Source organism: Paralichthys olivaceus, chromosome 4 (assembly GCF_024713975.1).
Source record: "Paralichthys olivaceus isolate ysfri-2021 chromosome 4, ASM2471397v2, whole genome shotgun sequence".
Taxonomy (NCBI): domain Eukaryota; kingdom Metazoa; phylum Chordata; class Actinopteri; order Pleuronectiformes; family Paralichthyidae; genus Paralichthys; species Paralichthys olivaceus.
In genome coordinates this window covers 19,188,278-19,332,456 of record NC_091096.1, presented here as the reverse complement: position 1 = coordinate 19,332,456, position 144,179 = coordinate 19,188,278, and the positions used below count along the sequence as shown (strand labels likewise).

The 144,179-nt window shown below is 40.5% G+C and overlaps 1 protein-coding gene and 1 long non-coding RNA gene across 10 annotated transcripts; one reads left to right on the top strand and one right to left on the bottom strand.

Annotated features, from left to right (window-relative positions):
* The first annotated feature begins 43,053 nt into the window (after positions 1-43,053).
* Positions 43,054-47,807, top strand: LOC138407502 (uncharacterized). 2 transcript variants are annotated; one of them, XR_011240936.1, is made up of 2 exons: positions 43,054-47,215; positions 47,443-47,807. It is a non-coding gene; the product is annotated as an uncharacterized lncRNA (long non-coding RNA). The 2 variants fall into 2 exon arrangements; XR_011240937.1 differs by having other exon boundaries at positions 43,054-47,296.
* A 15,973-nt stretch (positions 47,808-63,780) lies between these two features.
* On the bottom strand, positions 63,781-121,273 carry pbx3b (pre-B-cell leukemia homeobox 3b). Of its 8 annotated transcripts, none has more exons than XM_069524090.1 (11): positions 119,773-121,273; positions 119,068-119,147; positions 76,624-76,865; positions 75,593-75,783; positions 74,419-74,554; positions 73,595-73,624; positions 69,451-69,616; positions 68,790-68,867; positions 68,229-68,341; positions 67,283-67,372; positions 63,781-65,440 (listed from the first exon to the last, which is right to left on the bottom strand). In XM_069524090.1, the coding sequence occupies exons 1-11, from the start codon at positions 120,018-120,020 to the stop codon at positions 65,348-65,350; spliced, it is 1,467 nt and encodes a 488-aa protein (XP_069380191.1). In that variant the 5' UTR covers positions 120,021-121,273; the 3' UTR covers positions 63,781-65,347. The 8 variants fall into 8 exon arrangements, with proteins under 8 accessions (XP_069380191.1, XP_069380192.1, XP_069380193.1 ...); XM_069524091.1 differs by having other exon boundaries at positions 119,068-119,141; positions 119,773-121,271; XM_069524092.1 differs by lacking the exon at positions 73,595-73,624 and having other exon boundaries at positions 119,773-121,272.
* Between the last annotated feature and the right edge of the window lie 22,906 nt (positions 121,274-144,179).

Genomic DNA, 144,179 nt, shown 5'->3' with positions numbered 1-144,179 from the left:
AATGTGCGATCATATTTCCACGTTTCTGAACAACTTCTTTTTTTTTAAGATAAACAAGGTGAGGGAGCTCATTCTCAGATAATGTGCGTAATAAAAGGGAAGGAAAGGTTGTAAGTTTTCTGTCTTTAAAGCTTCTCCTCACAAAGAAAGTGCCTACTTTGGGCCAGTAATGTTTAAACTACCATTGTAAATCCTCCTGTGTGCCTGTGTAACCTGCTCGGTCACAATTTGATACTCCATCACAGAGGGAGTCATTGTCTGCAGAAATTATGAAACAAAATAAATCCAATTCCCAATTCGGCTTTCAAACTAAAGGTAAGAGAGCTGTGCGAGATCTGTGTAAGCTTGTGTTTTATTGCTGCAGCACAGCAGCAGGAGCGGGCAGACAGCTAATCCGCTAGTAGAGAGTTTTTATCCTTGCCCAACCTGACAGTGATAGAAAGTGTTTTCCCCAAACTAGAAAAATAGTTGGGAGAGGATGAAATAGCAAAGAGGTCAGTGAATACTGAAGGATTTCCAGTCCACTCGACTCCGCTAGCTGCAGGTCCGACTTTGTATTCATGGGCTGTGAGCGCCCGTACAGCTCATCTATTGTGCATGTGTATGTCAGGATCATTTTTGAAGCCGGCCGCTCCGGCGCTAGCAGGAAGCAATAAGGAGGAACTCCCTGCTTGTAAAATTAATTCCCCTTAGTATGTCAGAGTGTGGCTGAGGATCCTGGGAGTTAGTGGGGGGAGATATAAGCTGCTTTGTGGCGCAGGGCTTCTGTTTCTGTGGGGGTTGTTTGCATTACATTCTCTCTGGAGATGTAAATATTGTATAAAAAATTTGAAAAGCATGAATAAGTGCTAACATTTTAAATGAATTTGCTCTCGAGCATCGCTGGCTTTCTATTTGGTTGCAAGTGATTTTATCAATGTCATTAGACCATTCATTGAACTAAGTGAGGAATCCATCAAAAGCTGACAGGAAGCTGTAGACTAATGGCTGTTAGGCTGTAATATTCTTTAATATGATTTTTATTTGCCTTAATTTCATCTTCTTTTACACAGGTCCCAAATCAGTAGAGAGCTGCTGAACACCTGAGCAGTGAATGTTTCTCCAGGCGGCTGCTGCAGAGGCTCCAGTCTCCTTGTGGATTTATTCAGGGGAGAGAAAAAAATTACAGCTCTCAGTAAACTGGAGTGAGAAGCACATTGTGTGACAATTGTCTTTCACTGCGGGGACACATGAAACAAATTGGGACGAGTATATATTATGGCCGCGGTGGTGAGCGGGACAGCAATTTGCGCACCACGCGGAGCCTCTGCACCCTAATTTTATCTTTTCATACTCCTCTGCATTTGGAGCCACCTTCATCATACACTCCAACACTCTAAATTAAAAATAGCTCAGCGGGCTTCTGTTTTGTGCTGACACAAACCTAATTTTACACCTCCTTTCAGTGGTTTCCCCTGTTCTTACACTTCATATCCTCCGAGACAATCAAGCGCAGCCCTGAAATTGCCTGAAACATAACAAAACAAATGAAATGGAAATTAATTTTTTGCAACAGGATTATCTACCCGTGTGACTATTATCTTTCCATGCTGTTTATCTGGAGCAAAAGGAGGAGATTATTTTACAATTAATGGTGGAGGATTCAGAACGCTGCTGTAATCATTAGATGACACATCTTGAAGAAATAGCCCTTCATATTGCCTTACCCTGGGCTTCAATAATCTTGACCCTGGGTATTAATGGATGAGTTAATGGCCTGCAGAAATCCTTTAATTTATGCCAGGGTGAATTAAGAATAAGTAATGGATTCTGCTTTTCAAAATGTCCAGACAAGGCATTTCCGTTCAGCCTATCTGAGAAATCAAATTATCATATTATCTCTTTGAATGGGCCTTCTGAACTCATATTTCACAATATCTGATGGAAATAATTCTGACATTCATTACATGACTCTTGCTTTATTGTGGCTTGCTGCTACATGCTATGACAAAAGGGGATAATGATTTTCCAGGCAGCGATGAGGAGAGTGGCCTTCGAGAAAAAAAAAAAACGACACATCAAACTTTCAGTATCCTAATGTAAATACAAATGTAATTATGGGAGTGTAAATTGGTTTGACTCTTTGAAGAAAGGCCATTTCCTTGTGCTCCTCTCTTCACTAGAAATTCACTGAACATGTGAAAAAAAACATGTTAATAACAGGCACTTAAATCTTATTAGTTTTGTTTGTGTATTAAGATTCACAGTTGTAAAATAAACACGATGATAGTCTACAGCCACTGTGATGTCTTATCAAAGCTGCTGAATATTGGAAGAATTTTGATGTCGGATGATCAACATTTCAAAATACCTTTAACCCTTGTAATATTTTTATGACATGGTAGTTTAATTGTTTGAATTTGCCAACAATAACATGTTTAATTGGATATTTATCAGGAAAGAGGATTCACCATGGAATCGCCTTCTCAATCCTTGGGTGAATTTTTGAACATTTTCAGTCAAAGTTAATAAAACTCAACACATGAATGCAGACGAAATAAAAGCAGTTATATTGGTTTTGTTTGTTGTTGAGCTTCTCCAAAAGAAATGCTACACACACTTCATGCAGCTCTTTATATAGAACTTTCTTATACAGCTCAAAGGCATTTATACTATATCTATACATAATTAAATGCATGTATTATGTGTATGGCTCTGTTTATAGATGCCAGTACTTTGTCACGTTAAGACCAACACTGTCACCGTTTCAATAATATATAAGGATTTTAAAATCTATTGAAATGTGCAGGATACAGATTTCAATGCAACAGTACAATATTCAGGGACATACAAAATGCAAATCTTCAAAATAAGTTGAAGTTTTCATTGATTTGTTTGTTGTTGACTCTTTCTTAACAAGTGTAATTGTAATTTTGATGCCATGTAGGAACAGAAGTTTGGAAGTTAGTGCATACTACTTTGTGGTCACATGGATACTACACCATGTAAACATAGATTATCTATTGTCAAAAAGAATTCATACAGTACTGCACTATGTGTACAATCCAATGTTTCTAAAGCAAAAAAACACAGATGCTGAACCTGCTGGATGCAGAATTTAAGGTTGTATTTATGTATTGATTTTTTTATTTCAAAGGTTCAAAACTACCTCTAGCAAGAATTCAGAGTTAGATATTAACACTAGGTGCACCTGTACAAGGTAATGCAACAATTGTACAATATAATGCAACTTAATATGAAGAGGCTTCTTACAATGTTTGCCCTTCATGTGTGTAAATAGAAGTGAACAAAACGTAGCTTTCAGTATGATGCAGTCAAAGACAACAACAAACTAATAAACAGATACATATTTACAAGTCATAGTAAATCTACTGCAGGGCTGTTGTGATGGACGTCATTAGATTATCAACATGTTCTTAGAAACTCAGAGTCTTCTTCTGAGAAGCTCAGTGTACATTCATATGCTTTTTTTCCAGGCACAGAAGTACATAACTTCAAATGTCCTCCATTACAGGGTTGCCTGCTGTGTCCTGAGGGTTGAAGACACTCTTGGGGGCGGGGGGGTTTTCACATGCCGCTTTAGCTCACGGCCAGGCCTGCATTTTTATTGGATGATGTCATGCATGTGTCACAGCGGAGAAGTTTGATGCGAGCCGTAACACTGTCAGGGAGTCGTCCTGCGATGATGAAGTCATCCCACCACTTGGGCGAGACACTTGTTTTTTCTTTAGCATATCACTTGGCTCCTCAGGTTGTAGAACATTCTGTAAGTGGACCTGAGCCTCCTCGACCCCCGAGTCCTCCACATACACAAACATGGCAAACTCGCACATACTCTCCTGTCAAACAGAAACACAACACTGGCAGTTATTTGGGTTTTGTTTGTAATCTTTTTGGGCGCTTTGTCAGGCTGGCGCAGTGATATTAGTGTGAGTGCACAAAAGCCCCCGAGTGGTGTCACGCACAATTAATGTCCCCAGGTAGCAACTCCATTAGTCTTATGAACTCAAGTCGCAGTGGGGAATGCTAATGGTGGAGGTGCCGTAGGGCATTAGGAAGGAGTGCAGCCAAAGCTACCACTTTACCCTTCGATTTGACCAGTGTGCACCTCCATCTCACTTCAGAGCCCTACAACCAACACCCCCCAACCTCGACACTTTAGCGAGACACACTGTCAAATAGCAAGCGGCCTCAGAAGATCCTGTTGGCAATGTGTGCCACTCGCTCACACAGCTGTGCACCGTTCCTTTTTAATGATCATTTATATGTCCCAGGCATCTTATCCAAATGTCTCCAATTACATAACAGAGCGTGTATACTGTCACTGCAATGGACCCTTTAAAAGTCCATATTTTCAGTTTTATGTGAAGACACCGTTACGTGGTTAATCACTGTCAGCTTTTATAAATGCTGACTTCCATCTCAGCAGCCTCAAATCCCACATGGTCACGTGATCTCCTCCTCTACAGATCCCAAGCCTGACCTTGCTGGTGTGGAAGCGTGGAGCGGTTCATTTGATCTAACAGGCCTACAGCTGAGCTGAAACCCAGCGGTGAGGCCTGTCCGCCTGCTCCCCTGCTACATGCCCGCTCTAGCATGGATGTATTTAGGAAGCCTGGTAGCTACCTTTACATCACAGCTCAATAGCATCATGTTGCCTCCAAACCTACATGTCAATTCCGCGTCACACAGTCTGCGGAGCGAAAAAAGAGGTAGAGGTAGTCTGTGATAAAGCGAGAGCTGACAGAAAGCAGAGCGATAGAGAGAGAAACGCTGGTAATTTTGGTAGAATGAACCCACATCGCCAAGCAACGTCCATCCAGGCATGAAAAACACAAGCCTGCCATGACAGTGACTGCAAACAGAGAGAAGTCACTCTGAGCCTATTCACAGCCTTTATTACATTATCAATTACAGATTATAAATGTACTCCACGCGGTCTGGTTCTCCGTGCCTTACTCCATCATGTTGTGCCGTCATCACTCAAACTGAGGCCCACACGGGAAGGCCAGCGGAGCTCTCAGGTTCCTAGGCTCCCTCTCACCGTTGCTATGGAATGCAGTGGCTGTTTTATTGCTTGTGGCAGTAATTGCACTTACATTTGACGGCCTTTTGTTGAGATAAACCCCACAGCTGGCCCTCTGTGAGTCCACTCTACAAGCCAATTGAGTCAAAATGCTCTCGTACATGTGATTTTTTTTTTCACAACCTGAAGCACATCTTTTACTTGCTGTGTGCATTTAGTGTAAAAATGATGGCTTATGGTTTAAATGTGTGCTTTTCAAGGTATTCACATCTTCTGTGGTCATTTACTGGAAGGATCAACAGTGTCCTCAGCTGTTGGAAGTCTGCATCTTTGATTTGATGGCCTTCCTACCAAGTGTTCATATTGATTTGCACATTAAATATATTAGTAATAAAACAACATCCTGCTGCAAACCAATTGTAAAATCAATAGTAATTGGAACCAAAATATTATGAGTTCTCAGGCCGCAGTCTTATTGTCTCTGTCGCTGTCCAGTGAAATCCTGTATGTTTGCAAGATAAATGCGATAAATATTGATAACAATGTCAAATGAATGTATGGGTGTAATTCTGAGAGCCTAAATATAAATTGAATAAACTCTGGCAAAACAGGAGGTTAACAAACCAAACCAGAGATAAACTTGATAAGCTCGAACAGAAACTGGTATTGATCCACAGAAAATAAGAAAATTTGAGAGCGACAGAGTTTGGAAATCAAATGAGATCACAGTTTATTAGAATCAATGCCAGGCATTGTTGAACACACACCTGAACATTAAAATCGTAAGATGTGATGGTTTCCTTGCTTTCATAAAATTGTACTGGTTCCCTGGTTTGAATTTAACCTGAATCCAAACAACCTTCAGAAACCTTCTAAATGACAAGTCTATAATAAGTTGCCCACATTCCCTGGTGAGGAAATAATGCTTATAAATAACTCAGCTTATGACTCATCTTCAAACCTGCTTCGACAAGAGTTGCATCCAGAACCAAGAGATGTGCTTCTTCTGTCCACCTGTGAAAGTCCAATGAGTCCAATATTCACGCTCTTTCAGCTCTGTTTTTGGTCTCCACCCACTCCTGAGGCAAATAAGCTGCTAAATCCTTATCTGTGATCACCAGTTTGTTGCTAACATTTCATGGCTGCCATTTGTTTCTGAAAACAGTTGCCATAAAAACAACAGCTAGATCGAATCAAAACAGTAAAACAAACAATGAGCTGAAACTTGATATACAGTATCTTTGTAAAATGGGAAGTAGCTGAAGATTCATTTATTTCCATGTCTGGCTCCTTGATGTGATCTACTTCCTTAATAGTTTTCACTGTCGATATATGTTTTAATATGTTAAGATATCACCAGAATTAACTGTGATACAACCTGCAGTCTGAAGTACCTGCATTTCTTGGATTCCTGTGATGAGCCTCAATTATGCACAAATTTATGAGACTAATTGGTAACCTGTCAAAACCAATCTAAACATACAGAGAACCGTCAGCTGGAATTACCTTTAATGTTTTAATACTCTTAAGATTACCAATAATGTAACATTTTAAAATCTGTCTCTATATATATCCTTTCACACATCAGGAACTGCATAACAAGAAAAAAAACTTTCTGTACCTGAGAGAACATGTAAGGTGGAGAATGCTTTTAATAGAAAGAACTGACACTGACACTGCTGCTTTTATACTCCCGCCTCTGGTGTGGGATCTCGTGGTGCAGGAAAACAAAGCATGAGGTGTGTCTTATTCTCCATAGAGTGCCCTGGGGCCAAGGAGTGAGCTTGCTGCCATCCTGGAGGCTTTGAGTGCTTTATAACAGCGTACACAGAGGACCAGCTTCCCACAGCCCAGTCATTAACAAGTGGGCAACATGTGAAGGCAAAGCCGGAGAGGGGCCTTCCACCGTCCTGCCACCACACCTGCTTCCACCTTCACAGAGCCAGGCTGGCCCAGCATGAAGGATGGCTTGTAGTGCACTGAACTCCAGGGAAAGCGAGCTGGCTCTCTTGTCTTGTTTGTTTGATAATTCAAGAGTTTCTGACAACAGTCTACTGCCGAGGACCATGAAAACAGCAGAACTCTGCTGCTTTGTCATCATTAGTCCCATCAAAACCGCAAACTGCAACACAAAGTGCAACACAATCACAGTTTACTGTTGAGCTTATGTTACAGAGAACACTGCAGATCCGTCTACATGTCTGATTGGTCTCAGTCATTATTCTGACAAACGGTGCATATGCTCCAGGAAAAACATGGAGAACACATTACGTTACAAATCTGGTGGATAGAACAGTCTTACACATGTAATGTCAACATTTAGTTAATGTCTAAGTGCATCAATCACATTTAACCAATGTGAATTAAAACTATGAAAAGCCTAAAAATGTAAACAGACCCCAACTTATTTTTCAAATTACATTAAATGATTAAATGCTATACACTTTATCTGTCAACTCTGTTTATGTAGCAATACACCTTCCAACTTGTAAATAAGTAATTACAATGTCATCAAAGTTTTGTAACAGTTTGAGTTACGTATCAGGTGCTCGACATCTCTTATGATTAAATATCCATTTATTAGTTTTTTTTCTAGTCATAAGAAAGTCTGGTTTTTCCACATGCAAAATACACAAACTGATACACACAGGGGAAGTGAAACTGTGACATTTGCTCTTGTAGAGCTAACAAGTCACATCCAGTAAGTCCGCCTTGTATTTTTCATAATGGTTTATATGATTCAAAAACAACAACAAAATCCATTATAGTCCACATAAACAAACCTCGCTTCACTAAAGTAAAAAAAATGGATTTAAGTGGTATTGTCCCTCAGAATGACAGGTGAGAGAAAAACATTTTACTTCTTGGCCATTCTGGATCAAATACCAAACCTGCTGTTTGCTCAGCGAACAATCTCAGTGGACGGCGACACATCACAGACTGGACCGGACCAAATTTTGATGGATGTCAGTTGGGGCTGCGAGACTTCACATGAAAGCGGATATGTGACATTTACTTACAGAGTCTGCTCGCCAGCAAGTCACAGTGTTATGTAAATAGCACACCTGTCTGCTCATTGACGTGACCGGCTTATAGAAAAACCTGTCTCCTAGTGTTGAATTATTGTATAAGCATAGCATTTTGTACCATCTGTGAGAGTGTTCAGTATAAGCGACAGCATAGAAATGATGGAGGATGGGATAAATGAAGAACCTGCAGCAGAGTATTAGGGTCACTTAAAGGGAAAACTAATTCTGGGATTTTAAGAATAAGGTTGTAATTTTACAAGAATGAAGTTATAATACTAGGAGGATAAATCATGATTTTAGGCTATGTGTCATGTTAGAGGAGGAATATCAGGAGATCAGTCTGCTGCTTGTGTTAAAATGAGGAACGTGGAGCAGTTGTTAAGTTCCACTGTTGTGCTGGTTTCACAAATAACTAAATACGACAGCTCCACGATATCATAAGTGTCAAGGTTTTTGAGTCTATTCTGAACAAAGAATCCAACAGACAAGAAGGAAATTGTCTTGTTTGTGGAGGAGGAAATGGTCGACGGTGAGATTATCATCAGTTACATCCGTGCTATATTCAATGGGCTTTTTGTAGTTTCTCAAGAAACAATCAGATTGGTAGATAATCAAGATTTTGGATTGGTAAGTGAAACTCTGGAGAGCATAGGTTTTCCATGCTGGTTATTCTTATTTTTTATTCTTTATGTAATATGACTTTTTCTCATTAAATTACAACTTTACTCTTGTATAATACAGTTTTTTTCACATTACAAGTTTATTTTCGTAATATTACAACTTTTCTTCTTGTTAAATTACAATTCAATTCTCAATAATGACTTAATAATGACTATTCCTGTAATCTCATGATCATTTGTTCTTTAATAGGTCCTAATACTCCATCATCACAACCTTATATTTCATAAAAAACAAAACAAAACCAGGCCTTCCACATCAATGATGATATTTTCTTTGGAGTCTTCCCCCTTGAATAAAATAAAATATAGCAAACCTGGCAAACAAGATAATACCCAATTTAAACTTTTGAATGAAATAAAAAAATTAAAGTTATCACTGTTAGTGAATGAATGAACCACACATGCCAAGAACCACACATGCCAAGAACCACACCCCCACCACCACACACACACACACACACACACACACACACTCACATTGACATATGATGAACTATGGCCTCTTGTTGCACTCATCTCACCCCTGCTCTGTATACATTGTAATAATGTCTATTATCATTCCTCTGTGGCATTAACAAAGACAAATGCTGTCATTTTCCATCATAGTCAAGTTTTGATCCTGAAGTACAATCACTCTCATTTCCTGGTTCATCTTCTCTTTGAGGAATGGTGAAATATGAAGGGAGGAAAAAAAAAAAGCTGACAAGATGGTGATAGATCGCAAGACCATCAATTTTATTACGGGTCCCATCACCAGCAAACCAATGAGAGAAATAGACGTTAATGTTGTGTAATAGTCTACAGCACAGACATGGGATAGCAGATAAAACACAGACTGGACATTTTACTTTTCTAACCAGTGAAGCTGTTTGGCTTTGCTCCATAAACAATGAGCTCTGTTTGCTGTAATGGCTCTTAGGTGCCCCACTTGTGTCTCTCTAATTACTTTGGTTTCATCAGGTCCTACAAGAAATCTGGTGAAGAGGAAAATCCATACTCGATAACAATGAAAAATTCATATTGTTGTTTTTTTTCCCGACCATCCCTCTCTCTGTCTCTCCTCCCTCCTCTGGCTCACTCACAACCGCACTCTCTCTTATTCCGTGATATATTTAAATGTTAATAACCATTCATTCCTGACACCCTATCTACCAAGCCCCAAGTTTAACAGGAAATCTATTTAATCTGAAGAATCTCATTACACGATCATGGCAGCAGCTAAAGCCCTGACTATTGTCGATAGATGGGAGGTAGGAGGGGCAGGGGGGTGGGGGGAGGTGAGAGAGGATGGGCTTGCAGAGAAAGAAGATGATGCACAGACAAAAAAATGAATTCAGGAATGGATCTTTAATTTAATCATTGTGCATGAAGCAACATAAAGGAGGCATAAAGACTCCTGCTTCTTCCTTCATTTGGGCAGATAATGATTAAATGTTTTCTATTGTGCCGTACAGCTGAAAGATTTAATCATTCCCGTAGTCACGGAGAAGAGGCAGAAAAAGGAAAACATCACACTCTTTAGTGCACTTGACAGTATTCAAAATATGAACTTCTTTTAAGGCCATTAAAAGATTATCACTGATTTAACAAAATGCCTGTTCGGAGCATTAGCCACAGACGGTTCCCCAAACCCCTCGGAATGCCATTCTCCGAGCCGCTATTATCTCATCCACCCAACACTATTTAATTTCATTTCCATGAATATGCAATGAATTTAATTTTGAACACTATTTTCATCTGCTCCTGTAATCACAAAAAATGCCAGTGTAATTAGTTTCTAATTACTTGGTGTAATTGTTGTAGTAATCATTTTAATTACCCAAATGCAGAGACATTAGATGCTAAAAGGAAAATAATCTGCTTTTACCTCCTACTGTGTTTCTCATTCTGCAGTCTGATATAGATTTTGACATGGGCTGCTTCACAGTCGAAGACAGAGGCGACAGAGGGCTGCTGCTGCTGTGTGTGGATGTTTTATAGCACATGATAGGGGAGGCATGTACTGTATAGGAGGGAATGTGAGGGGGAGAGACAGAGGCAGACAGACGGTACCAGACTTACATTGTAGCATCTCTGCAATCTGCTCACTGGAAATTTGCATGCCCCGAAAAGCCATTAAGTTAAAATATACAGTTATTGTACCTTTCTGGGACCGGCGCCATACAAATGCTTATTGCATGTGCTTATAGCTCAGTCTACCAGATGGTAAATCATGAAATTTTATGAAATTATTGCACCAGTGAGGTGTTTTGAAAAGGAGCAGCTGTGAGGGAGATGGGACATTATAAACACTCACAGGTGTTCTGTCTTTCCCCACCGCCAGCCACAACATAAAAAATTAAATTATAAACAAACCAGCAAATGTTGTAATCTCCTCCACAGATACACTACTTACAGGAGAAATTGCTTAAACCAAGCAAAGAATTTAATTTTAATTTGCATAAAATATTTATTGTGGCTAAGAAATTTCATAGCGGGGCCCTCTCATCTGCCAAGTTCGGAAATTGCGGAAATGTACATTCCGCGAGCATCTCAGTGCCATGGATGAAGATCCATTAGGGAAGGCTCTAATGGGCACTTCACCCAAGCACATATGGGCAAGTACACCTAATAAGAGGGAGCTGGTCAGTGCCAAACACCACAACAAGCTTGTGTTTCTCATTAAGATTTTATTCCTTCCTTAGTATTTAATTAGCCAGTCTAGCACAGGGACCCGGGAAGATAGCTTCACATCCACTATGTTGCCACCTTCCAAGTCTCCGAGATGTAAACTGGAGGTCTCCTGCTCCCTGGCTTACAAGTAGTGTATTATATAAATACTTGTTGCTTGGACTGGAGTCGACTTCTCTACAGAAACCCTGTGGCTCTGAGGTACAATGTGCACACTTGGCTTCTCTCAGATCAGCCTCATCACTAACACTCGGATCCATCTTCGCTTAGTGTTCAACAGGGATTTGAGGAAATGGCCGTGCAGATATACTCATCAAGATGTGACCTCGGTAATCTAGAAATTAATCTACCACAAAATTGATAGTGCTGGCAAAGATTTTAGAGAAATGCAAGCTGTAGCAGGTAATTATTTAATTTGAATCCCTGACACTTAATTTCTCTAATAACTTGATATTATATCATGATTTCATATTATGAGGGAAATCTGGATGAGAATATAGAATATTTTGACATTTGGGGAAACTGTTGTTTAAAATATAGTTGTAAAAGGTTTGTAAATACAGTTGTAAAGGAGTCTAAAAGTGTTTTATGATATAATTTCATCTTATTGTTATTGGCCAAAAATGTCAATTTCTTGTAAAAAGACACACACAAAAATAGTCCTGTGAAGTAAATATTCCTGGTTGTGGTTACTTTATCTACATGAGACATCACTCTCCTAAATTTCACGTAAATCAAGTAAATCAAGTAAATACAAGTATTCAGTTAAGTAACAGTAACTTTTTTTACTTAAACTGCCAAAACAAACAAATCAATATCACTTGCCATTTTGCCAGTTTGAAAGTCAGACAAATATTAGTAAGTACCATCAAATAAGTGAAATAGATATATTGTAAATATAATTTAAGGATAACTTTCAATGATTCAAAAGATCAGATCTTTGGTGTACAGTGCTGTAACTTTTATAGGGAATATGTGAAGTTATCAGCATTACTATTGTTAGCTGTTACCAGACTTCCCACAAGCTACAAGATTTTGAGACAATGTTATTTGCACCTGTAGAAGCCACATGTCTGTATCATATCAACAGTGTTTTAAGAAAAATATGTTTTATTTGCAATCTTAAGGAGAAATACTACACTACCCACAATCCTCAGGTCCAACAGTGCATTGTTTCCAATCGGTAGAGCTTGCTGTTAGCATGGAAATGTTTACCACAAACGCAAAAATCATGTGGGCTTCGATCTGATCAGCAAGTTATCTTACTCATGTAGCTCATATTAGCATATTGTTTGCTATGAATATGTGATCATTTGCAAGGCTTTATGGGATATGTAGTGCCTTCGCTGTTATTCATTATTTCATGTTATGTATGTTTGCTTTTTTTCGTATTTTAAGTTTTTTCTACTAAAATCAAATGCTGTATGGGCATGACTCAGCTGGTTAGCCTGGTTCTGTGCATACAACTCTTTTTGTAAGGGTTTTCTGAATCTTCAACACAGAAGATGAATGGGAAAGTTACTTCTTGAACCAGAGCCGTTCTAAAACTGGGCGGTCACTGTTACTCTGTTACTCTGTTCCATCAACAGAAACACTCTCAGAGGAGAAGGTACTCTAAGAAGTCCGTGTCAGGTGCAGTATTTTGGCTTATTTCACCATCATTCACCCAATAAATATTTTACATGGAGATGTATTTATTGTGAATGACAGGGGCTGTAACATATTCAAATGAGATGCATGCATATTCTTTCTCTGAAAGAGGCTCGTGTCTGGACACATAGTTGTGCTGCAAGGGTAGCTGGGATATAGCCATGCATATTCAAATCCACTGCTGGACATGGCTGCCCCAAATAAGCGAAGAGCGTGCAGCACTCAAGGCTGGTTTGTTTTCCATGTGTTTTTTTTTCTCTCCCTCTTTCTCTCCCTTCTTCTTCTTTCAAGCACCTCCAGCACATACTGATCAAGGCCCTTCCAGGCATTTATTTCACATTAGCTGCAGGCCCTGCATGCCCCTGTGATCTCCATCATGGCTGAGAGGAGCAGAGAATGGAAATCAAAGAAGCAAAGTAACTTAGGCAAGACTGCTCGATTCTATCTATCTATCTGTCTATCTGTCCATCCATCCATCCTTCCATCCATCCATCTATGCTTTTATTTGTTTTCTGTGACATTTCCCACATGCACAATTATACCACTTCACTGATGTATGATTAAATAAGGGAAAAAACAAAAAGAAAGCCCAGATTACATCTGTCATCTTGAGTATAAAACCAGCAGTTTAACAAGGTTTAACATCCAGTGATTACTCCATAGGAATCCAAACCGACCCCGGACTTACTGTTAATTTAGTTGCAGCCACATTATTTCACTCCAGAGAGGATAAACAAGGACACAATTATTCTCTGAATAAACAAGTTGGAATGATGTATAGAATAAAAAGGGCCCGTGGCCGATCCTTTAGGATGAGAAAAGCACATTGTGGCATTTTGTTTATGAGGCTCTAAAACGCTGCAGCTTCTCACACCACCAAACAAAGAATCTCATTATGACTCGTAATGACAAATTCACCCTTTGAAATTATTTGCTGCCATTTCAAAGCTCTATCTTGTGGGCCGAGGATTCGGTTTGTGCATGGTTGGTCATAAACCTGGTGAGGTAGTGCACCAGGCATGACAGTGATGTACTTTCTAAAGGCAACATTGCTGACAAATGAAATGGTGTACATGGGACATTGGTGCTGTCCTTGTCTTGTCTTGTCCTTGTCTCGTCCACAGTCTATCTTGAACTGCAGATGGTACACAGTTGTATTTCAGCACCTTTACATTGCAAATATTTACTCAGATAATAATAAAAAATATCTCAGCAATACCTGAGTAACATGGTGATGGTGAATGTAGAGCGTGGTAATCAAATGTGCTTGCAAATTACCTCAAACTCATCAACAAGCGCTTTTAATGAAATAACATTCTTAAATGAACACTGGGTGAGAGTGAAAAGTGAGCAATGGCTTTTCAGGGTAGTTTGAATTTTTAATTGCCTGTCGGGAGAATATTAGATAAAGCTTGATTAGAAATAAATTGAAAATCTCTGCTGAATGCATCTACTGATAGACACACGGAAGGAGACGGGCGAGGAAGGCAGGAGGTCCATGAAGAAGCCTTGGATGACTTTGGAAGTTGATTGATCTTCAATTTATTAGACTGGATTTTTTTTTTACCCTAATGCCAGGTATCTACAGCAATTTTTAATGCATTTATATGCCTGACCAATTTATGTGCATTAAGTAGCATTAACCCACTGTGTATAAACATCTGAAGAAAACTACTTGCCTTCTGCAGCCGTCTTGGTAACACCTCGGGAAAGTTGTTACAGGATAACAAGTTGTTACGGGATAACAAGTTGTTACGGGATAACAAGACCAGGCTCTTATCTCACTGAATGGGACGAAGCTGAATTTGACTTTCAGTTGTCACTAGAACATCTATGTTTACAATCACCACTCAAATCTAATTTTAAAAAATGCTTTAAAAAGCTTTTTCCCACCACAACCACATGTATTTGTACTGCACATGCACAAGGTTTCACTTGCATCAATGCACTAACATGATTGGCTAATATGTATCCAGTTCAGATGTTATAAGTAAGATGATTGGCTTATTAGGGCATATGATATGATTTGATATGATATATCTGTGGCACTAAGGACTTTTCAGTTGCCTTGAGTGGTTTTTCTTTCCATTAAAATGCCTGTGGTCTAAAACGCTGTTGTAACCTGACAATCTTGCTGGACACTGATGGGAGTTTCACTGCTCCTCTGCTTCCTCCTCTTACACATGTCTCTCTCTTGCAGGTTTCTGACATATTCTTATTCATCCTGCAGTCATCATTGCTTCCTGGGCAAAAAAAAAACCTTTTTTGTAGATAATTGATTTTGGAAGCTTAGAAAACACAGATTCAATAGTTTTTCCTATACATGTTTACACCAGACATTAAAATACATGTTGGGCAATTGGATTAAAGACTGTATGACCACATGGAAGTAAAGGTTGAACTGCACCTATTGAGGCATTGAGGACAAATTGTGATCCAATCCAGTCTAACCACACATTGTCAGTCCACATGCAACAACTGGGTGCAAATAATTATTGCAATTATTGTTCCTAACCAGTGAGGTAGCAGCAGGTAGTAGCTGTTAGCCTGTAAACATGTGAAGAGGTCTTGCCTCTGTCCTCATGTTATTGAAGACTGCTGTGGATGGAGTAAAATGAAACCAATAGAAAAGCATGAAAACATCATAGCACATCATCACATATGGCAACCATCTCTTTCTTGCAGTTTGTTGTTTTGATTCAACGTGAGCCAGATAGAGAGATCAGGCCAAATGTTGACACTGGGGACACATGTTAATACGAGGTGTGAATAGACTGTTTTTTAAATCACTAAATCTTTATTTTTCCACTGAGCAAAGCAAAGAGCATGTTTTCCCTTTTAGTAGCCAATGATTTCAATTAATTCAAATAACCAGTTTTATTTTTGTTGGGATTACTTAAGTGTGTAGCGATGCAGCTTAAAGTGCATGAAAGATTAATAATAAATTGGCTTTTATGTTCTGCTAAGAAGGTTTGACATCACACCACACGCATCCATGGAGGATATGAAAACTGATAATGTGGTGGTGAATTTGCTAAATAATTACTGTACTAAGATTCCTGCTGACTGCTGCAGTAAAACTAGCTATTGTAGAAAATTGTATCACATATATGATGTAATATCACAACAGCAGGTGAATGAATGGAAAAATAATATTAATTGTAACTTCAGTCTGTTATTTTACAGCTCCTAAAAACTGAAACATAACTTCTTGCTTACTACTGATAATCTTATTTATAATGATCTTTGTGACAAGTATCAGGTATACAGACAAACAGTTCATTTACTATATGTGCTAAATAAAATAAAATCTAAGGCGTCTTAGACCAACAAGATGAAGCTCAGATTGACCCTTGCATATGTCTGTTCATAGAGGAGGATGTATAGAAAATAATAAATCTTAGTATTAAGTAAAACATTGTTCTCAAGAACGCTGCTTGCACTCCTCCTGGGGTAATCTTTCTAATGATCATTTTCAATAACAGACGAGCAGTGAGGGAGAGCGTCTATATGAAATCACTACTTCCAGATAACAGAGGCCATCACAGTGACAGGCGGGTCAAGAGGTCGGCCGACTGCAGAGCATGTGCAGTGGGGTGTGTGAAATAAAGGACACAGGGGACAGTGAGCTCGGCTCGTCTGACCAGCTTCAAAATATAGGCTGCTCCGTACTCACAGCACAGAAAACAGCATCAACAAACCTGAGAGGGAAATATCTACACACTGTATTTCTCATCGTACACTCCGCAGTGCAATCTTTTTTCAAAATTAGCTGAAGGCACCGGTCTCAGGCCCATCACTGCAGAGGAATGTCTATAGAGAGATTATTTGGATCACTCTTAGCAGCACTGTTTATTGCTTGTTATCTATCCATATTGAAATCTACCTTCATCCAGGAAGCTATGAAAAATACAGCATCTTTACCATCTTATTTAATCCTTCAAATCCCAGCGAATGCATGGACAGAAATTGCACCGAACGCGTGGATGCAAGGAGGGGAAAAAAAAGAAAAAGAGAAAAGATCTGTTGTTGAAATGTGTCTGTGTTGTTTCATATATCATTGATTAGACAAAATAAAAAAGCCATAACATTGGGTCAGGAGAACACAGGGCACGGGTGCTGACATTCTATCACAGCAGACACATATTGACTGGCTGCACTGAAAGTAGTCACTCACTCATCAGTGTGAGGCAGCCTGATTGAGTTGCCAGCAGCCACTAAATGAGGCCTCCATCCACCGTGGGTCGAAATGAACTGCAATCTTTTCAGACCTTGTTGCAGCCAAGAGACCAAGCGAGCGTGTGAGAGGGAGGGAGAGAGAAGGAGAGGTTTAAAACCCAGGAGGATTTCAAATAAGTTTACTGAAAAAAAGCGAGAGAAGAAAGCAGTGAAAACAAAGAAGGCAGACTTGAGTCGAGATGCTCTGTGTGTATTAACTCCACCAGACTTGCTACTCTCTTAAACTGCTTCAATCTCTCATCAAACCACAGAGAACAGTCTCCATCTAAGGCTACATCCACACTACAAAATGTTTTTGGTTTGAAAATGCATCAACTACGCAGATGTAACAGATGTAACCTGATTCGTCAGGCTCCTATCACATGACCCCTTCAAGGAGAAAACAACTAGCATTAGCCTGGGCTACGTTTATAAGGCAACATAAATAATCAGTTACATTTAAATGATATAACTGCTTTTTACTTTTCACCATTGCATAGCATTGCTTTTTTTACAACTTACAACCGAAAGCTTCCTGTTTACACCAGCGTGTGCATGCCTTTTCGCGTGTGCATTTTCAGGCGTGTTAGTATGGACGGGGATTGTTTTAGTTTGAAAACCCTGTTCTTAAACAAGTAGTAGTATGGATGTAGCCTAAGAGGCGCATCCTCCTCTGCATCCTCATCACCCTCAGTCTCAACTTGAACTCTCTCGGTAGTGCAAAGACAGAACGCGTGCAGTTAATTATGGCTAATGAAAGCTTGTTTGAGCGGCAGAGGAGGGGTGTACATTAGGGGAGAGAGAGTCAAGCGGCTTGAACCAGAGGGTTCCACGCACAATTTGTTTGAACCTGGGTCCTCCTCACTCTCTGCATGCTAATTTACCTTGGGGCTGCACCGCCTGTTTTTAAATATCGTTAATTGACTTAAGAGCTCATCAACGTGCTTCGTCTTCATTAGGTTAATGAAAAGGCCCAGTGTTTATTTTTCGTAACAGATTGTGGCAATGACATAATCTAATCGGTTACTTCCACTTCCTGAAGGATTGAGTCCTTCTGAAGTGAGCTGCTGGAGCCGTTCAGATGTTCTGTGTTTGTGGGTGTCTGTCTCTGACAAAGCAGGGAACGGGGGAGGAATTAGAATAAACACATTTAGCCCTTGGCATGAATCTATGTTGCCCTTCTCTAATCGGCAGTGTGAACTAACAAGAACGTAATGGTAGTTTTGATGTGTGGGTTGTCTGGGAAGGCCTCTGAAAATGGGAGGGTTGCAGATTTGTCTCTGTAATCCTAATGGGTTGGAATAAATCAGCCACAGTAGAATGTCCGTGACCCATGTCATGAACCTGAGGGGCCTTGTAAGAGTCTGAGCAGAAAAAGGAAAATATTTCCTGCACTTACAGGAGGGGGGTATGAACTCTGCAGGCTCAATGAAACCAGAAAACAACTGGTGTAAATATTTTTCTGAAATTGTGAGCGACTCCTTTCAGTTGTATCAGCTTCCTCTCTCACTCATATGAATATGTACAATATGAATTTAAACCCTATAACCAGACAATAACAATGATATGAGATTAAATCCAGAGCTAAAACGATGAGTTCATTAATTGATCAATTGATTAGTCTATCACTAGGAAAGTATTGATGAAGTGATGATTGATGAGTTTCTGTTGATTTTTCAGTTTAATTTAGTAGCCAACTTACTGATTAAATATAAAGCAGATTAATCAATAATGAGTATAAATAATAATAGTCCTTACTTGCAACCCTTGTCAATTCTGCAAAACACCAGATTTAGTAAATCACAAATATTTTTATGATTACTACTACGCTACTGCCCATTGTCAGTATATTTTAAGCAGTAGCCATTCAATGTATTTACATTCTGTAATACCCATATTATTAAGAACCTGGAAAGCTAGCAAGAGCAGGCTACACTTTTAAAATTTGCGACCGTTACATCCCACCCTTCCCATTGGCCCTTTTAAAAAAGCTACGCCCCCAAAATATATGAACTTGCACTGACTGACAACTGCTAGAAGCCTTCTTTTCAGTGAATCGCTCACTAACAACTATCGTCTCTATGTCAGCGTCTCTCTGACTTAAGAAGCAAAGCCAGGGCAGGTCGGTAAGAGTCAGACAGGTACAGTCTGAATGAAATGATTGGTCGTGTTTATTAAAGCTCCTGCTATTTTTCTTTCAAACAGCTGTATTTATTGATGCCTGTAGGCACAGAGGTTTTTAACAAATATGAATAAAAGGTTTTCAGAAACAAATTACCAAGTTAGAAAAAGATTTCGATTATCAAGATGAATGAGGTGTTGGTGCAGGTTGTGACCTATGATCTCCTGAATTTAAGTCGTACATTAGCTCTGAACATTACCCGAAGAAAAAAGTCAGAATTGGATGACTATGGGTCATATTGGTGACTTCATTAAAAATAAAGAGAGAAATTTGCCGGACTAGTCACACCTCTTCTCTTTGTAATGAAAAGATCTCAAGATTTAAATGCACTGCTGTAATTTAACCTTTGACTTCCCTCATGCATCTTTGAGATACACAGTGTGTCAGCTGCCCTGAAATGGTGAACTCCGGCTGACGCAAACACACAGAGCAAGGAGGGGTGCGCACGAGGTGAGTAAGTCTGTCTGAGCTGCTGCAACACTTAGGCAAAACGAGCTGATCTTCCTCCTGAGGACAGTAACATTTGAGGCCATCTCTAGTGGTGTGGCCCATAAAGAGTGACATGGTGGTAAAATAAATCACTCTCTCAACCCCCCAGACCCCACGCTCACCAGCCCTCGCTCCCACCCCCAACTCCGCTCCTCTCTGTCTGGGCCGTGTGGCCATCGCAGGGCTGCAAAAGCTCATCAGCGAGAACTTGAGAATCCTCCCAGGAGCTGTTCTGGGGTCAGCTCGGCCTCACCGCGCCATAAACAGCTCCCATCGCAGTCATGTTCATCACTAACTGTTTCCCCCCACATTTTTGCTCACTGTCCATCTTTGCACTCCCCTTTTCCATGAGACCCAATAGCAGACGTTTCCAATAAATCATTTGACCCCCTCCTCTCGCCTCTTGTCTAGAAGCCCCTGTCTGTCCCAGACTTGGCCTGAGATGATGCGTTCTGCTGAAGTCACTTAAATAAAAAGATCGCAGTGGGAGACATAATGTGTTAAAGTAATAAGATGGTCTCGGGCAGGTCACGGCCCCTTTCCTTGCTCCAGTGCTCCTGTGGAGGCTCTTTGAGTTAATGGGCTGTGGTCAGTGCACTGGTGAGCCATAAAGGCTGCCCTCCGAAACTACAGCCCCGTTCAGAACAGGGGATCCACCAAAAGCCACTAACTGGGCCATCTCGATAACAGCACACCCAGCACTATTTCCACAGTGCATCTGACACTCACAGGAGTCGTAAATCTCCTGTATTTATCATCTTCTCCTGTACGTGTCCCCCCTGACTGCCATCTGCACACAACTGTCCTTCAGTGTCAGCTGTTGTTGGATTTCGGGACACAACACACTACAGGTGAAAAAAGAAAACGACTTCTGTACATCACCATGAAACGTCCTGTGGTGATTACTTACATTAAGGCAATTATTTTTCACGTTTTCTGAAATGTTATATTGGAATATGCTAATTAGATCATATCTAATTAAACAAGCTCAAATTTGCATGAATTTCCAAAACAGATCTGAAGATGGATACTGCCTGGTACACGTTTCTTGATTAATTTTGTTGACATATTAGAGAGATCGGTTTTGGATATCTCTTTTTATTACTCCAAAAATACTGTCAAAAAAGTTTTTGGGTAATAAAATATCTTATAAATTAGGCTAGGTATAAAATCTGAGTATGAGAAAAATATAAAAAACTAAACTGTTAAAAAAACCACTGCAGCCAATAAGAGTTCGTGCTTAGGTGTGATATGTACTTGGATTCGCTCTGATACAAAGCAAATGACTATTCTTGGGTTTGAAAACCTAGAGAGAGCTTTACAATGATAAGCATTTGAGAAGATAATGTAGACTGTGACTAGAAAGCACTTCTTTTTTAATTCAGGAGAAATCTCCTGACATTTTATTATTCCCTTCATCTAAAAGAAAACATGAAATGGAAGCCAAAATGCCAAAGATCTCAAAACTGACCAGAACACATTTTTGATGGTGGTGTCTCACATCACTGTGCGTCTACAGAAATACAGGGACATGTGTCTCTATCCCAGCATTTTTCAAAGTTGTCTAAATATGCATATTCTGATAAGAACTGGATCCTAGCCATGTATAACCCCCCTTTCCATTTGGATCTCATAATAATAAATAAAGTAACCATGTTTACTAATTAACTGTAATTGAAATATGTGGAATGGAAAGCTATAACAAATTATCCTCTTGCATTTCAGTAGCAGGTTATTTTTGTGATGGCTAGTGTGACTTCAGTCAAGTGTGCAGCTCGCTGAGCGAAGGGAGTGACCGTTAATGAATGTAGCTTAGGGGATTAATGAGAAGAAGCAGGGGACGTGTCATGGAGAAGTGTTCTGGCGTTGTGACGACGACACCGCAGCCCCCATCTCCGTCTCCACTTACAGTGATTACATGTGAGCCCCTGTCATGTGCTATAAGTGGTCTTATGAAATTGTATTAAACACTATTGTTTATGCCTCACTTTACACTTCCTCATTGGTCTTTCACTGTGTTTTTGTTGCCTGCCCTTAGCACGCTTCATTTGAGCCTCACTTCAGGTTCCATCATCAAGGCGTTAGCATGTTAGCTCAAATTAACCGATTTCTCCTCACGCCAGATTTGTGGAACCTCACATTATTTTAGTTCACTGAATCCTTTTACATGCAAATGATTAATTTGTGTGTTTTTCCATTAACAAGAAGAGCAGAGAAGACCTAGTCTCAGTAACTCATTAACCGAAACAGGTGGATTTACCACCGCAAAAACTTTCTGTTCATATGAAACTACAGAACAGTCCAGGTGTTGTCTCATTGGTGACAAACTTTACAGGGAAAATGAGGACAAACACTAGTATTTTTTAATGTGTGGTGCAAAGCAGCCAAAGTCAAATACATTTAGGAGCCAAACATTTACAGCTTCACTTCATCACAGATCTGATCAATCCCTGCTTAATTTCCCACCAGAGAGTACATTCTGTATTTTAAATCACCAACCAATCTAAGACCAAATCGTTGGTAAGAAAAAATACTCTGTGCCCTGGTAAACACATTTTATATTTATATCACAAAAGTAAGATTCTCATTTTTAAATATAACTTTATGACATCCACCAATTAGGTTATTCAGTGTGATGCATTGAGGGGATTTTTACTAAACATTGCTATTCTTCTTAGCTCAACAAAGAATTGCTTTCAGCTGTTTTGCTATTTTAATCAACTGTTTTGCTGTAAACAATAGCTACACATCTAACTGTGCAGCAGTGAAAAAATAATAAATGATCTTGTATCAGCAGAATGCACGACATGGACCCTTCCACCATAAATGCTCCTTCATTTAGAAATGTCCATGTGTTTCTGTAACAATCTTCTCTCACTAACTCCTCCTCTCTGTGTGCAGAAGGCAGATGCACACAGAAGGAGAGAGGACAGCACCAGAGACAGACGGACTGCCTCCCCCCAGCATGGCTGTAATAACCTCCTGGTGTTGGGGCAGACTCTCTGAGAGATATCCTTGAGCCTCACCTCCATCTCTCTAACAGGTCACGCCGAGATCCAGGAGATAGTGAGCTATAGTTAAGGTCCAGATCTGCTATCTGGACTTGAATGATGGAGGGAACCATGTGGCGACATGTTTATTGTCACCCAGATGGTCCACAATGCAGTGGCTTGGTGAGCCACATCCATCCCTAATATAATTCATGGGGTGGCACCATTGTGGGGTGACTGATAAGGCCTTCACTTTGCCCTGCACTGGTCACTTGTCTCAAGGAGACTCCAAAGAAACTTCATTTTGTACAAATGGTGGCCAAAATATCTAATCCCACCATGTGTTGCACTTCAGTGCTAAAATTTGTAGCGAAGGTTACAGGGCTGAGAAAGGCCATCTATAATAGAAGAATTCTCTCTTCACCATTTGGCTTTGTGGAAGAATTCTTATTTAGAGCATTTTTTGTGAGAAAACAGTGCAGGAAATGTAGAATGGATGAGATGAAAGAATAACTGAGTGTGAGCCCACCCAGAGAGGGACTCTTCGTCAGTTGTGGCTTTCCACACAGAATAAGGCCTCCACAGTCTTTCTCCCTGGCCTGTCAAAACATTGTGGCACCTTCAACTAAAAGAATTTCTCTCTGAGGTAAAAAAGCTGAGAAAATGTTATTCTTACAAATTATTGAATTGTGGTGCGTTAGGTGACATTTTGATAGCAGAGGACACCATCAAACACACATTTTAGCAGGGGAGGTTAAATGGAACCAAATGCTCCGTTGTTCTTGAAGAGAGCAACGTGGTCAGTGATGAGTAACATCAGAGGAGACCAGCCCGATGCTGCGGCGGCTCCTCAAGTCTGTTTCCCATCAGCCATTGTTGTTCAGATGCGCCACAGAAATGTTCCCTGACAAGAAAATTGTTTTTAACTGCATAAAGATATTTGAAAATCTGGTCACCATTATCATTGCATGTTGTCATTCTGCGACGGGAACTGTATATGTTGCTATTTCAGATGGTTAATGCTTAAAGATCTATGACTTCATCGCTATGTCAGCTTTTTACTAAAATTGTAACACAGTTTAAACCAATGCCTTATTTCCTTCTGCCCTAAAAAAATGTACGTTAATGTTTTCTATTACCTCCACCAGAGAGGTCATGTTTTCATTTGAGTTTGTTTGTGAGTTACAAGGATTAACCAAAGACCACAGGACGGATTACCATGAAACTTGGCGTAAGGATGCAGATGGGTCAGGTAAGATGTCGTTAAGCTTTGGTTCTGGATATGGATCAGGGGACAGATCCAGTTTGTTTTTTCATTTTCTTTCACATTGTGAGATGGGGACATTTCCATTGATTTCCCAGGGAATAATTGATGGATCTTGATGAAGACAAACCTGATATCTATTAGTGTGTGTAATTATATATATATAATATTTTCACTTGTTTACTTTTTTGTTCATGTACCACAATGATTTAAAATATCTGTCTGTGTATGTATGTATATATATGTATATTTATATATCATATATCATAAAACCACATTGACATATAACTGCAATAGAAACAACATAAACACTGAAAGCTGGCTCACCTCATATCACAATTTATTCTATAACTAATTGTGTGTCACATGATCTTTGGAAAGGTCAGCCACGGGTATCTCAAGTTCAAGTGAAAATATTGACAGCAGCAGTTATTTTATCAATGAATCCCTTCACAGCCATCTTTCACATACTGTACGTACGCAACATTAATATTCTCCTTGTCGCTCTTTATCACCTCTTCACCCTTTCAGCGTCACCTTTTGATCGTCTCCGAGCTTTTGCTGCGTCCACAAAACACACAAATACAAAGACAAAACACACTGAGGAAAAAATAGAAACACCTGGGTGATGCAATGCAGTGCAACACAGTAGTGTTAGAGTGAGTGTTTGGGCACTGACTCTACTTTGTGGAACAGTCTGATGTAAAAACAATCTGAAGTTGTTCTTCACATTTTAATTTGTCTGTCCTCTTCATTTACATATACGAAGAGGTAAAAGAATCTACTGTTGTCAGAGATCAATTTGGGTCAACAGTGCAAATTAGCATGCTCAAATTCACCGGCTGCTTGCTATACACTAGTTTTTGCACCAGTTTACTTTTTACATTGAACTCCATACAACACATTAATTTCAGTACAACAACATAAACAGATCTGCAATGTCAAATGTACTATCCTTGGGAAAGCAAGAGTTTTTTAGTAATTAAGGATGTGTTCAATTATGTAGTGCATACAAAGAGTGTGTGTGAAAACTAAATCAAAGTGTGATAATTAACATTTTACATCATGTCTGAAATTAGCATGTAAACAAACTGTAATTTAAGATTATTTTAAGATCATTGTTACCAAAACATCAAAACCCCAAACATCAAAAACTCAGCTGCTTTATTCAGCTGCTTGTGGCTCCATATGCGTGAGAGTCCCAGGAGACAATACAAATGCTTCTACACAAACAAAAACTGTGTTCATGCACTTAGAAATTCAAAAGGCATTCATAAGTAGACTTCCACTCTACATCAGCAGCCGGGGCTTATTTTTCAGCAAGACCAATAGTTGGGGTTGTGCCTATCGAAGCAGCATCTTTATTCGGATGGAAAATGAATCCTCAAGGAACATGGCCAGGCGCTTTATTGTGTATGCAGTGTGTGGCCAGGTTCAAATTGGCAATCAATTATCCAATTAAGACTGACAGAAATGCACATCAGGAATTCCAGCCCATCAGTCCAAGCTTCTGATTGGAACACGATTAGAGGGACTTAATTAAACCCTAGGTGCTGGGTGTTTAAACATCATTTGTGTGGCGTCGGAGGGTTCGGAAAATATAAATCTGGACTCTGGATTGTCCACACCTATCCCAGATAAAGAGCATGACAAGACATGAATACCTGTAAAAGTGTGCCTATACTGTGTGTGACCATGTTGGTTATTCAAAGAGGTGCAGGGAGCATGGATTTGAAAAAATTAAAATACATGCCCTTGGGAAGATCAGAAGAAAGAGATAAATATTTGTGGAAATTGCACAGTACAATGCAATAACATCAGCTGCAGTGATATTGTGCCACATTAGTCTTAAAACCATTCCCACAGTTTAGAAGCTTTTGAATAATTCAAGGACATAGCATACCATGGAGAGCCGTATAAGTGTGATGTGTAGAATGAAATGCGGCTCGCTTCCTTATATTCTTAGGGGTATTTTCTTACTTGGCCAACCTCTCCTTTTCCTGTGTGGTTGTTTAGTGCCTGTATTGATTTCTGAGCTGTTTCTTCCTCCTATGTCAGACAGTGTGAAATGGAAGGCACTGCATTTTAATAGTGGGTTGTGAATTAATCATTTTTCCTGATAGCAAAGCTCAGCTCTGTCCCTGTAGGAGAACACCTTATCACAGCAAATAGGATTCAAAGGGAGAGGAGCAGTATAATCCACAGCTAATTGGATGAAATGGCTATGCTTTCTCCCTCCTTCCAGGGTCCAGCGTCCACGCAGCCCCCTCCACTGGGATCTGGAAGCCACCGAAGAGGTTATTACAGTTTGTCCTGAGGGAGCATTAATACCTTAGCCCTTGTTCAGACATGCAAATAATCTAATTCAAGGTCTAGCTAATTAACAACTTAGCTACAGTAAAGATAAAGGGGCTCAATAATAATCCTGAGCCTTTTGTAGGAGGGCGATGTACCACCTACCTCAGATACAACAATGTCAGAAAACACAGGGGCACTTGGAAATGAGCAAACAACCTTGTATTGTAATGAAAATACAAGGTTGTTTGGATGAACAATTAATGTGAAGGAATGATGGGAAACTGGCCACTTATTAGAATGTAAGAAAAAACTGATCAAGGGAGGGTGGTCTACATTTTCTGGGAGAGTGGGAGAGGGTCTCTGGTGACTGGACACAGGATCTGTCACTGTCTCGAGTGTGAGGGGTTAGAGAGCCATTCTTAATTTTGTTTACATGAGAGACATGAGGTAGTGTGTTGCTGCCTCTGGAGCAATAATCTTAATTGTGGTGTGTGATGTGCCATTATTTTCTAATCTTCTCATGTGGGTGTGTTTAAGATTATAGCGAAGATTATCTCTGAAGATTCTGTTTATGTTAGTGATGCAAGGTTTTTAAAACTTCTCTAGTCTAAGCCGAGCCTAAGTGAAGAAGAACTATTACAATTGCTTGCTGCAAGGGCTTTACTTGGTCAATAATCATCCAATAATCAGTATTTAGTCCTTAAAAACAAAGCTGATGTTTAATAGAATTTAAATGGTATATTTTCTCTCCTATCAATTACATCTTCATGTATTCATTGACACAAGTTCCTTCCTGCACAAATCATTTCTGCTGTTTATTGAAAAGATGTTAGAGTTGTTGTTGAACCCAGCTGTTGACCTATTCACATGCTCTCAATATGTAAAGTCATCTGCCTGTGATGTTTTCAGTGAGCGATCAGATGGATATGTCCACATTTTTCTGACACTTAGCATGCTTAAGTCTAATAAGAGTTTCTCCTTGAGTGCTCATGCAGCCTTCTATGGGCACTTATTTGAATAGCCTCTGTAGGCTGTTGTCTCATAATACGCAGCAGAAAAATGGAACATGTTTTAAGGCGTCTCTGGCTTTTCCAGGGTAAAATGTTAATCCAGCTTTAGCAAGGTTGCATGGTCAAGGTTGCCAAATTACCGACAAGCACTAATCACCCCTGCCTCGGAGCGAGTCTGGCTCAGAAGCAAACACTGCGCAACGCTGCTCCCAGCCCCCGCTGCAACGCCTCGCCACCCTCACAACCAACACTCGCTGCCTTCCCTGTGTATGAAACTGTGATTTACAACATCAATTTACATCTGCCAATACCAAATAACTGTTCCTTAAATACATGAAGTGTCCGCGCCGAAGGGTCCGAGTTCTCCCATTTAGGTTTTTTTAAACATACAGCAAGTTTGTATATTAGAAGCAAATATGAAGATGTGTGACCTTTAAAAATGACAAGATTACCATTAAGAGAGTATGACTTTACTGAAGGATTTCAGACATAGATCAGACATTAATACTTTCTTTGTTTCTTTTTAAAATGACCATAGGAATTGTCAAAAATCTGCTAATCCTGAATAAGTGATCAACATTAGGGAGAAAACAAAAGATAAACATTTACGTTTTTTTCTTTGAAGGGTTCAAGAAAGTTCAGTCTGAGAGCAACAACTTCTTACTACTTGAAATAAATTCTGCACTGTTATTCTCTCTTGCTTCCTCCCGTGTGTGTGTGTGAGTGCATGTAGTATGTGTGCGTGAGCAGCATTAAGTTCTTCTCATCCGTGTGATAACCATAAGGAAGGTATTATAATGACCACTTACGTTCTCTTCTCTTTCGCCCTCTAGCGATGTTGCTAACGGCTGATGAGGTTTGTAATTTCTTCAATATGCTGTTAAGTGAGACGTTAGAGAGACAAACCTTTACCTGCTCAGTGCTGAAGAACCAGGCTGGTGATATTCTATAGTTTTCTTAGAAAAGACTAAAACCAATGATGAATTGATCCTCTTAATTATTATATGATCAATACTATTGAAGTATTGCCTGTGTGGTCAAGCCCTGATACAGTTTTCTCAGGTAATGTCGTAAAATGTATTATAACACATCAATGAGCCAATGAGGGAAGTGTAGTTTATTTTAAATTAGTGTGCCAAATGTGTATTAGACCACAGAAGAAAATAGTCCCACAAATATGCAATGTTTACACCAGTTTGACAAATGATTCATACTAATTACAGTGCCCAGCTGTTAAAGGAAGTTACATATATAACGTTTATGAGAAGGAACCTGTATGTAATTAAGTTGTGACCCCACCGAGTTACACCGACAGGGTAAAAACAGGGTTTTTGTCATTTCACAGAGTTTGTTGACATTAAGAAAACATAAATCAAAACATAAATCAACTGTATTCCAACTTAAATTTTCAAAAGTTTTTATTAAATCTTTGAAAATAAGTTTACGGGTCATGGGGCAATTTAATCTCGTAACTAAATTGTTCACAATATGCATACAGCATTGCCTTTAGTGGTATATCTATTAGCGCCACTTATTAAAAAGTATCATTACAAAGGGTTAATGAAAGTATAGCATAAAATATGGTATACCAAGTGTTAGAGTCCAATCACTCTTTTTAATAGCTTTGTAGCGGCCAGAAAATCAAGTATTCATGAAGATTGAGGAAGATGATCCAGTGAACTTCAATTTAATTGGTGCAAATTAAAACAATCCATCTTTTGCAGCTGTCTATCTATCTGCTATCACCACTTCATTGCTCGTCTTGCACCTTGATTACAATTATCTTTTAATAGCAAAACTTGTCAGCAGTTTCTCTCCTTTCTGATTTACGTCCCGGGCCAACGCAGCATTGTTCCACTCATATAACTCATGTTTTAGCGTAATGCAGAGTAAGCCTCAACTGGGCAGATGCAAGATGTATTGACACCATCACCTCATATCTGCTGGGTGCTATGACATATGGCAAACTGTCTCTCTGCAGTGGAGGCTGCAATCCTTCCCCCATTCATACAAAAAACAGCATGTTTGCATGTCCCCGCTTTGGTCCCCATGGACTATGACTGGAGTGAAGTACATCAATGGATTACAAAATAAATGCATATGCAGACACAATTTTTTATGCAGCGTCCAATAATGGTTCCAGGCAATTAGACCAGAAGATGACACTCTGACTTTTAATTTGGGACAAAGTGATCTCTTTCTCCTCGTTCATCCTCCCCTGCCTCTCACCTGATATGCTGAGCTAAGGCCTTTCCAAAGATACATAGCCGTAGTCTTATTTTATCATAAAATGGGATCTTGCCAATTCCTGGCAATGACTGGAAAGTCACTTGAAAGGCTTGTCTAAAGTGACTTAAGATTTCATATATGACACTGTAGTGGCGGTGATTTGGGAATGGAAAGCTGTTGAGCTAAGCAGAACACAATCTGGGAGCCCATTGGCGATCACAAACAACAAACTAGTCTGTGGGGGAACAGCACATATTTTTTGGGCTTCCCGTGAAGATAGCGGATATATGGGCCAAGACTCCATCTTCCGTTTTCCTTACACTGTTTACGTTTCAACAAGTCCACATGAGTCAGACGTTTCTCCACACAAAACATAAACTGCAATACTTTTGTGGTCAAGATGACATTTTGGCCAGTCTCTACGAAGAGATTTCTGAATATGAATGCAGATACATCAAAAAACAATAACTGATGCATTTCTGTCAATGTGTTCTGCCTCTTTCACTCTCCACATGGACAATTTACCTGCGAGCACCCAAAGCCCGCTCGAACCAGAAACAGAAGCCAGAACATATTTTCAAGATTCAAGTGAAAACAACAACTGAAAATGCAACAAAATGCTTTGAACAGGTGAGAACAAAATTGCTTATGCATGCACTCCGCACTGCCCAGTTTCTCAAACCAAATTGTGGTGGAACTTTTGGAAATCAAATCTAAGTATACCTCTGCAATAGTTTGGAATGTCCAAGTGAGGCCAGAGCCGGTGTCAAAACAACCTTCATTAGCTGAAATTGATATTCGGTATAAATCTCCCTTTCAAAGTATCAGCAGCAGACTCATTGTTGCAGCAATAAAATATATCCATGTCAAGATTTCCAGCTTTAGAAATTGCTGGACATTGTGGCAAATGAGCCACGCATGGGCAATAATCAAAACAGAGATGGAGAGAAAACCGAGCAAATATGCAACTTCATTTGAAGATATGTGATCAATGGGGAGAAAACCTTTGTTCTCTAGTATTTTATTGCCAATAATTATTCACTTAGCAGGGATAATAGATACATTACGCTCTCAGAATCCCTCATAAACTAGATGATTAAAAAATCTCACAAACAAGATAAAATAAAGTAACAGAATACGCTGTGTGTTTTTCTTTCTTCTTTATCTATTTTTTTTACGATGGATAATAATCTTTATCAGTAACTCTGCTGGTGAATGTAAGCATTCAAAAAAAGAAGAAAAGAAATATCCCTCTGTGCTTTAGGGAATTGTCCGGCCATTTCCACAATGCCCCAAATAAACTTGGATGTTCTCCATCCATCAGGTGACTACATGGAGAGCTGACCTGTCATAAATTCACTCTGTGGGGATGATGACAGGGCCGGAGCCAATCTTCATGAAAGAATAAAAAAAATGGCTGAGGGCTCCCAACCCCCCCCAACTCTGAGCCCCCTTCCAACCCCGACTCACCCTTTACTCTTAGTATTGGAGCACCCTCACTCCCTATCTTCCTGCCTATCTCTCTCTCTCTCTCTCAATCTCCCTACCTGGCTTCCTCTCTCTCTCTCTCCCTCTCCCTCTCTCACCCCCTTCTTTCTCCATGGGTAAGCAGGTAATCATGAGCTGTCACAGAAAGGTGACCCATTAATGTGATGGATACGGTGTGAAAAACAAATGGTGTGAAACGTGTGGATTGCTGTCCTTACTGCACCTTGGCCTTTTGTTCTGTCATATCAATATCCACACAGGGCCTCATTACACCGCTGCACTACACAATGAGTGGAGCGCCAGGGTCAAGACTGCGCCACGCTCCCTTTGACTGGCTCCGACTGGGCTTTTCAGCTCAACCTCAAACCCAAAGGACTCCAGGTAAACAGGAAGAGGGGCGGCCTCTGGAGCCGGAGACAAAGCACATCACCCCAGTCCAAATAAGCAACCCCCCCACCAGCAGGCATGTATCCATCAGGGGCCCTGACTCAGGGAGTCGACAGGAAAAAACTGACATAGTTACATCCAGAAATCAATGAGTTTCAGTTGAAGCATGAGCTGATTTGTTTTGGTGCAGTTTAGGTTTATATTGCATTTCAGACAGTGCACTTGGAGAGTTGCACGGAAACCTGGACGCTTGTGTTTCTTAGAAGTGACAAGGTAGTCTTGAATGATGTCTACAAGGTCAAAAACATCTCTCCTCCAAATACACAGTTTTGTTTATTTTTCCCCTGCAAACTTTAAGATTCCTTGGCCATGCATCACATTTTTCCCCCAGACAATGGCAGGTCACATAGTGGTAATTGAAACTCTACATTGCCAGACTGCGTGTGAACAGCAGCAAAAAGAATCAATAAGTGCGACTTATATGAATGTGTATGGACTCCTAAATTGCTTCAGGCATACTGTAAGATGGGCACTTAGATTTTCAAAGAGCCATACTGCCAGTCAAGGTCAGGAGGGAGGCAGCGAGGAGCCACTGTATCAAAGTCCAGGCCTAAACCTGCGCTGTCCATTACACTTTGCCCAACGGCTGGTCGAGCAGTTATTAAAGAGCAAGGCTAATTCCACTGCCAGGACCTGTGATCCACAAAGTAACAGCTAATCACCAATTAAGAAATATTATGGATCACAATCAATGGATTTTATGTGCAGGACAGACTTATGGTCCCTGGAGAATTGTGCCTTAGTTTCTCAGAGTGTGTGAAACATCTTGCATGCAGGGCACTCTTGACATTTGATGATCCGTGCAAATCCTCACTTTAAAATTTCCTGTGGTAGCAGGTTCCCAAATTTCAGGGTAGATTTTTCTTTAAATCACAGAAGCTGTGAATGGTTCTGTATCGATTCTACAGCGGAAGCGAAATACACTTTACACATAAGCCAGTACAAGCAATGTCGATACACCCTCTGTGTTCCCCCCGAGGTCTACAGTGGTGGTCGGGTGGACACCTCCGATGAAACGCTGGAGACTCTATTAAGGACAGTGGTTACGGGCCACAGACTAATCTAGTATGACAAACTGGAGGTGTCCTGTTATTTCCAGACCCAGTGATGAATCGTGGGCTGTAGTCCCCCATGCTGTCATGTCAGAGTGGAGCTGAAACAGATTGAGAAGGAGCAGACAGCAGATTGATGTTCCAGGACTCTTCCCTCTCCTCTAAAACCCACAGAATCAGTCTATTAGCCCTCCTCCCATTTGCCTATCATTTTACAAAGGCAGCTGCCCCCACAGTCAAATCTTAGACTCACCTGGGGGCTGAACCTAAGATCTACTGCAAAACAAGTCTTAAGCTTTCTTAGTTTGAGTGTAATTTTTAGCTTTGTTGAGATTGTACATTTTGTTCAAGAAATGTTTTCAAGCTTTTTGTGTAAAATCACATTTTGTCAGTGCAACAAACACAGTAAACATGCTTCTTTATGAAACGTATTATTCTAAACATGTGTTAGCTTGGTCTTTCCCTTTTATTAATGTGACATAGGAAGAAATATGGTCTTTTATTTGCTAAAGTTGAACAATAATTTTGCAGTTGATAGCACTAAGATCACCAGAATTACCCACATTAGGATGGATACTGTGATAATTTGGTACAAGGTACACATTAATATGTAATATTTGCCATTTCTTCTCCAAGTGTAATATATGCATTGTCTTTTCTGAAATGATGAGAAAACACTTTTAGAATGGTATTGTGTGTGAATGGTCAAATACCAACAAGGGCCCCATATTATTCTAATCCACCTTCACAAAGTTGAAAAGCCTAAAAGTGATTATATATCCCATGTTTCAAAGAGGTTCCATGTTGTGTCGTTTTTTTTCTGTTCAACAATTGAGCTTCTAAATTAGAAAATGCTGGAAGGCTATAACTCTGAATTATTTACACTTACAGTGGAGGGAATCTTCAGCCAGAGGTTAACTATGGTTATCACTAATGGAGGAATGAAGACAATGACAGCGCTCCATAGTTGGTCCCCTCTCCCCTCCCTTAAACACCCCTCGTTCTGCGATGACCGCATCCCCACTGTAATGCACCTGTGTGTGTGTGAAGGACATCCCGACCGGCAGGGCTATCACAGACACAATCTCACAGCACTTTAATAACTTTGAGAGCGGTCAGCACCCTGCGCTTTAATAACACTCCCTGTCAGCTCACCCCACACTGCGCAAAATTGTCTCGTTGGAATTCTTTATGGTGGAGGCCAAAGAACTCTGGTGATGGGGATGGAATATAGCCGCGATCAACCCGCCGCTAGCACTAAATGGCTTTCCAAAAGTATGTTTTTATCTTTGGCTCAAAACAAACAGGGGAGCAGACAGGCGCTTGCTTTATGACGCAGCAATAAGCTCTTAAAATCAGCAATGTTGTCTTTGAGAAAAAATGTAGAGTGCGTCTGAAGTTCACTCAGTCATATGATAAAAGTGTCAGAGCAGCATTGCTGTTGAATACACACAGATGCACGCTGAGGAATTGTATAAAGCTGCTTTCAGTAGAAGTAGCAACAGATGCATCTAATCTAAACCATAATTGGGATTTTACGCTGTGAATCGACCAAAAATTCTTGGCAAGGTTCAGTTTGTATCTATATAAACTAATAAATATATATATATATATTATGTAACTATGAGTGTTTGAGCTGATAATCTTTTTGTTGCTGTGTCTTTGGTATAATCTGGCATCATTCACGACTGCTATCGGAAAATGGGGTGTTTGCCTTGACTGCAGCCACATTGCATGATTTCTGGATATTGAAGTTTAACATTTCCAGTTTCCACTTCCTGCCGCTTGCAGCTGCCTACGTGCAGAGTTGCCTGGTGTAGCTTCAGTGTTCTAATCATTATGCAAATATTTGATTATCTGTTAAGGGAGATCACAGCTAGAAGCTTCACAAATGCAGCATGTTTATCTCTAGTATACATATTAAAGGAAAATTCAAGCTGAGCATGTGAAGTGTAAATCACCCAGCACTGCACACACTGTGCACTGTGCTTTGGAGCTAATGATGGGCTCGGGCTGTGTTTTTCTGATGCGTCTGAGATTATAGCTCACTCCTGCTGCAGCGATGCTACATTCCTGGTCATCACTGCCTAGTACCACTGATTAACATAATCAGCCAACATTAGTTATTCATGTGATGTGCAGAAGCGCTCGGGGGTCAAATCTTTGCCCTGTCTAATAACCTATGTTAAATATTAAAGAAGTACATGGGCTGCCTGATTTACATGCCTCTCATCCTGTCTGTAGATGCACAAGTAGTGAGAAAAAAAATTGACTGTAGGTCCGTGGTCCATTACTTGGACGCAGAATAAAGATAAAGTGTGGAGGAAATTTATTGCTTTGATAATCTCCGAAGGTGCTGTTGTAATATAACAATGTATCCAATTATAAATCAAGGACAAGTGCTTATGTCCATGTAAACTGAACATAAGATTGCCTCACACACAGTGGTAGCCATCACTGCCCTACACAGTTTCTCTGTTTGTGTATATGTGTGAGTGTGTGTGTGTGTGTGTGTAGTATAAGAGGCTTTTTCCACTTGGCTTCATCTGACTGTCTGACAAAAAGGACCCCACTGGGCATGCATGTACTGACTTGCTGCATCTTTATGCCTCCCATTTCTTGATTAACAACAATGAGCGGAGAGGCTAGCCAAGCATTGAGCTGCTCATGTAGGATGAGCTCTGTGCTGCGTAGAGGGGGGGGGGGTGTCACCCTATGGGCTGCAGAGGAGGAGGCCGGCTATGAAGCCTGAGGAAGTCATTAGGGGACCAGTGACCTCACTGGTACAAGGCTCAAAAAAGCTGCCCACCAGCATGATGTCATACTTCACATGTCATCCTTCATCACAGCGACACAGTGAAGACTCCAAAACTGTGAAAACTACATCATGTACCTGGCAGCTTTACCTCTGTTTGATGAACAGCGGTGGCCTCAAGGGAATCAAGCATCACAGACTGTATCTACAAGCAATCTCAATGAGCCATGCTGCACCGAACCAGGTTCAGTTATGGAAGGTGAAGTATATTAAATTCTTCTGGATGTTCTGAATACACACATGACAGTATTTCAAGAAACATAAATCAGAGCAATATAAAGAAATCCGCCTGTTACTTCCCTATAAACAGTATTTCAAAAAAATAAATAATTATTATGGTAATCCAGGTAAATTTTTCCTACTGTTTTATAACTTCACGAAGCTAAATCATTCGTAGCTTTAAAATACATTTAAAGGCTGTAACATATCTGGTAGTCTTTATTTCAGGAACTCAGCCATTCTCTCTGGGAGTTATAAAAGTCTCCGGCCCTGGAAAATAAATACAAATGCAGCCACAGCAGCAGGTGGATCTCAAAGGTGGCACTATATTCCAATTCCAGATTGGGTCTTTAACGACAACTTGCACTGTGGAAGTGAATGGATGCACAATTTATCACCCATATTCCCTCACCATGTAGGACCAGGAGGACCAAGCATGTAGACTAATGAACTGCAAACTCTCCTCTAGGCTTCCCCTTTGTAATGATGGAACTACTCTGGATTTTCTTTCTTTCTCTCCTTCTTTTTTTTAAAATTTGATCCTTAAGAAAATAACAATCCTCCTTGGCCCTTGCTCATTACTGCTCGGCTGTGGTGACCATTAGGAAATGAAAATAACTTTGCTCATTTTGTGCAAAAGCAAAGGCCTGTAGGCTGAGAGTGTGAGTAAAAGAAAAAAATGAATTTCTAAATATAACTTCAATGCTCACATGGCTGCTTACACTCCCACATAGAGGAATGGTGTGATGAGATAGTTTACAAGGCAACTAAATTGCAAATAGAATCATTGTTTGGTGCAAAGCGATAAATAAGACATTAAAATCAAAGCATACAAATGTCTTCATTGTCCATTTTCTCATAACCATCGTACATGGGCAGGACACAAGCTGTGCGTGAGAAATGCAGTGTTGAAAACATGCATGATCTTACCAATAATGGTTTCTGTTGTTTTCAGCTCATTGGATATAAGTCACGAGCACACATACTGGGTGACTACAGCCACACAATGATGCTGGTTTTCATGAGACAAATTTACTTCACTCAGTTAAACATTATCACAGTTTCCCACAGCCATTCTCTAGAAAAAGTTCTGGGTTTACTTTGCAGTATGACGTTGTGTTACCGAAGAATGAACAGATCTCCAAATCCTGGATGTTAAATGATTCATATGACATCGCTGGATAATGAAGCTCATTTTGTCCAGAATGTAGGGATTGCATTACTCAGTGCAACGATACACTTTATAAAAGAGAACATGCACAATCTTTTTTCTTTTTTTTTTAATTACCGAAGGATTTTGTGAGGAGATTTTGTATTCTAGCATTACAAATATTACACTCCTACTAGGTTGAACGTAATAGAAAACAGAAAATTGAAATATAAGGCACACTCTCAGGCAATCAGCTTTTACCTTAAAAATACATCATATCGAAATCATAACACCACTATCTGCACCAATATATCGTAAATTAGGTATATGATATAGTACAATCCTTCAAACCCATATATTCATTGACTATTGCTTACAAGGGGCATGACTGGCTAAATGCTAACCATGCTAATTTATAAATCAGAGAGGATTTAGCAAACTACTTAATGTCAGTTACACCTATATAAAGCTCACATGAGCTAAACATCATTTCACTGTTAAAAAATAGCATAGTTTTGATAGCCAGGGCTACCTAGCTGCTACTCGCTACCCTACTTTTCTGCATATGACAAGAGATGAGGGCAGAACAAAAACAAGGAAGACAGTTAATAAGATCATATTCAAATAAAGAGTTAACTTATTGGGCTGGATTAACACTCTAACACTCTACTTGTCAATCTTATCGGTGTTGAAACTTGATTTGTGCAGTGTTAGGGGAACATGGCGCACAAGCATGAAGTCTCACGGTGCTCGTACTCCATCGATTCACTCACTCCAAACACAAATGTGGTGGCAAGCCCGACGTATTTGGCAGAGACCAATGTCCAGTGGTTACGGGATGAATGGGCCACAATATTGCACTGAGTGAGCACACTCCCACATCAAGGCTGGACTGCTGTTTAAATCAAGCGGGCGGTCACACTCGATGTGTACATCACCACTGAGGCATGGTGAGCAATGAGACGCCTGTACAAGGCCCCTGCTGGCCCATTGCAGGGCTGGACTGCTGAGGCCCCTGGGCTGCCTAATCAAATCTGAAACCATCACATTCACTAAGCTCTCAGGCAAGGATGCATGCAAAAAAAAAAAGAAAACAAAGAAAAAACTGCATCACTGATCATACCCCTCCCCCACTGCTCTTAAATTTTAAATACCACCATTAGGAAGGCATTACTGAGGAATGTGTAAGTAATGGAAAGACAGTACTTGATTTATTTCGGCTGGTCCCCCATCAGAAGTAGGTTTCTAGAGAACTCACTGAGCACAGCCCTGTACTGGTCGATCCAGCCAACACAAAAACGCTTGCTTTGTACAGTACAGTATCTGGATCATGCACATGCAGCTGATAACTACAATATCCCCTCAATCTCTAACTTTCCAGACCTATGAAATTGATGTGTTTATTTAGCGTGTCCAAGCCAAAGCCGAGCAGTAATAGCCTTGTCGAGGGGGTGAAGATGGAATCCCGTCGCCTCACCATCGATGTAGGATAATGGTTTCCTTTGATGGAGATTTGGGCCATCTAAACATAATTAGGCAAGCGTGAACAATGATCTCCATAAAGTGCAGAGTACTAATTAAAACAGTTCAGCATTACAGCATTTCAAACATGACAATAAAAATAACAAGAGGACCCAAATGGATTGCACACTGTGCCTACACTTCCAAGGAAGAAAAAAAACACTGTATCAGATATTCAAAGGGCATTAAATTTATCCTAATGGAAGCACAGCTCAGAAGAAAAATTATAATTATAGAAAAATATGAGTATTAAATTAATCACCTTTCAGTATTTTACTTTAATTGTTGTTTCCCTTCTGAAATGTGAAATTAAATCAGTAAAAATTAAAACAAATTGCAGGATTCAATAACTAAGATCGTCTCTGAGCATGAATGAGAAAAGTTATTGCATTAGTCATTTAAAACTAAACTTAACCAAGTGCTGTGAGGTTGTCTTTGGTGCTAAATGTTTCCAGTAAGCAAAGCCTTTGCATCTCGATCACCACCTGGTGGTTGGCTGCTGTATAGGTCATCAACCCTGCCTCCTCCAAGTCAGTGGATGGGACATGGGCCTGCCTAAAGTCAAAGTACACATTAAATAATTTTGTTCTCATAGTTTCTGTCATTTTAGTTTGTTTGGTTTTAATTTGTTCTTTGTTGCGATATAGAATCAGTTGAGCCCATGTATCAGCAGGACTTTGAACCTCAGCTCCATGCCCTGATCACTACTGCGCAGACTCTTGCTCCAATGTGCGCAAGATGGCAAAATTTGTATCCGAGATATTTTGGCTCAATTTCTGGATAGTGGGAGGGAGTGGGGACATACCGCCCAATCTTTAAATACTGTCTAAAATGCAATGGACAAGTTGCTGCGCATGCAAACTGAACCAAACTGCGTTTAGAGATTCACAGTAAAAGTATTTAACTGACCCAACCCAAGTTGACTTTTATTATGAGGGATTCATAAATAACTCCATGTATTTGCCAGTGAGTTTAGCACTTACTGCTATCACCCATTAAAAATGCAAGACTTGTTGTTTTCAGCCTTTTTTTGAAGGCGGATCAGTTTGACACACATGCATGACACTACACAACTCCAACTTCTCTGTGGGATCAAAATCTCAGCAACACACAATCAGATCACCTTCGCTCATAGAATAAATATTGATACATTTGATATAATATATTAAAATATATATATATATTAATATATAATAAAATTATAAAAATATTTATTAATGCTGTGACCTGTGGTATTAATGGTTCAATGTGTAAGATTTAGGAGAAACTAATCTATTGGCACAAAGTGAATATAAAATAACCCTTGTGATGTTTTCACTAGTGTGTTTCATCAAAATTGTATTAATTGTTGTTTTCTATACTCTAGAAGGGGCCCTTTGTATTGAAATACTTTATATTTACATTGAGGGGGTCCTCTCTACGGAGGCTGCCATGTTTTTTACAGTAGTCCAGACAGGAAACACTGAACACCTTTTGAGTTTTTATGACAACTTAAGGCTTCTACAGGTTCTCTGTCATGTTTGGAAGGGGAGGGTGAGGTGAGGGGTATTCAGCTGCCACATGCAATTTCACCACTAGATGTCACTAAATTCTACACACTGAACCTTTAAACTGCTGTTTTCACCACTGAGTCACTAAATCAACCAGAACTGAAATCTATGAGAAATCTTTGATAGCCACCTTAAGTACTATATGCCCTATGTACTCAATTTTTTCTTTTTTAATAATATGATTCATAAGTGTTCAGTTAAGCACTGATATCCTTCTGAATACTAAGCACCTATGCAGTCCATTATTTCTACTGTCTACAGCATTTAGATATCAGATGACCAGAATAATAGCGAACATGTTTCCAGCTGTGTGTGTGTGTGCGTGCATGTGTGTGTGATCTGAGTAGCCAGTCTCTTGAGAGGCATTGATTTGAAAATGAATGCAAGGCTAGAGAAAAATGGATTTCTTCCTTAAGATGTGACTTTATATCTCTTCTTTAAATCCCTGCAGCACTGTGTGCATTTGATTACACACTAAGAAGGAGGAAAATCTTTGCATCTTTATAAAATATTCATTGGAGTGGATGGGTGAGGCAAGGCTCTCTGGATGGTTGCTCAGTGATGGAGGAAATCTTTGGAAGTTCAAGTGGATAGAGGCAGAATTTGGTGTCTGCTGTGTAAATCACATAAGTAGGTCAGAGACTTAAATGCCAAAAAAAGGCAACAAATCAGCTAGAGTTTTGTACCTCCATTAAAGACACGTTCCAAAATATTTAATGAAGTGCTCCTTTTTTAATAAATGGTGTGCATCTACTAAATGAGCTGATCAAGTGATTTACTGTTGTGAGATAGCTTTTGTTACAGCATCATTCATCCATTTCACACTGACAAAAGATTGATTTAAGATATGATCATGATTAAATTACAGCTGGATCCTTTATTATGCACTTGGCAGTCTTTGTTCTGCGCTGCCCGTGTTAGTTGGTTATCTCTTTATATTTCCCAGTTTTATGTGCATGTGGTGACAGTCCTGCAATGATCACAAACTCCCAGTTACATCAGCTGTCTCTTGGGTCTTACCACTGTGTGCCTTTCTGTAAGTGTCTGTTAAACTTGCATCACAAGTGAAGAAATCCAATGGGCCTAATATGGATCTTCCTGATAATTGGCCCACAACATGAGTGCAAAGAAATTAGGTAATTAGCTAGTTTCCTCTCTGGAATGCATGCTGTATTTTTTACTCATTTATTGGAATGGATATGCAGGTATGAAATAGAGAAATGAAATAGTAGGTAGGCATTGATATTTATTGACATAATGACATTCAAATCTAAATTGTTAAGATTAAATTCCTAAAATGTCTTTATGATGCATATTCATTTAACTTAAAACAGAAAATTATGCTTTTATTTCCAACAGGATGTGCATGTGACTTTCATAACACCCTAGACTGAAATCGTGATATTAATACAAATGTATGTGTGTGTATATGTATGTGATCATTCAACTACAGCTTCAAACTTCACTATTATCATGTCGACACCAGAGCATAAATTAGACTCAGTCTGCATTTACACTTTATTTAGCATAACTAGCTCATACTGATTTCCAATGCTAAGTTGGACTCAATGTGTACATAGTTTTCTTTGAGGGCTCCCTGATTTGAAATGAAAGAATGTGTTTACATGAAACATTCTCTACCTGAAATACGGCTGTGTGGATTGTCTCTTTAGAAAAGATGATTTGTTCATTAGTGAGTGAGGATTATTTACCGCCTGTGTGATGCTTTATAAAATCAAGGTCTAATGGGTAGAAAGTGAAATTTTGAATGCAGTCATACTTGGCGTTTTCAGAATACCAGAAGGTGTCACTGTTCATGCAACACTTCCATACATAATCCACAGAAAGCTCCTCATGCAGTTTGTAAAATATGTGCATGAGTTATATTCAAATAAAATATTATGTACACTGTATACACTCTAAGATTAATCAATTCCCTGCTTTATACAGTAGTTTACAATGTAGAATTAACTATTAAAGATGTAATTGAAAACATTCTAAACATACTTGTTTTAAGTTGCTACTTATTATTATACAGCCATTATACATCTATAATCTCTATTGTGAATATACTACATGACTTCAAAATTACTCTTAAGGAAGTAGTTGTAATTTTGATCAAACAGATGACGTGAAGAAACAGCTCTGAAAGCAAAAACAAAACAATAAGACAAAGCAGAAAAGACGGACAGGGTGCACACGCGGACACACCGACTTGAGTGGAGGGGCTTGTCAGAGGAGTAATACCCCATGCTTGGTATCTTCAAAACTGACTGGATGACAAACATGTCTGTCAGCACTGTGCCAATATAGTTTAGGGCCTCTCGTGATGGGGCACACACCCAATGACAGAAGCAGGTCATTTCCGCTCCCTGGCATCATAAATCCACCGTCTGGCCCCTGTCCGGCTGCTGATGCTGCAGAACACCACACACAGTGGACCTGTCGGAGCACCATGAGCTACTGCACTGTCCCCATGGCACACAGACACACGCACACACACTACGTGGCAGTAGCTCCCAGCACACTGTCCCATCTGCTCTTGTATGGCATTTCAGGTGAGTGAAAATCTATCTATCTATCTATCTATCTATCTATCTATCTATCTATCTATCTATCTATCTATCTATCTATCTATCTATCTATCTCTGTGTAGTTTTTGTTATAGCTTACGGAGCATCTTCCAGGTTTTTTCTCCCCCTTGTCAAGGAAGAAAGTGAAGCTGCCATGCTGTGGTTCACCTGTCCTTTGTGCAGAACCTGACAGCTCATATTCCTGTCTGCAGTAAAAACTGCACTTAATATACAGTAGCATTGCAAGAATACAGTGCAAGCACGTCAGTGGGGGGAAGAGGGATACTGCACATAATATATTCATGTTTGCTTAAATCAGTCTCAAGGTTAAAACAACACCTATTTCTCCTGGCGTCACATCTCTTTGGCAGAACACAGAGTTTCCATGTGCCAAACATGACACCTCCACTCACTAATACATGAGAAAATGAAGGATGAATGATAAATAAGTCTGCATTTTTCACCACCTTCCCCGATGTACCCCACCCTCATGTTATTCTCCTCTCCTAGACAGAAATACAAATAGGTCATCGAGCTTCAGCCCCCTTTTGCCCTAACATGTGATGACAGTCTTTAAATTCCAGTTTGAAGCCCCTTCCCTAAGAGAAAAAAATATGGGACACACATTTAGCATGAAAAGGTATTAATGTTTCCTGCATAAGGTACGCGAGGCGAGGGATCAAAATATGTGCTTTAGGGAAGCCATGACCGCTTTCAGGAAGCCACGACCGGGGTTGAGCAGAATGCTAAATGCCATACATCCTCAAGGTTATCTCTGAAGACAGAGCCCTTTTGGAATCTGCCTCTGCTTTATTTTCTTGAATGCATGCATCACGCCAGCCGAACGGAAAAGATGAAGGTGACTCCTGGAGCAAGTCAAACGCTCCCTCTGTGCACACTGCCCAGCGGTTGAAGGGTGTAGAACCTCGCTGTGTTCAGCAATGAATGGTTGTAATTTAAAGGGTCCGTATCAGACAGTATTCGGTCTCCGTGTGCAGTGTGTGGTTCTGTCTGTGGACCGGGACTAGGCAGAGGTACAGTATGAGCCAGGGGCTAATACAAAGCACTTAAATGTGAAAAGTGTCATTTCCATCCCCAAGTCCCTGAATATTGAAATTAGGTCATCAGTGCAGCAGAGGCCAATTTTCACCCTCATATATCAAGGCTGCCCCTGCACCCAAGGTCTCATTACACCATACATGGTCAATAAGCCATTAACATGCAGCAGACAATGTGTAATGTTCGCACAAAGACAACGTGTCTGCTGTACAGTAACAGTAGTGAGTCAGTGTTTGTGTCATACAACATTTCAGGGCAAAATACATATATTCACATGTTACATTGTGGGGAAGTAGCCCTAACTTGAACTATTCAAACTGTTGTGATGCTGGTGCTTGATTGGAAACGAACGGAGGAGCTTTTGTATGCAGAGTCCTGGCTTTTTTTCCCCCAACATCAGTTTACCACTGTGATATTCATTTGTTGGAAGCTGTGCTGCATAAACAAACAACGCCCAAGGCTACAACTGGCTGGTTAAACAACCACAGGCTGTTTTCTCTTTTCTCCACCATAGCACATTGTAAATTCCTTGTTGGACCACAACATGCTCTGCTCTGTTTATTTAACAAATAACCTGCATGTACTTATAATGGCCTTATAATATGAAATAGTATTTATCTATAGACCTCGGAGAGTGATGTTTATGATTAATGTTGAGGCTTTAATTGATTGATCACAAATAGCAGACTGTAAAAATGTGTCAAACATCATGTGAGTATGAGGGTGGAATTGTCTCAGTAATGACCAAATGTTTTACACCACATATCCCCCACTAAGTCTGTAATAATATAAACGTTCCTTTGTTTGTTGGCATCCTACATTTCTTCTTGCCATTACCCTGCAATAAACTGAAGGCATCAACATTCTTCTAACAAACCAAAGGCAGATTGAGGCCCCTGGCTGCCACTGCCGTAATAAATGGGGCAAATCATTGTCACAACCCATGTTTCTTTCTCCTTTAACGTGGTTACATGACTGTTGCCGGGACGTTTATGGACTGCCTGATCCAGTGCTGGCAGATTAAAACAAAATCAAGCCAAACCGGTTTAAACCTCTTCTGTGACGAGTCTGCCGTGTACTACACCAAAAAAACAAACATTTTATTAACAATAAAACATTGTTTTATTTCATTTTCTCGCTCCGATCTGATCTATTTTCCTCAACATTTTTTTCCCCGAGTACCTTCTTCCTGCTTGTGAAAATGGGGTTTGTATTGATGAGCTGGGCCCAATATTGATTTCCCATCATTCCTGGTGTGGACATTTTCTGGTCTATTATACTACAGTCGCAGCATATTCCCCTAGCAGCCGTAAAGTGGATATATGGACAACCTGACCTTGGCAATATGGAGATAATGAAATATCCTTAATGACCCTTCCTGAAAGATTTTACAGGCTGGACTATAGACTGCCAACCCATGTACAATAATAGTTAGCGGAGGAGGATTTTAGAGGCCCAACTAAATCTAGAGCTCCCTACACATATTGGGAGGACTGTTAACTTGTCTATTTTACTAGGTTAATGTAACCATTAAGGGCATACAGTTATATGATAGCAGCTAATATCCAAGACTGGTTTATATTTAAGGGCAGTGTCAGCCATTGCTCTCTGACTCATGCTGTTATCACAGAGAGAAGGAAAACATGGTCTTTGCTGCAGTCAGTACTTTATGTGCATGTGATGGGATTTGATATAAGAAGCAAATATGTTTAAAGTGGATGATGTTCATCCATAATAGATGCTTCTGAATAATAATAACATCTCCTGTTTAGCATACGTACACTGGGTAAATGTTTTATCACTAATGGTACTTAGGTGCAAAATTTTAAGTGTTAATAGACACAATAAAAACTGATAACATAGTCTAACATCTAACATATAATGGCTGTGTAATAACACTAATGAGATATACAGACATTTGAGGTTGTATTCATGTCTTAATAATTAATAACTATTAATAATTTATTATCATGTTTGTGACATTCATCATCAATGAAATACTAATAATCAGTATATTAACAGTCACTTTATGGCAGCCCATTACATACTTGTTATCTTATATAATTATAGAGGTATTTCAGATATTATGGGTTTGTGATTATATTTATGTTTGGAAAGGTGTAAAAAAGAAAGATTTAGTAAGAGATTGACCATCATTAACATCCAGTTTTGATTTAAGTAGTGAATGTACAAACATGATGACTTTTGTTAAAACATGTTCTCATAGTACATTGTTGCCCTTTCATGCTCAGCAACATGAAACTATAAACTAAAATGTATAACTGCACATATCTGATACTTACATACAAAATGCACACTTTGAATTAGGTGTCATTTACTAGACTAGGATAACATAATATTATGAAGTGTTTATTTGTGGATTTATTGCGTTGTCTGGATAGCATTATAGCTGAAACAGGCACGTCCACGTTTTTGTGAAGGTTCAAGGTTTTACTCAACAAATATTCTTGTAGCAGTGTTATACAAATGTTACAGTGTGTCACATGGTTGTAACTTTCATGTGCTTTTAAGTGCTTCTACATGTGTAAAGTGTGTGTTTGAAGCTGCACAAAGATGTGATTATAACTAAAGAAGAGATGTGGTTGTGTGGTATGTCCCCAGCTATGTTTAACTGTTATCAAGCAATTATTAGTTGTTCATACACCATTTATAAACATGATATCATAGATTGTGTATACAAATTAATAACATGGTGCCTCCCCAAAAGTAGAGCCAACCCATCCTGATTGCCCCCTGCTGACTGGCAGCAGCATTGGTCTCCTTCATATTAGCCCATGGGGCATTGGCAAAAACTAAAAAGTCCTGATCTACAACTCAGAATGACTGATTGGTCGAGTGCATGTATTGGCAGGATACCGATACTGCAGCTCCATCCCTTGATTGCTACTACACAGACTGACATCATCAGTGCAAGATGGTGGCGTTTGTGTAATTGGTATAATTTGGCTTCATTTCTGGATAGTGCATCGTTCTTCTTATATACAGTGAATGGTATTCTGTACTGTTAACAAATACTCAAAATCTGTATATCTGCATTCAACCTCAATATCATGTATTAAAACCATTGATTCACTGTGTATAGTCCTTAAAAATGCGAAGTAGTTAAAATAAAGTTTTGCCATAATAAGGATTCCATGAAGCTGCAGCCAAAGAAAGGGAGAAGAAATGCTTGTCTGAACTCAAGTAGTACTGTAGGTATTTAGGTGTCAGAGCTGGTTAGGTGTCAGCAGGTGAAAAAGGGAGATCATTATTCACATGTCATGCTGACAGTTGTTTCAGAGATACGCGCCGATAGCAGCTGATAATCATCCCCAGAGCGAAGCAACAATGAACTTGCCCTACCACTCCACTGTCTTCAGAACACTTCAAACATGCTCCACTTCAAACACAAAAGAAGCCATCTTCCTTTGATGTCATTGTCAAAAGATGAGTTTTGTTCCATCACATTTAAACTCCACCCCCTCTGCTGAAACCTAGACGGAGACGTGCAAGAAACAGATTTTGAACATGAAAAGAGCAGCTGTGTTGGCTGATACAGCCCTCTATCCCCAGGCTGCCACCTCTCTCCACTTTTGCCTCAGCAAAGTAGGAAATACACTCTGAGCGGTGTATTACGGCAGTAAACAATGTTTATTCGGTTTCGCAGATGGAGGCAATCATGTTAATGTGAATAATGTTTACAGAGTATATGGTGCAGAATGCATAATCATCGTTGAATCTCTTGCTATGATCTAACAATAAGGATCTATGGTAAGCCAATGAGGAGTCGTTGGAATATGCAGCATAATATCTCCAGCTTTCTCTTTGTGCAGGTCCCTTTACTAAACGGGACCTGGTTGCAGAGGCAGCTGGCTGAGCGTGTCTGCTCCTGCTGAAATCTCACCACAGACACGGCTGCACTGTAATGACTATAATCACGGCAGATAAGCAACTAGTGCATGGGAAGGAGGGTGGAGATCAGAGGGCGAAAGAAATAGAAGGAGAGAAGAAGTAATTGAATCTTTTAGAGGCACATTCAGATGAAAGCATTTGGCTGTGTGGGAGATGCTTTTCAGTGAATGACATTTAGATTACAGAGGTGCCCTCTTCACCATCACGGTCAATACCACCTTCTCCACAATAGCACACTCCTAAGTCTCAGTAACGCTGCTCTCACAATAAAGAGGGTATTTCAGCAGTGATGTGGATTTTTTGGGGGGGATGTCGAGGTCTCTGTGTGGATTTAGCAGGGAAACACTTGTTCTGCATTAAAATACATTATCATTTCTATAGCAGGTTATCTGCTTTGACTGCCTTGCATGGTCATCATCAGTATCACTCTTATCATGATGCATCACCACCAGAACAGTTGTTACATTCAAATGTAAGGATGTTCAGTTCCTGCTGCTGTATGGTCATTTGAAATATTCATTGAAATGCCTTATCAAAATGTAACCCACGGCAACTTACTCCCCCAGCAACCCCCTCCACCCGCCTGCTTTTATCCTTTCTAGCCCCTGTATTGACACAGACCGGCATATTCCTAATATTAGAGGGATCACATCTTGCCCCGGTGACACACTTCAAATGTATCTCAGATTAATGATATATCATGGTAAGGGATCTACAAAAACCATTAGTAAGCCTGACACTTTGACGTCAGATTTTAAAAAATTTCCAAGTAATCTTTTTGATTTATGAAAGTGTGTCCAGGTTCATCGGGAGTGATTCCAGATTTATCACATCCTGGTTAGAATTATTAATGATTTTCAATTTGTAAATCTGATGCTGCCATGTTCAGAGGAGCTCCGCGGAATCACCAAAGGCTGATTTCAGAGTCCCAGGCTTGCTCCTGAAGCATGATTACTTTATCAAAATATTGCTACCTATGACTTACATTTCACTTATTTTCCACTCTTGCAGAGCTGTTCCCATCACCTTCATTTCTCTCTCCTCACGTACGAACGCCACACACATTTTTCAAAAAGCCACTTCTAAACACCAGAGCAGCCACAGCTTATGTCATTGCTTGGCTAATCTTCTGAAGTTAGACATTGCACTATTAGTTCCAAGTTCCTGACACATGCACTTTTAAGGACCCACTGTGTCAACATGTCAAATGGGATGTGGCGCGCAGACGGCTGTACATTGCAATCTTTCTCAGTGTTGAAGAGAAGCACGGCTAAGATCATCATCACTTTCCAAAGATAGCCAGCTACGTGTTGATGCCCAGGTTTGCTTTGATGTCATGTCAATGCATCAGTACAACTGCTTTTCTGCTACTTACTGTGAACGCTCTGCACTGAAATCATTTCTGCGTGCGCTGTCCTTTGTGTGGCATATGCCCGTTCAGACATGAATAAGAATGGCACTTTGCAAGTAAGCACTATGAACACATAACAAGATGTATGGGTGTGACACCTTTTGCTGAAATGTGCTTTTCCGCTGGAGCCGCTCAGAAAAGCGGTTGACATGGACTATAAACATATAAAGACCTCACAGCCGGGCTTGTTTTATAGGAGCACCTCATAATTACTTGAAATGCTCGACTCCATAAATTATAGGGTGACGATTTTACCAGCATTTCTGGCTAATTTTTGTTCCTCATGTCCTCGTGATGGGTCCCACTTCAAAGAGAATCGGTGGATGTATGAAAGTGTTGATAAACCTCTTAAATACAGCCCTTCACCACAGCCATGATTCACTGCTGATAGTTCCAAAATAAATGTGTTTTTCCTGGTGTCTCTTTACTTATTCAGCAGACTCAGCTGCATTGTTGGTGCAAGTGGTGAAGTTGCAATGATCATCCACATTAAATGTAGTTGTAGTTTGATAAAAAAAAATGTGTATGATGATGGAAAAACACACTGCAAGCCAGTTAGCCAGTCAGCAGTTTTTTTTTACATTGTTTTTATTGGTCACTCATAATGGATCACAATTTTTCATTGCTTCGTAATGTGAATAAAACTTTAATTCATTACTTAATACACTGAGAAATTACATTGAATGTTGAATGAATAGTTTGACAGTTCCAACATATGTCAATGCTCTGTTTTAGCTAAAAGTTAAAAATCATTTTTTAATGGCAAACTGTATACATTTCTTTCACCTTTCCAGATCTTTAGTGAGGTTGAGAGATGGATTATGTTGACTTCATACAGAGCCAGGCTACCAGCCTCATGTTTTCAGTCGTCTTTATGTTAAGCCTAACTAACCATGAGAGGGCTATCCATCTTCCCATCTTACATTGAGGAAAGTGATATTTCCTGAAATATGATAATTCCCAAAACTTTTTGCTCTAAATTAACAACTTTTTTCTCTCTAACTGTTAACTATTAACATAACATAAATGCTAATGATAATTATGGCCCCTATGACTCAGCTTATGGCCTGTCTCTCTCTCTGCAACCCACACAGACACAATCATCCTGCACATTGATTAAACTGGAACAATTGCAAATGTGAGGAACACCAGAGTGTTAACTAGTAAACAGACAACTTGGCATTGATTTCTCTGCTACAGAAAGCCCAGCCAGAGCACGGCATGTAGCACATTGAAGTTGGACCAAATTCACTTACACAGAAAAAAAAGAGTACACAATATTCCTTGTATTAGCTGCAACACTGCCTGCTGTGCTGCTGGTTGTGTTTTGAAATTATAGAAAACAATGAAGAATATCTGCCATTGAATTGCTGCCACATGATTCTTTGTGCCTTCTGTGTCCTGTGGCTGTTTTTCCACTGTGCGCAACAAGGTGGACTGTAACTGTAAGAATCAGGATATGTTGAAATATTTCCCAATAATTTAAAACATTAATTCAAGAACTGAAGGCAGATACATGCAACACTGAATTTGTTTTATTGCTCCAGAAACCAGTTTCCCCGATGTAATAAATGCTTTGTGAGCTGTTGCACATTGGTGCCAAACTGTGTAGTGCTCCGTGAAAACATGAACCTAATGCTCTATCTGTTGTTTCCCTATTAAATTGCTTTAAAATTACAAAACAGCAATAATGAAATGTGAAGAAACTGAATAATATAAACTAGGGGGACAATACGGATATTGTCCCCTGTAGAATATGGTTACATGTTACTTGAGTATTGTTGCCTATATGTTACCAAAAGTCATTGTAAGGGAACAAACAGCCTTTATGTACCCATGGGTCTCCTGTATGTAAAGTTTATACTACTATAATAAAAAAGATTTTTAAATAAGAACACATGTTATATATATATATATAGAGAGAGAGAGAGAGAGAGAGAGAGAGAGAGAGAGATAGAAATAAAGAAATAGTTCACCCTTATTTGTCTGTCCATTAACTAGCTGCTGGTTAGCTTAGCTTAGCATAAATACTGGAAATAAAGGGAAATAGTTAGCCTGACTCTGACAATCAACAAAATATCCTGAGCAAGTGTGATGTTCTCCACAAAATGCACAATTTTCTGCACAATTTCCTGCACATTTTATATTTTCTATTGTGGTATCTTTCAATTTTTTGGCTTTGTTTTTTTGGCAATGCAAAGCATTTAAGGTAAGTATAGAGTTTTACTATTATTATTGTGAACTAAGTAAACATGCAATAAGATTTAAAGTTGAGACTTCTATTCACTGTGGGGAGACTTATAAACAGCCGATAAGTCTGCGCTGTTTTTGTAATAAATTAAAATACAGTCAGACGAGTTCAAGTGTTACCAAGCGGGACAAATTGCTTTTCTGTTTAATTGGTTCCTTTTATTTTTGTTTTTACAGTTGTTTTGCCAATTGGTGAATCAGTGTGATACAGTGTTTATTGCTTTTTGGTAAAGAGCCCAGGGGACTTTGTGTGTTGCTGTGGAAATAATTAACAGAGATGGAGGGGTGGCAGCAGAAGAATTTCAAATGAAATGACGGCTGTCTCCCCACAATCACACATTTAAATTCTTCTTGGTTTTCTTACTGCTGATTTTTGTGTTTCCTCTTAATGTTGTCCTGGAGTGCAGTGTTTTTACCGTATGGTGAGAAAAGCTTTTTTAACTCTTCCGTGAATATTCAAATATTTAGCACTGACTTTGTCAGTTCTTTGGTCTAAATGCAAAGGGGGGATGGTACCCAACCCTCTCATCCTATTCCCATTATGTGTTCTTGTATGTACATGAGGCTCTCAACCCTAAAGAGTTGCCCACAAGAAAGGCTGTAATATATGTTGCTCCATTTCACTTGTAAGAGCTTAAGATGATCTAGACATACTTAGGAGATTGGATGAAGGAGTCACACCTAAATCTTTATATTTTGTCAATAGCAACCCCATTTAACATTTTGACCCTATTCAGCTGCACCCTTTATTCAAATTTGCATTTAATTTGAGCAGGTAGTAAATATGCTCAAAGAAGAAATAGAGCTATGCTGATTATTCCTGAGTGTTGAAAGATGGTTATGTGAAAGCTTTTCTCTCAACAGTTAAACTAGTACAGTAAACCTGTCTGTGTGGAATGTACTGTTAGCTTGACGTGTGTTGATGCTTTGGAGCTACTTACATAATTATTCCTTGTCATTAGTGAGGCATCCTCAGTTAAACAGTTATACAATATGTTGTCATGTTTAATTGTTTGTGTGATGGAGGTTGTGTGCTGTCTGTGGTGCAGAGTGATTTTAGAAAACTTTGTGTTCATTCTACCTGGTTAAACTGTAATGAAGTGGTTGTGTATCCATGATCAACTAGATTCTTTTTTTTTTACACAGATAGAAAAGTAGGTGGATAAAAGGGTTTCAGTTTGGACTGTATACAATAATATCTCTGGTAATATCACATAGATAGTCCCTCTCCTATGATGTCACACTTTGTGGAAAAAGTGTTTCGTAGGCATTCTTGGTGGGATCAGAGTGTGAAACCACGTCGCTCTCTCCCTGCCAGTTTGTGCCGTCCTGACAGGCTTTGACAAAGAGAGCTGCCAGCTAACAGACTTGACAACAAGTGCCTGCGACAACCATACAAATTAAGGATGACTTATGATGAAGTATTGTGGTCTGAGCAGCAAGACAGAAAGTACCAGGACTTAATTTGTGTCAGACCAGCAATGATGGTAATGAATTCCTGTGGTCGGGTTGGACTCTGTGCCAAGGTCTTGAAATTCATGCAGTGAAGATCCTGCATGTAGATTGAAAATACACAGCGCAGTCATTTATTGCTGGAGCAGTTCTCCAATGCAGACCTCTTTTTTATTTTAAGTGAATCATTTCTTCGATTTTAAGTCCTTCCCAATTTTTGTATAGAACATATTTTTTGGTCATACCTCTGACCACAATTTTCTCGTTCATTTTATGCTGGAAGGTTCTCAGGCACTGGAGGCTGATCATTTTATCCATACAGTAAATGACCTTTTATTGAGAATGTCAATAGGAGGATCTGGTTACCTATGTTGAGGGAGAGGGAGGAACTTAATTGCTCCCAGTGAGTGCAGTCTGAGGACTTGATTAGACCTTGAACCACTTCTCATGTTTTTCATTTGTGTGGTGACGACCTTCCTCCCGACTGAAATCAGCCCGGGCTCATTCCATGTCCACCGCTCTCTGGAGATTCATGCCCCAGTGACTCCGACTGACTGCTGACTTCATTCTAGTAACTCTGAAAGGAATCTGTTAACTCTTTAAAAAGCAGATAGGCTTCATTAAATATATTGTAAAAAGGGTATTTCATTATTTCTCATAGCAGTTTGTTATCTTACAGATAAAATCTAAGTGCCACATGTCTCAAATTAGCTTAAAAACAGCTTTAGCTTTACATAAAAAAGTATATTTTAGTATTTATAGATAATCTTGTACCTAAATTTAGAATTGCTGATCCCTGAACATCAGCAATTTCTGATTCTTTGCTTAACTGAAAATACTATTGAATTTCCTACTTAATGATACTGTAAAACAAGATAGTGAAAATCTTGGTGGCAGGTATAGGGCTGCTGTCTTCTTTTAAACCTGCTTCTGCTATTTTTATTAGATCAAGGAACTACAGCCTCAAAAAAAAAGAGGAGGAGAAAAAAAACGGAAATCACAATTATAGCGCTCAACTGACCCACCTGCCATTAACAAGATGAATTAGCCGGGTCCATGCTAGTGACAACAACTACAGAGGGAAAATGATCCTGGTGCCTCATAGACCTGGGCTCCCAGACACCACCAGGAAGCAGACAGGGGCCGCTCGGACCCCAGAGACCCTGAGAGAGAGGGAGGGAGAGAGGGGGCAGATAGAGGGAGGGAGGGAGGGAGAGAGAGCAATAAACAAGATAAACACATTTACTAAGGCTGCGATTGTGTGGAAGAGTGATAGAGGTTTACTTCTTGTGCAATAAAATAAATTATGCAGCACAGTGGTGCAGATTGTAGCACAGATCAACATAGTAGCCACACTGGTTCCTTTGCTTTCTGTGTTGGTTCTTAAAGCACACTGGAGCTTAATGCAGAGAAACGTGAAAAGGCTCATGAATGCAAAGGGTGTTGTTTCAGTGCCTCTGACTGGTTTGCCACAAAGATTACAGTTATTCTTCCTTTGATTTAATCTTGATAAGTCCACGTCAGTTTGGCAAAATGCTGCTGTATCAAAACATACAGTTGTTCTCTGAGGCTATGAAGGAAGTTTCATTTTATCTTGATGAACCTTGTATGATGTTGCAATGTAAGGACTAATGCACAGGGAGATGCTAAGAGAACAAGATATTAAAACAAAAATAATACAGTGTGTGTGTATACAATATACAATACAATACAACTGTATTAATCTTAAGGGCAATTTGGTTTAGGGCAATTCAAAATAAATCCAAGATACAGACATGCACTGACAAACATCCAGTAAACAATGACACAATAAAACACAAATAAAAGAGCTCTTTAGTTGTGTTGCACTAAAATTGCAATTTCTGTTAAACTAAATTTCTATCTCCTAAAATATTAAAAGTTATGATTATGAATGAATAAATAATGACAATATACTGTATGTGTGTGTTCACTTTAGGTAACTAAATATCACCCGTAATGCATTTTAATCCTGCACATCTCTTGTCTGAACATAAATGCTGAAATCCTCATGATGCAATTTAATAGCAACTTTTGTTAGAGCTGCTCGACTGGGAAATGCCCCGTAGTTTGTAACACAGGATTTTGGTTACAAAAAAAGAGTTCACTCAGACTTCAGACAGCTTCAGACAGCTCCTTTCACAGCCACAGGAAAAAAAACATGTTTTCACATTCCTCCTGGTGAGCTCACTGAAATTCACGTGTAAAGTCTCTAGACTCTCTCACACTCCTACGTCAAGATCCCAGGATGATTATGAAAAGGGAGAATTACGCATATTTATTTTGAGAAATGCAGGAAAATTCTCTCTGCCTCGATCCTGTAATTACCACTTGTGGCCTCATTGGCTGATGTGCAGTGAAAAACAAATATGCAGAATTCATCACAGGAAGTCTTATCATATGTTGTGAACAACCTTGGCTAAAGTTAAATCATGCATCCTCTAAACTCAAATCAAACACAGTTTTAAGAATGAGAAAATGTGACCGTGTGTGTTAAGTGCAGAGTAAAAGCTTCACAGTCTTAAATGTAGACAGGCAATAATTACAATTTCACGTCTCAAATGAGCTTATGTGGCTGTAAGTTCAATTGTTATGTCAGAGATGGTTACAAAGACCAGATGTGCACTAGAGAATGTGGTGGAGGACGTTACCCAAGGACAATTTTTTCACACACCACCAGATTAAAGTGACAAGAAGCCCAAACGTAAGGATCAAAAATCTTGCGCAATACAAAGGAAATGACTACAAATCCTCTCCATGATAATTTTTCTCATATGGTCAATATGTGTATGCTTGTCAGGTCTGATAGCCAGGGGTCGTTGGATGACTGATGGCATGTAAAATATGACTTCATGCCGGTGGGCAGCTTTTTTTTTGAGCTCTGCACCAGTGAGGTCACTGGTCTCCTAATGACTTCCTCAGGCTTCATTGTCAGCCTCCTTCTCTGCAGCACAGGTCTCCCTCTCCACAGTGCATGGGCCCAAACACACGGCTGTAGCCTCTCTGCTTATTTTTCTTTATCAAAGGTAGAAGGTACATATATAGAATCATTTTTTAATAATTCTAAAACCTTGTCAATGTACAAAATGTGTTGAAAATGTTATTCACAAAGTGACCATTACATCGATTGATTTAAATGAAAAAATAGGATAAATGTATGTCTTAATTAATCAGCAGTAAATGATTACATTTCTTTTTTCATTATTTCTTCAAATTATTTTTAATGTAATTTCAAAGACTGGATAATAATGCTTTTATTACATTAACCATGTAATGACATACATCCGGCTGACTTGTATAGGATTAAAAATCCCATCAAAGTCCCTGTGAGAGAAACCTGTGCAATGGTGTTTGTGAGCTCAAGTTCTGGTCGCTGGACAAATATGTCCTCGGTATAACCGCCTCACATCTGTATTTGTTCTGCTCTGAATCATAGGTGGCCCAAAGCTGTCTTGATAAATAGCTACTCCAGGCAAGTATGGTGTATGCTCTCTGACACTATAGGTCACATAACCTTGTTGTCGGGACTAAGACTAATGCAATGTGAAGTGTCAAGTTATTATACTGAAACTAGACTGTGGAGCGGAACCTGAGCCACTGTGGTGATAGCAAGAAGGTGATACAAGGCAAGGTGAATGTAAAAAGGTCATAAAAGGAGGAGATACAGAGCAAATGAGAGGGTATGGAAGGGAAAATATTTGACACTAAGTGGATCTTGTTGGAGGTGAGAGGGGGCACCGAGGTTCGAGGTAGTCAAAGAAATCATAATTGGCTGCTCTGAGCCGGAGCGATGCAAAACACAACGCTGACTTGATAGTTGCACATGATGCCAGGAAGGGAATGTGTTTGTTTATTTCAGGAGAACTAAATAATGCAGTAATAATCCTCCTCACCATGTCTCCCGAGCAAATGCCTCAGCACCTGTCAAGAATTTGCAGTATGTTGTCTATTGAGAGAGTTGCAAGGAGAAAACATGTTATTATTACAAAGCCAAGTAAACTAAAGTAATTGTCTGCAGATGGCAAAAACAAGCCACAGCTGTTAATACAGTGTGAAACATAAGATATGAAATATAAATGTAGCAGCGAGGGACTGAGAACAAACTGCATCAGACCAAAAGCTAACGACTTCCCATTACACCGTGTAGCCTATAGCCACGCTGCACCAGTACACGCAGGAGGGAAGATGTTTCGTAAAAATTATTTCTTCTTTCGAGTAATTATCAAAGTCAAAGCAGCCGGGTGGATATCAGGTTTGGATCCATTTCAGTCCAATAACAATTCACTCACTTGTTATTAAACTGGAGTAGTGTGTATTTCGTTTTCATGAAAAATGTTGTCTGTTCTAAATAATCATAGTGAACATGATGGTCACAACGTCACCTTAACCAATAGATCCAGGTTTGGGAGATGCTCTTTTTTGTACTGTCTGCCCAGGACATAAATGAGGAGATCACATATCTCTCACATATAGCTAAAGTCCATAGCCACTTAGCTTAGCATAAAGCTTATATACAGTATATATATATATATATATATATATATACACGTTTTCTCGCATTGTTTAAATTAAATCTAATGTGCTAACTGTAGAGGCCATTGAATGTATATAAACAATCACAAAGCATCTTGAATTCCTCCCAATAAGTCAAAAATATCCTGGATACAAACTCTACCGTCTGTACATTTGGTGCCAAGGTCGGCGCAGTAGCGATCGGGAAATCAAATCTAAGAATTGTGGTCACACCGATGCACATGCTTATCCAAGTGTTACTCAGTCTCATCCGTCAATCACAATGATTCATCCTGTTGTTACAGCATTAAATAAAAATCAAACTTACTTGAAACACTTGAAAAACATCAGTGTGATGAGAACTACCCAAAATAACAAAAACCTGAAGAATTTTCACATATATTTTAACTTTTTTATATGGTCCAAGTCCCATTCACTAACAAAGAGGAGTTCTAAATGTATTACCTAGAGTGCAGGCAGCCACCAGTTGACGATTAACTGATGAGAGAGACGTGGGCTGTAATTTAGCTAGCATCTAATGTTTCCTATTATGAGGCAGTTCCATAAAACTCTGGGATAGATGTGTTGCTCAAAATTAAAAGAATTCAATTAGTGTGAATGTGTCTTGGTGTCATTGTGACATTGGGTGATTTCACATTTATTTGTCTTTTTCCACTGACTTGTATAGAGAGACACGATACACAAACTGTTTGTTTCTTTGGAAAAGCCTCCACCGCTGACATACTACACAGGACAGAACACCACCAGGCTCATGAGGACAAAGAGACACACTGAGATCATTATGAAGCATCCTAACACTCTCTATGTGATGATCTGTATCTGTGCTGCTAAGACAATGGCTTAGGTACAGTCCAGCTGCACAAAGAACAAATGACTGCTCCGTCCTCTGTAGACTCGTGCACATGGACACCTACTGCAGAAACAACATCCAGGTTATAAACCTCAAATATAAATCTGGCTGTAAAGCTTCTTTAATACTTCAATGCTGCTCTGAATACTTGCCGAAGCTTTTGATAATGATGCCCAGCATGTGGCCATCCTCTTTTGAATCATCACATCTCCAGCATTTGAACATGTAGCAGGGGATATTTAACAAACCATTTTATATTGTGGAAAAAAAACATCACAACAGTACATGTTGTCACTTTAGGTAGACTTGTCACTTTATACCTTTTTTTTGAGCTTGTAAATGAATTTGGTCTGTTGTCTGGTATACTTAGTCAATGACCCACTCGCCTAATCTTGAATAACAAATTGCCTCAGCCCCTTTATCTTTTTTCCAGACGTTGACAGCAGGATCGTTTGTTTTTGGATGTCAGGATATACATCCAAGTGAAAAGAAGGAGACAGAGACAAAAAAACTGGGAGAGAGATGAGAATGTGAAGAAATCCTGGTGAGCACTAAATAAAATGAAATTAAACTTCAAAAGCTGCTATGAAAAAAATGTTTTAAAAATTAGATTAAAAATTGCTATTTCATTACTTTAATTTTGTGAATCAATTAATATAATATATTTTCTGATAAGACATGAATGGGGTAAAGATTTCTTCAGGAATCAACCAAACTTCCACAGCACCTTCGTTATTTCCAGGGCTACATTTCTTTTTCTAATAAGTGTCCTCAATAATACAAAGATATTTGTGTCCCAATCTTAAGTCACAGTATCACCCTTCCTTCTTGCCACATAGCACTCAGTTGACCTTGCCCTTTGGATCTAATCAAGTTTTCCCATCCTTCTTAACAGTCATACAATCATCCATGGGCTCACTGTCCCAACTCTTGTTTGACAGACTGTTCACCAACATCTCACTGTTAAAGCCCACTGACTTCCAGAAGTATTGTCCTTGACTCTATAAAGCTTTTATTAAACTGATACAAACAGTTAGTTACAGTTTATATTTTAAACTACAGTTATGAAGTCAAGACAATGCCAGTGATATTTCACATAGTAATAGTGTTTCATTTAATGTAGAATCATTCATTGTAGATAGACAAATTAAATTAGATGCTTGCATATGATGTGTATGTTACAACAACAATCAAAAGAGCATGGGGCTGGGCTATACACACAGAAAACATAACGTCTGTCCTGTGCGGTTAGTTTTCTCTCCGGCTCAGACAGGTTGAGCCTTGAGTCTAAGACAATGTTTAAAACATTTCAAATTGCACATTACTTACGATATTCAATATTACAACATTCACATCATTTATATCAATGTTTACAAACTTACTGTCAATCCACTGTGAATAGTACCACTTGTGTGCATGTTAGTCCTTCTACGAGCACACTCCACAAACAACAATCAGACACATTCATACAAACAAAGATTGCTCAATAGCACTCCTAGTGGTCAAAAACTGCACAGAGCACCTTTAAGTAACAATAGAACTGAATGTGATATGTTGCCTAAAGCACACATATTTTTTTGGGCTCCAACGCATTCTTGATGACAACTGACATGCAGTTTGCAAATGGATTTCTGGATTGTTGTTTAGATGTGTTGTCACTCTGTAATGTACTATCAATGATTGCTTGTTGTTTTCTTTGTTAAAACAGAGCTGTGAGTTTCTGAAAATTTGACTGTGAGTCAACTCACAATAAGGCAGTCAAACAACAAAGCCTTTAGCAGCAATCTCTTCAGTAAAGTAATGAAAAAATAATCTGCTCTTTCCATGAAAAGATGTGTGGTTAGTTCCTCTGATTAATTTTCATGTCATACGTTGAGTTATTGAACTATAATAACAGTGGAACACAATGAGTGAGTTGTGGAAAGAATACATCCGTATGTGGAAAACCTCCATGTTTTTCTAGTCACAGCCCTAACAAAGAAACAGGCAGATTAACCAATGGTACTGCACAGTAATATTTCATGAATTTGAATTACATTAACATATGCTTCCTTATTCCTCATATTTATCTATTTTATTTTCAGAAATTACACATTTTCTCACTTTTTATTTCTTAAAAAAATGTAATGAAGCCACAGAAGATCAAACTTAATGAAAAGCAGTTGCTGCTCGTCTATAGATCAAACGACTTTAAGAGCTGTCACCACAATCATTGTCATCTTACAGCACTTGAGCCTTTAGTTTCATTTCATATGAAACAGTGCTCCACGCTACATCTATCATCTGCCTGCTTGACTTGCACCTGCTATGTAAGTTGTGCAGTTAAGTGAATGGTGACATATGTGGCTCAGTAATAAAGTCTTTATGAAGCCAAATTAGAAAGGTCCAAACCTTAGATTAAAGTAGACGTCGATTTAATAAACTCACATGATATAATTATTGAATTTTTATTGTGCGCTGTGCGTATGCAGGAGACACAGACGCAGAGAACGACAGATAGTGCCCCTGTTTTCTGCTGTTTTCTATTTTTTTGTGACTTGGTGTCAGTGTATTTGAGCAGCACAAAGGCCCCTGCTTGCTGACATGCGTCTGCTAAGAGGTAAGCCAAACATCTGTCTCCTGTCACAAGCCTTCACATGCCTCCCTCTGCCCAACAAGCTACGATAAGCCACCATCGGTTCAGTGTTCGTGCAATCTTAAAGCAATCTTGGAGATGGGTGGATGGGTTAAGAGGAAATCTGAGCTTTTAAAAGTGCAAGGGGAGTTAGGATCAGATGTTAAATTAACTCCACTGTTTTAAGCTCAAAGGACACTCAGGGCACACCTCTTAATAGAAGTCAGTGCTGCTGAGGAGATCAGTGCAGACGGAGCCTGGTCTGTACGTACACATGTCTCTGGCTCTGAGCATTTTGTCCTCTGCAAACTCCAACAAAGCAAAACTATTATGCAAAGAGGGGGTATTCAAGAAGAGAGGATTAGTAACCAGATCTGTTAAAAAGTGGATTTTCTGTTCTGTAAATGCTGCTCCTAGAAAACCACTAGCAAAAGTAAATAACTACATCTTTAGTAGAACATAATTTGCTCGATTATCTGCATGTTTTAATCCATGTAGACAAGCCAATAACCATAATTCTAGATCATAGCATCACACTGAGAGAATATCATTTTTATTTCAGATACTGTTGCACACTGATTAAAAATGGACGAAGTACATTGAACAATATTTTACTCAAAATAAATATTAAGGGGCAGATAACCAGACGGAGGGATTTATATAAACAATTCCCACCTTCTGTTTATGATAGTTGATATAAATCATTGAGTGAAAAGCCTTCACCTCCCCTGTTTAATAAGAGGAATACCTATTTATTAAATGGTTTATAAAATACAACATTGTAGTAGCGAGCTGATAAAAGTGAATATGAATAACTAAATTAACAAAACATTTTTATATATATGTAAACAACAATTTCATAGTATTACAAACTACTAAATGCTTAAACAGAGCTTATATTGCTTAAAAGGGGATTTCAAGTAAAATGTCCCCATGTATTTCTATACCTCAGTCTTGTCACAAATATCCATGTTATTATTAAACCCAACACTTCAAGATAATAGCACCAAAGATATGAGTCACAGTATAACTGAGTTATGTCCTAATATAATGGCTATGAACAATGACTCTACATTCTCCTCTTTGGGTATTGGTGTGATTCGTTCTGTCTTTTTTAAGTCAGATGCATTAGCTCACTTCAACTGTTGATCATTGGCAATTTACAATGACCAACAATTATCACAAGCTCGTCATCAGCTGGACTGAAAATTTAAATCAGCTTAGTTTGAAAAAAAAAACTTCCAAACACTTTCCAATGAAAACAACATTTAGTATACGTTTTTTCAAAATTTCATTAATCGCAGCTGTAACATCATGTTCTCTGTCTGGGAACAACTCAACGTAATTTATATTACTCTCTGAAATCAAATCCCTTAGTTTTATAGAAAGTACACATGTTTCCATCATTTCTAACACGAACATTATAATAGTTACAAACACTCTTAATGTTTAAAGGGGTTGAATAATGTATAGAGGCAGATGTAAGAGTGGAAAATAGATCTAGTGTATTCCGGTTTGTGAATTTCTGTTTTAATCTTCAAGCAATTTAACTCAACAATAGTGTGATGCAATTACCGCTTTTTACATTATAATATAAACAATCTCTCAATTGAAATGCAGTATAACATGGCTCTGTGAACAATTGACTATAAGCAATTAATCAAACCGTGAAAGAATTACATTTTACATTTAATCTAATATGAACTCTACCTTAATAATATAAATGATATCTTTCTCTAATTTAATTGGCACTAGCTTGGTGCATATTGCTAATGTAATTCTGGATTTCCATATTTAATGATGCATGCTCTTCATGGTGACTTTTACTTAGAAAATGTAGTCTTTAATGAACCTTACAAAAAATCTCTAATAGGCATAATCTTAGAAAATGCAGCTTCTTTATTTAAAAGGTTCTGAGGCCAATTTTTCTAAGTGCAGTACTTAAAATTCAATAGTTGAAGAGTAGAGGAAGCAAATGTATATTTGTAACGGGAGAATGAGCAAATGGATTGTAATCCAAATGGCAGAATACAGCAGGACTGAACTCCAAATGCTTTTGTTAGAGGAAAAACTGTGTGCATGCATATTCACTTTTATCAAACATAAGTGTTTGCTATGAAACAAACTCATGTGGATGCACATGTGTGGCTAAAAATCCCATAAGCAGAATCAAATCAATATTAATAATCCTGACAAATAAACTGATAAACGTCGTTGTTTTGAAAAACCATAAAGCTTCTATTTTGATTTTCTTCAAAGGCAACAATATTTCTTTTTAAATTGAAATCGCAGTGTCGGATGAAAGTCTGTGGCATGGCTGTGTATTATATCAGGATAAAGATATGATTTCTTCAGAAAGGTGTTCAATGAAGTTCTGCACTGGTTGAGTGGACAAATGTGCTCTCCCGGGAAAACCTTCTGTGCATTGCGCTTGGATTAAACTTGTGCTATGCTGTTACATCTCTTTTCTCTTTTTCCCATCTATCCGCACTCATATGTTGAAATCAAAACACTGACACATGCACACACACTCATATTAAATTAGCTCCTGTATCTGCAGCACTGTACAGACACTCGGCCCCTTCAGCTGTTTTTACTCTGTAAAATCCAGCAAGGTGCATGACGGAGAGACACAAACACTGGACATGAAGGAGACAGGAATGAAGAACTCTGCTGAGAAAATGAGAATAAATGGATGTCAATTTCCATGTGGAATTGGTAACCAATGATCCATTAAGGCAGCCTTTCCACAACAGACAGACAGAATAGCCTGGATTAGAAGTGGCTGACATTTCAGTTAATTGCACTAACCATGTCAGCTGCACAGTAGCTGCAAACCAGGTTACGTCTTTAGCTTCTTTTCACCATTTAAAATGAGAGCAAAGGCATAAAACTGAGTTGTAAATGATGAATACATACTTTGAAAAAATGAGCATGAATAAATGTATCTGATATTCCTAAAAACACACAAAACTGTTTAATCATCAATGAGAGAATAACAAATTTTAATTAGTCTAGTCTTAATTTTATGTGGTGCAGCACGTCTACATTAAAATGTGTTTTTTTATTGTCAGTTTGTGATTCTGATTTTTACTGAAAATGCAACAAACGTGAAAGACGACACACCTTGCTGTCATGAAAGCAAAAGGTTTATTCATGTTTGAAATTACACAACTACCACAAGGAAGACTTTTCAGTCCAGGGTGTAGTCTGGTTAGAAAGTAACACTAAACATCTTTAATACATTAGAATCACTGCCACAAATCATCGGTCATGACTTTTCAGTTTCAGAATCACATACAATAGAAAAGAGAGAAAAGAAGTCTTGAACCCTGTTGAACAGAGCTTGAAATGTACAGTTCTGAATACTGAAACCTCTATGCATTACAGTTTTTATAGTGATTTTTTTCTTTTTTTTGCATGATTTAGTAACAAGATGAGCAACATTCAAAATGTTTTTTTTCTTTAGTATTTACAACAGTTTTACTGTTTGGCATTAATTTATCAACAATGTTCATCGCACCCCCGTCGTAAAAGCCACAGACCAATAACCTCACCCCGCCCACACCCTCCCCACATCTCTTCTTCACGGTATTAATATTGTTATCGTTTTCATTTTTTTATTTTTGTCATTTTAAGTTGCAGTCCCGCAACAGTATTTTATTAAAAGATTAAAATATACATTAGATTACATAGAGAATGATAGAGTTTACAGTGTTACAAGATGTCATCAAAAATAACTACATAAAAACATTAAATAAGGACAAAAGAAAGGATGATGTGGTGATTTTTGTTTAGAGGTAGTAAGTGAGCACTCTAAGCTACAGAAAAGTTGGAAATTATTGGTGTGTGTGAATTTGAATGAGGTAATAAAGCTGTGGATTGACAGATGGGATGTATAATTACTCTTTAGCTATGTTATGTTATGTACAACTTTTCCTGCGTAATGGGGGCCTGCTCCTGTGCCATGAAGGAATGATCTACCGTAGGGGGATTTGTTGATTTCCATAAGCAGTACAAAAAAAATGTTTACATATGTACATACTAAACATGAAATTATAAAATATGGAATGGTGTCATGTTATAGTCAAGCAATCAATTACACTTCTTTATGTTCCAGAGTTTGAATAGTCATTCTCTGGTACTAATGTATAGGGCTGTAAGGCGAAAATAAATCTTGAACGCAACTACAAAGCTGCCATTGAGCTGTCAACAGTAGCATTGTTGAGTTGCTGGACAAGATGTGGAGCACATTACAGTCAAAGAAACAGCTGCTTAAATCTACGTACTGTAAGAATGCGAAGAGAAAGCAATCATCAAAATGGAGAGGTGTAATAAAATCAAACTAATGGCCGTTTAAATGTCATATTAAATACACAAGTGTCCTCCAGTAATTTGAGTTCAGAGCAGAGAAAGTTTGCTGAGTAACATCTGAGGGCTGTTCTTTATTTATACATGTGTGTGCTTACTCCTATGACAATCAAATAAGGGCATGGTTGGTTTATGAAGGCAGAAAGAAAACACTGAACAATCAGGAAACACTTGGTGTTCGTGATGGAGGATGTCGTTCGTGTGGCGGAACATTTTAAGGTACAGGAAAACTAATCTGTTGTGATTATTTTTTTAATATCCTCTGCTGTTGGTCAGCCAGTAAAAGAGTCCATGCCCAGCTTGAGGAGGAGATGCATTAATGGCGGATCAATTCGAGGTATCGGAGTGCACACTTCCAGGTCCTTCTGTCGGAGATATTACAGAAGACGGAGTCGTTGCATCTTGCCATCCCCCATTAGCCTGGGACACAAATGGGAGAGGTTGAGATTACAATCACAATCTCTGTAAAATGAGCCTGGTACAATGTTACAACCAAAATGTAACACAACACTCCAGAAATGGAAAGGAAGCAGAACAAAGTGTGTCAGCTGATATTAAAATGCAGCAAATACACTGAGTCCTGACTCCGAGCATCCTTTGTATCACAGCAGCATCAGCAAAGAGACTCTTGAAAACAAATTTGTCTCGTGTCCTGACCAATGGGAGAACTCCCTAAAATCAGTGTCTAAGCAGATTTCAGTAGTGGCCGACAGCTTGTCGCTACATATTCTCCTGTCAGTCAAGAAGAGGGAGGGCTCGGGCGAGGGTGAGGTGGGGAGAGCTGAGTGGAAGTGACAGGGCAGGGCCTCTCCAAGAGAGCCAGTCTTAGCCAGTCTGACTTTGCTTTGCTCCAGGCGTGACCTAGCCTTTACTGGATCCCTGTACGTCACCACTAACAAAGCTAAAGGTTAGTCTATGCTAATACATCTATATGGCACTTTCCGGGTTGTCGCTACAAAATAGGAGCCTCTCGCTCGTTCCGATCCTCGTCGTTCATGTGTGTGTTGGGGTTGCTGTTTCTGTTGGGATCACACTGAGCTGTGGTGAGCCGGTAGGCACAGGTCGGCACTGCACATGAGAGTGAGAAACCTTGTGAGAAAGTGAAAAACACTTGATCCTGTGAGGAGTTGACATGTCTAAAGAGCTTATAGCAATAAGGCGTCAGCAAAGCCAAAATGACACCAACAGCAGCGAACGATGGCTACAGCCCCCGCTGTTTGTTTACATGAGAGGTTTTTTTTTTCCCCTTGCAGAAATATTTTTTAATTTCCAGCAGTGATTTAATGCCTTATTTTTATGCTTAAGCTTTCAATAGCATTAGAGTGAATATGCATGCATTTCACCCAACAGGCATAACAATATAAAGAGAGCAAACACATGAGAGGGAGAAAGAGCTGTCTGATACTGTTCCTCTCCCTCTCTCTTCATCCTCTCTCATCAACGAAATTAATCTTTACTCTGATAGCTCCAGATTATGCTCTGCTTTACAAAAAGGCGCCATATCAAATCTCATCAGAGAAGATGGAATTCATGTCTGGAAGGGGCTGCGGGCGATCACATGTTCATCTTTTATCATGGAGATAAGGCGAGGGAAAAATTCTGTGAAGCATTTCAAAACAGCTAAAATTGCAACAGATACTGTGCAGTATTATTTTCATCATTTTTGATTTGAGTCAAAGAAATCATTGGTTGCAGGCTTCATTTCCCTGCTGAGTAATTCTACTTTTGTTCATATCAGGTGAAAAAGTGAAAGATTCAATATCTAATATTTGATTTGGGAAGTTAACACATGCAAGGTTTTTTCTTTTTTATCTACTGGGTGTAAGGCAGGGGCAGATCTAGGGTTTTTTTAAATCAGGGGCCGTAGAGATGCCACTTATACATCCAACATCCATGCACGATTCCTGATTCAGTAAAGTGCACATTTAAGTCATTACTTGTTCACTGTTAGCTCTACAGCTTTGATCAAAGCCACACATCATCGAATATATTTTGAAAAGTGTTCCTTGTTCAATAACACTGTGTTCTTCTTTTTTTTTTAAATTGTCATATTTATTAGTATTTTTATTAAGTCACTATTCTTTTAAGACTACCAACAGGATGGGGGCACTTTGGGGTCAGATTTCCCATCGCTCCGCCCCTGTTGCATAGCTATATGATGGACTGTATCATAAATACAATTTTGAAAAACATATTTTAACTTATTTCACACTGCTTTTGTCCGAGCAATCAACAAGTTTATCCAGTCAAACCTCTACTTACATTTAAGCCATGTGGACTGTACATGATGTTTCCCCCAAGAGGATCATTGTATCCTGCCGTCTGACTGATAACATGGCGCAGGGTATCCACCTGAGGGGACAGACAAGGTGGACAGGCTGGTCAGCTGGGTGTCTCGCTGCAGTCCGACACTAACTGTGAACATGCTCGGTGAAGCAACAGAGACTAACGTGAAATCACAGAGAGATTTCTGAGACAGCAAATCTACTAACACGTGTGACACAGCGTCGAGATTTTCTAATGAAAAAATAAAATAAAATAAAAGCAATGTCAGGACGTTACCAGCATGCTCTATTACATTCTCTATAGTGGCTATGGAATAATAATAATAATAATAAAACAGAACATACATGATAATAATGTGACATACACTATAACTGTTTTATTTTTATCATAATCATGAGTAAGCACTGATTCTTCTATTTTTCATAGGTGCATTGTTGTGTGTGGGCTGTGTAGCTGCGTCAAACTTACAAAATGGAAGACATCAACAACAAACAATAACAGGATGAGGTAGGAAGACAGCAATATAGGTTACAGAAAGAAGGGAGGGGAAAACACGGTACCAAAAACCCAATACCAACCCAAGAGCTCAAGTCAAAGCCAAATGCATTCGCTAAATGTTTGGAGTAGTAACCAGGAAGTTGCTTTGTGGCATTAAAGCAGTGGGGTGGGATTATATTTTGGCTGCCAAAATATTCCATCCAAAGCTAAATAGTCAGTAAACACTGTGGTCAATCGATTGTTATCGGACGCCTCACTGTGGTAATTTTACCGCCGTCCCCTGAGCACTGTGTTTTTTTTTCATATTTTCTGTTTTTGGTTGAATGTGCTGCAGACTGCACTGTGGATGGCTCAGTACACAGGCAAGACAAGGACAGCTCTCTGCACTGGTAGTCAGGAACTGTCCCTGATTAGTTGATCCTACCTGTGACTGTACATTGGCTCCGACTTGTGCCCCTTGGTAAGAATCCCCATTCAGACTCTGCATGCTCAAGAACATGTCCCCAGAGTTTGGGAGGTTAAAAGAACCTGAAGAACCTGGAAAGGGAAGATGTAAGTAGCTGAATACATGAGATGCCTATAAAGGGAAAGCACAGACCCACACACACACGCACAAATAACGCAGACACACACGCTACACGCATGTGTCCGCATACACAGACCCAACTCAAGCAGACAGATGCACTGAAATGCAAGAAAGACTCCGATAAAGCAGGCAACTACAGGGGTGAAGAAAGGGAGAGAAACAAACAGAGGAGGACGATATGCAGAAGGAGGGATGATGATCTTTTTTCTAACGAATGCGGTGGACACAAGTGAAATGAAAATCACATGACACAAAAGGGACCGGTTCTATATGTGGTTTGGTAGCTTAAGCTCCCAATTGTTCCACATCCACCTACTTCCAATCTAACTTTGGCAGGGAGGTACAGTATCACAAGGTAAAATGACAAGGACAATAAGAAGCTTATGAAAAGACCAGTACCAGTAAACATGTTGCTTAAAAGAGTGTTTTTGCTCTCTGCAGAATCCAGCTGAAACTCTTCATCTTTCATCTGGAATCCTGGGTGCAAGAAAAAGGGACCACTTCATAAGCTTACCACATCCCGACGCAGGTCAACCTAGTCCAAACTCAGCATTACATCATCTCATCACTAAACATGCCCTATCAGGCTGCTTTTTATTCCTTTCTTATTCAATACGATCTGCATATGATGTCACTTAAATATAATAATATTACTGTAGGTTAAAAGCTCACAGCGATTACGTTTCTTTGTATTGTGCAAAAAAAGACTACATACGACTGCATTACAAATGACAGGAAGCTGACAGGAAGTCAGGGGAAAACAAATCCCATGGTATCATTCTGGATTCTTTTTTTCTTTTTTTTTCTTTTTTTTTTTGCCAAAAATACACGTGTTCTCGGTTCACAAGTCAGGAACAGTCTCTTTATGCATGACTTTGCTTGGCATCAACTGTCTTATAGACAGGAGACACTGTGATCCCCAAGCTGGGAGCAGAGCCTGTCACTCTTGCCTGTGTGAATGGTGCATGAGAGAGTGAGGCATGTAGGCAGCAGGTTAAGGGCTGAGGTAGAGGGCAGATCTTTTTATTTTATTGTTTTGTCTATATGCAGGAGTGCCTACCGGAGTTAGGTGTGGTAGGGGAGTTGGCCTGGCTGTTCTGCACTGCAGCGGCTGCAGCGTGTGCTGCATTTACAGCAGTCTTGGCGGCATACAGGTTGGCCTCTTCCTGAAACTTGCCGATATTTTTCTTGTACCGGATCCTTTTGTTGCCAAACCAGTTGGATACCTGTGAAGGGAGAGCAGAGGGAGGAGGAGCAGAGGAGTCAGACGTCAGGCAGCTACAGCACCGTGCACTGAGCAGTGTGATTGTTTCAAGATGTCATGTTTGGGTCCATCAAGTACCCAATTCCCAGCCCCTGCAGAATAATGCCCGCCGGGTACACGAGCTAATTAAGCCATAATCAGGAGCCACTTGTGTCTTCTCATGGATGGGAGCACGACATGCTCTCAGATCTCCTGACGAAACTAAAACACAAGGGGCTCCTACTGTTCACACACTAAAGTCAACGTATTATATATATTTCTCATATCAGGTTCGGTTGTTAAGGATACAAACTCTGGTATTTCCCTCAAGGAAATATATGAATGTTCATGTTTTACCCTCTAAAGACTTATCACTGATTTCAGTGAAGTGAGTCTGGGTGATTGACACCTCATGTAAATATACAATCATTTAAAATATATCTACATGTACAATTATTTAACTCAGGGCCTACATGGCAAATTGCAAGCTATATATAAGTTTGTATAAGTATGTATAAGGCTAAACATCAAATTTGACCAACTAGAGAAAACTGGAAAACATTGCATGTTGTGCTAAATGCTCATATTTGACTAAATTACTAATTCTAACATTAATTAAAGCATGCATGCAAATCTACATGAGCATTCACTATACTTAATGGTTGGTCTATGTAGCTGTACTGTGATTAGTAACAAAACAGTAAAACAGCTATAAAAAATGTGTGTGCGTGTGTGTGTGTGCATGCTCAGTGATTCGAGAGGAAACTTTAGTTTGTAATTATCAAAAAGTGTAGTTGGAGGGTAAAGACCTGCAGACGTGTGAAGCAGTAAACACAGATTATTGGTTTGGCAGCGTTAGTTGAAAATGTGTTTAAAAAAACCAAAACTTAAATATTTTACTGAAGTAAAATTGAACTCTTCAGGCACGGGGAACTATTGAGTTCACATTAATGTCTGAATCCGAGTGTGTATTTATCGTTAGAGCTGTAGGAAATGCTAATTTTGTTGAACTGTAATAATGACGTCCAACATCAGTCAGATAGAAAAGTTGTACGAGGGGTGAGCCTTATGTGTGAATGCTGGCTCTGCAATAACAGTGGAATAATAATGAGATGATGCTTGTTTTTAATGGTCCTATAAATTAGAGTGTCTTGTCGCTGTGCTGTGGCTCCTGCCTCCCTCTCAGGCCCTGCAGCCCCACGGCTGGACCAGCCAAAGTGCAGCTGCCCCTAATGACGCTTTATTTAATTTCCACCCATGTGCTTAAATTTTAATATCCCCAGCAGCCCGCCAATGCTGTGGCGTGAAAACTGACTGGATTTGCAGGACATCAGATCATTTCTATCCCGCACGTCTCTGTGCTCTAAATCTTTAATATCTAGGCAATTAAAATTAATGACCATTCAGGCGAGGCCCACTGTTGGCGGGGTTTCCTTGACATCAATTGTTTGATGGGTTTACCTAGAGGTTAAACTAACAAGCAAGGTTTAATTGGAAGCAATGAAAGCCCTGGCCATCATCCTTTTTACTTAACCTGCTTATAGTGGATTGTAGAAGCAGAGAAGATACAATATCCTCACTCTTTGAGACAGCTCACAAAGTGCCCACAAACCCGAGAACACCATAGGAAACGTTTTGTGAAGCTCATCAGTCTGTTTAATCTAACAATAGTTCACACAAACAGTGTGTTAAACAGCTACACAGCTGCAGTGTGTGCACATGAACACACCCTGTGCATGTGTTTTAACTGTAGATATACACTTACTTCTGACCCTGTCAGTGATCTGCAGCAAATCCATGTGTTTTAGTAAACGAGACATGTTATTTCAAGAAAAGGTAACAGTGAAACATGTTTTTTACTTTATTCTGCTCTTGTCCTTGCTGATGGAGTGTGTTATGACTGTATTCTACCACTGCATGGTGTTAGAAGCATGGACAGCCTCAGCAGTGTTGGCATCAAATCCTCCAGACGTTTCACCACCCTTCTCCATTCCACACACACACACACACACACATTCCTCTCCTGCCCACTGAACTCTGGAGTTAGTGATTCTCCGGTTTACCTAAATATTGAACAAATGCACGGCACTGTAAGGTGTGGAGCACAACCCAATCTACAGAGCTAATTCCCCTTTTATCTCGTGGCAGGCCATGCATTCAATTGACTCCTGTGTTGTGTGGTTGAGAACCAGGTTGTGAGACTGAATTACCTGACATCAGCAGCCTCAGAGGCAGCGGTTGTATAATGACCATGCACACCACTCGCGAGTACACGCCGCTGCTGCTTTCACTGCTGCCCACTGGAGAGGCTGCGGAGGCTGTAGTTAATAATTCAAACTATTTCACCCCTTTTCAGGTCAATACTCCTCGCTGGTCGATGTAGGGCAATGCATGATCTGTCTATGATCTCAATATATCTGGGGTCGTAACGCCGTAAGTCTTAAATAACAAATACAAAGGTGGTCTCGCTGGCTGTGATACTATCAATTATAAAGGCGGCATCAATAATGAATAAGAGCCTTCTCTAAATCTACTGAGCTGAAATATTGAGAAGTGTCGCTCAGGAGAAAAATGTCTACAAATCTAAATAATGTAAATGAAGCTTTGTGCTGGCTTTCGGCTCAAATGTTGAGCCATTCACACAGATTATAGCAAACACATGAAGCGTCTGTAAACCCTGACACAGACCACAGCCATCCAATCCCATGCCTTCATTCAGGAGCCCAGCATGAAACATGCAAAGTGACAGAGGGGATAAGACGGCATCCTGCATTTAGAGAGCAACACTTAACACATCAAATGATGCCAATAGCTCATTGCACAATTTAAACAACCAGGATTCAAAATAAAATTATTTTTTATTTATTCTAGGTTGTAGCGTTTAAATATGAATAAAGCAGTGGATTTGTGCAGGAAACTCTTGAGGTAGCTTTGCTCTCTGCAACGATCCCTGCTAAAATGATGCAGGGAGTTTCGTCAGTGACAATGTATTGAGCAAAGCTGCAGACTGATATTGGCATACCATTCACAATGGATGGTTTTTACTTAATGAACTGCTTGTGCAAAGAGTTTGGGGGGGGGGTTGTTTGAAAAAAAGAAATGACTAAGCTGAGCACTCAGTGAGGCCGCAGCCAGCCAGGTTTGCGACTCTGGAAGGGGCGGGGTGCGGCAAGGGATAACTTATGGCGTGCTCGGCCACATGTCGAGCAGCCAGCTTTGTTATTCACTTAAAATGAGCCTAAGCACTAAGAATAAGTCAATAACAGCGTCTGCCGTTGGCCTCTGCTTGTCGAGGAGCACGCCACAAATGGGGCCCGAGATGAGTTCAAGTGAATTTTTAAAAGCCCTCTAATTTCTGCATGGGCTGATCTGTTCTCATGGGAACTGATGCAGTGGCCTGTTTATTTTTTTTTGTTTTTTTGCGAGGCACTCAGAAAACACACCGGAGCTCCATCTGTGAGGGTCGGTGGCCTTTTTTTTTTTTTTTACCTGCCACAAAGCCCACCGTGAACATGAGGTGGGTGTTTGGGTAAATAAACTCAGTGCAGTTTGAGGATTTCAGAAGACCACACATTTAGTCAAAGCTCTACAACAAACAAAAAAAATAAATTAATAATGTGGTAAACAATAGCCAAAAAGTGAAATAGTTCATGTGACACATTTGTACACACATAATATGGCGATAACATGGGTGTAGTGCAAAAGTATGGATCAACCAGATAGAGTCTGTGTTGTCGTGTGACTTACAGGTAGGATGTAAATGCTGAAAATTCATATCCGTCTCTTTTAGAAATGTCAGTTCAAAACTTTACACTCTATAGAATGACATTAGCATTTATTCAGTACATTGTGAGGGAGGGAGTTTCTGTGCAGTGGCAAAACTGTGAGGCTATTACATACATAAACAAAAACGAGATACAAAAAAATGAAAAACAGTGGATCAGGAGAAGTTATGACATACCTGTGATACTGTGATGGTGCTTCCCACCCCCTGAAGGCAAAAAAGAATGGGCTTTTACAGTATCTGACTCTTCATGACTACACTCAATATACCCCTCAACACCCCCTCCCCACACAGCAAAAAAACACTGCAGATTATTGTATAGATTCATGTTTCTCTGATATTGTGTCTCATGAGGACAACCACAGAACAATAGCGTAGATAGTAGTCACAATCATAGCAGGAAAAAAAGAGCACAGGATAATAATACTTTGGATGTGGGGGTTAGGTGTGAGAGATATTGCCTTCAGGAACAAGGAGGCTTTGCTGTATATTTATAAAAGTGGGAAAGTCGCATCTTTAAAATCTAAAATATTACTGTGAATTAGCAGAGTCCTGCAAGGTCACTTGAACAGCAAACATACAAATAAATACCCAGTATCATCCAGTGCTTTGAAGCACCAGACTTTAACTGCTTTTCTTAAAGTAATGGATGATGCCATTTTTTTTCTTCCTAACTTATGACCTGAGCAACAGAGAGAGCACACATGGTAGATGGGAATGAGGGGGGGGAATGGCAGGGGACCCAGCGCTGGGGTGGCTAAGGAAGGACAGCATAGTGCTTTGATTGAGGCCAAGATGATATAGGCCTCCCCTCCCTGTGGCCCTGCTCTGACTGACTGGGACCAGCCTTGACTGAAGCATCATTAGGCAGTCACAATGTCAAGGTTAGGTAAGGACATTGTGTCTCAGTGGTGTGACCCACGGTAACTATCCCTCTAGGCTTTAGCCTTTCCCCACACTGATTACCCACCAGCTACTGTTATAGGATGAGCACTACCCACCTGGGAAACTGTGATGCTGCACTTCTTGGCCAGCTCCTCCTTAGCCTCCTCGCTGGGATATGGGTTGCTGAGGTGCGAGTAGAAATATTCGTTCAAAATTTCCGTCGCCTGCTTGCTGAAGTTTCTCCTTTTCCGCCTGAGTGGGAAGAAAAACGAGAGAAGGCCGGGCAAGCCTATTAGTGGGGACCAGCATTAACTCATCCATTTGGATCGCACAAATTGCACAATCAATCTTACACATAAATGGTGAAAATAATGAGGAATGGGCTCAAAGGGGCCCTCAGGAGCAGAATATCGTGTCCTGCTCCAAGAGGCCCGTCAACACACAGAAGACTAGACTCAACCAATAAAATGACAAGCACACAACCACACACAACCACACACGCAAACAAACACACAGTCACAAAAACACATACAATGTTTAATTTGGTCTGTTGGTCTCCAATCTCCAGTCCAAGCGTGTAATCTGTGGAGTTTAGTGCAGTGGATGGGTGGGCTTCGTGATGGAGCGCAAAGCCCAGTCGGAGTGCATCTCGGTACATTATAGAAATCACGGCATGCACAGTTGAGCATTGTTCCTGAAGTGCCACAGCCCCAGGGATCTCCAGTAGAAACAAGCAAACTCTAACTAGATCTGGGTCCCCTTCTCTCCCAAGGGCACTACTTATCATGTTGTTGAGCATTTGCTTATTTTGCCTTGTTTACTGCGCTTCACACAGGCAGTGGGCAGCAAATGTGCTTCCACTTGGCTTGTTTGGCCCCGAACTTGTGCCGCTCTCTGCAGAGCGCCACACTGCACCGTGCTGTTAGTGATTAGAGTAATCCACAACACCTGCTGATGACCTCCCCGCCATCCATTACGCACTCGACTCGGTCCCCATTTCATTTTGGTCGTAACTGCTCTCAGGTGTGAGAGCATGATTGTCTTGAAAATGGATAATGTGAGGAACATGGACATAATTAAAATCATGCATCTCTGCAGTGCTCATGCTGTGTGTTGTGCCAGAAAAGTGAGAGGAACGGAAAAACAAAGTTCAGACCTGCAAAGTCTAAAAATGACCTCGCCCAATGGATTTGCTAATATATGGGTCATACAGAAGCGACAAATACCACACACACACAAACACGCACATACATGTATGGTATATACACTACACACACACAATCCACTGACCTGGCATCAAGGAATCTGGAGCGCAGGATCATGACAGCCTCACAGGTGCTTTGTTTCAGTTGCATCTGGATGGAGCTGAACTTGCGGTGGATGATTCCCACCATGCGCTCAATCTCTTTAGGAGAGATGGGCCGCGTGCGAGACTGTTCCCTCAGCAGGTTCATCACATGTGTAGTGAATTCATTACACGCCTGACGAAAGAGAGACGGAAACAGCAAACGTCACAGCAGTGAGATTTTTAGTACTTAGAAAACTCTCCTTTGTTTCACATTGGAAAAGAAGACATTACATGCACACTGGTGACAGCTTCATGTGAGTGCACCATCTACATATTACTTAGACGACATAATAGGTGAAGTCAATCCCTGAATATACTGTGAATGCAGATTTGCAATTTGGCCAGGCCCTAACGCAGAGTGAATTTAAACAGCTTTTCGTTAAACCGGTTCATACATGATTAATTAGAATAACTCATTTACGTAGTGCACACTTTAGCTCATTACTCTGAGTAAAATTCGTTAAGTATTTACATTTAGATAATTAAAACCTGGAAACACCCTTAAGAAAGATGCATTTACTCCAGGCGAAGTGCTGCGTGCCCCCACGTACCCACCTCCTCTCTTGGAGAGCGCAGAGTAAATTAGTCTAATTTACCTCGCTGGCTTGCTGAGGCATCACTGTTGCACCTTCTATTTTCACTCATAATGCCTCTGTGTTTAATGGCGAGCTCAAAGTGCTGGGTGAAGGAGATGATCATACTTTCATTTAACACAGATGATTAAGGCACTCCTTTGGATCTGTGTGATCAACTACAACACAATTTTTTCCCAAGCTGACACCAAACTTTCCTCTGTCACCATATTCTTTGCAATTTTCTTTGCAAATTCAGGGAAGAAGCTGCTCTAAAGTAATGTGGAGTATCACGTACAAAGCAAAGGGTTCATTCGACTGCAAGCCAGTGGTCATGAGCCTTTTCAAACACAACATTATTTATGTTATTCTCCGGTTGTGTGTAGTATACGCATCCTTACCTGTTCGTATTTCTCCAGCTCCGTGTGATAGATCTGTCTGATCTGGGTGAGTTTGGCTCTGTAGTCGGAATGTTCGATGGAGTTGTCGGCAGCTCCGCCCGAGGCCGCGGCTGCTGCTGCGGCAGCGGCAGATCCGCCACCTTTCTCTGGTCCCGCCACGCCCTCTGCCAGCAGCATGTTGTCTAAACGCATGAGCTGGGGGTCCGGGGGGTCCTCCTCCTGGGCACCGCGGATGCTGAGACCTGCAGCAACAAACCAAACAGGAGCACAGGGTCAGCTAATGGCATCCAGGGGCATGTTAGGACTGATATTAAAAATGAAAATAAAACAGATCAAATTGGCCCAGACTGTATAGTTAAGAGAGATTAAAATGATTATGACTGCCTGCGCACTCTGCTACAGTGTGATGTTTCCTCTGCAGGTATGAAGTGAGACGTGCCTTCTGTGTGTGCGCCGTGTTCCTGTCGCCCATGTCTATGCCTCCTCTCTTTTATTTACACACTGCGCTGCACAGTGTGTGTACGGGAAGGCTGACATGACAGCAACATCCATAAACTGACAAATGCTCAATGGTGAAGTGGCACTTCTACTCTGTGAAAGGATGCTAAACAGAAAACTATACCTCTAGTAAGTGTCTCAGTCTTTGACGCGGTGAACGCTGCGAACTCAACAAGGCAAGTATCCTTTTTCCTCCTTTCAATTTGCTTGTAGGGTTTATTTCTTCTGTATTATTTTACAGCCCTGGTTTTGCAGTATTAACATGTGCTGCTTAACTGCAGCAGACTAGTGCAGAGTCCATTTTATGCAAAGTGCTCATTTTTGTTCACAGATCCCGCTGTTTATTTCCTCTGGTTTTCAGTCTCGCCGGTCTGTCAGCGACTCGTAATCACCCAGCAGATAGCATACGTGCACACCTGGATGCATTGGGAATGCAACCACAATGCCTGGCTTCACAGAGAATAAACAAACACATAACACAGCAGGGTCAGAATCAGACAAAAAAGAAAAAAAAAACAAGCTTGAGCCATCCAGTCTAATAAGTGGATAAAAATGTAGCTCAATGGGCAGTAAATACTGAGTGGCTACTCGAACGTTATGATTACCAGAGTTGTTTCAATTCAATAATCCCTCCTGCAATTCAGGGCTTTTCAACAGCTCATTACAGCTTCATTAAGATATGGCCAGCCTCTGGATTGTAAATAAGAAGATTAGTAGCTCTATTGTGCCAGCCAGTAGGCATGCAATGAGAGGCCCTTTTACCAAGCTCTGACCAACTGACCCTGCACTCTTTCTTATAAACACCATCCCTGAATAAAAAAAGAAATTAGGAAGCACATGATATTGTAGCCACTCCTCTGATGTTTTCATCTCTGTTGGTGTTTTGTTCGACTGCAGTGCTGCTGAAAAACAAATTTGGCTCTATTTATGGATGGGCTGGCTTTGAGTCTTTTAGGTGTAATGGTGTGAGAGGAGTGGATGAATGTGGCTATTTGTGTTGGAGACATTGAGATGCTGGACAAGGCTCCATCAGGCTTGCAGAGCCAAGCCATCCATGTGGACAATATGCCGCTGCTCCACTAACCCTCATCCACATCACACTGCATCTGCACAACTCCACCCAGAGCACTCGTTCTGGACAGGCTCGACCGTTTCCATTCCAGTTTGTGTGGCATGAAAGAAACGGCACATGATTCAAATGTTGACCCACCAGATGCCTGGCTACATTTCTCAACATGCTCTAATAGCTGGTGGTTTTTCTGCCACTACGCTTCATATTTTCCTAATTCAGTATTTACTCCCTCACTCTGATTCAACCCAAGCTCAGCGGTCTGCACTTTCCTTTGTGCTGTGGGTGGTGGTAAGTAGGTAGGCACGTTTTTCATGTCAGGTATATTAAATATAACTGTGGGACGCGGCGTACATTTCCACACCAAACCCAGTTGTCACTTTCACTCCACTCACTCTATATCCAGGGGAAATGCAGCTGAGGGAATTTACAGGGCTTTTCAGCTAAATGGGCATAAATCACTGGTTTCATTCAAACTAAATAATCACAGGCCATAAAGAGCTACTTGTCTCTTACCATATATTACCACAAAGTTCCTGTGTGCAATAATGTGGCCATTCATGGCAAAGGAAAACAGAGCGAGACATTAGAAAGTGACATGTAATCCTGTTAGTGCACTGACATGTGGAGTGGCCCTGACATTTTTATCATACATGTCCATTTCTATTTGGGAAATCAGCAGGATAAAAATGATTACTGCACTGCCCTGAGAAGCAGACGGCCCTGCAGGAGTCCACCAGGGTGTATTTGTGCCAGAGCAGCTCTGTCTGGTCATTCATAACACACATGTTGGGAGGGATGGTGCCTCCGTCTCAAGCACATAAATGCTAAAAATTAAAAAAGAAATATATATGGTCCATAGAAAAAATACTATCTTAAAAACAGGTGCAATGTATCTCTGTCTCTCTTCGTGCACCTTTGTTGGAGGATTGTGGATTCACTGTCTGAGCTCTGCATCATCACACAACTTCCACAAAATAGGCTCCGCAGCGAGATAATATCTTTAATTTGCTGTGTGGTTGACAAATCTGTATAGTAACTTGCAAAGCCACATTCGAGCCCTGCATTGCTGCTCAAATCTTTATCCTGTTTTTGTCTGATGATATGGGAATAAAACAAGTTTGGGCACCCGAGTTTAGCTCTAATCCACCTCCACAGTCAAAGTGGGATTAATCTGGGTGCAGAGGGAAAGTGCGGGAGTCGTGTCACCTTGGTGAAGCCTGCGAGCGATGGGAACTTGAGAATGAAAAATCCATACGTGGTCTAGTTATTTCACAAAACTTCAATGATGCCGGCTCACTTAATTACCAGAACGCACTTAATGATGTAAAGAAGAAGAAAAAAAATCTGAAATTGTAGTAATAATGTAACATGTCCTTAATCAGCCCCATTTGTCATTTAACAATACAGGTGGAGTAGCCGGGGAAGGAGCACTTGCCTATATGATTGTTCCTCATTTCTCCTCTGTGGCTGAGACAAAAGGAGACACTGTGATTAATCCATCCCTATCAGTCAGGGGTGGTTCTCCTTTTCATTTTTTACAGGTTTCACCGCCTCTATCAGATCTGAGGAAGTAACAAATTTGACAGATAAAGACAATGCAGCCCTTTTCTCTCATATACTCTCCCCTGTTCTCTGTTTATAATCATTTCCGGGTTCGGGGGCTGTTGTCTCATACATCATTCGCTGCTTGACGTCCTGGCAGTGATCTAAGCATTGCTTCGGCCCGCTCTCTTTTCCTCCCACCTCTCCCGTGTGCCCTCTTTTATTCTGTGGGCTTAGCTGACCTTTGGCCCGCTGCTTGTTTGCTCTCATCACTGAAGTGTGAGCAAGAGAGCCATAAAGGTAAGAGTCCTGCTGGGATAATGCGGCCTGTGTAAGAGGGAAGGGGTGGCTCTGGGCTTCTTCACCTCATTCTGCTGGCCGGCTGCACAGTCAGATGCCAGAAAATACACAAGAGGTATTGCTCTGTGCATTTCTTTATTATAATTTTTTTCCAATGCTTTTCTGAGACAGTAAATTGTTCTGTGCCGCAAACAGGATGTGATGCAATGTAGTCATTTTTGCTAGGGTTTGACATTACAGACCCTGAATCCAAAAACATCCTGTTCATTACAAGTAACCCTGACCCCCTGAAGCCTCTCCTTACCAGTGCCTTCCAACGGCTCCGGCCACGTATCGACACTCTGTTCATCTAATTGCATTGATTCGCAAAGGTCTCCCAAAGCTAACTAATCGAAACAGAATTTATTTTCTGTCAATATTTGCAAAGGTCATCTCTCTTAAAGCTGTGGAGTAGACGCTGTGAGCAGGGAGGAGGAGGAGGAGGAGGAGGACCGTGGCATCTAGCCTGTTACTGAGGCTCATCCAAGGTGAGCTTTAACTCGGGCTCGGCACTCATGATCCAAGGCTTCTAATCCACCGTGTTATTAAAACCCGCTGCCAAAGCAACACACTAGAGACTACAGAGGGCTTAAAGTATCTATTTCACAAAGAGGCCAGTGTCACTACAGCCGTGCTCCACGTCTCCTTTGACTTCATATCATCTCCTTTGTCGTGGCGCCTGGATCAGTGACTTTCAGCTCCAGAAGCACGGAGCTGGATCAAATTACCATTGAAAATCTTTTGTTCTGACAAATGAAACATAAGGATCCTCTTTCATCGACGTTCTTAAAGGCTTTTTTAAGCTTGGCCTACATCCACATGGCACAAAGAATCTGAGAGAACGCCTGCGGGCTCTCACTAGCATGTACAGTAATTAACATGCCATTAACACATTAATACACATTAACTATTCCCAATGTTAATGGCAGAGTAATTACCATACCTGATACCACACTGTGGGGAAGCCAAAGCACATTTGCCACTTTGTGCTTCACTTTCTTTGTAGAGTGAGCTGATCAGAATAACTTGGGGAAGATGCTTTATTCTTCATCCCCCACACACAGAACATATCAGTGTCTGTGCATGTGTATGTACTTTCACTCCAACTGTAGATGATTTCACTAAAAGCTCACCTGAAAGTTGTGACTGCAGAGCGCTGAGGTCTGGCTTTAGAGGTGAAGCTGAAATACTGGAGGGGACAGAGTGTCTGATGATTAAATGCGGAGTAAAAGGAGGCAGGGAATGGACCCTAAACTGGGGAATCCCTGTCTAGAATGATGATGTATTTCCTCCCCGTGCGGTGAGTGATAAGCTAATCAGCCACGCTGACAGTGAAGTGTTACAGCCCCCCAGTGCTGGGTCAAGACTTCTCCCATCATACACCACCAGCACACGCTAAACAGACAGCACACGGAGGTGGAGGTGGTGGTGGTGGGTAGTGACAAAAAGTGTCTGTGGTCAGAAAAGAAGATCTCTGTCAGTTCAGGTATCCTTTGTCCCTCGACGATGATGATGCACTACCACCCCCTCCCCCCTAAAAAAAAGAGGAGGCTGTGACAGCGGGGGCGAGCAGCGGCGGCGAGGAGAAGGAGGAGGAGGTGGGGGGCTTGCCACTCTCGACCCACGACTCCAAGACGCGCAGGGAGCGGGGGTGGGTAAGGGGGTGGGAAGAGACAACTCAAACAAACATCTTGAAGACATTTTGCCAAGCACACCAAAATTAATCACTGTCCCACGGTGGCACTGACATTTGTGGGAAGTGACACACAACATGACAGACTAGAGGGAGAGGATGAAAGGAGCACGAGGGAGGGTGGGAGGGCCGGGTAAACAAGAGCCACTGTCACTCGCTGTGATCATGTGTGTGCGTGCGTGTGAGCGAGATGCATGTATGTGTGTGTATATGTGGACGTGTTGAGTGCCCGCTTTCTTTTCTGCCCTCTAAGACTCGGCGTGGGCACACGGCCAAGTGGTGTAGTGATGGCTGACCAGGCCTGGCGGTGGCGGCCGCACGCAGAGGTTGGGGAGACTGGCCAAATGAGTGGACAGGACCTCCGGTACAGATCAGCACACTGACTGACCCTACAGGACACGTACAGCGTGGGGCTCCAACATAGGGCTTGCATGGTTCACATGGTCTGCTGGTCACAGAATGATTCTCCATCGCTCAGACCCTCGTGTGTCGTTCAGGCAGACGTCACACGTCTATGATGAACCCAGAGCAAAATATATTCATTTGAAAAGTGAGAGATCGTGTTAGCCTGTGCTGTGGGGAGCCTCCGAGTTGAGAGACAGTTATTGCATGTTGTGTTTCAATATTTCATTTTACCCCTCTCTATATTGTATTAGCATGTTATGCTTCTTTCTTTTCCTCAGTTTCATTTTATATTTCATGTATTAATGGTCTTTAGCTGCTAGCCTCAATTTGCTGCAAAGGTAGGCTGATTTGTTATTCAGACCTCAAGCAAATAATGCAAATGTGGCACTGAAAGCCACTTATGAAATACCCAAAGGCAACTAATCACTCCTCCTCTCGTTCCAGCCTTTCTGCAGCCGCCTAATTAGAAGATGGAGATTGCATGAAACCAGGTCACACAGCAGGTCTTGTACACACCGATAACCAGGCATATACAGGCACAACTCCATGCAGACACCAAGCCAAGCATGCATTATTTTAAAGGCTAGAGGTGAAAAAATTATGCTATTCAGGTTATTAATCCCATATATTTCACTGTATGCTTCCAAAGAAAGGGTTTAGGCTTGAAGCATTTTGTGTATGTGCTCTGTATTTCTCTTGCGTGTGAACGAGTAAGTGTGTAAAATCTGTGCATGTGCATACGCTCCTGTCTGCACGTGTGCATGTGAAGGCTACACGCTCGCATAAACAAAGAAACGGCATTGGTAGCATACAGCCAACCATGATCCACTGCCAGAGAGATTATTCTTTGCAGTGGCATTTCTGCAAGAGAGTTGACAGTCCATCATTTAGATTTTGCAGTGTATCCACGAAAAGGCTGCATTGCCTGAAGCAGAAGGAGCTGCTCTTTCCTTCAGTGTCTTTCATAGAAGAGAATTCAGCTCCAAATTGTAAAGCCCAGAATCCTTTGCTAGCTGCGCTAACGTGCGAGGACTGCTGCTACGAGGCAACTGAGGTTACGATGACGGAATGAGACTCGCGCTTGGCGTTCTGATTCGCGGTGCATCATCTTTGCAAAGATTGATAAAGCTCACAAACAAAAAAAAAACCAAATAAACAACACATCCTTGGGTGTCATAACAAGAGCACTGCTTCTGGAAGCAATCGCAGCCCGATGTTGCAGGTTACTGCTGGGTCTGAAGAGTGCAGCGTGAGGAGTAGCCGGGCAGATCAGGTCCAGGCCAAACAACAGCTTGTGACAGAAGCAGGCCAAAGAGGATGTTGAGACACGCAGAGACTTAACAGGCAGCCGGCCGGCCATCCACTCTTTTTCAGCTCTCCTTATACTCAACACATCACTTCGTATCCATCGTATGCGCCTCTCAAAGAGCACAGCAGAGTTTCACATTACCATGAGAAAAGCAGAGGAAGTTTCTAAGCAAATAAGTGAATGATTGCTGGGAGAATATCATCTCCCACATTTCATTTAAATTGTTTTATTGCACCTGCAGATGATATTCCACCTTTTTTGTTGTTCAACGATACCCTGAAAACAAGTTAGCAAAAAAAAAGGTTATTTAGTGCTAAGTATTCCCAGCATGTACTTTACACACCATTTAACGAGTTAGAGTGGAGGCGTGGCCATTGGCTGTGACTCGCTTGCCCAGTTATCCAAGATGAACCGTGCAATCTCCCTCACGTCACCCCTGTCATGTGTACCCAAGTCCCCCTCCGCATCCAATTCCCTGCTAGGGCTTCACTGGAGCATGGACGAGACGCTACGAAGCACCACAACAGCTCCCGTAGCGTCTCCTCGCACCAGTGAGGGAGGAGATGGGGGGGTGGGGGTTTGATGGCGGTGGAGCTGGGGGGCTCACTCTCATAATTACAATAATTAACAGTTGCAGATTTAATTGGAAGGGAAGGCATTAACAGGAGGAACATTGTGGCGGTGTGTGAGGAGGGAACCTTTGCTGCAAGAAGCTATTGTCTTCCCTGTACCTAATGGTGCTTCGGCTGTTTCGGTTGGCAAACGCTGACACAACACAACGCACCACAACCGAGCTGCGGGTTCAGACGGCGGGGCTTGTCAGGACTCAGACTGGAGGCAGATAATTAGGTGCCAGGTTAATGAGAGCACAGACTCTTGATGGCATTTGGTTACTGTATGTGGGCAATTAATGACTTTGTTTTTGTGTTTTTTATTGCCCACTTGAGTGGAAAACATAATACATTATTCACCTCAGGCCTGCGTGTGGTGTTTGATGGAGTAGCGGCGACTCTGGCTAAAGAATCGGCGAACGGTAACTCAAAACATTGCGGCGTGCTGTATGGAGTAAGCAGAATCTAATCTCAATTCGCTCATGGCTACTGTGGTGCGTGACCTTTAAAGACAGCACCGCCTCTGGTTGCCAAGCCTGATGTTAAAAACTCTTAAGTCTCAGGTCAGACGCAGGACAATGTTGCCACAAACACAAACCAGAACAAAGAAACCAAACCCTGTGGCCATAAGTGCTCAGTTAATTCAGCATATCGCATTTCATAATGTATTTGCAAAAACTCCATACCCCTCGAAAAGCCCTGCTTTCAGTCTGGGAGGATTTATTGGCAATGAATCCACTGAGAGGTCTTTAGACATCCTCTTCTTTAGCCCAATCACTCGATGCCTCCTATTTTGGAGTTAGTTGTTCTCTTGCCTGTGGTGGCCAATTAGAGCGCTATAAGATAAATGGGCACCCACAACTTTGATGTCCATCTTTTTAATAAGCTTTGGTTAAGATGACATCTGTGTGAAAGAGTTCAATATCTTCACAGTGGGAGAGAAAAGAGGTTTATTCTAAAATGAAATATCATGTAAATACTGCTGGAGGTTTAGGCTGGGTGGGGGGGGTCACAGTGTCGGCTGTGACTCTGGTGCTGGCATTCATTATCTTCCTCTGCAGTCGTGCAGATTAGTCAGCGAAAGATGATTTTTAGAGCCTCGTGAAATCCGTGCTTTCATACCACTGAATCAGCCACAGCATAAACAGGAAAAAAATGTTTTTTATGTGTGTTGAAATATATGGAACAGTTGAAGCCTGGAAAGCAGTATGCTCAGAAACATCATTAGGAAATGCAAACATTTGCACACCTAAGATGCAGTGTTAATAGGAGAATGGAATAACAGCGTAACAATATCTAAAATGGTGGGGTCGTAGTGTGGTGCACGAGTGTGTATGAATGTACCGGGGAAAGCGAGGTGGAAAGAGAGCATATATCTAACCTCGCCTGCGGACGTGCCCCTTTATACGTGTGTGTAACTCAGTCAGGAATAATGTAAATGTCTGGAGAGTCTTAAGACTGAGCAGGCCTGTATAAAAGCACCCTGTTTCAGGCTAGTAAAACAAGTCAATAAATACCGCAGAGAAGCCGGTGCTGTCTGCTGCACTCTCCTGAATGAAAACAGAGGTGAACTGCTTATTTTCAGTCTGGCACCGGCAGTTGACAGCGGCATTATGGGCGCTCATACATTCTGACTATCACTCGTCACAAGCCATATCTGTCAACATTACACTCCAGTGCATTTTAGATGTAAAACAAGTGTTTCCTGGGAAGAGTATTTATGACCCGATGCGGTCAGCGGCTGAGTGAACTAAACGCTTCCCACGGCAGCGTCCGTCCACCGTTATGACGACTTCTCTCTCTCACCCAATTCGTCAGTTGGTCTCTGTTGTTGATTCTCACATGAAAGAATCACATTCTGAGCCTCGGAGTAGGGCAGCACTTACTTTACAGGAGCAGGCAGATCCAAATGGGCAGCCGATGACACAGACCCGCACAAAATGGAAACACCATTAAGTAGGCAAACACTTCACAGCGATAACTGCCACCTGATTACAGCAGGGAAGCACAGCGCATGGTTCTCCTTTTTTTTTCATACTGTGTCAACACTTTGGGAAAGCAAATATTTCAGTGACTACCCTCCCTGAACTTTAATCCATATGGTGCATTCTGTTTGTCACCACAGATGTTACACTCCCAGGATGGGTTTTCACAATAGGAGGAACTACTCTTCTACAAGCAGTGGCTCACTTGCTCTGTGCCACACAATGAATACACAGAGGTCACACACCGGGGCCAGCGTCAATCCTTTATTAAATTACCCAGCTATCTTATTTTCTGTCACTACACGGATATGAGGGTTATCTTTTTCATTTATGTAGCGGATTTGCAGGGGGATTATGCATTAAAGATTAAGGGCGTGTATACCTAACATCTCAGCACAACAAAATGCAATACCTCAGACAGCGCATGGCTGATGTGAGTGAGGAGAAAACACACGTGCTATGAAACAAATCTTCAGCAACCACAACCGGACAAGGTTTATTCTCCTCAGACAATACAAGCTGTGACTATACAGAATGTTTCAACCCTAAAATACTGTGGTAAGCAATACAAATCCCTTGGACAAAATGAAATGTATTAAACATGTGGATTTCATAAATCTCCCTCTCCTCGGTCTGGGTCAGAGGTATATTCACTATAGAGCTCAGCAGACACTTTTCCCCCAGCATTGTTACTCTGAGTCGAAAAGTGCTGCGAGTGGTTTCAAAATGAATGTCAGCAAAAGCGGCGCGCGTACAGCGAGCAGCAGATCCTCACAGTAAAACGGTTCAAATCACTTACCCCTGCTACTTTATAAGGGTATTACAGAGGTGTGGGGATTTAAAGGTCTGCTATAGAAATATTACAGATGGAGGAGTGAACCAGGATCTGCATTGTAGATGTGAAAATGCTCCAAAGATGAACAGTCCAGGGTAGTTCTCCAGGTTCATTCTCCACAGTGCAGATAGTGTCAAAAAATGGGGGGGGGGGCCCATTTGGATCTGAGCACAACACTGTTAAACACCCAACTGGGATCCCTTTAACCTTGAGTAGCGTACCAAAGGTAGCGGCAGCCTGGGGCTATGGGGGGGACTGGCTACCACAACTCCCAGTGCCATGCTGCTCCACAGTGGGGCCCCTACATGGCCAGATTGCCAGAGAGGCCGGCAGAGGTGGTGCCACAGAGTTAGCAGGAGCTGCTCGAACATCCATTTAAGCTGCTCCGTTATCTATTTGTTCTGTTTTCCAAACCATTCTGGTTTCGGTCACCTCGCCGAGGAGGACGTGCAGCCCATGTGCACCTCGTGGCTGTCGGGAGCATCTGTCGGCAGCTCGTTCGTGAGACATTCCCGCTAATTATTTCGCGGGTGTGATGGATAATCTGTGATCATTAAAGATCAGAAGAGCTAAGAAAAGATCGGGAGTAATTATCATTGCTCTGTAGTTCCCGCAGAAGAAGTGAAGGACTTTGAAAAAGCAGCATGAATACACAATTAAATGCTCTGCCTTTGCAGTAAACAAAGCACCAATGATGCATGAATATTATATATAGTTCTGCTCTGTGCTGGGGGGGCTGGAGAAAAGATGGATAAAGATAGAAGATAAATTAGCATGCGGTAACTCAACACTAACACACCTCAACCAAATAATGAATCCTACAACCTGAGTCACTTCAATCCCTTCGTATGATTCAATCATTTCTGTGACAGCTGACAATTACTTCATCATTTCATAAAGACAGATTAAAAAGTTGTCAAATTAAATATTTAAGAGGGTCTGAAGGCAGCGGTGAATTTTTAAAGGAATAACACAGATTGGAGATGAAATGAGGCACCTATATGCATATTTTATGCCATAGGGAACGAACGCATATATTTTCCTCTAGGCCACCTACTTTGTAATAAAGAATAGAGTGTGTATAGATGTGGTAGAGCAGCGCAGCGGAAATGATATGAAAGAGAAATTGGTTTTACATAATGATGTCAAAAGGAATATGGCTGTGCATGGTCATGTGGAATAAAGATAAGATTCTCTTTCTCCGTGAGTGAATATTTGGCTAATGGTTTCTTCATTTCCTTAAAGAATAAAGACGGCAGCTTTGTATGAACCATGAATGAGGTTTCTATTGAATGAAGTTAACATTTATCTTTCAATAGCCGACGAGATCTGTTGGAAAAAAAATACCCATGTGTGGAGCAGAATACTCAATGTAAAAGCTCTGTCATGTGTTGAAATAAAGAGAAAGTGACAAGTGACAGTAACTGCGATCACATTTTTAGCGAGAGGAAGGTTTGAAGAGGAGAACAAAGCCATGCGGAGAGGGTTAAATTTCAAACAGAGAAGAGGCTGCATTTCACCAAGTCAGCATCGATTGGAGTAAACAATGACTGATCAATACACACATAAAAGACTCCCTCTAACAAAGACTTGCATGTAGATTTCATAAATCATATCTCATACAGCATGGAGACGCTTTTCTCAAGCCTGTTGAATTAGTAGCAGGGCATCTTTTTTTTTTTTTCATGGCACACTTGTTTTCTATTCTGCAGCGGTACACAGATACACTCAGGTGTCCATACACCCTCAGTCATGCAATAAGCATCATTGTCACAGAGATTTCCTCTCCAAATGGTTCAGCCTCCACCATCTGCAGGCGTTCCCAGACACACCGCTTTGAGTCTGCCATAATGATGCATGACTAAGTACAGTTAAAGTGTTGCAGTCTGTTGGCAAAAAGCAGTCAAGCACTTTGCTATAGTGTCACTACGGATAAACCATACAGCTGAAGGTTGACGATGGATAAAAGGCAGTGACAGGCCTGGTGATGTGTGTGTGTGTGTGTGTGTGTGTGTGGATTCACATGTGTATGAGAGGTTAGAAACCATGGCACAGCAGATTTGTAAGTGTTCTTTAACTAGGATGTGAAATAGGTTTGGACACAGTGAAATAAAATGCTGTGCTGGAGTCTGTTGAAAGTGCTACACGGTTTTAAAGTCATTCCTTCAGCCAATAAGCAGGTGTACTACTGTGCATTTAGGGGAATCATTACCTCATATCATTAAAAGTGTTAGCCAGCACGATGAGGAATCTTCAAATGCAAAGGACTTATCTTGTGAATTTTTGATTTGCAGACGATCAACACTGGAACTGTGTGAATGAAGGCCACGTCTTGCAGTGGACTATTTTTTTTCTTTTTACTTAAGCTCCTCCTTTTACACAAAAAACCTACTACCATCCAATAACATCTGGCTTATGTCTGCAGTGGGAATGGAGTCAAGTTCCTGACATTGAACATGTCACAATGGGGAAAAAACAGCAAACTTCTCTTCTGGCAATGGGAAAGGAGTCAATCATCTTTTTAAGAAAATCACAAGTGTTGGTATAACTGTGGTATTATTTGGCCTTTTTCACCCCACTCTACTTTGGTGGAATTTAACAATGAGGGGCTCAAGCCTCCTTCTCATCTCTAACCCCGTCTCTCTCCTCATTTTCTATCTGTCTCTCTCCTGCACTACTCTTCAGGGTAGATATTCAGCACACAGAGAATACGGAGGAGACAAAGAACCCTCCACCATACTGTACTCTGTTTGCTAAAGTCTTTTGTGTCAAAATGCTCCGGCAGACTTCGCCGCTGCTTTGCTGAGTTCACCGCCGCAGCCGCTTTCATGTAAATGATCTTGAATGTTATTTTCTAAAGAAATGCATTTTAAAGGGAAATTCTCATTTCTTGCCTTTGCGTCTTGTCACAAACCCTTTTCTCTCCTATCTCCTCCCCTCTTTCTCTCCGGCTCCCTCCTGCTGCAGCCGTAGACTGCATAATTGATGCAAATACTGTCACATGTGTCAGGAGTGGAGGCTCTTCTAGTTTACTTCTGTGCTACACTTTATCGGAGAACATTAAGTGGAGAAAGCAGCCTCATGCCAGGGGTGGAAAATCAGCTTGTCAGTGGTCTTATTCGCGCAGCCGTTGCTTTGGGATTGTTTCATCAAGGTGATTGAGAACAAAAAAGTACGGCAGCAAATTCCAGCTTATGTTTCGGAGCCCTGCCACATACATTATTTATATTTGTTGCCCACCCTCGTCTCCTTCGCCATCTGAATACATCATCGCCTAATTCTCCAGCATTTCTCCAGATTTCCTCTTCCTCTTTGCGCTATATCCTTTCCACATCAACCACGCCGTACCATTAGGCCTGTAGAGCAACACTTTTTTTATGTGTGTGACACAGACCTGAAATTATAGATAGCTGCTTTCAAGGAGTGCCATGATGGGGAAGCCGTAATGGCTGTTGAGTGACTGGAGTGCAGTCGGAGACAGAAACAGAATTTCATTTACAACAACGATACAGGAGGAATTATGTAAAATGCTAACATTCCATGCCATTTAATGAGCCATATTCACTAATGTCTAAGTCTACGGTCTAGCGGTAATAAAACGCTCTGGCTGCCAGAGCTCTGCTGCTACACTGTTTCTGTCTATTTCCAGCTCTGTATGAAACAATGGTGCATAACAGAACAGGCAGACATTTGCAGTTCTCTACCCCTGTGCGCTGAATGCTCTGCCTTCAGACAGAGTGAGGTGCTTGTCTGCCGCCCCCCCTCTCTTCCTCTACTCTTCTCTTTTTTCCTTTTTTTTTTCTGGCCCGAGTCTGTGCTACAGATTAAGTGACTTGATCCTGCAAACATCTGAAGAATTCGGCTCCACAAAGGGGTCAGACAAAGGCCAGGGGATAGCCTTACAGGTCCCCCTCCATTAGCAGATCCACAGAGGTGTCATCAGGAGCGCTGTGCGGGCAACAAAGACGCCTCAAAAAGAGCAGATTGCCCACCGAGGTTTATCTCTGGGCTCAATATTAAAACCCTCACAGCCTGCGCCTACTTGGACATATGATCTCTGAAATTAACGGGAGAAACTGATTATCCCTCCACCGTGCACGTGTGATGATTCATGTTATAAAAAATAAAACATTTGGTTTGCAAATTGAATCCTACATCTTTGGTTTTCGTCAAATTTTCACAGTTTCTTGGAAAAACTATTTTTTTCTCTCTGCACAGACAAGTTCTCGCTTGTGAACGGCAGTACTCACGCCAAGTGAGCTGCAAGTGCTGACTGTCTCTTTGTTTACATGTTTCTTGATATAGACAAACAAAAATACCCCATATTTCCCGGGCAACAACATTCACAAAGAATATCTGGGGCTCCTCGAAAAAACATTTCAACTGTAATAAGCTTTTCTCCGTGAAAGTCTGAAACATTTCAGAGGGCTGCTTTGAAGCTTTCACTGTGTTGACTGTTCATATATAGACAGTGCTTGGAAAGCCTGAGCGCCATATCACTGTAACCTCTCAGTGCCTCTGCATTAATAATTAATTGCCAATGTGAGTAAACACTGCGCTGTAGAAACAAGAATGCCCCTAACAACACGAGCCCGGCTGCTCCCACTTAATGCTGCACGCTCAACAAATTCAATGGAGTTAGTGGATACTGTACATATAGTGTTGCACTGTCACACACATCATGGAGAGGAAAAGAAAACCACCATACTTTCTTCTGTGTAAATATTCAGCTGTGCAATTTCACCATGTTTGGCAAAATTCAATGGGAATGACTGTGTGAGATGCGATCCGAGCAAGTGGCTCCATCTTTCATTCTGTAGCCGGACCTGCTCACGAGGAGATTTGGAGGCGTTGCTCTTGCCCAGTTACCCTTTAGCTTACAGGCAACACGCTGTGAGTTTACGGCTAACGCAGCCTCATTTATATTACTTATAGTGAGGAGTGTATATGTGCCGAGCCTGTAGAACATGCTGACCTTGTCACTGTGAGCAGCATCTCACCATGAGGAGCCTTGCTGGTGTTCAGGTACTGTTACCCAACCACCCAGAGGCCTCTTGCATGTGTTGGCGATTAGGCAAGAGCCTGTGAAAGGAATGGTGAAGCAACATAACAGGTCCAATGAGTTTAGAACATCCAGCTTGTTTCAACAACAGCTCTGTAATATTTAATTCCATGCATAGTCTAATCATATTACTATGGCTGCACATGCATCACCGATGAACCTTATTTGGCTAAGGTGGTGGAACATGACTGGCTATTCAGAATCCAGGGGCAAGGAGAGCGTCTTCTATCTTACTATAAATCCTCATTATTTCTAATAGCACTTCTGAAGGCTAAAGGAGTAGAGCAGAGCATGTTCTCTTTATTCTGCAGTCACTGACAGACATGGCCGAGTTCTATGGGTTAATGTAATATCACAGTTGGATGCCTCCTCAACTCACTTACAATCCCTGTTAGCTTAAAAGTCCTCCTGTGGAAAAAAAGAGAGAAAAAAGTGTGGAATGCATGAAAGACGGTGATGATCGCGGGGCCAATGACGGCAGAGGGCCCACGGAAAGTCTAAAACCTCATAATTCATATATGCCCCATAAGAGAATTAGTCTGGCATTTAAATAATAACATATTTCAATGTATTTAATCAAGTGATGTATTATAATATATATAGTGTCGTAATCTGAACAAACTAAAGAATTTAAAATGCACAACAGTGACATCCATAGTCGCACTTTGTCATGGAAAAACGTTGGTCTAAGAATAGAAAAATGGACTGTAAAAAGTCCATGGTTCATCTACTGAGACTGGCATATCAATTAGGATTGTGAATAAGAGTGTAATTGAAAGCAACAGGAGCAGAAAGAAACGGAAATTCATCAAGGCAAGCATGGAAAAGCACAAATGAGTTCCGAGCGCCAGACACAGAGAGAGCTCCGTCCCCATTCTTCTGCTCCGTCTTTGCTCCAGAACAGATCCACCTAATCTCTCCAAACATTACCAAACAATGAAATCAGCAACCAAACAACTCTGGCCGTCGTAGTGTCCTTTAATAATTCTAAGCAGGCTAATTGTTTTATTAGAAAGCACAAATAAATATTTCTCACACCATCTCTCCTTCCAGCCGCGGCACATTCATAAACTAGGTGTTAAAGTTCCACAGCCTCTGGGGCCTCAATAAAGTGGTAAATCTAGTTTTATAAAAGTGAGAGAAAAAGGAGCTTGGTGTGTAGCATTAACTACTTTCTGTTAGCTCATCAGTCACAACCTCTTATTGGTGGTTATTTGTTGCCTCTTAACGTGCAATTTTGAGCAAACTAAGAAATTGAGGAGCTTTTAAGGTCAAAGGTTGCCTGGCAGGAACTTTTATATGTAGGTCTTATTGGATGTGTTTGAGCTCTTAGCTTGTGATTGCTTTGCAGGGGCTTGGATCACTGGCCAGCAGCATCTGTGTCTTCCTATACTCTTATCTCTGCTGGCAAGCGAGCACACCGGTGCAGGCCTGCCACACGATCATCGTACCATGGCTCCACCATCACTAAATGGCACGTTCTCTCAGCCCCAGTCCTCCCTTTGCTAGGCACGGGGCTTCTCCAGCTGCAGCCTAATTTCCTGTGACTTGCCTAATTACTGTAATTAAGGATTAATTGCCATTAATTATTCACACATAAGCTCATCGCAAATCATGGGGTAAATGTCTTATGAAAGCTGCCATACAAGCCATGTATAAACACACTAGGATGCTCCAGGCGGCTGAATCGATCACTCAGCCCTCCAGCAAATCTCCACGCCACACTTAGGAAAACAACGATAACTCTCCCCAAAATCAAACGCCTATGCAGGTGACGAGGGGAATCAATTCACGTACTTTACTCTCAGCCTTGGCTACTTGCCGTCTTGTCCCGGATGTGAAGCAGACAAAGAAAAGTGCGCGCCTTGAACGGTAACTTTTTGATTAACGGGTGTGATGTCTCCAAACACAAGATAATGGAAGGAGATGAAGCTGAGTGAGGGAGACGTAGAAGCAGAGGCTAATTCCACTCTAATCTTCCTCTGTCATTTTATCCTTGATTTCAGCAGCACAGGAATCAGACCATTCAATGTGCTGTCACAGGAAACAGGTGAGGAACATGAAACTCCAGGAGAATTTGTCATGATTCATGCCGATCCTTGAAAATTGGCTTGAAATCTATTGTGTCTAAATTCTGGGAAGTTCTCTGAAACCTGAGATGGATTGTTGGGTCAAGGAACAACATGTCAACCTCCAGCAAGAAAAGCTTTTATCCTTGTGAGGGGGAAAAAATGTGACCGGTGATGTCTGGGAATTTCAGTGCAGGACAAACTCAGACTTAGTGCAGGGAAATATTTACATTCTGTGGATTCCCAGGCATTTTTAAGGAAATAGTCCTGAAGGCTCCAGCGTCATAAAATCATAATAATGGCCATAATGTAAATCTGGTGAGCATGAAATGTCTTCCAGGGCCCTGCATGCAAACAGCATTCAAAATCAGACATCTTTACAAGGCTTTAAATCAGCAGTGGAGCCATGTGTTGATAGAGAAAGAAAAAAAAGAAGAAGTAAACTGTCTGGTGCTTCACACCGGGTCTGTAAGAGCTCACAGTAACGTCAAAAACTTCACCGTAACGTACAGAACAGTACAAGACTGACAATTATTTCTGAATCCTGGTGTAGCAGCATTGAAAGCTGCTGCCTCAGCAGTGACACTCTGCACCAAATCTGCTCCTGCGTGTCTTCTTTTTCTTTCTTTTCTCTTTACATGGGTCACTAAGCGAGACGTGGGACTGGATTAGAGAGGACTAATTGCTGGACCAAAGGCAGATGTGGCAGATTAATGCAGGAAACATCTTCATTTTGGGGACATAAGTTTGTGCGTCTGATTTAAACATTTATGTTAATGGACCTTCTGGCAGCCCTTTAATGCTCTGCACTCTCTTGTAAACAGCCACTCTGCAAATCCATCACTGGGCCATCCTGCGGAAAACCCGAGCTGCACAAGGAGAAGGGAACAGATAACAGCATTCCAGATCAGGACGAGGGGATAACAAGACTTCAGACATGCAGAGGTGGTCTGAGCCAGTGCTGGCAAAATTTCTCCTGATCAGCATTATTGCAGCCAGGGTTTAATTTATAGAGCTGAGCCAGTCCTGTTTTATGCATTTGTAAGATTAATGTGCAGAGTCATACTTTTTTTTTACTGCTATAGTCTTTGATCAAGTTCAATTTATTAGGATTAACCTGAGGATCAAGCACGGTCTGTGATCCATTTCAAATCATGAGAAGCCTCTCCAGCTGTGATTGAGTTTCTCATCTGTTCTAGTCTCTAATTACGCAAAAGTTTAAATTGTCAAACCTGTCTTCCACTTGTGATGGTTATTTATTCTTTAACATATTCATTTCTTCTTATTTTTAACTTTTGCAGTATGCCCCTCAAATTAGTACTTGTTAATTGTCACCTGAGGAACAGCGCGGTGCTGTGATAAATGCTACTTTTCACTGAGACACAGGAGAAGTACCCGATTGTGCCGTGGTGTTAATATGTAAACGTGTTGTACAGTAAATGTGTCAGCGCGCTGTGTGTCAGCGTGTGAGTTACGAGACCCCACAGCCTGCAAAACTTTTCCGTGGACCCCGCTGCCCCCACACATTTCACACCCCCACCTCCCTCTGCGCGACACCTCCCAGCACGCACATGCACCGTCGCGTCACTGATGCCTAATTGATACTTTCCTATTTATTGTCACCTTCCCTCTCTGTCAGCTGACTTGTGTTCTCCATGTCGCTTTGCATTTATGGACTCCTGGCTGCCTTGATCTCGGTAATTAGACTTTATGTGCTAATTGGTGTAAATACAAAGATGGGAGTTGCAGGCGAACACTTCACACCGTAGCTATAAATTGTGGCTCTGATAAGTGTGGGTTGTAGCGCTGAGGGAATAGCACAAGTGTCTCCAGGACACTGATATTTCTGTCAGCAGCCCTCTCTCTTCTTTACACTTTCAAAGCACGGTGTTCTGAAACAGATTTGGACAGCTCCAGACATCTGTGCGTGGTTTGGCTTTGAGAGTCTCATTTACCTTTGGATGTCAAATGTCACTATTTTCAAGATCGAGACCAAGTCGGCAACTGATTTGCCAAAACATGAGATCTGAAGCTACCTCATTCACATCAGTAATACATTAATAATTAGAATAATATATGTAATTTACATGATTTGTTTTCACTGGAGATGTGACATTTAAATTTTTGATATTGTTTTTTAGTGTGCAGTATTACTTATTCTTTACAATCCGCGGAATAGGAATGTGATGGTTCGCCTCTTTTATGTGTATTGTACAGTTGCATTAAACCTCAGCCTCCAGAATTCCCATTTGAATGCAATGAAATGTAAATTGATTGTGTACCAGTGCTGACAGGAAAACCTGAGAATAAAATAATCAGCAACTGGGGGGATGCTTTTGTGATGCAGATATCTTAAGATTATGACACAATCAGGACTAAGAACAGGGAACAAAACACCGTAACTTCGACTTCAACAATAATAATCATAGTAGTAAAACAATTGTAAACCTTATATTCATGGTAGGAAAATGCCAGAGGCATGCAGGTCCTCGCACTGTAAAGCTAAGATGAATAACTGCCTGTGCATCGATGTTGTTGAGTCTCAGCACTGTGGTTAAATGTAAGAACATGATGCTGTTCTTGAGAGCATAAGAAGGCCAACACAGAATACAGTCCATGTCTAGTGATAAGTATTTTACTATTTTGGTATTCCTCTTGTTAAGGATTTTTAAAAGTGTAGGTGCCTTGACAACAGCATAAAATAAATAATTGATGGTGTTTTTATGGAGGTATGGGTGATGCAGTACACTGTAATACATTTTTTGATCAAAAAAACTACCAGTGAGATGTGATTTAATCTGTCAAAAACAATACCAGTTTATAATTGTTGAGTAATCAGATTATTTTACAGCGTGACTTCAAAGCCCCAACATCAGAACCAGTCTGTGAGTCTTCCCATTACGATATAACATGGTTCTTAAGCCATCTGCTTCAAAATGCTCCATTTCACTGTAATGTGAGGCACATTTATGCAGATATCAAACTGCAAACTTTTGCGCTGATTAAAATCGCAGTTCGCTCATGTGCTTTTCACATGCAAACACACAGATGTATGTTCCTCTCCCTCCTTTTCATTTCCAACTTGATTCTTTTTAAACTCTGTGTTTTCAGCAGATGTCCTTCTAACGGAGACAAAGAAAATGAGAGGGGGCTGGATATCATCAGCATAGAAATGAGCCTCCTCTCGATGCCCCTTCTAAGGCACAGCCACAGCGCCGCTCCAGCCACTGCACTACCTTTTCAACTTGCAAATGACAGTGTCACCAAATGCTATCCTTCCATCAATCAAGTCGGGGGGGTCATGAATATACAAAAGGCAAAGCGGAGCCCGGCTGCCTCCTGCAGCTCTACTTGGCCCAATTATACAGGCTCAGCTTTCTCCTGTGAGCTTCCACTTTTTGTTTCAGTCTAAAGGGTACAGTCCAAGGCAGCCTCGGGCTTAATCAAGGTAGGTCACGCATACTGGACCCCTCAAGTGGACTGCAAATGCAAGTTAAATGTGGACACCAAATGTCATCTTTCTTTTACATCATTACTGCTAGGGGGCAAAGACAGCAGGGGTCAGTTCCGCACCCCTTTTTCTCTGTGCACATTCCATGCACTGAAGTCCTCCTCTTTACCCAAACACAGGACCAGGCCACTAAGCCGCTGCCGCCGCAGCCCCCTCCTCTCCTCTCTTTGCAGCAGCCTGCTTGGCCCTTTCTTTACCCCAGCTGTCAAATCATAGTAGTGAATTAGCATTCTAACGGATACGCCTCAACCCAGGGATGAATTAGCACACTGGAGTAACTAATGACCTCCCTGCTGATAGTGGACCTTATAGTCGATGGCACAGCTGATCAATATCACCGCTTCAGCTCAGGTTACGCTCTCTCCTCTCTTTTTAGTTTTCACTGAAATCCTTACACAACCTTAGATAAGACAATAAAAACTGTTAAACACAATAAAACACCAGCACAGCATAGACATCACATGTGTTGATGCTTATTTTCATATAAGAAATAAGAATGAAACTCATCAATACACCTGAATGGTGACTGCTGATACATAAAGCCCATTGGTCAATAGTGTCTCATTGTTACGGATTCATCATGATGGAGAGGGAGAACGAGAAGAATCCATGTGTTAATGTAAGTAATGTTACTTTTGCATCAATCACTGAATACAGCGATTCTGTTCTTGTTCTGTGTCGACACGACGCTGCAAGAGCTGACTAATCAATCATCTCATTAAAACTGATGATTCTAATTGTTTTTGATGAGTGTGGCACTGACGCAAAGGTTAAGACCGGTTTTTGTTTTATTAAAAGACGGGCGGTTGAATGGATGCGTTATGTATTTGTCACGTAAAAGTGTGACACTGATTAAGCAGGAGTGGATTTTTTCAAATTTAAGTACTTAACAATTAGTTCTTTCTAAATGAGGTGACTTTATATAATCACCTGAGAAAGACAAGCCGTTGGCCATATATATTGTAAAATCGTGAAAAGGGGCTGCTGTCAGTTTTGTCATGTTATTCTAAGACCCTTTGAAAACAAATGCACAGATAAAATACCTTGAGTCTTGAAAAAGAGCCGACAAGCAGTTTTGAACGAGCTTTGATCAGCTTTTTTGATGTGTTAATGTGTCAGCGGAGGCACAGCAATCAAGCCACAATAAGTCTCCGAGGAGTGTGGGAAAGAGAGGGGTTAATGTGGGCCTACGGCTGAGAAAATAAATTACTCTAAATATGTAAGTGGACGTCAGAATGGGCCCTGTAAGAGCAGAGTGGGTTTGGGTAAACCAACAGTCTGTCTGCAGTAATTTATAGACAGCTATGATAAATACTATTTGTCCATGACAGTCACATGAAATAATAAACCATGGCTGGCTATAAACATTACTAAATCCTGACACTATTGATTTATAATGTCTAACAGTGACATCAAACCAAACAACTGACAGAAACAATGCCAGGGCTTTAGGAGCAGTTTGTCAACTATTAATTCTGTCAAAGGGGTTTTCACTCTAAGCCGAGGGAGCTTGTCTTGCTGTTGTCAATCCCTTCCCTGGAAACAACCGCGGCACGTCCGCGGGTAAGGGCCCTAGGCACTGCTCCGTTAGCCCTAATTACCCCCATCCCTGCTTTGGCAACGACAAGACCAGCCTCTATTTAAAATGCATGTTAATTATGCAAATTATTAATTGGGCTGGTGCTTGAGGATTTGTGTTTATGCCCGGATTAGAGTTAATAACTGTATCAAGCTACGTTTTAAGCCTGACCTATGACAAGTAATGCTGAGGTGCTGAAAGGGATATTTTCCAATACATTACCCTCTCTTCTCTTCCAAGTCCGTTCCCCATTATAGGAGGCTGAATAAATGACACACAGATTCTCCGACCGCGCAACAAGACCCAGACAGTCTGCATATACACTGTGTGCTGTATAACACCATCTTACACCGCTGCGCCACGCTGCTTTGTTTAAGGATCTTATGGCGGTACAGGAGTTTATATTCCCTGGTAACTAGTATGTGCACATAACAGCAAACAGCTTGACGTGCACACACACAGTCACATAAACGGTGGAGGGTCTTATTTCATGGTCATCCAAGATTCGCTGTCAGGCTAATTGCATACACCTGTGATGGAGACCACACATGCTCTGTCACCACCTGCCACGAGAACAACACTGAACTCTGGTCACCCAGTAACCGGAGTTCAAACAGAGATCAAAAAGTCAAACCCAAACTTCTTGTACTCCAATCCAGTCATGAAATCCTTTATGCACAGCAGCCATGTTTGTTTGCACAGATTTCAGCATTCAGCAAAGCGAATGATTGAAGAAAAAGTTGCTGCCCACAGTACACCACCTTAATGCAGCCATCTTCAGTATCACATTGTGACTGTGTGTTCATTATGAATCTTGCTCAGCTCCACTCAGTCCTAAACATCCTGCCTGAGCTTGACAAACCACTGGGACCTTTGGGAGCGCTCCTTCGATGGGGTTAAGCTTGAGGTTGTGTGCCAGTCATGTATAAATGAGGAGCTGCTACACAATACCCAGGAGGTATTAAAGGAATATCAGCTGCCAAAACCTTGGCATTATAGGGCCAGATAAACATGTCTTCCATCGCTATGGTCTCTCTTTTTAAAGTTGCTTTGTTCGCGATAAGATGTATCAACATTTTACGCTGTAAGATGGTCAATTAGTAAAAGACTAGCCTTGTATTGTTGACTGTTTCTCAGGTTAACTAGCCTTTGATAAAAAAAAAACTGGGAATGAAAGTTTGTCTTGTTGTAAAACTGTAAGTAAAGGTTACGTAGTTGTATTAAGTAAAAAAATGATGATTCTAATTGTTTTTGTTCCTTGTACATTTGATAATGCTGACGTTATCTTTCATATGATAGAAGGCTACACATTCAATTTTGTCCTCTTGTCACAAAGTAAACTATTTCTATGAGGCTAGTAACTTGTATTGAACCTAAAATATACGCATATTCTGGGCTTGCTTCACTGTTGAGCAAAGTATCAAATAGAACATCTTATTTCTGTCCGTTCTGTTTTGAAGACTTCAGCAATTGTTAAACTGTTAATCTTGTGTGTTTTCCAAAAATTCAGACACTTTTTATGATCAAACAATAAACAGACTGCAGAGGGTGCCGACCCCGGTGTCAGCCAGTCAGCAGTCTTTCCACTTCCTGCCATGACTGAGATGGTTAAGGGCACATTAAGCTGTTTTGCTCAATGGCCCTTGACCAATATAAAGAAGTACTGAGATAGCATGTTCTGATTTATGCCCTGTGAAGACATTATGAATGCATGCAGGCAAATGCATGAACACAAACACACACCAATGATGAACAAGAAAGTAAATGGAAAGAAATGTAGATAGATACGCAAAAACAAATACACTTTCCATATGTTATCAGCAGAATTCTTTGTTCATTGGATCTAAATTATAGCTTGATTAAAGTCTTAGAGAGGGCTACAGTAAATCCTGTGTGAATGTTTGCTGCAGTTGCTCTAAAATGAGAAATATTGATCAGTATGATTTCCCTGGGTACTCGGGAGCTGTAGAGGAAGAGTGAGAGACATTATTTAAGGGACATGGAGCCTAAGTTGAAAAAAAAAAGGAAAAAAAGTGACGTTATGGTCCATGCTTTGAAACATGACTTCGTCTGAGTGGCCTGTGATGGTAAGGCGAAAAGGTAGTTCATCATTGTCTGCATGGGAACCAGGGGGGTGGTTGTCTTGTGTTGATTTTACATTATTAATTTGAGGCACACAAGGTCATTGGGGCCTCTATAGTCATGAGAACCAGTTGTTATCTTAACACGGCTGTCGGGCTGAATCTGCATTGACTGATTATGCCATTGATTGGTAACACTGTGAGGGAGGCAGCCTTTCGGATATTGCTCCGAATTCAAAGCCTCCACGCAACTGAAAACATCACCTGAAAACAAGCCTTATTATTTGTACTTTGTACTGGTCTCTGCTGCGTTAACTAGCGGGGAAGCACCAGGAGTATTGTGCGAGCACGTTTTAGACACCTTCAATCTGCTGTAAGTAAATCAAATGTAAATGTCAAATTGTTGCAAACATATGCTAATGCGGGGGGGAAAAGCCTAGTGCGTGAGGGTGGGGGTGCGATGGGTGGTGGGTTGATGGGGTGGGGTGCACAAAACCAAATAGAAAATAAACATCACAAAAACTGTGAAATCTAAAACAAAGGGGGGCTGAATCCTGAGCAGCTGGCATGGAATGAATTCTTCTGGAGAGGGAATGCCAGTTTCAGAGCGCCCCGAGCATCGATTTGGAGCCAAGGCAGTAAACAGCTTTTATCAGCAATAATGATGGCATAATCCCAGCTAAAGAGGAAAGTAGCATATGGTGCAAAGCTTACAACTGCAATCCCAACAAAGTAGGGGGGATTTTCATCACTTTGTCCACTTGAAAGACACTCTGCCAATTCTTTTTTTCTTTTTCTTCTTCCAATGATCACAGTCTACACAGTGAAATTCGCTTCACTTCAAAATGCAGACATTTTTTTCTCACCTGTTGACTTCATCCAGTTACATATCTGCCAACTGTTAAATTGTACAGTGAACAATATAAACCTATGTTCATATTAGCATACACATAAACTGCAAGGTGACCCCCTTTGCCCTACAAGGGATTCTGCATTGTAATCCTGCATAGGTATGAAGTTTGGATATCGAAATTCATCGCACAGCAGAAATTACTAATGACTCTCAAACATTCAGCTGCCACCTGCATTGAAGTCAAACAATGTCTGTATTCACATTGTCAGTTTTATCGTACCCTCCTTCATTAGACCCATCAAGTTTTCCTTTTGATCAGACAACCACAGCCAGGAGACAGCTCTTTTTCAGGAGCAGAGTGTAACACTGCCAAGTAGCACTCCAGACTGGCTTCAACCTCTGTCATTGATTTTCCTCCAAGCTGTGACCATTCATTGTTTGTGACATTCTCCTGTCGGCTCTTTAACACCCTTCAACCAAATCAATTTCATATTTTTGTCAATCCCTTGCAACTGGATGAGCCAGATGGGAAGGGACGTCACATGATTTAGGATGTCGATTTTCTGGCAACTGTTTTATCTGCAGTTTTTACAACACTTGGAAAGCTGACATGATGGGTTTATTTAAAGGCATACAGTATAATAGGAGAGGCAAAAATAGGCTGGCATGCATTATAGTAGAGCTGAAACTATTAGTTATTAATGTATAAGATGACTGACAGAAAATTAAAGAGGCAAACATTTTACAGTCAATGAATTATTTAACTCATTACTTGACTTTAGCTTGTGAACTCTGCACATCTCTTTCTTTTATATCTTAGTAAATAGAATATTTTTGGAGTTTGGACAGTAATACTTACAGATCCTTCATTTATGATTGAAGCAGCATACAAAAAATGTGTAAATATTTATTATAACACAATAAAATGTGGTTTTAAACAATGTAGGACCATTATAAATGGTTATTAATGTAGAATATTTGTCAACTGAGAACAGACATATATTTCATGTAGGTGCTATATAATATTATCATTTACTATCAATTAATACATTAGCTTTCAGTAATATGTGCCTACAGGATGAGTTATACTTGATAATAAATTCACTTATGCTATAATTAAATAATTTAGAAATAAATAAAGTTTTTATTTCTAAAATATTTATTTTGTATTTAGTTGCCCTGCATTGTTATCTAAAACCTCTACCTCCAGACAAATAGCTGTAAAATGTAAGTCTTTGATTATTAAAGCTCAGCAGGACATCGTAATGCCTGTATTATTGTACCCTATCTGAATCTATTCATTTTTATTCTGTGACTCCAACAAACAAACCATCCCACAGACAGTTCGACAGAGAAATCTCACAACCATACACTATCTGTTACATGTCAGAAAAGGGTTCTACTGATGATGATGATGACGACGATGAAGATGGTAATACTACTGTTGGCTGTTTTCCTTCTTTGCCTTCAACCTTAAATAGCTATTTGTAAGCAGCAGTAATAGTCATGGACATGCCAAAAGAAAACCAAACCACAAACCACTTCTTTCCTCAACTCTAACAAATGACTAAATGTATTCTTCATCTCCTCATAAGCTGAGCAGACCATATGGCTTTGCCCTCTATTATACTCTCAATATCACACACTAACAATGACAACAATAATAGCACCAGTGACCTTGACTTCCCGTCTGGACTCTAAGAATAATATTTGATAGCAATATTAAGTGCAACAATAATGAGATGAATATTCCCCCCATTTAGTGTAGACAGCTTTAGGACAAATTCTGAAGGGAGAGCTGCCTGCTGCAGCTACATGCTGGTCACTCTTAGTTGTCAGGGCTGATTTATTGCCTCCTAGCTGTTCAATTTCACATTTTGTCCTCGTCATATCCCCGACTCATGATCATTCTGCACTGACCCTTGTAGGGCAGGCAGGGAATATTGATAAAACAATTATCTGCTTGCCGTTCATTTGATTTTCCATTTCAATTACGGATTGGAGGAGGCAAAAAGAAAAGATTGCGGCATTGATTTTTTTTCCTACCTTACAACAGGAAGGAGGCCGGCTTTGATGGGATGCTTTGGTGACATGGAATCGAGGAAGCAGAGGCGCTCAGTAGTTTCAGAGCTATGCTTCTCTTTTGTAAAGGCTTTGCTTTATGAAGCGTTTCTGCATTAAGCATGATTTAGCATGGCCCACTAATAGTATTTTAAAATGTAAACTGACATACACGCTCTGCACCTCCCTTTCATATTGCATGCCAGACAAACACATCCAGTTTGACTAAAGGTTTTCTGACTGATTATGGATTTTGACAATTCAAATGTGATGAGTGCAACAGAATGGGCTTCTCTCCGGGAGGGGTAGCAGCATGTTCACACTGATGCTGACCTGAGGTAAACACTGTATGTGCCTTGCACTCTGGAGGCCAAAGGACCCCAAAGGTCATTGCAGTTTGTCAGCGACACCATTCTACTCTCTTCCCCTTTTCTGATGGTCTGCCACTGTCTATTTGTCACTCTAAAATGACAACAGAGTTGCATCATACTTGTTTTTCCTGCAGCATTGACACAATGCTCCGGCACCTCTCCATTGTGCAATGCACTGTAACGGAGAGCACAGTGTGAGGACGATTTGGAGGCACAAAACGAGACAATCGCTGCTGCCACAGATAAAAATAAACAGAACGTAGAAAATACAGTAAAGGATTTAACCGGGATAAAGTGCGTGTTAAATGTTGAGTTTCTACAGAGCAAGCCATGTCAAATGAATCCATTACCACATAAAGTAAATAGATTCTTCTGTAAATGATTTGGAACATTGGTAATGGCTAAAGACCTAATGGGAATCCTGTAAAATAGCCTTTGGGGAGCCTGGGAAAATCTGCCTCAGTGAAGTGGCCGGCTCTTGGCCAAAACCCTGTGTAGAGGGGAAGGGGAGGAGAGGGGAGGAATAGACTTCACAGAGATGACAGAAAGCGAGAGAGGGAGGGTGAGAGAGAAAGACAGAGAAGGGTCAGAGAGAGACAGAGGGAGAGAGAAACCACACTCTGAAGAAATCTCCACCCACACGTGATGGTTAAGTTCTACTGTTAAGCATAATCGCGTAAAAATGCTGAAGACTTGAAAGGGCTGATGATAATGCTATTGCTGTCCAGTGATCCAGCGCGGTCACAGGCAGCAGCAGCAAGGCACGGTGCTGTACTACTTCCTGTATCGCAGTCTGCTTCAGCGCACACGGCCGCTCCCAGGGGATCTCACATGGCTGACCTTAAATAAGTTTGGCTTTGATCAAAGTTTAACGTTAGCACAACTGGTCCGCTTCCTACAGATCAGGGGGATCAGGGAGATGAGACCAGGGCGAGGAGGTCCTGGCAAAGCCTCCTTCCCAAAGCTCCAGTGCACCCTTCCAACACCGGATTATGTTGGGCAATTAAGGTAATGAACTGGCTAACGTAGCAGCGCATAATGATTCTTTTTATCCTCATTCTCTAAGGTGCCGGCTGTTTCTCTGACACATCTTTCTCAGCAAGACAACGTGTGATACTTTCTATTTTGTGTCCTGGTGGTTGGGGATGTCTAATAAAGAAAAATGATATCACGAGTAATAGGGGACAAGAGAAAACCACATCTAAACGTCTGCTTCCTGCAGCAAAGTGAAACAGTGGAGCTCTTGTTCACGGTCGGAGCAGTAAGGAGACACCAGGAAAGTGTGCGGAAGAAGTCGAGAAAGGAAAGCACCTGTGCGGACATGCACGTCTGCCTGCACTGGTGCACACGCAAGTGAGCAGCCAGGCCTCGCGTCTATCTGTGTGGCAGTGAAAGCCCGCATTCCAGTTCCCCCAACCTCCCACCCCATCAGTGCGCGACTTGTCTGCCTGCTCGCTTTTCATTTGAACACATTTTCTAGCCAAAAATTTCACTTCAATCTCACCTCATCTCTCCATACTACATTAACCCCTGGCAATTGCCTTCCAAATGACCCCATTAAGCTGTAATTGCCTCAGCAGGCCTGCTCCCTCGCTTGTAATTCTGTGCAGCGAACCCACCAGACGTTCCCCCGGCATTGTTTCATGTTCTGGCTCCCATCAGCCAGTTCAGACGCTGACCCCCCCCCACTCCCACTCCTACTTCCAACCCTCCACCACTACTCCCCACCTCCTCTCTGTCGTGGCCGGAGCTGTTGGTGCTCGCCACCGGTGGTGCCACTGGCAGACTCTCCTTCGTCTCCGCAGTGAGCTCGCACAGGAGGCGCCGTGCCCTCACTTCCTCTTCAACAGCCACACTCGCTGTCAATTACACAAGCTCATACATTCACTACAAGAGGCCCTAAACGAAATAAACCTCAGCCTGGCTTTTTATTATGTCATTCCCTGGCATTCAATTCATAAATACATTGTGTGCAGTATTTTGTTTGACTTGAGATAAAGAGCAGCAGCTAGACAAGATATTTACAGAAGTTCACATCACGTGTCAATTACAAAATTAACTGTGGCGTAATATTTGTACGTTAAACCATCATTTCTCTGTTGACTTGTCATTAGGATGCTGTGGGGTGCAGGGGTGTAGCCCACTGATGACACCCGCCATGGCACCTCCCAGCACAACTTCACCTTTTTCTTGTTCCCACCGGGGAGCTGTTGTCAAGACTGCTCAACTTTTTTGACGAAGGCCTCCGCGGATAACTAACGTGCAAATGCGGATAGGTGGAGAAAGCGATCCTGACAGTGATGTATTGCAACTAGTTGCAGGTGTCAAAAAGAAGATGCTCCGCCAGCCATCGGAGTGCATGCACTGTGTATATGCATGCGTGCACACGTCTGCGCCCATGTATGATTTTATGAATGCGTGTCCCCGCTGCACGTCATGTGTATATTTGTGTGTGTGTGTGTGCAGATGTTAGACGTGTGTGTACATGTGACTGTTCATGATGTGTCTAAGCCTTTACATGTGACCTGGTGTGGAGGGGGAATCAGACTAATAACCCATTCAACACTCCCTCTCTCTCAAGCAGCACATCCTCCCTGCTGCCCTTAACAGATTGGTTAGCTCATAAAGGCTCACTGCCGCCACAAAGTCAGCCCATACTGTCATCGTCTTCACAGCTTCTCTTAACAAATATTCTTATTAATTTTTAAATAAAGGCTCTTTAGGAATGTGCAACAACATATTGACAAAATCCAGTTACCCGGTTTTTACACTGCAGCCTTTTGTAATGCGGCTCCTAAATTAATTCTAGGCCTGAGATACAAGCTTTCTCTGAACACACAAACCTTCAGCAGAGCTTTAGATCATTTCTTTCTCTCATTGCCCGTTTATTTAAATTCATTCTTTTTTGCTAAGCAAATGTTCCCAGGAATATCAAGGTGTTTTTGTTGCAAAGCTCTAACTGATCCAGGGGGATTTGCTTCCAACAGCCTGTCTCTCCCTCGCCTTTCAACACAAAACTCCGCGCTCCAATCAAAATGAACCACCAGGGACCCCCCTTCCCTCCTCCCCCCTGAGCTACGCCTGCTCCGAGTGCTGTGATAGCAGCCTCTCTGCCATTGATCGCGGAGTTTAGCACAGAGCATGCACGCCACTGTTAGCAGAAAACAAAGACCTCTTTCCCTTTAATAGTGGCGCCCGCCGTTAATGCAGCTAACGCCTTGTGTTTCCCTCCGCCCTGAAGAATGAATGAAAGAAAGCAGATAGCAATTAAAAAGGTTAACTAGGGTCCACGTCTCGTCACAACTCATCTTTTTCACACAAATCTTTTTACCTCATAAACAGATTGATATCTTTTAGGGGGGCAGCGCATGCTCGCTTGCCACAAGTGATAAAAACACGCATTCATGTCTTACTTATAATTGTGTTCCACGCCGCAAATCTAATAGCAGACGCCAAATTCAAAAAGGAAACACAGCTTTATTGATCCACCTAACACACACCAGGAGGATCTCATGAATTAGGAATGAGATAAATCACCATTAACCCCAGAGAACCCAGCTTGTGGTCGACCACTGACATACCACACTGATCTTTTTTTTTTTAAATAATCAAGATAATTCTTCCTGGCAAAGTATAAATATAACTCTTCAATTAATACAGCATGTGTCTGTTTATTTAATCAAGAGCTGATTTACTTGTGACAGAGAATAAATTCTTCTATTTTCTGTGAGCCTCTATAAAATTGCCATCATTTTTAATTAATTCTTAATTAAAATATATTACACCACAGCTTCTACCCATCTCTCTTGATATTCTAACATAATCAATTCAGAACCATTTACATATCATTAATTAAAAGCTTTCCTCTCTCATCCTAAAAATCATAATGAGGGCCGATTCCTCATTAGTAACCTATAAGGGAGAAAATAACAATACTGTAGAGAATGGATGGCGCGTTCCACAGTGAGTCCTTTGTCTCGTAGTTTCTAAAAAGCATTTTTTAATGCTTCTCAATTGGATTTAAGAATTACTGAGTCAATTTTGTAGACTCAATGATAATAAGTGAAGCAGCACAGGCTCCCTCAGTATTTATTTGTGCCTCTGTGCTGCTCGCAACAGAAAAACAAAGTCAATCAGTGTCAGCAGGTGCATTGATTTTGAACTAAATTCTATTTTAACTGCACAAAACACAATTAATTCAACCTGATTGAACAGTGTAATGTACAGGAAAAGAGTTACAAATGAGAAATTCTTTAATTAAAAACATTAAAATGTATGTCTTCAAAATATTATTTTGCATTGGATTGTGTTCTCTAAACAGTACTACAGTGAATAATGAAACTGGACTAGAATAAATAAATGTCCTAACCTTGGCTAAAAAAAAACATGGCAGTTTTCTCTGAGCAATAAACAATTCTGCATGAATGTGAATGCCAGTTAAGCACTTGTTGTTATGCCATCAGACTGCATAATTCAATTTAACTGTAAATATTAAGTGCATCTAAACAATGGCCTAACATCATTTATTATCCAGACTTGGAAAAAAAAAGCCAAGACACACAGGGGCCCATATCTTTCCATCTCGAGCTCGCTCTTAAAGAAGAGTAATAATATCAAGTAATGATAGGTATTGTTATGCCGGGGATCAGGCACATCCTGATTTTATCGCCCGTCTCTCACAGGTGCTCTGGCGTTACTTGTCAGGACTGCATGTCTGGGTCTTCCACATGTCAGATAAAAATCGCTGCACTTGGTGTTTCGGCAGCCTGACAGCAATTTATTTGAATGTTTTGTCACACTGGTCTTGGTGCATTTTGTGTGGGCTGCTCACCGGAATGGCAACAGCTAGTAGCTTACTGACACACACACACACACACACAGATGCATGCTGCATGTGCTGCACGTCTACTTTGGATAATTAAAACTTGTGTCTGTAAAAAAAAATCATAACGATAATATGTATAGATTGTTGGCAGACTGAACGTGTTAATTAATATTTAATACCCAACAAGGCAGGTGACACCACATTGTTAGCAGCAGTGATCCTTTTAAAAATATATTTTTACATTTACACCTCCGTGACCACACACACACACAGACACACACACACACACACACACCACCACAAGCACAAAATAAAATGTCACACCAGCCAGTAAACAGGTAACACTGAGGTGAATCTACAAATGCAGCTGTCAAAAATTATATTCTGTATTTATATGTAAACTTATTTTTTCTTCCACTTTTCAACCTCATGTGAATAACGTCTCAGTAAATAACCCACTCGATTCAGAGCATATTAAACACAACCTCGCTGCAGCCTTGCGATTCTCCGAGCTGACATGGAATATTGAGTAAGTTAATGAAATCCTCTCAAAGACAGGAACTCTATTTTTACACCATGATAATTAAAGTACGACACAGTTATAATTTACAGCCCTCGCTTAATTGCATAGGAAAAGTAAAATGGGAGAGGTCTAAGAGACGAGATTAAATGTGTCTTTGTGTGTGTGCGTGCATGTCAGTGTGTGTGTCTGCGTGTGCGTGCACCTCTTCAGAGAGTGCATGTAGAAAGCTTCCTGTGCATCTAAACAACTGTATCTTTTAGCATCGGGGAACATATCAAAGATTAGGTAATGAAATATGCACAGTCCTATTTTTCTGCTCCTGGGCCCTTTGACAAATCGAGTACAATCCAAAATCTCCATAAATCACTATTAAAGACAAGTATATCATCACCAGCGCATATATCTTCCCCAGCCTGACCTGTAGACTAATGAGAAAAGGCCCAGACTATCTTGTCTGATTAATTAATTCAAAATGTCGGCTGTTATTCAAATGTGAGGCTGGTGTTATTTGAATAACACTTGACAGCGACGCCTGAAGAAATAATTTCTGGTTTGTGAGGCTGCTGCGGCATTACTGATGATGGCTCATGGAAATGTTAGAAGCCTAGGAGTATTTTTTCCCTCGTCGCCGGTCCTCTCGCTTTCCCTCCCCTCACCTTCTCAGTCATGATAGCTCCAAGAAGTATTTCATTACTTCAACCGCACCGCCACCACCCCCCACACCATCCACCACCCCTTCACAATTATGGTTCTTCACGTTTTTTTTCTTTCCACTGTCTGCCCTCTCTCTCTCTCTCTCTCTCTCTCTGTGTTTGTATTCCCTCCCACAGCCAGCCCAGATCTACAGGGCAGCGCTTTGGCTCTGCAAGAGACATGCTGGCAAAGAGGAAGGTCATGGTTTTTACAAGTGCAGCTCCCCAATGCTGACAGCCCGTGCTGCCAAAGTGACACACTCTGTTTGGCTTTCCCACGTTCATAGAGCTCCACAGCACTTTGTCTTTATCACGGAGCATGCACACACACACACACACACACACACACACACACATATGCACATATCTAATCAGCCTTAGAGCTGCATTTCCTGTCATGTGCAACAGAATGATCACACGTAGAGACACAATCACAAATATTGCAACAGACAGAAGTGAAATTTTCTTTCTTTCTTTCTTTCTATCTTGGGTGGGTGGTTGGGGTTGTAGGGGAAATAGGCGCTGGAGAAAGAAAACCATGAAAGTACGTGCGAGGGCCTAGGGGCAGTGCACACCCCTGTATCGCTTCCCTCATCAAGCATGGATTCTAATCAGGGCTGGGGAGATATAAGACGCTCAGTCATTAAATAAATTAACTCTGCCACTCCATGCTCTCCTTCAGCACCCGCGAGAGGCCCGCCGTGCTCTGCATACTTACAGAGGCTCCGAGCGTCACGCACCTCACCTTCACCGCACAACCTCGCGGGCCTGCCAGCACACATGCACACGCACGCACAGGTTAGAAACTAATCTTGAATTTTTAAAGAAGCAAAGCAACCACACCTCCGGTCCCTCAACAGCTGATGTCACATTCGCACGTAAAGCTTTTACATCATTTTATTGGAAGTCCCTAAAACAGCCCTCGGGACACTTTGGGGGATGTCCCTCAATTTCACATTTTAAAAAAATCAACTTGTACATGAGTGATAAATAAAAATCTGTGGAGACCAATGCTGATTCACAGGCTCTGTGAGACAGCATAGACATGAGTTTCTTTGAGGATCCGTGCAGTGTGCTGCCATTCATCAAGAGGAAGCAAGCGCAGTGACGAACAGTAAGAGAGCTCAGTGTCGGCTCGGATCACTGACACAAACAATCAAAGCTGACACACTCTTCGTATAGCACCTGCCACTCCGGCAACACAAATAGATCAATATGAGGGGAGCTCATTCACTGTTTAAAACTCATATCCTTGCAGTCACACCATCTTCCAGAGCACTGTGATGTAAAAAGTGCACGCTTAATACATATCAATCACCCTGACAGAGGAAATGCTTATTTGAGGAGCCAACGTGAGGCAAATACACCGTGTCAGCAGAATGTCCGTTGTCAAAACTTGCCATTTGAATTTTCAACTGCGTTGTGCGGAGACAAATGTCCTTAGAAACCCCTTACGTTGCAATTTATATCATTTTAATGTGTGCTTTAATTCTCCATTACTTAAGGAGGAAGTACCTGGGAGGGTGGAGGCACATTAGAGAAAGTAAGATATGAACAGAAGGGTCGGGGGATCTCTCTTAGCAGACACAATTAAATATTCATGTGTCTCCTCCTAGGACACAACACATACAGATCATTATCATGGCAACAGCACACCACCATTTTGTTCACACGTTCGCCTCCAAATCAATGGCTGTGTGTAAAATTCCATGTGAGCAGGGGACATCACCATAACATCAGTTATTAACTCCGTTATTAGAATTAGAGATGGTTTTAGTAACAATTATCACTTAAAATAATCCTCAAGGGTTATTTAAAATATATCTGTAACTATATCATAGTGATATCCAGACTATTATTTATAAGCGTTAGAATTACGAGCAGTGGGTGAGTGTCTGTGCAAAGGTAAACAGGTATGTGTCGCTTTGAGCCACACGCCACGGGACAATACACAGACTCACAATGTTAGTGAATCATTCCAAAATTCATTACGGGCTCTCAGTCCGTCCCGGCCTGCTGCTTGAGGAAAGAGCGAGAGAAGAATAGCAGTAATGTACTCTGGATGACCTCCACTTTCTAAAGAGAGGAGAAACCAGCTTCTTTTTTTTTTGCTTTTCAATCCTGATCAAAAGAGGAGCGAAAAGAGAGACAGCATTCCCCTGCTCGCCATCATTAATCATAGCTTTCTGGGAGCAAGCGCATATTAATTTCTGTCATCCCAAACATCATTTGGTATTGTTATGCCACGGCTTAGTCCTCATTCACCAGCAGACGCCGGCCGTTCCTCCCGGTTTGAGGGAAGACAGGGCCTGTGTGGCTGCGTTTCAGAGCAAGAGGCCTTTATCCCTGGGGCTCTGACACCAATTAAGCCATTTCACCGAGAGACGAAAACAGGGCCCGCAGTTTCGCTGTAACATGAGCCAGCATCTAGCTGCTGGCCCCTCGCCATCTTTCCATTACTTCAGACACAAAAATGAACTTCAAGGACTTAAGAAAATAAAGAGTGTATGCTTAGTGAATAGTCATACTGACTCATGACAAAATTACCCAAAAAGCAGTTTCAGGTCTGTCATTAGCTCCATTACTGCAATTATTTGAAATTATGTTAAATACAGATTTAAACTCAGAGGCAGTATCAAAACAATGTGATCGTATTATGCCACAGCTGATAAGAAAAACGCTCAGTCTGCACCTCCCTTTACGTCTTCTTTCTGCCTTTTGGCAACAGCAGAGTGGAGCTTGTCTTCGGGCTAAAGCAGAATAATGCAAGGGTTGTTATGAATTAAATATTAGAAATCTTAACACAGCAGCCAATAAGAATTATTTGCCTTATTAAAGCAGCAGAAGACGCTGATTAAAATTTCATTGCATTGCAGTCTTTTTCCCATTTCTGCCTTCAATACATCATTCTAATGTATGAAATGTGGAACAATAGCACGTGGAACAATGGGAAGAGGGGACTTTATTTTCTGGCTTGCAAATAATGAAAAGAGCTCAGATTTTTTTCTGCTTTTGGAAAACAATCGTGTGTAAAGAAAAGAAAAGAAAAGGCGACAACAATGTTTTATTCAGTTTTCGTCGAGGAACAAGCTGTACAGATGGCTAAAGTGTCAAAATATTACAAGTGAGCTTTAAAGTGTGTACATTTGCTGACGTCTGCCTCTTATTCCTTCACCACGTTATCGACAGAGATTCGTCACCTGTCGGAGTACCGCCACACACACACACACACACACACACACAATTTTGTAGACACTTTGTCTTTGAAAGAGTTTAAATAAAGTAAAGGTTACATGAGCCAAAGGTAAAGCAGTGACAGTAGCAGGATTGTTTTCAGTGTTGTTGCCCTCACAAATGATGGGTCATTTAGTTGTCCACATGTAATGTGTGCAGGGTAAATGAACATCGTGGTGTCCATTGTCCCATGAGGAAAACTCTTCCCTGAAACACTAGAGCTAATGAAATAGAGACCTATAAATAGCAGAGTCATTACTGAGAGAGGACTTGCTTTGCACCACTCATTCACTGTAACCCTTTTTACACTAATAACTGGCTCCATGGAGTTCTACGTACTGTAGACGCAGCCACCGAGTGACACAGTAATGAACGTCCTGACACAGGAGACGCAGCGAGAAGTTCATGTTAAAATAAATAGAGGTGAGCGATGAGGGAATAAGCAACTTTTTTGACCGGTTCAAAAGTGCTATCAAACTAAATAACATAATAATTATACAATATGTATTATGAGAAATACATAATTATAATCAAATTCAAAGTATTTTTTTCATAACTACAGCTTGTTGGTTTGCTTTGAAAAATATATATTTTCTGGTGCTAAAAAATTACCAAAAGTGTAAATTAGACTTTGTAATTCATAGTATCTAAAATGTGTAAAAATGCTTGTTTTTGGCATTATGCTCATTCACAGCAGTTAAAACTCCTAAAAAAGGAAATAATGGTTAAACTATGTCTGAGGTCAAAGGTCTTCTACAGTTTTGACAAGAGCACATTTAAAAAAAATCTTTGCTCAGTCACATCTCTATTCAGCGTCTCAGGTCATCAATTGAACTACAGCTTCTTTTCCCTACTTCAGGTTTATAATTTTACATTCATCCAATAAAACAAACAGATTCCACTAGAAGAGAAAGGGCAACGCAAAGTGTCTCCAACAGCCACGTTCCTACTGCTGTAAACTCATTTCAATCAATCCTTCCTGTTTGCATCCAAAGCAGCCACTGCTGGCTGCCACCGCCTGAAGATAACTATTTCACCACCTCTGTCATGCCTAATTAACAACTCAGATGTACAATTCAGAAATTTCGCAATTAACCTACTAAAATATTGTTGGAGGATGCTAATTGTTATGCCAGTTGCCATAAAGACTCATTTGCATAACGTATGTGCAAAAAACAATTATGAGCTGTTGATCGCGCAGGAGCCCGCAGAAAGCGCTTGGAGCGATGGAGGGGGGGGGCGACGGAGACGTGTGCAAGATGGGTGCTCGTGTGTGCAGATGGAGGGACAGCACTGAATCATTGTGCAAAAAAAATAAAAAAACAGATTTGAGGAGCCGTACGTGCAGATACCAGGCACCACTGGTGCACAGGCATCTATCTGCACAGCACAAAAGCAGTTCCCCTTCCAAATGAAACTGATATGTAAACCCTTTGTTTTTTTACCCTCTTCTCCTCTTTGTCTGACTCTCTTTTTCGTTTCATCTCTACTGATGGGGAAACGGAGGGTATTTGGGAGCTTCTTAGATAATAACCACGTCTTCCCCCGGTCCCCCTCATGCTTCAGAGGAGGAAGCTCTGTAGTGGCCCTGCCTTTGAGGCAGCCAGGAACCCAGCTGTGCCCGAGCCATTCGGCACAACACTATCTAGTCACTGCAGCCGCTTCACTGGGGCTCTGTGAAACAAAAAGCAGCCAAAGTCAATTGTCTCTGCTGCTGAATAGCTTTCTGTTCTCCGTTGTGTATTTTATTGGAGCTTCTTCAGCACAAAGAAAACCTATAAGGTAAAAAAAATTCAGTCTAATAAAATATATTTGCTTTTTCTGCATAATGAGAATGATTTTAGCGGCATCTGCTTTCATAATAATAATAATAATATAAAAATAATAATACATTCACATTAATAATTATAACCCTATTGGAATGAGGAGGCTCATTAACTTTGTCAGGGAACATTGAAATTAATGTTCCCTGTAGATTTCAGAAATGCTTACCTCCTCAGTCCTAACTCTATTTACTCCAGGTAATGCTTTTAGTCAGCCTTGCATGTGGTTAATTACAGCCTCATCCTGAACTGTATTTAGTTAAAACAGTCTTTCCTGGCTGATCATTACATATAGCAGAGGCCAAACCAATGCACATACTTGGAAGGATGGCTTGGCGATCTCTCCAAAAGCCAAATCAAATACGGCGACACTGGCTCCGGCTGTGCAGCGTATAGTCCCTCCCTAATCCAGTGCTTTAAACACTGCACCGGGGCATTTATCAGTCTGCATCCACCCCACTCTCTCTCTCTCTCTCTCTCTATCTCTCTCTTTCTTCCTCCCCTACCTCTCCAGACCCCCCGTTTCTGGACCTGACGAGTCAAAGGTCAGGAAAACAACAAGTCAATATGCGGCCAAAAGAAGCACCATGCAGCTGAGAGAGCTGTGGAGAGGGCTAAGCCTCTCCGTGGCACTCTGTGATTTAGCCTGTAATAGTTTTCTGTAATCTCTTTCTATTGATTAAACCTCACATCAAAGACGAGTCCTGCAACAGAACCTCTCTTTTCCTGGTCAGAAATACCATATGGAGGTAATCTTTCACCTTTGTTATTCTTGCCGCTCCCGCTGCTGCTGCTGCTGCTGCTGCTGCGAGCCTCTCTCCCAAGCATGAGAGCAAGACAAGGGGGTAGGCAGCGGGATAAAACAAACCCAGCACAGAGGAATAACTGCAAAACTCATCTGCAAACACAGGCGACGTTCGCTCATTGTCTTCTGCAGTTAAAAGAGACTCAAGGTGTCTGAACGTATCCTTTGTCCTGAAACACTTAGAGACGTGCGAGACTAAAACATTTTAATTGCCAGTTTTATGTATGTACGTACCAAAAAGAAAAAACATCACACACTGAAGGACAAAGAACACCACTTGCCAACCCAATCTCACATTTAGCTTATCTAAATGCAAAACCAAAAAGAAAAAAATAACCCTCCTGCTAAAAACACTCAATTTAGTGACAGGCAAATGACTTCATGCTGCCACTTAATCTCATTTCTTGCATAATGCTCTCTAATTAGCATATCAAAGTGAATTAATACTTGTAGGACATTAGCAATGCAGAAATGTGCTGGAGCTCTGTAATAACAGTTAGAAGAGTGCCAGAAACTTCTAAACGCACCGAGAAATCTTCAAAAACACCTTGACTCTGCTAGAAAAAGCTCTTTGTCACCTCTCCGCTGCATAAAAACAAAAAAAACGTCATAGATCGTTTACACTATTTCAAATTAGCCTCATCTGTCATCACCTAATATCACTTTTAACCTAAACACGTCAAAAGCTTTGAAGCCAAACCTTAGACGCACTATTTATGTTCGCACCAGACAGCAAGTCTCCAGAACATGATACATGTGCACAGTAATTACAGCGATGATTCTTGGAACGCTTTCAAATTTATTATTAAAAGTCATTTTCAGCCAACGGTGGGTCCCATGGCTGATAGGCAGCAGCCCCTGTGCCATCTGAACGCACGTGAAAGAACCAAAGGGAGCCCAGTGAGCGGTGCTACAGGAGCCTGTGAAAGGATCAGTGTGCGTGTGTGTGTGTGTGTGTGTGTGTGTGTGTGTGTGTGTGTATGTGTGTGTGTTGGAAAAAAACAGAGCGGTCAACAAGGCCATCGGACCAGCTGAGCTCTGTCAATGGCTAAGAGGGAGAGGCTGTGACTCTAAACCACAGGTTAACTATGCACACACACACACACACACACCCTCTATTCTCCCCGTCTCATCTCCTTCTCACACACTCTCATTCCCCGGCACATACACTCTCTGTCACACATAAACATGCATTGATCTAAATGACTTTTTTCTAATTTAGATTTACCGTTTTTTGCTTACTTCAGTGTATACTTCACAGCAGGAACATTCAAATCAAGTCTCAAATCAAGTGATTATAGTAACACGCAGAGATTAAAGCAGGACGTTAATTTTGCTTAAGTTTGAAAATAAATCACTTCTCTTCATTTTTTCCCCCCTAAAGTTCAGCAGATAAATTAATGCTTCCGCACTGGAAAACAATTTTGCATTAAATCCATGATGTAAAATAAAAGCTTGCATCTTGTGAGAGGTGTGAGCTGCATTCAGCTGTGTTTCTGTCTCAAGTCAACAGGCAGACACACAGAGCAGAGCACCTCGGCTCGACTGTGGACGCTCTGCCTGCCCCTGTGAACGCCACCTGTGTTGGGGAAGTTCATAAAACTTTTATGATCTGCCCCAAACCAATTTCCTCATAAACTGCACAAAGGTCACAAATCTGACGAGGTGTCACGTTGGCTAAAATTACACTAAAAACAGAGCATTGCTTCCTTCATATTCATATTATTCTTAAGCTGAGAAATGTAGGGTCAGATCAAGTCAAAATATTTGTAACATCTGTTCAGTGGTTTCATGAACAGAGCAAAAGATGTTAACACTTATTTAAAGGGATGAAGTTTATTATATTATCATATGCCCCATAAACACTGTGGGAAATTATAGAAACAACCGTTTTATGCACAATGGTGACTTAAAAAAAACATACTGGAGCAAAGTTTGAGGTACAACAAAAAGTACAAGACACACTTTATAGCATAACTATAATTTCAGGTGTCTCTGGTATCTGTGTGTGTATGTGCACACACACTTCATCACAAAAATCTGCAGATGCTTAAAAAGAGCAACTGTCTAATATTCAATAAATTCAATAATTTATAAAAAAATATTTTTTTAAATAATTTTCTACAAGCTGATTCTAGTATTTGAATTTCCCAAGCTGCCGATTTGTGTGACAGGGGTCTGCATTCAACAGCACTACAGTAACCGACCGAGAGTATAAAGCTGCCTTCACGTGTTGAAGACGTGTAAATTGTTGTGCGGTTATAAAGCATGAATTCTGTGTGATCTCAGCTATGTAGAACATATGCTGCGGGATTTCCCCCTCCTGTTCAGTGCCAGGGCAGAGAGGCTGAGAGCTGGAGTCTACTTTGTGTTTCAAATCCAAACAACCGCTGCTCGCAAAACTGAAACATGAGCATCTTCAGTGTGGGGGACAAAAGAAATACCTCTACTGTCACACCGGGACTGTTTCTATGTGGCACAATGACATATTTAAAAAAAAAAGTGATTGATTCATTTGGGCAGAGGTCCCCTGTAACCTGGATGCAGGCTGCCATCACATCACTGGGGGGTTAAAACATCTGTGTGCTACATTGCATCGAGGCTGCAATACTAAATTTCTCCAAGTTCATGGGAAATTATATATTTATTTAAAACAAAGACCTTACCTGTCTTTTCTTTGATTTCACAGAGAACGCTGAAGAGTGCTGGTTTCATTCTGTGACAGTTCAGTCCATGTTTCCTGTTTCAGTATAAGACAAGATAAAATAGTGAAATAAGTTCACTGATCAATCACATGTTAGACATTAAGGACCGCATTGATTATTTAACATATCAAATTCACATGTCACTATAAGTTGCAATGTTCCAACACACATGTCTCTCAGGAGTATTTGCACAAAGTTTCATAGGAAAATAAAAGTAGCACATGTGTTCATATGAGACTAATATTAATGCTTCAAAATAAATACAGTGTCCATGACAAAATCAATGATATAATGAGTTTATGGGGATTTATTTCCTCTCTTTTCACTGAGCCTCTTTAGTTTTGCAGCAGTGGGAACATTTACTACAGGACATGTGTAAACTTTTTGAACAACATGCTCCTCTGTCTCTCTCACACACACACACATGCAGCTGAAATAAACAGCTGCTGTCTCCTCACTGACAACTTTCTCCATGTGTCACAGCTTTAAATGCTCCTCTGTGTAAGAGTATCATTAAAGCTACTTCCAGTCTATTGTTACACATGCTGGAGTTAGAGCTAAAGAGGGGCCACAACTCAACAATGATGCGTTCAGCGTTTTGCTGGGGATGGAGGTTGGGGAGGGGGGGAAGAGAGCGAAGTTAATAAAACATATAAATCAACCAACTTTGCTTGCGCCTCGTCCAGACTCTGATCAGTTATGGTCATGATTTGATGGAGAATGTCACCAATGTCTTGTTTTCTTCCGTCCCCGTCCGTCCCGTCGTGTCCGTGGGGAGGCGGCAGTACCATGCCTCCTTGTACCGAGTGGCCGGCCAGACTGACGCCGCCGATCGACTGCATGATCCGGGCTTGATCGTCCATAGTAGCCGCTAAAGAGTCTGTGCACTGAGCCACACAAATTGAAAAACTCATATACGATATCGGCTACAACATGTGCCGCAGACTGGAGGGATGTGCGCGGCTTGTGGGGCTTCTTCAGCGAGACAGGAGGACACACGTTTTTTTAAAATGAAGACTACAGCAGGGATGTTTTTCGCGTAAATCTTGTGTCCAAGTTCTCGTTGTCCTCTTTTTTTACGCGCGGTCCAAATAAGTGCCAAAACGCGCGGTTGTGTTAGTAGAAAAACGCATCAATCTTGTATTTTTGTCTTCTTCTTATTAAAACTTCTTTGTCAAAACTGACGGTCCATCGTCTCCCGCACCAATCCTCACGCCAATCTGTCTTTTCTCTGGGGTCTGACGGCAGCTACACACAGAAACGCTCCTTTTTGGTGATCTCTCATTTATTTGCGCTCTTCTTCTTCATGGGATCCCGGTCGCATTTCCTCCTCCAGGAAAAAAAATGTCCAAATCCTCCTGGTGAAGCACCGGCAACAAAAAAAAATATCCAATGTTGGAAAAACAAATAAGAAAAATCTTAGGCTTGCAGGTGTTGCCAACTATAAATGTGCAGAAATCACTCCGGCAGCATTTAGAAAAATACACATTCTCGCTGCATATAAGACGGCTATAAAAATATGAAATGTGCAATAAAAAAGTTGGGAGATTTCTGTTTTAGAAAAAAAAAAGCAACAGCGAGAAGAAGAAATTAATTAGGATACAGCGCTGTGCGTAAAAGGCGATGCGCAAAAAAATATCTTGCCCTGCTGAAATTTATGAGCTCCAGCCTCTTGCCTGTGTGTGTTTTATGTTGTTTGATGGCAGCGGTAGTGAGCGATTGACAGTGTGCCAATGCCACTCACTCAGTGCAGACGTGTCAGAGCAGGGAACAGGGGTAGGAGGAAAAAAAATAGAAAAGAATACAAAATAGGAGATGAAAATGCACGCTCCGCCCTGCAGAGGAGGGGTCTATATTCTTGTCACTTCTCGCCTGAACAACCGAAAAACAAAATGTTAAGAGCTAGTACTCAGGATGGTGATTATATTGATGAAAGCGCGCGGCACGGTCCCCCTCTCTCGTTCTTGCAGCAGCAGCTTGCAGCAGGGTATCCTCGTCTCCTCGCGCGTGCACGTGCAGCTATGTGCATATTCTGTACAAGCAGTGATGAAGATTTAGCCCTTGCAACAGCACAGGCAAATACATAATGAGAGTTTTTATACAGTTTGATGTGGAAGTGCACAGTCCCCTGCAGGAGAGAAAAAAGAGCCTTGGTTCAAGCCAGGCGAGCAGCAGCAGCAGACATGTTTATATTATTGGAAAGTAAAGCTCCTCGACCAATCAGGTGCCTGCGTGACGGAGAGTGACGATCCCCGCGTCCTATTACTGGCAAATGCATGATGAGGAAGGCCCACCCACATCCGTCCCCTCCATCTTCACACTGCTGCTACAAAAGGATGGGAACTTCTGATTGGCCGTTGCCACGAGTGACATCCATTGCACAAGCAGGCGGCGCTGCTCGGTGCTCCTCCGCAGTTGCTATGGCAGCAGACAAGTTGTTGAGCTGGATGCGAGGCAGCAAATATACTGTGCGTGCCCCCCCCCCCCCCCCCCCCCCCATGAGCATTTAGATCGTGGATTCGTAAAGACAAGGGGGAAGAAAATGGGGATTTGCTTCATCTCGTGGACATTTTATGATAACAACCCAGGGATAAAGAGAGTGTGGAGTCAGATGTTCCGGTGCTGGTGTGTTACAGAGAGACAGTGAGGGAGGAGGAGTAGGATCCCAGGCCTCGGTGCAGAACTTTTGACAGAGGGGGTTTGTTGGATTGGGGTTCGACGATGATCATAAAGATAAATAAAGTCAAATGGACAAATATGCTGCTTCTTGTAGTGGCCTGTACTGTTTGTATTAAAATAACCACCATGGAGGTAATTTCTCCCAAATCCAGGCGCCAGGTAATCAAACATGTGTTAAAGCGTAAATAGATTCTTAGGTGTAATTGAGAGATAATTTCTTTTTTAATTAAGCTCAATAGATTAAGATTTCATTTAAAGACACTGTCAGAATCATCACTAGAAAACTGCGAATGGAAACTGGCTGCAGGACTTTCTACTATTTTTAAATTTAATTCCTTACTCTCATTTTCAAATTGTGCACAGAGACAAAAAGGGGCCAGAGTCCAGACAAAAAGCAATGTTTATTCTGAGGAAGCTAATCTGCTGGTAATAGAGACTGAAATATATATATATATACATATATATATATATATATATATATATATATATATATATATATATATATATAGTTTTTGCAGTCACTGAGGGAAGCAAACTTTCTATTGAAATACTGAATAAAAATAAACCTCCATATTCAGAGGTGTATATTTATTTCTGCTAATGATTATTGTTGCACACAACACACAAGGATGTTATGTTTTCACTGTGCAGTATTGTCAGTGATCAGTGTTCTTCATCAACCAAATAAAAATATAAAAATAAAACAATCCCACGCATGGAGGCATGAAGAGAGCCGGCTTTATTTTAGAAAGCTCCTGGTTTCATGGAAAAAAATTTGCATTTAATTTATATTTGTTCAAAACTAACCAAGTCTTTGATATGAACATTTTTGGTTTAATTTCTTCATGGTAATTATTCTAAGGTATACTGTGTTTTAACTGTGTTATTGCTCATAGCTAACTTCATTTCAATTCCCATTCAATTTCTGAATTTAATTAGTAATAATCTAAATTGTTCACATTCAAATATTGTTCACATTATAAAATATTGAGTACTTTTGTGCAAAGTGATGTATAGATCATTAGGAAGGGAATCATGGTCACGAGTCAGAGTAAGTGACTGGATTTATCTTCAGAAAAGGAAGTAACTTTCACTCAAAGAAGTTTAATTGAAGTCATGATACAGTGAGTCATTGCTTCATATAATCCATCTAAGATTCAGATTATATCAGCAGACAATTGAGAGAGCATCACCCTGCTGCCCCCTGTCTGTTCTTCAATTTGCAGACCAGGAACTGAGGACAGAGTTCCAGAATAAATGATGCGTAACATTAATTCAGGACATTTAATATGATACAGGAGCGCAGGCAAATACATTAGTATATTATGTATAAAATTGTACATCAGAACTCAAGTGTCAAGTTTGGCCAAAACTTGAGGACGTTTCTATAATCTTCGAGTTTACATGACTCTGTGTGTTTGTATTCTAAATTCAGAAATCTTAATATAATATAATATAAAACAAGAGTTTTCATAAAAACAACCTACAGATTGTCTTTAGCAGTCTGTGTGGTTTCTGCTCATTCATTTGACCTTGAAGCATTGGAGCAACACACTCTTGAGTTCAGTGAATGGGAGTCCCAGGACTACTGCATTTATCATTGAAATACTGAGCTGTCAAGTCACACTACATACCTGTCAAGAAGGGCTCAAAGGTACAGCTCGGGCTCCTCTCCTCTGTTGCAGTGCATGATTCTTCATTGCATTGCATAGCAGCCCTATTCACCGTTGTTTTCAGCCATATGTCAACATAATTCATTTCCGTATGTGACAGCTCCTTACAGTAAGACACCGCGGTGCTGCTAGTTCACAAAAACCATGTTTACACAACCGAGGGCTTGTGCCATCCACTGTGCACTTCATTTCTAAAATCGCACTGCTGCAAAAAGAAGAAGGAAAAAAAGTCCTTAAAAATGCTCAGTTTCTTTGACGAGGAATCATTTACATACCCTCTGACAAGTTGTTTCCACATGTGCAGAGCATTAGGTTAAATAAAATGACAATATTTGTACAAATGAGCGAAGCCAGGCATAGAAATAAGCACCTATGAGTGCAGAGACAACACTTTGTCATCATGCTTCTCATTGTGACATCTGAAAAGACCCACAGGTGCTGTAGAAAGTGACTGTGTTGTCATATTTCATTTAGGCATCCTTCTGCAAAGCTGTAATTGCCTAATTAGCTTGTTAATTAGGAGATTAGCATTTACTGATAGAGTGGCTTGCTCTGTTGTGATGAGAGTAATACAGATTAAGTGAGAAGTTATGGGTGCGTGATTTCACAATTTTGCTGTCCACAAAGGGGGTCACAAATCATTAAAAGATATGCGAAATGGCTGCGTGTAAAACATTTGCAGATGATGTGAAGTCCTTCCTCGGAGTTGGTTTTTGAAGATGTTGACAGGACGCTGCAGCCTCGGTGAAGGTTTAAACTGTCACATGGCAGCGAGACACAGTAGCTCCTGGTCTGAATGTCGCCTGTATGATCCCCCTGTTGTTCGGGGGATTGGAGGAAATGACCAAGCAGACGGTGCCAGAGACATTACTAACCCCATTATGAACAGTCTTTCATTCGGTTTGGATACTTTATTCTTATTTATTTCCTGGTATTCCTCGCTCGTATCATGCATGCACTTTGTCTTGATTACGGCCACACACGTGAATAAGCTCAGAGAGGTAGCATGAATACTCGTCAAATCTGCTCCTTGGTTTCCTGTAGTAAACTAATATCCAGGCAGTGGTGCCTTGAAAGATTTTCTGATGTATGGGTCAGAGCTGGTGTTTAAAGTTCCAACAATGTTAAATATATGCAGTAGATTTAAAACAGCATAATTAATATATATTTTACACGACTTAATAGTACTGATGCATGCATTTATAATAAGCATTTTTCTGCTGCTGAAGGTTGTGGAGGAGCTCATTTTAAACACTGTATACTTGGGTCATATATTTATGAGCTGATCATGGTTTTTTTGTAAATCTGCAAAGAAAGGGGTAATACTTGACTAAATAGATGTTATATAACACCATGCACATGCAGTTGTGTGCTTAGATAAGATAATTATGCAGAAATATTTTATCTGCTAACAAGTGTTGTTAACTCCCTCTGTGGTTATTAAATCACTTTGTGTTAGTGCGGGAGGTAAACTAATAAACGGTTAAGAATGTTAAACGCACAATTAGAGAGTTGATACACCTCCGACACGTTCACGGGACAAGGAGTGAATTTAACATGCAGCTGAATCTGGGCAGAGAACATAACTAAAGTTTAAACTCCCTAAACTGTAACCATCCAAATCAATACACTACACCCACTATGTGTCCCTCTATGTGTCCCTCTCTGTGGCCACCAATGGACGCCTGATTCATTTGTATAGCTGCACAAACACAAAGCAGGATGTTCCTAATAAAAAAAAACCTCAACCTTTTGATAAAGTTTTAATCCCAGGAGTATGAGGAATCTGTGTCTTTAGGAAGTCAAGACAGATGTGAGAGATCAGGAGCAGGCAGTAATCGGGGGGGAAGGTGAGAGGTACACAGCTATACTGCTCACCACGATCAATCATACTATACTTGTCCTCCCTCGACTCTCCCGCTGTTACTGTCTCCACTGACTGCACTTCTCTCTTTGCTTAAAATTATTACACAGGCCATAAACCCAGAGAGGTGAGTGTCCTGTTAATGTGGGTACATGTAGTGGTTGCAGTAACCTTTAAGATTGGCCAGCGAGTGGTGGTGGCTTGGACACGGGCCATATATTCTGGTCAATACCAGAGACGCGGATTGACTTGGGGGAGGCATTTTAAGGTCTTACGTTTTAATTGTCATCCAGGGCCAGAGACCAAATTGATTCTCGGGAGCAGAATGAAATCAGACCTTAATTGCGGTGCTATCGCTGCAGAATTCACTGTCGTTTGACAGAACTTTACATGAGAGAAAAGTGGAAGAAGTCGGCAGTGAAAGGGACGTCTGGAGTGTTGTGGTCCCTCTGACACCACTGTGACACCGATGTGGATAAACAGCTGGTAAGACGAAGGACAAAAATTTAAGATTTTCATTAAAACCATAATTATCAACTAGTATTTAAATAAATATTGAATTGCTTATTAGTTTTGAGCATCAGATATTTTATCCATATTTAAACTCTAGACCTGCAGTCTTCGTTGAACTGCAGCATCCGTATCCAACACGGACTCTGGACCTTATCTCATTTGCTTTATCTCCTTCATATATTTAATTGTAAAGATTTAAACATTAAATTTTACAACTTTTTTCTCGTTTCAACATCAATTTGTCTGGTAATGAAGAGAAAATCTCAGAAGAGGTCAGAGTGTAGCGTGTCTAAATCAATGTGGCCAGACTGCCCTCAACTCAGCTTGAGTATTGACGTTATGCCAGCTATGACACCATAACTCAGCCCACTGCGATGGTCATTTGATAAATGGTATCATAAATTGTTGACAAAACAATTTGTGATGTATTATGTTACCGATGGGTTGTACTGCTTATCAAATCAAGTAATCTGGCAGGGCTCTCCATTCATCAGCATAATGCAAGCTCTCGCTGTAGATAGTGATGACTTTGTTGCCTCGTCGACATACAGTTCAAATGTAGTGTTGCTGGAAAGCAGGGAGAGCCGCTGGAGTCGGTTTCATTATTTTTATGAGGCTCTTACAGACGCACGCTGCTACTGTCTTTTTTTTCTCAGTGGAGTGTATAAGCAGTATCAGTTTAATGTTCAGAAATAGCTTGTCTTATCTTAAATGGTTTTTGGTGCATGAATAAATAGTGCCGTGTGAACAAACACCACATCTGGATAAAAATGAATGAAGTAGCAGCACAAAGAGGACCAATGAATATTTCACTTTAAAGCCTGACAATGTTTTTACCAGTGACAAACCTCAGCTAACAGGCGTCATTTGGACTGTACCAATAAAACATTGGTATCATTGTTCACATTTTAAGGTTCATTTAATGAAACATCCTGGGTGCAAAATATCTCTGGGGTCCAAGACACATTGATTGAGCCTTGAGTCCCCCTGATAGCCTCAACAGCTAAAATCTGGGGGATCTCTGTAAAAAACATTTAAAACATTAATTAATTAATTATAATTGTCATTAAAATGTCTATCAGAAGTGTGTGTTCAGTATCAGGCAGGCAGGGTTTCCTCTGCATTTATTTCCCTGCTTCAGGATTGGGGTAGACACTGGTTTCCTTGTACTGTGCCACATGTCCTCCCTCCTCACTCCCCCGCTCACTTTACACGTTAACAATAAACACCAACACTATTCCTGAGTTATTAGGGCCTGAACAGTACTGAAGTTTACTTTGTGTTAGTCTGACTCACTCTAGAGTTTATGAGAAGTAAAAAAAAAGTCCAACATTTTTTTCTGCTACACACAAAAGGAGAGGAGACAGGACGCCCACAGCCAGAACGATCCAGATGCATGATCCGACATCATCAATTAATAACTAAATAATGTGATCATCAATTTGTGTGACGAGGGAGAGAGGTGGGCACATACACACATAATCAAAACATAATCAATACATCCCCTAGAGAGTTTATGACAACAACAAATATGACGTAGATGAAACAGGCAAAAGTGGTCCATGGTGCCATTAAATACATCGCAACATTTGGAAATGCTAATTCTTCGTCGTCTTGCTTGACCTTTTTGCTACAGTGCCCCCGGCGATTTTCAGTGGTACTGCTCCATATGCGTAAGCTTCCAGATGTCACAAATACAGGCAAAATGAAAGCAGAGTCGAAAATAACATTGAGCATAATGATTACGTCTCAGGAAAGAATGTTAATGTGTGTAATTCAAACGTATTTAGATTCAACACATTTTTCACATATTTCAATCAACAATGCAAAGACTGAGCTTTAAGTCATTAAATAAATAGATGATTTATTTCAGATTCTTGGTTCAAAACTCCTTCAATATATGAGCCGAAATGTCCCTTTACTGAACGAAGCAGATTTACTTTTTAATGTTTTCTTCGTGACACACATGTCAGTAGTCAAGACAGTTGTTTTTCCCCTCTCCAAACACGTGTCATCCTTTGTTTCCCACAAAAACATGCCAGATTGAAAATGAAACCATTGTACCTAACGACTCAACGGTGAGTAATGTTGGAGTGGTGACAAGCAGCAGTGCGAATGTGACTGTATTCACGAGTCACTGTCTTTCTCTTAAGTGTATGGAGAGCTCAAAGAAAAAGACAAATGAAAACAAAAAGAAAGCAAGAGAGGGCTCATCTCAGCAGTCAGCCCGGTTCGTGTAATCAGGAGCATTATAATAAATGCTAAAAGCTAAATTCTTTATTTTTAGTGTCTGTGAAGTCTCAAGATTTGTCAGCTTTCTTCAAACGTCTCCAGGTGAACATGTCTCTCTGTGTCCCGTTCGTCTTGTTAGCAAGGCATTCATGTGAAACATACGGTACAATATTTATGAAGTCCACCACCACACAGGCAGAGCTACAGCCAATTTTCAAGTGAGATATTTGATCTTAAAAGCTGATGCTCAACAGAAGCCTCCTGCTCTTGATCAAGAAATAATATTGCGTCTTTTCATCACGCCGTTCTTTGCTGGTCGCGTCTCCTGTCCATCCGTTGTCTGACAGTGCCATTTCTGTTCGGCTGGCAGTGGGCGACCCCTGGGCTTCAAAGATACATTGAAGTTCTGCAAATAATCTGTCAAACACATAGCCCAACGACTATAACAACATCTGTCCACCACATCTCGACAGACCTATTCACGGATGCAGCGTTTCTTGTTGACATGATGGAAAATGTTTGTTGTCATCAGAGTATTTCAGCACAGTGAAGCCCTCCAACACACCCGCTGCTCATTTCTTACAATTGTTTTAATGTGGTTTTTTGAGGGAAAGGGATTAGATGACCCAGTGGTTTGTGACATTTAGTATCCACTATCTCACGGAGGAGGCAATGGGATTTATGAAATGGGTCATACACATGCACATGAGTCTTACTTAAGCCTCCCGTTAAAGCCACATGACCTTAAGAAAGAGGGAAACGTATCACAGGAAAATGCTAATGTGGTGCATTTGGTGCACATTAATTCTGTGCATGAATAAGACACATATTTCACTGCAGGAAAAATAAAATGGAGCTTGAGAATAATGTGCTCTCTTTCTCCGTCTTAAACATTAAAGGAATCTGCTCTGTTGCAATTAGGACGAACTGTAATTTGTTAACGGGTGATATCATTGCTGCTATTATTATTTTTCTTGTGATGATATGCGAATTAGAGAAAAATGCTGATTTGAGGGGTTTCCAGTGTGTCATCACGAAACTCAGTAATTACTGTCTATGTATGTCAGCCCCTCAGAGGGGCGGCGGGAGGTTGGTGAGCATGAGAGACGATAGGTGCCTTTGTTTTGATGGCATCATGAGGTATGTGGGTTACTTGTATTAGCAGCACCTGATATATGTTTGGTTACAAAAAAACACACATTAGAGCTTGATTTTCTCTCCAAGTTGCAGCCCTGATTTCTCTGGAAAGTGTTCTGCACTGCAGGATCTCAAGGTTAATGCTTCTCTGGAGCCTTTACCTCTGGTCTTCTGTGCAGATCACTCCAATTAGGCTTTTCACAGGTGAATTAAACTATTTGAAACAAAGAGGTCAGCTTTCATCATCTGACCCTGCTGCCCCAAAGAAGGGAGATAACACCTGGTTCAAAGGTGTCATATTACAGGGTGAGGATTAAAGTGAATTCTGAGTGGTGAATAATTTAAGGGGCACATTCAGGGTTTTGACTTATTATTGCAAATGTGTGCTGAACGAACCTTTATTTCTGCATTAATTTGTTGCCTTGAATACAACACAGCCCCCTAGATATTACAAATGCCTTATACCGCAGATTTATATTCCTGTTACATTTAATATAATAGCTGCAGGGATTGTGTTCAGCAGAGGACTTTTCCATTCAAAATGGCCAACTTGTTAGCAGTATTTACAAATCTGAGCAAAAATAATTTATTTAGAGTTGTGTGAATACAAGTCAAACATTCCTTCTTCTTTTACATCTGATTTACTCTCAACTAGGTTTTGAGGGACATCAACGTTACTTAATTTCCTTCAAAATTATGTGTGGGGATTGGGGCTGGGCATGTAGGATATGATGGGTTTTTGGAGCCATTTGGCTGAAAACAGCTGTTTGACATGAGCACATTTTCTTGCTATGAAAACAGTGATTTAATCAGGATGGTAAAATTTCATCTAAAAATCAAAACAATGATCTGGAAGACTCTAAAAAGCCCCGTAGAGCTGAGAAAACTGCAGTTGGTTAATTCTCTGTAGGTTCATCGCTTCAAATGATCCCTTTTACATTCAAGCAGTCATGTAATTAATTGTGTATATATATATATATATATATGTCGTTATATATAATATAATTAAAATATTGATTATAGCAGCTTTAGCAAAGTAGTAATGAGTAGATAGTGCAGGAACACATGAAATACAATTGGGAGACACATTGTCATGAACTGACAAAGAAAAATAGGACGGAGAACACACCGATCGTGAGAGTTTATTCAATCAAACTATGTGCAAAATGAAGAAAACAAGATGCTACTAAGTCAGTAAAAATCAGTAATGTAATGCATGTGTGAGTGGAAGATACAACCTGTTGAAAACTGAACAGAAATAACAAACAAAACCCAGGAGCACATGTGGGAGCTGAGAGAGAGACAGGCAGCTAAATGGGCTCCAGACCAGACACCCAGGTGAACCTCATGACGACCTCACTCTGCTGCCACTTCCTTAAAGGGAAAGAGCACAACCAAGCCAAACAGAATAGGAACATTTACTGAAATATTTCCTCATTATGTTTAATAAAATTGATATGGAGCAGTGTTGTATTTCTCCTGCAACTGTATATATATATATATATATATATATATATATATATACTGAAAAGAAACTAAAGGTTTGACTTGAATGTTTTCTGGACTTTTATTCCAAAGTAATTGACGCCATGTTAAAATAGTTGTTGGTGACTTTCATTTTGGATCACAACAAGATTGAGTGTTATATTTAAAAACTGCATATCACAGCTCAGCAATCAACATCATGTAAGAACTGTAACTTGTCTGTTGTGATGCCCTGTCGGCTTTGTGTTTAACACTTGAGGCTTTGCTCTAATAACTAGGTTAAAATAATTAAATGTATTATTTTTTAATTAAAGGTAATAAGGCTACCAGGTAGATTGCACACATATCTACAATGTGCAGATTTATTTATGCTAACACCATGGTTGAAGGGTGAAGGAAAGATTTCATAATTCTCATATAGAGAGATTTTTTTGGGAACGTATTGACTTAAGGATATCAAAACTTCCCATAAAACAGTAAAGTGTAAAATATAGGACCTTTAACTTATTAACATTATTGCCTGAGAAATAAAAGTGGAGAACTGCCTGCAACAAAATGTTAGAAAAAGAGATTGATGAAGACGGCGTTAATAAGATTGACTTCAATTGCAATTAACCATGCTAACTGTGTGTCTATTGATATTCTGAGAAAATGGTGCACGTTGCAATCCAATGAATCGGATGCTGAAGATGGAGGAACGTTGCCTGTGTGAGGAGAGATAGCACAAATAGTTCTGTTGATCAGGAACAATTTTTTGCTATTTCATTGTACTGTGACATATCTTTCATTAAGGTTTAAGCATTAGATTAAACCAGAACCAGTGTCCAATAGTAATTAACTTGAGTATATCAGGAGGCCATTATTCACATTAAAGTAACCTTTTAATAGCTGAGCCTTTAACTCCACTGCAGGTAATGACTTTAAAGAGTGCTTATTAAAAGAGAAATGGTAATGAGCTTTAATAAAGCAGAACAACTTTGAAATGAAGAGCGCTTTTCAATAGAAAAGGATGGAGGGATTGGACCTGTGATTCCATTAACGAGACTAATGATTCTTTATCAGCCCTCTTATGTGTACATGGAGTTAACATTAACAGTGATTGAGGACGGGGTTCAGTGAAAAGATGGGACTTTTCATTGCCCTTTAAAAGATCAGATAAGAGAAAAAGAACTTTACTCATTTAAATCATTGAGAATTGATAACACAAGTCCTTTCGACCTCAAACTCGGCGAGCGTAGCCGAATTCTCCTTCAGCACTTATGGACTGTAACAATACAGTACATCTGTAATTATAAAATGAATCTGTGTCATTATGGATGAAAATGAGGCGGATGAATAGAAGTAGATTAAGTGATGCGAGTGTCAGAAATCCGGGTGAGGAAATGTGAGTCATTGAGTTGGTTTTTCAATTTTGCTGCTGGGAGCCTTTGTGTTTGCATGGAACCACATGTATGGAGCTGAATATATATACCATGTATTGTTTTGACAACAATGGGTTTTTTACTTTTTCATATCATGGCGGAGGTGAGACTGAGCGAGAAGCTAAAAGGCGACAAAGTGGGTAAGACAAAGAATTAAAGAAATGCAGGGACGGAGGGAATGGAAATAATTAAATCAATCTTTGGCGAGCAGCTGGGGCAGGACTCCAGCTGACAGCAGCACCTGGGTGTGCAGCTCGGGCTGCCTGGGGCTGCACTGGCTCTCCCCCTCATCTCGCACCCCCTCCTCTCTAAAGCCCTCCGACGGCCCCCCGGCCCCTGCTGGAGCTCTGGCTGGTCCCCCCACCCTTGTCTCTGTGCTTTCAGACAGAGGCAGCATCGTCACTCTGACGCTTGCAGACTAATTAAAGGGATGATTTGTGGAGCGCCATCATTTTATTTAATTAATCACAAACACAAAGCCATAAAACCCATCATCTAAAAATATTCCTGTTGGTTTGCTGTGTACCTAATAGATTAAGGTACATTAAAGAAGCGACGGGATGATCTCTTTTAAAACGTGGCGCCGGAGCAGGTTGGCAGCCACCCAATATTTTTAAGACCTGCCAATCGGTGTGGCACGTCAGCATCACCGCAACAATACAAACGACTCCCTCTCGCTATTAGTGACAACGACTTGCTCTGTGTTCGTACATCACTTTGCTTTAAACAGCAGCCAAACATACGTGTCGGAATGAATGACTGTGCAGTTCTCAAACAAATGCATCCCTTCTTCCATGTTCCTCCTCATCTCAACATGTTTTAATTAGTCGTGAAAAATGAGTTCATTTGGAAGACAAATAACGTGAGCTGCTTTTGGTTGGCAGGGTTAAAGATGAGTGTTTTTTACCCCGTTCACACAGAGAGGAGAGAGACACCATTTACATAGCATGCTATATAAGCAGAAAGGCTGAGGTTAATCATTATTTAGAATTATATTAATTTATAGAGTAGAAATAACACATTTGTAATGTTTGTGTAAAAAGCTTTTAAAAAATATTGTCCTGTAGACTTCAATCTTGTTCATTCCCACTATTAAGTGTCATTTAACTCAAATTAAATGTTACATATTAATTAGATTAGATTAATTAATGGATCCTCACAGCCGCAAATGGTAAACAATTATCCTTTTCCTCCACTGTTTACTGTGAGTAAATCTACAATATGTCAGTACAGGTACATTTTAAAAGCACCACAGAAATAATAAGAAAAAATTCTGCATTAAAATACTTCAGAGGTCAGTTCATATTGAAATAATTCCTAACTCAACATCCAGGATGGTCAAGACAGTTTGAAGCCTGTTTGAGTTTGAATTGTTTCACTTCAATAAAGACTTTTCAGTTTTTCACCTTGACAAACTGCCCTCAGCTCTTTTCCACATTGTACACTGAACTAGCTTTTTTTAATTTGAGTTAAAGCAGCAAAAAAATTCAGCATTTTGCTCTGAAAGTTTTTTTCATTCAATCTTTTTTTACACAAATAACTTCACCACGTGCAGAAGAAGAAACCACACATTTCATCGATAAATATTTATTCAGTGTTTGTGATGAGCAATGGGTGCGAGCTCAGGTGTAATTTGGTTTCAGTCTATCAAGATTAATTTTGTCAGGAACATGATGAATGCAATGCGGGGCAACGCTCCGATGCATCAGTGTCAGTCCGGATGAGATTTTTCACAGGAGTTGAGAGTTTCTAAGATTAAGTGCAGTATTAGTCAATGTTTTTGGGATAAGACTTCACGCTAATTTAGTGAAGAGCAACAACCTGCAGAGGAGGCTCCATTAGCAATGACAATGAACTACAGCTCTGCTGAGAGAAATCTGATTAACGCCGCTTGCCGGAATTGTGAAGTTGTTTCGCTGGTCGGGTGATAATTCCACACTTGCAGAAATACCAGCTGATGAAGTGCCTTTGTCCATGCCAAAGTCTCTCGTTACTGGAGTATTGTCATATTTCATCAGTTTCCAGGAGGCAACAATGTGCTTAGATTTGACACTAAATTTATAGAAACGTCAAGGGAATACTGTGAAACAGCATATCTCAGAAACAATATCAGAAGAGAGGTATTTGTTTATGAATTCACCAGTGTTGGGTCTCATTTGTGCAGCGATGTAATGTGCCAAATTTCAAACAAAAGCAATAGCGTGCCCGAGGCGATATAGAATGTGAAGTGTGTGAAAACATGCTGTTGAGATGTGTTTTCTTAAATCCTCCAGCCTCATCATGATACTGAATACTTACAGCGTGAGCAAATCCTTCCTGCGCTGTGTTTTAACTTTACTCACAATATGGGATTGACCTTTCACTGTCAAATATCTCTTCATTACTCCCTCTTCTCTCAAGGAAGTTTCTCTATTGAGATCAGATGTTCTGAATATATAAGACTGACAAGCTGCTGTCAGCATTGATTTCCATTTCTCCCCGAAATATGGTCTTGAAATCCTCTCCAGGAAGATAAGTATCTTTACACATGACTGCCAGATTTGATTGCCTTCTGTAAAGGGGGCTGTGTTGGAGTCACTCTCGGTGCATGCCATACTACATTGCATTCTTCTTCTGTTATGCCATACGATGCCCCTCGCAGAGCCCTCATCTAAATAAGAATATTTCTTCCATGCTCTGCTGTTCTCAGTAGGATTGGTGTGCAGGGTGGGGGGTCTGCTCGCTGTAACGGAACATGTGACCTTAGCAAACTGGAGATGTTGGCTTGTGTTGCTCGAGGATTTATTTGTTGTTTGTTTGTACTGTGCACAATATGTCTTTTTTATCCTAAAATATGAATAATCATCTCGTATATTAAACCATACTGAGAATCCATCTTGTACCTGAATTACACTTGCACTGATATCCTGTAAATGGATGAGGAGTTTTTCTTTTAATTCATTTAATTGTTCAGTCTGTTTGATTTGGGTCTCATTCCAGTGGTGAATTTGTGTATTTGCATTTCATGCTGCTTTACACTACTACAACATTCAGATAGAGATATTGTAATTTTAACCTACTACGTATTCAATACATTAAATTACTCTGCAGATTAAGATTAATAAAATGAAGTTAGATTATAGTATAGATTAAATATCCCAAGAGTGAACTTTGCTTCATCTTGAACCAGTACAACTATTGCAACTATACATAGTAATGTATCAGAAATAAAAATCCAATAAAGTTCAGTGAAAAAACAAAACAAAAAGCATTAGGATAAGTCATTTTTCAGCATTTTTACTACTAATAGATACTGATACTCAATACTGACTAACATCCTAACAGTCACATCTCTCCTTAGTGCTGCTAAAGTAGAGAATGGTGAATAAAACATGTGATTTTGTACATCTTAAAACAATATACAGATATTTAGTGAACACACACACACACACACACACACACACGTGTATATTTTGTTCTACTATAGAGAGATAAATATCACAGACGTTCCATTTCCATCTAAAAGAAGGAAAATGAGAGACAACAGACCAGTGATCATAAAATCAGAGATGTTGATATCTGCTCAGCACTGAGAGCATGATGTGTATTTCATAGTGTGAGAGTGGTGACGAGTATTTTGTGGTGAGGGGCGCTTGGTTTGATGGTTGCTGCTTCACATAGTACAATAATAAATTTGGGACTATGGGGGTCTGACACTGTCTGCGCTCAGTATAATTAAGCGGTGCATTAGAAAGAGGGCTGGAATAAAACATGAGTATGTAAATGCAGCCTGGAGCTGATGTTCTAGTGATTATTACAATGCAGATAAAGCATTTCTCACAACTGCCTGTGTCTACTGAAGCCTCCGAAAACATCTGGACCTTTTAATTGAAAAATGGCATGGTGTTTCGCTGTGCTGCTTTGTGCTAAGTGAAGTCAACAATTAAGACAAAAACGTAATTGATAAGAATTGCATTGCTTCATTATTTGGTGTTCCAGTCAAGAAAATTGATTTATCAATTATTTACAGGTCACAGAGCAGAGGTCATGCATTTCTGTTTTCATTGCATCATCATCTTCAAACATACAGTACCGAGCTGGGAGCATCTCTGCAGCTCCTCCACATGACATCAATCATGACGTGCATATAATGTCGAAAACTAATGACTTTTTCTGTTCTGGTATTAGAACACACGATGAACAGCGATGCATGGTTTGGCTTTTTACTCATGTAACTGTTTAATTTTTTCAAATGTTACATATGAAACAATGAGAGAAAAAAGCAACCAAATCAATACATAGATAAATAAAGCTGTGCTTCTTCCTATTCACTATAGAGAACTGTAGTACTATTTAGTTGTCAGAGATAATTTACATCTTTATTTATTTCTGAAGGGCAGTCACAATGATGTCCATGCAATATTATTTTTGAGGAGGATAGTGAAATTAAGTTGTTAAAAGTATAAAGTAGTTGTAACCAGAGATTTCAATGTCTTTACACATTAACTGCAAAAAAAGTTGAAACAACAACAATGACATAATGATTCATGGTTACCATACAAGGCAGCATTTACAGTGGTGTGAGGGTTTGTTATTTCAGTGTGTGTAACGGTCACAAGCCTTGAGTTTATGACCTGGCTTAAAACCAGTCCTAAAGTTATCTCTTTAACTTGATACCTCTCTTTTGGGTCTGTTTGAATTTCATCAGTCAAATGAATGAAGACTATATATGACTATAAATAAAACACAAATGAAAACTAGTAAAGCAAAGATGCCACTTTTCCAAGCTCTTGAAACCGAGTCCTCCAGAAGAACATCTTTGTGCTTGCCACATTATTTTGCCCTGTGCAAATGCTAAATGATGAACTCATAAACTACTGATAAATAGTGAAAGAGTTTTTGTAAATACTAAAATAAAAGACCTAATAACTTATATTTTCTGCCTTCTCCTTTAAAGATGGACAAATGATCATATTCTATCTGACAGTACCACATAACGATCACACTGAGTGAAACACAATAAAACCAGAGACTCATTTCAAAATGAAAAACAATATTTGGGCACTTCATTCATTACACTAATTATTGCTCTCTCTATGAATGCTGATGCTGAGCTTTGATGTGAGTGAAAAGAGTGGGTCCAGTGTTTTTGACGCTCGGTGAACATTCCTTCATCCTCGCTGTCTGAAGACTCCAGATTAGTGGGCCTGGGGCAGAGGCTGTTCATCTGCCAATATGGCACCAGCCTGAGTGATGGGCATGTGGCGATGTCACTAATGATCAGACCATAATGATTCGCTGACAGGGGAGGAGAGCAATAGATTGTCACTGGGGGTTGAGTTAAAGAGGGGCCCTAATGATCTGCCTGCAAACACTGCCAGAGCACCTCCTATATCACTCCATCTCTTCACTATACCACTCATCAGGTTCCTCTCCAATGGAGGGAGCCACTGTGTTGTGTCTCAATGCCATCTCACGACGCACTGTAAACATCTGTCACCTCTGTATCTATATTTCATGCTATTACCTTTTAGGCCTTGGGCTGCAAGCTGTAAGCCTCAGGGTACTTGATTTCCACCAGCGTGAGCTTTCAGCGGAGGACGGATCAAATCGTAATCATGGTGCTGCATGGCGGTGTTTTAGCAGCGGGTGTCCTATATACCAACATCCCAAGTGGTTCCGAGTCTGTAGTACTCAGCGAAATGAAGAATACCATACGACCTCTATTTTTATCAGATGCTCTGTAACCCCCGTCGCCGTTTCTGTCTCTGGTTTGGTTCTTAACTTTGCAGGAGAATCAATCTGACGGGTTAAAATTTATGCAGAGCGCATATTAGAAAGTTTACAAATAGAAATCATTAAAGCCTCATTCTTTTTTTCTGCATATTACATTAATTTGGAGCAGATGACTTTGCTGACTCAAAATGTGACGCTGTTAATCTCTTTAATGGTGTTCTAACCATTTTGTATAAAAGGGAGTGTTGCCATGGAATACAAAGACGTCTGATTATACTGTGTTGTCATTGCAATAAACCTAATGTGATTTTATTATGTATATGTTATCATATCTAAATTATTATTATTATTTTACTTTTGTAGTGATTTTCAATGAAGATACAGCCACTAGTCAGTTCATTCCAGGGTAACTGGTACATATAGGAAACACTGTGTTATAATTTCATCAATAATGTTTTTCTTTGGCATCTTGTTTCTAGATTTCTGAATTTACACACGTTACTCTTGCCCTTGAAAACGATGGGTAACAATTAGCATTCTGTTGTCTTTTATTTTGCTCTAACCCGGTGTTGGCCCGCCCACTGTTAAACTGAAACTTGTATAAAATCCTCACTTTCAGTCTCCACTTGACAAACTGATTTATCATGCTTACCTTTGACCATCTTAAATGCAATTATGGAAATCCAAATCCGAGCATTAAAGTTTAGGTGTGTCCCATTCTGCCTATAAGTTGCCTCTACCAATTAATTGCTGGGATGTCTTTCTATGTATTTCTATGTATTCTTGGAACTGACCCTTGACCTCTGTGGAGAAACAGTCAGAGTTACTAGAGACATGATCTCATCGATTGACCTGAAGATATTTTACCCTATTAGCTTTGCCAGCTTAATTATTCATAATGACTCATTTGTGGTTGAATACTTTCCTGCCAGTTTCGTGAAAAATGTCATATGTCAATAATTATTTGGGAAATGAAGTTATTATATTTGACATTCTGATAAAATACAATTTGCTACAAAGCTAAAATCTACCTCTGCTGCATAATCCATCTTAAATTATGAATGTGACCCGTTCCATTGAATAAATCTCAGTACAACATTCAAGCTAATTTCAAGCTAATGAAATAGATCCTGAACTTATGCACTGTAAGTACTTTTACTGAGAATTGATTTTGTGTTTGATAAAGGATCATGAAAATTGTTTAGTCAGTCGAAGAGGAAATGGGGCTTTTTTTGTTTTGTCAAATTGTATGTATTAAATGCGTACAACCAAATTCTGTTGGGGAAAAAAAAGCATTTGTTTTAATATTTCTTTCCTCCACACAGACATATGTTCTCTGCACGTATCCGTCACGCACACATCCCTGTGGATTGAGAGAAGTGCCTCGCATGATCTTAACTCGGAGCAACATTTTCAAACAGCACCAGAGCTGGAGAACACTTTCACCCCATCAGTATATTTAATTATGGTTGGAATTGATTCAGCGCTCATCCTCTCAATATTATTTTATCTCATTTAAGGGGGAAAAAATGAAAGGTGGAGGGAAAAAAATCGCCAAGTACTTTCGTAATTTAAGAGAGTGTTAATTAGTGGCTGCTAACCTTTCTCAGTTATCCATCATGTGGTAATGGAGGCAAGGATCCCTTTTCCAATCTGCTTCATTAAAAACTTTCTATTAAATCTAAATATGACGCCGCATACTACTGAAATTAATAGAGTTTCTGAATGCCTAATTTATTCCTCTGATGCTGAAATCCTCCTTGAACATTTTAGCCACATTGATTTTAAATGAATATTATTTAGGAAGACAGAGGTCCTTAAAAGCAGGACTGAACAATAAAATGCTCGACAGGAAATTACTTGGGACTGAAGTTGCATCATTAGCATTAAATTCAGCATAACTGCTCCTTATTATTGCTTGAAGCTTTGTCAGTTCACATGTGAGCTTCATGGATGAGGGAAAAACAAACCAAAGTAAAATTTTAACTCTTGTTTGAACGGACTAATGGCCTGAAGGTTACATTTCCCCTCTGATGCTACACATCTGTTGAAGTACGGAGCTCTTTATCATTACAGGTTCCTCTATTTACCATATGTTTATGAGTTTGAATAAAGCCTTTGACCTGAGGTATGTTTTACCTTTCTATCATATGTTTCTTTCTCATTAGAGTGAGTGAGTGTAATTTAAGAAGAAGCAATACCACAGCATAAAATATTCTATTTTTATATGAGCAGATTAACAGTAATATTACAAAGTTCACTTAAATTAACAAAAGAAAAGCATTTACACTGCAACAAATGACCTGTTTATTTCATCACTGTTAAGTGTTAGTTGACTCAAGCTTCTGATTTCTATTTACATTCAATTTCTGCAAACTACAATCTGGTCCTTTAAATTCTAAGTAATTTCTTGTAAAAAAAAGTGCCTTGGGAAATGCCCATTGCTTTTTGTCTTGACATGTTTATGGTGGAAATAAGGTTACTGCAGATGGAGAAAATGAGAGGAAATGGTAAATATATTCATTTGGAAATTGCACTTTATGTTTGCTTTCCTGTAAAAAATGATAATGATTTAGATTAGCTCCTGTCGCCATAAATGCATCACATTTAGACACGATTTCCATCTGAAAAACTGTATAAATGAAAAGGTGACTTAAATCTCTCCGTCAGTCAGCTCGCAGTTATATTTCAGTCGACACACCCAACAGAAAACCTGTACTCAGCACTGCTGTGTTATTTCAATCAGGCCTGGTCGCTGATAATATCCACCAGTCAGCAACCAGTATTTCTTTGAGTGAGATCATATGCTGAGAAGATCTATCGTCTCCTTAATCTTCATTTCGTTGAAAAAGCCCACAGGCACATTATTCTTATCCTGAGGTAGAGAAAAGTTGACAAAACTCTTAAAAGCAAACAAAGTGAGACCTTTAAAAGAGAGGAATGATAATATTTGTCATGGAAACTATTCCCTCTTTTGCCACATCATATTTCCATTTTCCCATTTCCACTTATTTCCTTAAAACGGTTGTTGGCTTGAAAGGGGTTCTGGCTATATCTCCAAACCAGATGTGTGCAGTTGCTGTGTCAATCCAATACCCCCAAACTCTTCTTGGACGATATGGAAAAGTGCAGCAGGGCAAATGGTGAAGTCAGAGATTCCCCACTCCCCTTTCTTGTCATAAATCATGCTTGGCAGCACAGAATAAGCTACTTCTAGAGACATCGCTACTGGCACTATACCCATTGCCATTCATCACCTCCGAGGAACTACAAAAAGCTACAAAAAATAATAAAAAATTCACCACAAGCTACCCATGTAACCTCTGGAACCAACGGTGCCATTAGCAAATGTACATTCCTCTCATGAAGACAAGGCAGCATTTGCTACCTGCACAATCATTCCTTTTTATTGCCATCGTGACCTTTTGGAGAATTTAACGGAGCTAATTGCTCTTCATTTACTCGCTGGGATGGATATAATCTAATGAGGCATTTGAGACAGAAAAAATACATTTGTCACATGGACAGATTTTTTAAAGGTAAATCTTTTTAAAAGTGCAAAAGTACAAAAATGATGTCTGTCATTACTTTTTAAAATATTTTTTGGTTATATTTCTTCAGTTATTTTAACGTCATGAACTTGAAGCCTTCAAGCTTTTTATATCCCATAAAACCAAATCCAAGTTGGTCTGTAAGTGTCAGAACTGTTGCTGCAGTTTTCAGCACATTTTCTTTTCTTTTTTTTACTCGTGGTCCCCTTTTCCAAATCCAGACACCAAATTCTGATGTTTTCTGAACTTCTTAGATGCACGTTAGTGATGGTATGAACAATGCAATACAGAATATACCAGTTTATAGGAGAGACGCACATGGAGGGATGTGCCAGACTGTCTCTACGTGAACTAACCTTTAGCCTCCACTTCACAATGTCTGCTGCTTTTCATTGCCCTCAAAGAGATGTGACGGGCATGGGAGAAATGGCACTGACGAATGCCAGAACAAACAGACGGTGAGAGACAGGACAAAGAGGAAGATGAATGTGTCTGAAAGGTAAGATTCTTGGCAGTTCTGAATTCAGAGAAAAACCTGGATTTAATTTTTGGAATTCATCCTCTAGTGTGAAAAACACTTGCAGTGTTTGTTCAGACAAATGTACTCTTTGTTTGCCTGGTGCACAAACGATTTGGCCTCAAATCTCCGCAAATTGGCCAAAGTAGTGATTTCATCTTGTCTGGGTCTCTCTGTCACTCTCTCTCTCTCTTTGAGCATGTGGTTTTCTTTATCATATTTGGTTTTCCTGCCAGTTTCAGTACGGAAGTGCCACAGCTTTGATCGCTATGAGTATGATGAAGGTAAAACATTTATTAAGTATGTTATTAATGATTGTAAATAACCGAGTGTACAAAGTTGAATAACTACTTTGAATGACATAAATGTGTCTGGAGAGCTGAGCAGTGAATTATTACAAATTAAATAACCTCACTAATTTCTCCATCTCGCATCTGATTGGCAAACTTGGCGTCTGTCCTCCATCCACACCCACAGCAGCAGCAGACACTAGTGTTCCTGTACTCGCACACAGAGTCGATGTATTTACTTTAACGTGTTTTACTGTTGCTCAGTTCTGTAAATTACCCCTACCATCAATTTAGTGCTGAGTTTAGCCAATTCCATTGGACCACCATTGTATTTATCACCTGCATTATTTATTTCAAATGCTTACATGTGTGCACATTAGTAAAAAAGTAAGATGTGTCATTTACTGACTTCAGACAGGGAAGTGACAGCTTCTCTTCATCTTATCACGCTGTAGATTTGTTGCTGTATAAGATCAGGATTTAGAAAGACATGATCTCTCAGACTGTCAGTGGATGCTTTTGCTTATTTGGGGTTTCTCATCCTTTGTTCTTTAAAGAAGAAAAGAACAAACCACTGATTGTCATCAGAATAAGCCCCAAAAGATCTGTGAATCTATCATATCCACTGATACAGCAGGTTTTCCACAGATAACACTATATAAACAGTTGTGGATCCTGTGTGCTTATTAGTGTTTATTTAATGTATTTTAAAAAACCTGTATTATCAGTAAACATCATGACTCATCTGTGTAAAACAGTTACTGAAGGATGTTGCTGTGATCACATGAAAATACTGTTTCTAAATGTGCTGAAGTTGTGATTTGTAATTCATCAATGAGATAAATAAAACAAATTATATTATATATATTATCATTAAACATAATGAATACATTCATCATATTCTATAATTGAGATGATAACTATATGATATATTACAGCTCATTAATACACACCCACACAATTTAACTTATCCTGTTTATATACCCTATTGTATTTATATATCATATATACTGTATAGTATATTCACCAACCACTGCAGTGAACAACAGCTGGTTTTACTGTAATAAGAATACAAGATGTGCAACACTTGGAGCCAGAGGTCAGTGGTTCATTAACAGTCAAGGAACATAAAGTTGCAACACGTACACGACCCCCCACTATCACACCCAAAGGGGCAGTTGTATTGGTTGCCATATCGCCATATTTCACCACATCCCTACGTGTCCTGCAGCCCCCCCAGGGGAGAAACAACAGAAATGGTAATTCACAGACAGGAAGTGGAGTGTAGCACATTGTCATGATAGTGGACTACAGGTGATTGTTTCTGTGGATCCTGTTATTTTATTGAGAGGAACTAAGCACTTTGAGAGTGTATCAGTGCGGTATCATAAAACTGCTCTTATGAATCAGTGCTGTGAAAACCAAATGTACATCATTGCTTTGTATGATAAAGATGAGAACAGTGAGTTTGTTTAAAATGCTCTGATGTATTTTATCAGCTTGTGCTTAATATTAAACATGCTCATCACAATGCTCTTCATGGGCTAGAAATGCAAAACGATTCCTTTCAGATCTTAGAGACTTAACAGGAATGTCAATATGCATATATTTGCTCAGTGTTACACTGAGGTTACACTGTTTTAGAGAGAGTATTTCTGCTTATTCATGAGTGTTTCCTTAAAATTGTCCTTCACGCATCTTCCCGAGATAATTCACCTGTAGCACACAGAGCCAAAAAAAGATTCCTCTGCAGATACTTGACCTTACAGAGGACTCCCACTTTCATTTGCATTAAAAATGTGAAAAACAGATAGATTTACAGTGACAAATGTTCTTGGATTGGTTTCTGCAGAGCAATATGAAAATTTACAGTTGGCATTAATATTAATGCATCATTATCAGCTGTCTGATTTCATAAATAAGTACAGCAGTGTCAGCTCCGGTGTAGATCACTTGAGCAGGGCACACTTTGCAAAACCACACTTTATAGAGCTTT

Excerpts from the sequence above, each read along its gene's own strand:
- pbx3b (XM_069524090.1), bottom strand. The coding sequence starts at position 120,020 with ATGAGTTTTTCAATTTGTGTGGCTCAGTGCACAGACTCTTTAGCGGCT. Across the intron at positions 69,617-73,594 it reads GCACCATCACAGTATCACAG|GTATCCAACTGGTTTGGCAA; the intron begins GTATGTCATAAC and ends CTCCCTTCACAG. Across the intron at positions 65,441-67,282 it reads ACAGTCCACATGGCTTAAAT|GCTAATGGGGGATGGCAAGA; the intron begins GTAAGTAGAGGT and ends TTTGTGTCCCAG.